At 42.6% G+C, this 144,179-nt stretch overlaps 3 protein-coding genes across 9 annotated transcripts; 1 reads left to right on the top strand and 2 right to left on the bottom strand.

The window, feature by feature from the left end:
* Positions 1–20,186: 20,186 nt before the first annotated feature.
* Positions 20,187–80,191, bottom strand: LOC122735443 (semaphorin-4E-like). Of its 2 annotated transcripts, XM_043976992.1 has the most exons (14): positions 79,946–80,191; positions 76,533–76,675; positions 62,183–62,242; positions 59,915–60,013; positions 56,374–56,473; positions 54,813–54,923; positions 45,035–45,186; positions 43,678–43,853; positions 41,054–41,210; positions 36,525–36,747; positions 35,827–35,942; positions 31,443–31,609; positions 23,317–23,369; positions 20,187–21,124 (listed from the first exon to the last, which is right to left on the bottom strand). In XM_043976992.1, the coding sequence occupies exons 1-14, from the start codon at positions 80,049–80,051 to the stop codon at positions 20,379–20,381; spliced, it is 2,409 nt and encodes an 802-aa protein (XP_043832927.1). In that variant the 5' UTR covers positions 80,052–80,191; the 3' UTR covers positions 20,187–20,378. The 2 variants fall into 2 exon arrangements, with proteins under 2 accessions (XP_043832927.1, XP_043832926.1); XM_043976991.1 differs by lacking the exon at positions 76,533–76,675.
* A 7,622-nt stretch (positions 80,192–87,813) lies between these two features.
* Positions 87,814–114,838, bottom strand: SUGP2 (SURP and G-patch domain containing 2). Of its 4 annotated transcripts, none has more exons than XM_043982615.1 (11): positions 114,706–114,838; positions 112,815–112,947; positions 108,827–110,479; positions 106,007–106,124; positions 102,958–103,457; positions 100,765–100,876; positions 97,813–98,306; positions 96,034–96,095; positions 92,732–92,868; positions 91,290–91,410; positions 87,814–91,101 (listed from the first exon to the last, which is right to left on the bottom strand). In XM_043982615.1, exons 2-10 carry the CDS (start codon positions 112,936–112,938, stop codon positions 91,290–91,292), a joined length of 3,321 nt encoding a protein of 1,106 aa, XP_043838550.1. In that variant the 5' UTR covers positions 112,939–112,947; positions 114,706–114,838; the 3' UTR covers positions 87,814–91,101. The 4 variants fall into 4 exon arrangements, with proteins under 4 accessions (XP_043838550.1, XP_043838566.1, XP_043838558.1 ...); XM_043982631.1 differs by lacking the exon at positions 114,706–114,838 and adding an exon at positions 114,361–114,561 and having other exon boundaries at positions 87,814–88,055; XM_043982623.1 differs by lacking the exon at positions 114,706–114,838 and adding an exon at positions 114,361–114,561 and having other exon boundaries at positions 87,814–90,684.
* ARMC6 (armadillo repeat containing 6) lies at positions 114,685–136,040 on the top strand. 3 transcript variants are annotated; one of them, XM_043982645.1, is made up of 8 exons: positions 114,685–114,985; positions 117,011–117,168; positions 123,680–123,762; positions 126,198–126,771; positions 127,776–127,921; positions 129,903–130,034; positions 130,531–130,668; positions 134,149–136,040. In XM_043982645.1, the coding sequence occupies exons 2-8, from the start codon at positions 117,051–117,053 to the stop codon at positions 134,359–134,361; spliced, it is 1,404 nt and encodes a 467-aa protein (XP_043838580.1). In that variant the 5' UTR covers positions 114,685–114,985; positions 117,011–117,050; the 3' UTR covers positions 134,362–136,040. The 3 variants fall into 3 exon arrangements, with proteins under 3 accessions (XP_043838580.1, XP_043838599.1, XP_043838589.1); XM_043982654.1 differs by lacking the exon at positions 114,685–114,985 and adding an exon at positions 125,153–125,462 and having other exon boundaries at positions 117,138–117,168; XM_043982664.1 differs by lacking the exons at positions 114,685–114,985; positions 123,680–123,762 and having other exon boundaries at positions 117,042–117,168.
* Positions 136,041–144,179: the final 8,139 nt, after the last annotated feature.

Raw genomic sequence — 144,179 nt, forward strand, 5'->3', positions numbered from 1 at the left:
CCTAACTGATTTCTCTGCTCACAGGCTCTTTCCTCTATAGGTCATCCCCCACTAGCTGCCACTTGGAGATTTTTTTTTTCTTGAGGGAATCCGGGTTAAGTGACTTGCCTAGGGTCACACAGCTAGTATGAGTCTGAGGCCAGATTTTAACTCAAGTCCTCCTGACTCCAGGGCCGGTGCTCTGTGCTGATTAACTGCACCCCCCACGTGGAGATTTCTAAAGCATAGGTAGGATTATGTCACTCTTCTCCTCAAGAAGTTGGGGAGGGGGGAGGGGGAAGGGACTCCTGTCTGTCTAGAGCATTAGATACAAACTTCTCCACATGATTCTTCAGATCGTTCACAATCTGGCTCCCACCTACCTCTCTAGCCTTATTGTCCCTGACATTCCATTTCTCATCCACATACCTTTGCATCATGTCCACCGTGCCTGAAATCTCTCCCTACTCACCCCTGCCTCTGCCAACCCTTAGCTTCCTTTAGATTTAGCAAAAGGGATGCCACTTCCGACGGGAAGCCCGATCTAATCTCCCCCAGCTGCTGTTGCTTTTTTGGGGGGGGCAGGGCAATGAGGGTTAAGTGACTTGCCCAGGGTCACACAGCTAGTAAGTGTCAAGGGTCTGAGATCGAATTTGAACTCAGGTCCTCCTGACTCCAGGGCCAGTGCTTTATCCACTGTGCCACCTAGCTGTCCCTTGCTGTTGCTTTTTACACTACCCCCCCCACTCCCCAGAAGTTACTTTGTATATATTTTGTATTTAATTTTCATTGTATCAATCAATCAAATAACATTTATTAATAGCCTACTATGTGTCTGGCATTGTGCCAAGGATACAAAGATCAAAGAGTGAAATGAAATAACATTTTATACTCTCAAGGAATTTATATTTTATGTACATGGTCTACCCTGACCCTCATCCCACCCCCCACCCACACCAGAACATAAACTCCTTAGTGGTAAAGACCTTATTTTTGTCTTTGAATTTTTAGAAGGAAGGGAGGGAGGAAGGAAGGAAGGAAGGAAGGAAGGAAGGAAGGAAGGAAGGAAGGAAGGAAGGAAGGAAGGAAGGAAGGAAGGAAGGAAGGAAGGAAGGAAGGAAGGAAGGAAGGAAGGAAGGAAGGAAGGAAGGAAGGAAAGAAGGAAGGAAGGAAGGAAGGAAGGGGGGAGGGAGGGAGGAAGGAAGAAAAGGGAGAGGAGAGGGAGGGAGGAATTTCTCCCTGCTCTGACATTCTATGATCCAAGGGCTGGCCCAGCTCTGACATTCTATATTCTGAGGTCTCTTCCAACTCCAAGGATCTGTGACTCTGTCCCATGATAACCACAAGCCTGATGGGTAAGGCAGAAGAGGGAGCCCAGTACCTGCCTCTTTTAACCCTAAAGAACCTTAGTCTCCCACTCATATCTCTCTCAAAGTCAATTTGAGCTGAATTGGCCTGGTAGCCTCTGGTGGCTGTGTGTGGGCCGGAGGATCAACAAGGAGGGTTCTATTTAATCACCCAAGCATGTAAACTTGTGTAAGAAGCAAGCACTTCTGCCCTGGGGCTCAGCGTTTTCATCTCTAAAAGGAAGGAGGCTGGGGTCCTTCTTTCTCCCATATCCCAAGATCATAGGGAGCTAGCTCATTTCTGCCTGCAAACAGAGCCAGAGTAGAACAAATGGTATTCTGCGCATACAGAGAACTTGGATGAACAACCCAGGCCTGGGTGCCACCAAAGCGAAACATCTGAACATTGTGGGTAATGAAAAATACCATCTGTGCATAGTGGCTTTTCCTTAACACCAAAAAAAAAGGTCCTGTGTTGGAAATGTCGTCTTACAAGAGGCTAAGGGATCAGCTTGCATCTCAACCTGGTGCTCAACTATCTCTTGGCAGAAGGGTCAAGGCAGGGAATGGGTCCCGGACGAATCAATTTCATCCACAAGTGGTGATGCCTGGAAGTTGGTTCAATCGTGCAGATTTCAGGGTCACCAGGACATAACCTCCTTGAGGGTGAAGTTTGATTTTTGTCCTTTTCCCCAGCACTTTGCCTGAGAGGTACAGTTAACAGAGCACAGGCTCCAGAGCCAGGAAGATCCAGGTTCAAATCCTGTCCCACCACTGGATCATAGACTTAGACCTGGAAGGGGCTTAAAAAATCAACAAGTCCAACTAACTCATTTTACTGATGAAGAAACTGAGACCCAAAGAGTTGAAGTTATTGCCCAAGGTCACACCAGTAGTAAGTAGTAGAACCAGAATCTGAACCTGGGTCTTCTGATTATGAATCATACACCCTTTCTACTCCCCTGAGTACTAACTGTGAGAACAGAGACAAATCACATTCATCTTTTTTTTAAAAGTCAATCAGGGTTAAGTGACTTGCCCATGGTCACACAGCTAGTAAGTGCCTGAGGCCCAATTTGAACTCAGGTCCTCCTGAATCCAAGGCCAGTGCTTTATCCACTGTGCCACCTAGCTGCCCCCTATAGCAAGTATTTCAATGCTAGGTTGGAGCAGTGGAAAGAACTCCAGGCCTGGAGTCAGGAAGACTCATCTTTCTGAGTTGAAATCTGGCCTCAGACACTATCTGTGTGACCCTGGACAAGTCACTTAACCCTGTTTGCCTCAGTTTCCTCATCTGTAAAATGAGCTGGAGAAGAAAATTTCAAACCTCTCCAGTATCTTTGCCAAGAAAACCCCAAATGGGGTCATGAAGAGTCAGACTCAAATGACTCAACAACATTTCAATGTTTGTTGAATTGAACAGAAGGATTTCCCAATATGGGTAGCTGTCCCACAGAGGAATAGCTTTCTTTTCTTTTCTTTTTTTTTATAGCTTGCTTTTCGAAGCAAGACCTCACTACTGGGAAAATAACTCTAGCCCTGAAAGGGACACCAGAGGCCACCTGGTCCAAACTGCCCATTTTATATATGAGGAAAGTAAAGCCCAGAGACCTTAGTGACTTGCCTGAAATCACAATCGAAAGCATCGGAGAGGATTTTGAGTCGAATCCTTTCATTCCCAAGCTAGTCGAACTCTTTCCACCACACCCCATTTCAGCTCAGGCTTCCAAGTAGGGACCAGATGACCACATGCTGGGGATACGGGAGGGGAGATTCTGTTTCCTCAAAGTGCTGGATGAAAGGGAATGGGAGGAGGCTTCTAGCCCTGAGGTTCTGGAAGGCTGTGTATGGTCATTCCTTTTGGGCGGAGAAGTGGGGAGTAAGAGAAGCAATATCTTTTCCCCCCTCCCCCTATGGAGGCATTGTATAAATGATTTGGTTGTAGCTCTTGGACCTTCCAACTTAGAACTCTGATCACAATTCCGAGCTCTCCTCTCCAGTTCAGACTCATAGGACCTTAGAGCTTGGAGAGAGCTCAGAACACAGGCACCAGAGCTGGGACGGACCGTGGAGGTCATCTATCCTGGACTCTCTACACTGCTGTACTCCGTCATCTCATCAGCTCCCATGGATTTAATTACCATCTCCCTGCTGCTGATTCTCAGATCTACCTGTCTTGCCCCAACCTATGCTGACCTCCAGTCTCCCATCCCTAACTGCCTTTCAGACATCTCCAACTGGATGTCCAAAAGACATCCCCAACTCAACTGGTCCAAAAATGAACTCGTTATCTTTCCCCCTAAACCCCTCCCCACCTTTCACTTTCCCTATTAATACAGAGGACAACCGCATCCTCCCATCCCCCAGACTCACAACCTAGTGTAAGAAACAGATACACTGAGATAGCCCCCCCCCCCCCCCCCAGCGTGCAAAGCAGGAAGGCCATTTATTCTTGACCTTGCAAGTACGGGCAAATACCCCTTCTGGGTACTGCAGATTTTTTTACAGTGAAGTTCTCCTTTTATCCTAAATCTAACGCAAGGTCCCTCCTCCATCTGGGTTCACATTCTTCACTGACTCTTCTAAACATATAGACCACCTCCCCTTTCCCCCCTGAGATGTGGTGCCACAATGACTGTCCCCACCCCTGGGACGACCAGACCCTGAAAATGTATGATTCTTTGTTATCTAACTTTAGAAAACCTCTGTTGACTCAGCAGGGAAAAGGAATGGAAATTTTGGGGAGTGGGAATAAGCTTTTAGGGCTTGGATTCCATAGTTTGTTCTTATCTGAGAGTAACATGCTCTACCAGTTAACGGTTAAAGGAAGGAATGGTGGAGATGGAGGACAGGCCCCAGGGCTTGAATAATGTATCTTGCCAACTGAGGCAGACACACCATTTCTATCTCTAGTAGTCATCTTGGACTCCTCACTCTCTCACCCTCCATATCCAAGCTATAGTCAAGGCCTGTTGATTTCACCTTTGCCACATCTCTCCAATATGCCCCCTTCTCTACTCTGACTCTGCTACCACTCTGCTGCAGACCCTGATCACCTCACTCTTGGATCATTGCAAGAGACACTTCCTAGGCTCTGCCTGCCTTGAGTCTCTTCCAACTCTAATCTATTTTCCGTTCAGCCACCAAAGAGATTGTCCTAAAGTTCAGGTCTGACCATATCACTCTGCTACTCAATAAACTCCACTGGCTCCGTTGTGCTCCCTTGTGCCTTCAGGATCAAATACAAGGTGTTCTGTTTTTCATTCAAAGTCTTTTACATCTTAGCCCCCTCCTATCTTTCCAGTTTTTGTTTTGTTTTGTTTTTGTCTTGTTTTGTTTGTTTGTTTTTGCAGGGCAATGAGGGTTAAGTGACTTGCCCAGGGTCACACAGCTAGTAAGTGTTAAGTATGTGAGACCAAATTTGAATTCAGGTCCTCCTGAATCCAGGGCCGATGTTCTAACCACTGCACTACCTGGCTGCCCCCTCCAGTGTTTTTTTGTTTGTTTGTTTTGTTTTGTTTTTTTACACCTGACTCTCTAACACATATTCTTTGATCCAGTGATCCCAGCCTCCTGGCTGTTCCACAAACAAGACCTCTTGGCTCTGGGCATTTTCTCTAGCTGTCCCCCATGCCTGGAAGGTTTCCGCTCCTCTGCTCCCACTACTGACCTCCCAGCCTTGCAAGCAATCAGTCCCAACTAAAATCCTATCTCCTATAGGGAACCTTTCCCAAGCCCTCTTAATTCCAGTTCCTTCCTTCTTTTAATTATTTCCTATTTATCCTGTATGTAGCTTGCTTCTGATATATCTATTGAATGTTGCTTCCCTCATTAGATTGTAAACTCCTTGAGGGCAGGGATTGTCTTTTGGTAACTCCAGTGATTATCATAGTGCCTGAAGCGTTTATTTACTCTAAACCAACCTCCTATACTAGGCTAGAATCCACTCTATGATTTCCTTAAAGGTAGCCACTTAGCCACTACTTGAAAGCTTTAATTTGTGGGAAGTTCACCATCCACTAATGTTCTATTGTTGGACACCACAAATTGTCCAAAAGTCTGTCCTCATGTGTCAAAATCTTTCCCTTTTCACATGAATTATTGTCTAGTCATACCTTCCCTGGTCTTTATTTATGCAGTTGAAATGTGAACCTTTATAAGCAACTTTACATTTATCCCTATCAGTTTTTATCTCAATACTGTCTATAGAGATGCTTGTTCCTGAGTCTGTCATCCGAAGTCTCTGTTAGCCCTCCCAGTTTCTTTTCTTTCTTTCTTTTTTTTTTTTTTTTGGCACTGCCAGTTTCTTGTTATCAGTAAACTTGATTGTGGCATTGAAAGTGAACTTGTCAAAGTCACCCACACAAAACTCTCTTCCCTGGGGCAACATCAATCTCTTTGATTTATAGTAGCAGGGATGTGTCTGCAGTCCTCTGTTCCAGTCTCTCATGAAGAAGTGGCCAAGGTCAGCCCCTCTCTACAAACAATGGATCTCCTCCCCTCTCATTTTCTCTAGAAAATTGCCTTCACAATAATCTGTTCTCCCACCTTCATCTTCAATCTCTCCCTGTCTAATGAACCACAGAATTTCAGAGTTGGAAGGGATCCCAGAGTCTAGTCCAACCCATCCCCAAAAGGAATCCACACTGGGAAATAGCTGACGAGGGGTCATCCAGCATCTTCTTGTAGATGCCATAATCAGCCTCCCTGCCTCATGATTCTCCCCATGCCAATCCATCATTCTCCGCATAGCCACCAGTACCTAAAGGGCAGGTCTGACCATGTCACTCCCCTACTGAGTAAACTCTACTGGTTCTCTAGGACTCCTAGGATCAGACATGAACTCTCCTGTTTGGCATTTAAAGCCCTCTGTGTGGTACAGTGGATAAAGCACCAGCCCTGGATTCAGGAGGACCTGAGTTCAAATCTGGCCTCAGACACTTGACACTTACCAGCTGTGTGACCCTGGGCAAGTCACTTAACCCTCATTGCCCCGCAAAAATAAACAAATGAACTAACCAATAGATAGATGGATGGATGGATGGATAGAGAGATAGAGAAAGAGAGAGAGATAGATAAAGACCTCTAGGGCCTCTTTAAGCCTTCTTACACATCATGCCCCTTCACACCTAGTATGGCAAAACCAGCCTTTGTTGTTCCTCACAAGTGGTACTCCATCTCCTGTCCCCATGCCTGGAGTGCACTCCCTTCTCACCTTTTTTCTTTGGTGAGGCAATTAGGGTTAAGTGACTTGCCCAGGGTCACACAGCTAGTGTTAAGTGTCTGAAGCTGGATTTGAACTCAGATCTTCCTGAATCCAGGGCCGGTGCTCTATCCACTGCACCACCTAGCTGCTCCATCTTTAACTCTCAGAATTCCTAGCTTCCTTCAAGGATTAGCTCAAGCACTATCTTTTACATTCAGCCTTTAATGCCTCCCCTAGACCTATATGTAAACATAGGCATCTAAGTGGCTCAGTGGTTAGAGCAGCTGGGCCTGAAGTCAGGAAGAACTGAGTTCAAATCCAGCCTCAGACACTAGTGGTGTGACCCTGGGCAAGTCACTTAACCTCCGTTTGCCTTAATCCATTGGAGAAGGAAAGGGCAAACCACTCCAGTATCTCAGCCAGCATTGGTGTGCTGTGCTCCACAGGGTAATGAAGAATTGGACATGATTGAACAACAACAAATATATAAAATCTTGCTTCCCCCGACTAGAATGTAAGTTCCTGGAGGGCAGGGATTGTTTATCTTTTGTTTTTGTATCCTCAGCACCCAGCACAGGGCCTGGCACATAGTAGGTACTTAATCAAGGCTTATTGACTCTCTTCTTCTCGGAATCTCTGCTCTGAAGAATCCTCACTCGTTCATTCAGGCCATGAACATTTATTAAGCATACATGGTATGCTGAGCCCTGTACCAGGCCCTGGAGAAGGTACAAGTTCTAGCTAAGATGGAATCCCTGCTTTTACGGCATCCATAGTCTTGTATTAACAGCTGGCATTTTTATAACACTTTAAAGTTTGCAAAACACTTTACATAAGTTATCTCATTTGGTCCTTATTATAGCCCTAGAAAGGGGGGGGTGCTAGGATCACCCCCATTTTGTGGATGTGTAAACTGAGGTTTTGAGAGAAGTTAAATGACTCCCCCTCCATCCCCGCCTCCTGCTTCTAAGTGTCTGAGTGGGGATTAGAACGCAGAGTTCCCTGATTATAAGTGTAGCCTGGTTCTTCTCACTACTCCATCTGAGAATCAAAATGAATATTCTCCAAGTTTCAAACAGCAGACACTCCCAGGAGGCTCACTGTCTGTTCCTCTCATTAGATAATTGATCATGCAGAACCCTGAGATATCTCTTCCATTGTTTTCTCGAACTGTAATTTAAATGGGCCACAGTATAAGTTAACTTCTGACAGATTTGTGTCTTGGCTGCTGGCATTCTCCTCCGGGGCTGTGGAAGTAGCCCTAGGTTCCCTGAGGCTATGCTAGTAGAGCCCAAGTAGGTTCTGACCAGTCCTTCCAAGGTGGATGAGTTTCTAATACAGGTCTGGAAAAGGGACAGTGTTTCTGTTGTTTGAGGTCCAGTCTAGCTAAAGGGGGAGAGGTTCATCATTAGGGCTGGCTGGAAGACAGACAGATAACTAGCATGGGCTGAAAGGGATTTGGATCCAAGGTGCTGCTGACCCATATGGGTGGGGCAGATTTAATGATACAGGGGTAAAGGCACTGGTTCAAATCCCACTTCTGACACCCATGAGACCTTCCACAAATGATTTCACCTCCCTGGGCCTCATTTTCCTCATCTCTAAAAATAGAGGGGGAGGTGGATGGTCCAGCCCTAGGTCTAGGATCTATCGATGGTCCAGTCCTCTTCCTCTTCTACTCTTGTTATATCTGTGGTTATTTTCCTGTTGTCTTCTCCATTGGAATAGGAGATCGGAGAGAGCAGGGACCATGTTTTTGCTTTTCTTTGTGTCCCCAGGTCTTAGCACCTGACCCAGAGTAAGCGCTTAAGCAATGTTGGTTGACTGACTGATTAACTGATCTTAGGATGCTTCCTCTTCTCAGGGACTATTGTTACTGTGTCCTTTTTCATGGTTCTCAGGCATAGCACAGCATGGCACGGCTGGGGCTGGGGCTGGGCCCGGGCCACTGCACCCTGGATGAATTGTTCTCTGCACAGCTGCTTTACCACACCCCGCTCCTCATCTTCTTCTGCCCTAGATGAAATAGTTCCCTAGTTTACCATTTACACTGCAAATAGGTAATGGATGTTTTCAGCACAACAATTCATGAAACTGTTTACTGAGGCACTAAGAGGGGTTGCAATCTGCCTTTGTGAGGGGGTCCTCCCAGAGGAAATCACAGACACTTTAAGTATTAACATGGAACACCACCATCACACTTGCCAGCATATTGTAGGGTAAGGGGCACCAGACTCAGGGCCAGAATCTACAGGACCAAATTCTTGGCTTCCATACCTCCTGGCTATGAGATTGGTCATCTATGCACTGTTTTTTTGTTTTTTTTTTGGGGGGGGGCAATGAGGGTTAAGTGACTTGCCTAAGGTCACACAGTTAGTTAGTAAGTGTCAAGTGTCTGAGGCTGGATTGAACTCAGGTTCTCCTGAATCCAGGGCTGGTGCTTTATCCACTGTGCCACCTAGCTGCCCCAGAGATGGTCATCTATAAACTTCAATTTAAAAGAGCCTCAGTTTCTTCAGTTATAGAACAGGGATAATCATGCATGTACTGCTGACCCCACAGGGATGTTTGGTTTAAAATTTTTTTTTTTTAAGTGAGGCAATTGGGGTTAAGTGACTTGCCCAGGGTCAAACAGCTAGTAAGTGTCAAGTGTCTGAGGCCGGATTTGAACTCAGGTCCTCCTGACTCCAGGGCCAGTGCTCTATCCACTGAGCCACCTAGCTGCCCCACAGGGATGTTTTAAGGAAAAAAATTTTTAAATCTCAAATCGTCAAAGAAATGAGAGTTGTTAATAATATTGCCACGGTTGTGAGGTGATGTATTGGCAAGTACTTCGCACACACTATGCATGTTGGGGATTTTAGAGTTGAGTGACTGGTTCTTAGTCCAAACCCCTTATCTTGTTGTTGTTGTTGTTGTTGTTGGGTTTTTTTGTAGGGCAATGAGGGTTAAGTGACTTGCCCAGGGTCACACAGCTAGTATCAAGTGTCTGAAGCCGTATTTGAGCTCAGGTCCTCCTGAATCCAGGGCCGGTGCTTTATTCACTGTGCCACCTAGCTGTCCCAAACCCCTTATCTTAAAGAGTGGCTCAGAGAGAGGAAGGGACTTGTCCAAGATCATACAGCCAAATAACAATAATGATTGAAGCTTCCATAACAACTTAAGGTTTTTGAAACGCTTTCTGAGTAACAGCCCTGTAAGTCAGGCAATGTGAATACCCTCCTCATCTGACAGATAAACTAAGGCCTAGAAAGGTTATGGAAATTGGTCAAGGTCCCACATCCAGATAGTGATAGAGCAGGCACTAGAACCCAGGTCTCATCAAGGAGCAGTGTTGTACAGTCAAAAGAACATTAGACTTGGCATCAGACGACCCAGGTCCAGGTCTCAGCTTGTCCATTTTAGCTATGTGACTGTGGGCAACTTAATTTCCCGTAGACTCCATTTCCTCATCTATAAAACCAAGATAATAATACTCGTAAAAATATAAACGTCAGCTACAACCTCCATCCAGCCTCCTATTCTCTTTCCATTACATCTAACGGCTTTCTAAGTAACTAGTTGTTAACCTGATTTTTAAAAGCTCTCCAGAGAAAAGACAACAGATTGGTGTTAGGGGACTGGAGTTTGAGTTTTGGCTTACTCTGGCTTCATCTGTAAAAGGGGACGGTCAGACTGGATCCAGAGCTCTACATTTTAGCTGCCGTTTTAAATCCTATGATATTTAGACAAGGCTTCTGTTTGCCTTGATTCCCAAAGCATCATATACACACAAATACACGCATACAACACACATACACATGCACACTCACACACATGCATACACACATATATAGACACACACACGACTGGACCTGCCATTTCAGAGTTTTGGGGAGATACCAGGGAGGAAGCTTCTCTATCAATATTTATTGTCATGATACATAAAACATTTTGTATAATGCTCTAAGGCAGCCAGTATTTGTCAGAGCCTGGACTTGAACCCTGTTTCTCCCTGGTTTTGAGGTCATTTCCCCACCTGCCACATTACACGTCCTCTTCTTTTTCTCTCTCCCCACATATACATATAACATTGTAAATTTTTTTTTTTTTTTTTAGTGAGGCAATTGGGGTTAAGTGACTTGCCCAGGGTCACACAGCCAGTAAGTGTTAAGTGTCTGAGGCCGGATCTGAACTCAGGTCCTCCTGAATCCAGGGCTGGTGCTTTATCCACTGCGCCACCTAGCCGCCCCTTAACATTGTAAATATTAAATTTATTTTCCCTATGGTTTTTTAAATTCATAAAAATAATAGGGGCAGCTAGGTGGCGCAGTGGATAGAGCACCGGCCCTGGATTCAGGAGGACCTGAGTTCAAATCCAATCTCAGACACTTGACACTTACTAGCTGTGTGACCCTGGGCAAGTCACTTAACTCCCATTGCCTCACCAATATTAATAATAATAATAATAATAATAAAAATAAAAATAAAAATAAAAAAATAATAGATTTCTGGCAGGAGGAGACCTTAGAGGCCCTCTTAGTTCACCCCCCCCCATTTTACAGATAAAGAAACTGAGGCCCAGAGTGGGGAACAAGTGTCGGACTTTCTAATCAAAACCCGGTATTCCTAACGTCCTCTGATAAGTTTTCAAAGTTTCTTCCTGATTCAACAACAGGACTTGGGAAAGTGTCTTACTTCCCTCTCCTGCCCCATTTTCTTTGCCCTTCACACACACAGCACCACCATCATCAATGACATGTAGCTGAAAATAAACCGCATGTAAAACGCCTTAGAAATAGGTCATGTATCTTCCAAGGCGACTTGCCGATAGAGGGCTATCTCTGGTGTACCTTGGAGGCTAATTATTTTACATGGCAAATTAGGGTAATTAGATCTGCAGGAACTGAACTAAAATTCAAGAATTTGGATTCTTATGATGGACCCCTTCAGTAGGTTCTATCCCTGAGACCTTGTCGCTTTCTGTACGTCCCCAGAGTGACCATAGGACAAGTGACAAAGGCGTTTTTGATCCCTCTGCCAAGATTGGCACTGCTCAGTGACATCAGTGGCAGAGGGTTGTGGTGGAGAAAGAGCTTTGAAGCACTGGGGCATACTGGATAGACTGCTTCAGGAGGATCTGGATTCAAATCTCTCCATACACACTTTTTAGCTCAATGTCCTTATCTGTAAAATGGAGATGGTATTTACATTAAAATATTTTTGGGAGGCCCAGATGGGATAATATATGTAAAGTGTTTTGTGATCCTTAAGGTACTGTATTAATGTGAGATATTATTAACTCTTACAGCTATTATTAAACCCTATTATTAAATACCCAGTGCACATTCTATGGACATGGGGACAATTAGTATTATTATAACTATAAAATATAAATGAAAATCAAGCATTTCAGAGAAGAACTGATCCTTCTGAGACAGAGTAGATATCTCTCTCTCTTTTTTTTTTTTAAGTGAGGCAATTGGGGTTAAGTGACTTGCCCAGGGTCACACAGCTAGTAAGTGTCAAGTGTCTGAGATTGGATTTGAACTCAGGTCCTCCTGACTCCAGGGCCCGTGCTCTATCCACTGCGCCACCTAGCTGCCCCTAGATATCTCTTTTTAAGACTCCACTGTTCTTCCTATAACATAAACAGCTAAGCCTGGGCAAAGTGAATCATAGAACATCAGAGCTGGGAGGGCCCTTAGAACCCAGGATGTCAGAGCTGAGGGGCCCTCAGAATCCAGGATGTCAGGGCTGGGAGAGCCCTTGGAACCCAGGATGTCAGAGCTTTATCCCCTGAGCCACCTAGCTGCCTCCATCAATGCTCTTAATGAGGGAGATTTTACTTGGCTCTCAAGGCAGTCTATTCCACTTTTAGGTAGCTCTACTTGTTAGAAAATTCTTCATTCTAAGGGAGGGCCCTTAGAAAGCATCTGGTCTGTGCCTTCTATTTTATGGAGATAAAAACTAAGACCCAGAGCAGGTCAATGACTTGCTGAGAACAAGTCAATGGCAGATGTGGAATTTTGGTCAGTATTTTTTCCTTCTTTACTAAACTGAGGCACATTAGGTAGGACAAGCACATGTGGCATCTGCCTTGCTCTACCTGACTTAGCCCTTGGTGTGGCCTCTTCTGACTCAACTCATCCAGCTTCAGGTCGGTCCCATGCCTAATCTTCCATACCACCTTCCTGTCTCCCCAGGGTTCAGCTGCAGACTCACTTCTTTGGCCTGGAGGCTCCAGAATTCACTCTCTGGCCCTTATCAGTTCCAGGCTTCCTGAACACCCTAGAACTCTTCACCTGACCTAAGGTCAACACTGTTTTCTTTTCCATCCTGCTGCCTGGGAGGATGTATTTCCGAAAGCAGAGGTAGGAAGGATTGGTGGTACTTTGCAGCAGGGCCCTTTAGATGAACACTTCAACTTAGAAATCCTAGAACCCTCAAAGTGGATGGTCCTGGACAGATCTTTACACTAGTCTTTTGCCTTTTAAGTGTTATAACATCCAATCAATAAATTAATTAACTAATTAATTACTTAACAAACCAGCCAACTAATTCATTAGTCGATTAATTGATTAAATTAAATGTTATAACATTTAAATAAAAAATTTCTAATGTTTAAACCACCTGAGAGGTTCATCCATTTCTTTCTTTCTTTCTTTTTTTTGGATGAGGCAGTTGGGGTTAAGTGACTTGCCCAAGGTCACACAGCTAGTAAATGTCAAGTGTCTGAGGGCGGATTTGAACTCAGGTCCTCCTGAATCCAGGGCCGGTGCTCTATCTACTTCACCACCTAGCTGCCCCCATTAATTTCTTAAAGAACTCTAGGGATAGAGGACTCCATTGCAATAAGCCTTAGTCTCTCATTGTTTTAGCTGAAATAGGGTGTCCTAAAAGTCTTGGTGTAGTTTTTAGCGTCAATACCTTCAGAAGTATAAATGTTACAGACTTAGAAAAACACTTGGCTGCACATTTTAAAATATTGATGTTTCTTATTAAAATTCAACAGTACCACCCTCTTGTGCTATATATTGCTATAGCTGATTTTTGAATTTTGTAAAAAGACTTCTTCAGCTGCTATTTAGCTACCAAAAAGATTGCATTTGTAATCCTCACTTTAAGATCATCTGAAGGGGGGCCTGAGTTCAAATCCGGCCTCAGACACTTGACACTTACTAGCTATGTGACCATGGGCAAGTCACTTAACCCTCATTGCCCTGCCAAAAAAAAAAAAAAAAAGAGAGAGAGAGAGAGAAAAGAAAAGAAAAAGAAAAAGGTTATTCGAAGAATGAGGTTTGGGTGCATCCGTGATGGTTCTGATGTGACATGACCCCAAAAGGGAGCCTAATGATGATAGATCAGGTGCCCAAGGTGGCAGAGCCAGAGGAGCTCCTCCTCGACTTATCTGCTGGTGTGAGAAAGGGTCACTCAGAAACCATTCGATGCCCTGTGCATAAATAGCAGGGTGCCCATCTTGTTAGAATGAAAAAGTTATTCAAAACTCACAAAATAAGCGTGAGAGAAATTTAAATCATTAACCTTCGAAATGATGTTTTTTGGTAAGTTTGTAGCATTTATCCTTCTGAAGTCATTAAAGCTTAAAACGGTACTAGGGCTCTTGGGATTGCCTGTGTTCTGTCATTCAGGCTCTTACCTCGTTGCTTAATATACTTGTCAGAATGAACCACTGAAGTCTATTTGTTTGCATGGTCACAGAATCTCAGAGTCAGAAGGGGCCTCAGAGGCTTTATCTCACTATGCAAATTGGAAAAGATTGTATAAAATGGGAATAGCTGATGTCGTTGTAATAGTCTCCTAATTGGGCTTCCTGTCTCGAGTCTTTGCCCTTTGCTTTCCCTGGCTTCTGCAGAGCTGCCAAAGTGATTTTCCGAAGGCATAGGTCTGACCATGCTACTCCCTCATTCAATGACTCCCTACTGTCTGTGTGATCAAAAATGAGGTCCTCTGTTTGGCATTTAAAGTCCTTCACCTGACCCCAACCTACATTTTCAGTCATATACATTTCTTCTTCCCTTCTCTTCTCTTCTCTTCTCTTCTCTTCTCTTCTCTTCTCTTCTCTTCTCTTCTCTTCTCTTCTCTTCTCTTCTCTTCTCTTCTCTTCTCTTCTCTTCTCTTCTCTTCTTCTCTTCTCTCTCCCCCTTCCTCCCTCTTTCTGTGTGTCTCTTTGTCTCTGTCACACACACACACACACACACACACACACACACACACACACACACACCCCTTCTTCTTAAAGGCCCTTCACATACTTGGAGAATCACAGACTCTCAGAGCTGGAGGGGGAATCATCTTGCCCTCATATTCCTTTGCAGTATTCTCTACAGTATCATCAACAAGTGATCAATGCTTTTTTTTTTTAACGGGGAAATGAGAGTTAAGTGTGCCCAAGGTCACACAGCTAATAAGTGTCAAATGTCTGAGGCTGGATTTGAACTTGGGTCCTCCAGAATCCAGGGCCAGTGCTTTATCCCCTGAGCCACCTAGCTGCCCCCATCAATGCTCTTAATGAGGGAGATTTTACTTGGCTCTCAAGGTAGTCTATTCCACTTTTAGGTAGCTCTACTTGTTAGAAAATTCTTCCTTCTATCAAGCTGAAATCTGCCTCTTAGCAATACAAGGGTTGACATTCATGTAGTACCAAGGCCTTTTACAAAAGCTCATTTAATCCCCACAAGAGCCATAAAGTGTTATAGGTATTATTTCCATTTTGCAGATGAGAAAACTGAGGTTTTTCTCCTTATGTAAACAAACAAATAAAAAATCCCTGCTTCCATTGCATCAAGTACTCAAAGATGGTTTTCATGTCAATGCAACAAGCATTAACGATGCTCTCCTGTCTCTTGAAAGTGACTTGCTCAGGGTCACAGAGCAATTAAGTGTCAACAGTGAGATTCCCATCCACATCTCAATTCTATGCCTGAGGTTCATTCCACTCCATCACTCATCTCTACATGTTTCCTCAGGTCCTAATTTTTTTTTATTGATTGATTTTTTGTGGGGCAATGAGGGTTAAGTGACTTGCCCAGGGTCACACAGCTAGTGTCAAGTATCTGAGGCCATATTTGAACTCAGGTCCTCCTGAATCCAGGGCCAGTGCTTTATCCACTGTGCCACCTAGCTGCCCTCCCTGGTCCTAGTTTTGAAGCTATCTCTTTCACATGACAGCTCTTCCCCTTTATATCTATATCTTTATTTCCTATGTATTGACCCAAGGTAAAAAAAAGGAACCCCCACCCAATGTAGCAAGTACTTGAAGAGGGCTAACCTGTCAATTAAAAAACAGGTATTGTGTTATCCTCAACTGAGTCTTGTCTTCCCCAGGTTTTACTCAGTTGTATCTGAAGTTTCATGACCCTGTTTGGGGTTTACTTGGCAAAGATGCTGGCATGGTTTGCCATTTCCTTCTCCAGATCATTTTACAGTTGAGGAAATTGAGGCAATCAGGGTGAAAATGACTTGTGAAGAATCACACAGCTAGTAAGTGTCTGAGGCCAGATTTCAACTCAGGAAGATGAGTCTAGTGGTCCAGGTTAAATGTTCCCAATTACTTTAATTGATAGTCTCCCCCTGCTGTCTACATCCTCCTGACTCTTCACATTATCAGTTAGTTGTCTTTGACAAATGTGGGACTCAGAAATGAATACTGTAGATATGGTGGGGCACTATGTAAAGTAAGACTATTACCTCTACTAGATTACCACCAGTCTTTTTTTGTTTGTTTTTGGGTTTTGTGGGACAATGAGGGTTAAGTGACTTGTCCAGGGTCACACAGCTAGTAAGTGTCAACTGTCTGAGACCAGATTTAAACTCAGGTATTCCTGAATCCAGGGCCTGTGCTTTATTCACTATGCTACCTAGCTGCCCCCACCAATCTTGTTAAAGACTAGTTTTCCCTCTTGCACCCAGTTTGGAAGCATAGTGGCTACTCACATGCCCAATGCCCAGAATGATAAGCATGGGGGCTTTGATTGGTTCTGTTTCTGATCTAGGAGGAATTGATTTGCCCCTTCTTTTTTTTTTTTTATAATTTTTTTTTTGTGGGGCAATGGGGGTTAAGTGACTTGCCCAGGGTCACACAGCTAGTAAGTGTCAAGTGTCTGAGGCCGGATTTGAACTCAGGTACTCCTGAATCCAGGGCTAGTGCTTTATCTACTGTGCCACCTAGCCACCCCCTGATTTGCCCCTTCTTAGGCAGCCTGATGGCCTCTGATCAAAAGGGACTCACCACACTGGTGCTGCACTTAGTGTGAACAGATCATCATTTTGGCCTCTTGCTGCCCAGAATTCCTGAACTCAGGCAATCCACCCCCCTCAGCCTCCCTGGTAGTAGAGACTGCAGACAGGTTCCATCACATCTGGCTACCATCAGTCTCTTAAATGCTAAATCCAATGGCCTTTCCTTTGTAGTGTTTGATGCTTGCCTCACTCCTCTCTCCTCCCTAGGTCTTTGTGACACATTGTTTCTGGTTTTCCTCCTCTAGCCTATTCCTCCATCTCCCCTGCAGAATCTTGATCCATGCCCCACCCTTCATTTATTGCCTGAGCTCTGGATCATTTGCTTCATCCGCTGCCTGGGGCTCCTTTTCCTCTGTGTGCCCCATAGGCTTTTCAAACTCAATATGCTTTGGAGCTTCTTCACTAGGCCACCTCCTCTCTTTCCCCATTTCCTGTGAATTCTAAATCAACACCACTGATGTGGAAATGACGAGTCAGCCAACTTCCCTGTTGCTCCACTCACCATCCCTCTGACTTCCCAGAGCAAAGCATGGTGCCTTAGCCATTATCCCCTCCCATCTCCCCCCATATTAGAATATGAGCTACTTGACAGCAGGGACTGCGGACTTTTGTCCCCAGCGCTCAGCACTGAGTAAATTTGAACAAATGCGTGTTCCTTCATGTCCAGAACAGAAATCGTGACCTTTCCCCTAAGCTCCCTATCTCTGTTGAGGGCAGCAGCATTCTTTCAGTCTCCCAGGTTTACAACCCATCACTCTTGCTCACCTCTCCCTACCCCAGCAGCCGCTAAGTCTTGCCAGTTCGATTTCTTAACATCTCTTGCATCCATCCCCTTCTCATAAGTGACAGCATTAACACCTTAGTTCAAGAACGCATTACCTTTCATTTGGACTGACAACAGGCTCCTAATTATTTCCTCCCTTCTCTATGTAGCTGTTAAATTGATTTCCCTAAAGCTCGGCTGACCATGTCACTCCCTGCTTGCTTCAGGATAAAACTGATATGTAAAGTCTTCATAATTTGGGTCCAAACCCTTTCTGGGCTGATTTATATAAATTATCTCCCCTCGTGAAGCTTATGTTCCAGCCAGACCAACCTAGTTACTGGTCCCTGTACATAGCATTCTGTCTCCCTTTTCCAGGCATTTGCAAGTTCTGTCTCGTCTCCCATGCCTGGAATGTTCTATTTACTTCTGCCAAGAGAATTCCTAGCATCCTTCCAGCCTCATCTCAAAGGCCAGTTTCTTCAAAGATGTTTCACCCCACTTGATACCTCCCAAATAACTTTGTATTCACTTATCTGTATATGTTATTCCTACCCCCACTAGAATATAGCCTCTTGAAGAACAAGGACTGTTTAATTTTTGTCTTTCTACCAGTAGGTGCTTCATAAATGCTGAATTTAATTTTAAATGCCCTTTCTATTGTGACCTAAACCCGAATTAGCCGCCACATCACACTAATGGCTCACAGGAGCCCCACCCAGCTCAGAAAATCTCCCAGGTCTTTTTTTGTCTAATCGTATCTCATGTACTTGTGAAGGTCCTTTTGTTATTTTGTTGGGGGGGGGGCGGGGCAATGAGGGTTAGGTGACTTGCCCAAGGTCACAAGGCGAGTGTCAAGTGGCTGAGGCTGGATTTGAACTCAGGTCCTCCTGAATCCAGGGCCAGCTCTTTATCCACTGCACCACCTAGCTGCCCCTTTTTGTTATTTTTAAGTCCAGGCATAGGAATCTGCATCCCTCCCTATTAAGTTATGTCTCATTAAATTGGGCTCATTTATCAGCCTGTAAAGATCTTTTTGGAGTCTGATCCCCGTCATCTAATGTTAGCACCTCTCTCAGGTGTGTTCCCCATAGCTCTGATTAGTGCACTCTGCCTCTCAGACTTCTTCTAGCCCTTCCTTCACAACTCCAATCTACTCATCATGCAATAGTAGCTGTGCTGTGTTTTCCTGCCTAGAAGCCCCCTGAGGACAGGCTGTGCTCCACCTTGTCTTTGTGCCTCTCCCCTTGCCAAGCACAGTGCTCTGCACGGTGACCAATGTGGACTCCCAATGAATTTATGCTTCCATCCACTAGATGGCCCAGGGCCCAGGGCCAAGGGCCCAACGGGCTTTCTCTTCTCCAGACCTACCTTTGCTCCCCCAGGTGCCTCTCCCCTTCCATGTGGGATGGGGTCATAATAAATGCAATGCTTTGGCCACATCACTGAAGGCCCAAAGATGAGCCACCACCCTCCTACCCACATGATAAGCCTAGTTTCATCACCTAGTACAATCCTGCCCTTTGGGTCTCAGCGTCTGCTCAGCTGGGACTTTGTGGACTGCCTCTCAGCCAGTGCCCCATAGGCAGAGACAGCTTGGTATCTTCTGGGCACAAAGTCCCTCTCTTCTGCCACTGAAGAAGGCCCTACAACCGTAGACTGTTGGAAGGTGTTCTTCAGGTGACTGGATTGGAGAGCTCCAATGTTCAGATGTCCTCGATTTGCACCAAATGGTTTTCATCTGTGTGGTGAGGCTGAGGAGGAACAGCCAGGGCTCCCTTCCCTTCCTGCCCTTTCCCTCTCCCACTCCTCTGTTGTGGATGTGTTAATGAACAGCTAGGGAACAGTGAACAGGAGGGAAAAGGGGAAGGAACTGAGAGAGGCAATGGCTGTTTTTACTAAGTTGTGTCAGTGGGCTCCCATCTGGGCAGCATTTGTTATGGCATACAAGAGGCCCTGGCTTGTGGCGCACAAGTGTTCTAAGAGTCTGACTGGGGTGACTCAGAAACAAAGAAGCATTGCTTCCCTCTGATGCAAGAAATCTCTGTCTAACAGAGTCCCCCCTTTTTCCTCTTCTGCTTTGTCTGTCTTTCTTTCAAGAAGTTGGGCACCTGGCAGCCAGCCCCGCCTTTTTTTCCCTTCCCAATCAAAATCCCAGGCCTTGAACAGACTAGGAAACATCTGCTTCCCAGGCAGCTCAAAAAGGGAGAATGTGAACTGTGTGTACAGGAAACAGAACCGAGCATTTTTAACCTTTTCAAGGCTGAGCTGAGGCAAGCCACAAGCCCCAGGCCTTTTCTGAGGGAGGTCAGTGAAAGTGGCTCTCTCCTCTCCAGCCATGGGACTCATGAAAGGCCCCTGATGGTTTGCAGGACAGGGCCACAGACCATCGTCATTTCTCTACCAACTGAAGATTTCCAGAATGCTTGCCTCCTAGCAATACTCTCAGTAAGGACTGACAGATACTATCCTTCATATTTTGACAAGTGGAGAAGCTGAGTCTCTGGGAGGCTAGTGTTACATTAAGTGTTGGAGGCAGGATTAGAACCCAGGTCCCTCCTGACTCCAAGGACCACACTAAGTGATTACAGAAAACAGGGATTGGGAACCAACTTTCCAAAACATTTTTATTCTCTTTCCTTGTCTTTCTCATCTGTCTCTCTCTCTCTTTCTTTCTTTCTTTTTTTTTTTTTTTTGCAAGTCTAAAGATGTTTTAAAGATCGGGGTATGTATGTGCCAGAAAGGAGAATCCGGGTTTGCCAGTGTGATGCAGAGGAGTGTCTGGTCTCCTTTACTCTGCTGTGCCTTGGGGAGGGGGGGGGTGCCTGACCTCCCTCAGTCTCTACACTTTGGAACATTCATTGACCAGAGTGGCTTTTAGAGCAGCTGGGCAGCATGGGGGGTGTTTCACAGCCCTGTTGTTGCTGGCGCTGGCATTCTTGGAGGTGCTGGCTGAGGAAGGGCTGACAAGTGGCATCAGAGAGGAGGAGCTATTGATTGTCAAGTTCACCCGCTTTCCAGGCCCTGGCTCCTCGGTTTCCAAGGGGGGATCTTCCAAGCTATCTAATTTTAATGCATTTGTGGCCTTTGCTCGGATCCCTGAGCGCAGACATGCAAGCCCTTTGACAAAATTCCAGGAGAGTAAGGAGAAAAAGAGAAAGGCAAACAATGAGATGAATATTTTGGAGAGGAGCTTCTCATTCTGGGTTCCCCAGTGGGCAGGGTCCCTGTATTTGCTGGAACCAGATTTAAAGTTTGGAGGGGCTGTTTCTGCTCGAGGCCACTCTGAGCTGCCTTTCACCAAGCTCACCAAACTTTCAGACCAAAGGCTAAGGGAATAGCTTTCCACAGTGATGGATAATTCTCTCCCACCAACTTTTTCCACAGACTGACAATCATAGCGTCCAGCATCAGCCTCCGTTATATTAAACACCAACAGTCCTTGATGGTAGAGAAGGTGTTTTGTTTCTTCTGCCCGAAGATGTTTTCCATTGAAGAGCCACAGTGTGGAGGCCAGATTGGATAGGGGCAAGCATCTCAGGTGGCTGCTGTGCCCAGGTGCCACAACGACATTTTGAATGGGCCTGTCTGAAAGCAAGTATGAAGGGAAGAGAAGCAGAAGAAGAGAAAGAATTTTCATCAGAGTTGCAAATAATGAGATATAATCTATTCATACGTGACAAGCCCCCTTGGGTTTGGGGGTATATTGAACCTTGGGAACTTAAAGCCATTAACTAGAAATTCTTTCACATCGGGCTAGGGGGAGGGTGGTGGCAGCAGGAGTGGGACAAGGATAGTTGTGGGGAGGGGAGGTGGGAGAACAGAGGCCAATCTAACTGATAATGCGATAGAGCCAGGAGTGAGGGCAGTCCATTCTTTGCCCCCTGTTGGAGGGGTGCCATGATAATAAGACTATGTAAGTGGAGCTAGTGTAGAAAGCAGGATTATAGTACAGGGCACATATTGCTGGAGTACCATGGGGCAAGGGGATAGTGGTTTGTAAATAGCGACGTGTATTCCTTTGGATGTCACTACCCTGAGACAAATCCTTGATGGCCCCACCCTAGTTACAGCTCTGGATACAGTGATCTCAAAGGCAGCTAGGTGGCACCTAGAGTGGACCTGGAGTCAGGAAGACCTCAATTAAATCCAGCCTCAAAAACTTACAGTCATTTCACCTCTATTGGCCTCAGTTTCTTTATCTGTAAAATGAGGAAAATAATAGCCCCTACCCAAAAAGGTTGTTGTGAGGGTCAAATAAAATAATATTTATAAATATTAGCTTAGCACAGTGTCTGGCACATAGTAGGTGTTATATAACTGTTTATCCCTTTCCCCCAAAGATCCCAGGGAACCCTGAGGCTTAGAATGCTAAGAAGTTCACTGAGTTTACAGTTAAAAAGAAACAAAACCAAACCCTAGGGCCTACAGAATTAAAAAAAAAAAAAGCCCCAATGACTTTCCAAATAGAATCACCTAGTTCAAGCTCCTGGCAGATGAGCCCCCTTGGCTAACCATGCATGACCACTCTACAAGGGAACACTTTACAGATGTACGCCTCTAGGAATGAAGAGGGTACTACTTTAACCTTATCAGGATTAGATTGCTCCAGACCGGGACTCTCCCCTTAAAACTGGAAATGTCGGGGCAGCTAGGTGGCGCAGTGGATGGAGCACTGGCCCTGGAGACAGGAGTACCTGAGTTCAGGTCTGGCCTTAGACACTTAACACTTACTAGCTGTGTGACACTGGGCAGGTCACTTAACCCCAATTGCCTCACTAAAAAAAAAAAAAGAAAAAAAAAAAAGAAAAAAAACTGGAAATGTCCCTTGCTCCCCGTAATGTTGTAAACATGACGGTTGGTTAAGTGTGAGAGGCCGCATTCACCATGGAAAGCATTTTTGCAGCAAGTGGAGTTTTGCTGGCTGTGAATCGAAGATCTGTTTGACGAGGGGAAAATAATGCCCTAATGTCTGTGCTTTAAAAAATGCACATGCCAACTGCATGAAATCAGTAGCTGAGGGGCAGGAATCCAGGTCTAGGCATAGGATTTCTTGAGGTTTAGAAGCCTACTTAGGCTAGAAGGCCAGTTCATCATGGGGGCATAAAATGGGTTGTTCTGCGAGTCATCTAACACACACTCAGGAAAACGGGCTCTCTGTGAGAAGGCCAAAGGAGGAACTGAACTTGGCAGAGGAGCCTAAGGGGAAAGGAAAGAGAACTTGTCCTGATTCTCAGTGATGCCCCCAGGCGGCTGTGGCCCAGATGCCAGCTTGTCTAGAGTGTCTGGGAACAGCGTCTTTCCCAGAACTCTGGCTAGATGCTCCTTCTCAATACATTGGGGAGGTTGAAATCTGGGCTCTTTTCTTTTAAAATGCCCCACAGTGGGCAGAGAACTATACATACTTTGTGGGCTCAGAAGCAGTGACCAGCACCATGGGGAAGGGGTGCCAGCAGGGACAACCTTTCCTCGTCTCTCCTTAGCTCAGGGGCTCACAGTTTGGCATCTGCTTCCAGACCAGCTCTTTGCAGTCCCTGAGTGAAAAGGCCCAGAGCCTGGAGGGGCAGCCATCTATCTCCCTCAGGGCTCTGGTTTAAAGCAGTCTGTGCCTAACCTGATCCTCTCCAAACCTTCTTTTAAAAGCCAGCTTACCCAGCAGGACAGCAACTGGAAAAGTCATGGATAAAGGAACTATACACAGCCACACAGTACACAGCACACAGCCAGAACTTGAAGGAAGAGAGCATTTTACATTGCGTACAAGGCAGTTTTTTACCTACCCACTCCAGGACACTCTGACACATCTCCACTTTTAATATTCTGAATCAAAACCCTAAAAACAAAGCAGAAAAAATGATCAATTTTCCCATCCATCCATCCATCCATCCATCCATCCATCCATCCATCCATCCATCCATCCATCCATCCATCCCAGGGCTCAGCACCATGCCCTTTCATTTTCTAAATAGGAAAGCCAGTGCCAGTGTAGTGTAATGAAAAAAGCCCTGGTCCTAGCAATGGGAGATGGTGCGGGTTTGAGTCTAGCCCCATCATCCTACCACAGGACTTTGGAGCCCATCACTTTCCCACTCTGTGTCAGTCTCCTCAAGTGTAAACATAGGAATAATGGCTTGTTATGAGGATTAAATAAAACAACTTGTTCAGAGCAGTCTGACTTCAGCTGTGATTCAACAAATGGACATTCACCACCTATGTTACTTGGTGCAGGGACACAAAGAGGAAAGGAGGAGCGTCTAGTCCCTGTCTGGCCCCCAGTACAGCTCCAGACGGACTGTCACTTGGGGGGGCATAAGAAAGACAAAGTGGGGGAATGAAAGTGCCTTCAGCTGGGGCCCAGAGCAGCACAGCAGGCCACTGGAGATGGAGAGACAAGGGAGGGAGCTATGCTAGTGGTCCCTGTGAGAGATGATGAGGGCAGGGTGAAAAAGAGCAGGTGACAGGTCCAAGAGATCTTGTGAAGAAGGAATGGATAAGACTCGGAAACTGATGTCAAAAACATCAGAGGCAGCCAGTGGCACAATGGAGACAGCAAGACCGGGGCCCAAATCCAGCTGTAGACATGTCCTAGCTGTGTGACCCTAGGCAAGTCACTTGACTACTATCTGTCTGTGTTTCCTTATGTGTAAAAGATGAGGCTTAGCATGGTACCGTCCTCCCAAGGCTGTTGTGAGGATCAGTCAGAGAGTATTTGTAAAATGCTTAGCACGGTGTCTGATGCATAGTACGCACTGTAGTACGCACTGTATAAATGCTGATCCCCTTCCTTTATGAAGCACCTATTAAGTGAAAGGCACTGGGCTAGGCACCAAGGATACAAAGATAATCTAAAGGAGAGAGTACTAACAACTATGGAGATTGAGAAAGACTTTCCAGATGGAAACAACAACATTTATATAGCTCTTACTATGCTCCAGGTATTGGGCTAAGCACTTTAATACCCCTCATTAATCCTCACAGCAACTCTGGGAGGGAGGTACTGTTATTAACCCCATTCTAGAGAGGGAAAAACTGTGGCAAAAAGAGGTAAAGTGACTTGCCCAGGATCACATGATTAATGAGTGTCTGAGGCTGGATTTGAACTCAGATCTTCCTGACTCCAGGCCTGGCACTCTATCCATTGTTCCACTAGCTATCTAGCTGGAAAATAGTCAACAGAGCCATTTGGCAAGAATGTCTGCAACAGAAACAGAGTCTAGAAGACAGGCAGATTTAGGAGGGAAATATAACGACTTCCATCTTGGATATTCTGAGTGTAAGATACTTGGGGACATCCAGGAGAAGGCTACCAGAAGGCAGTGACAATAGGGAGTTGGAACTTTGGGGAACCATTAGGACTGGGTATAAAGACCGTGATCATCAAAGCCTCAGGAATGGACGTGTTCATCAATGGACAGCATACAGAAAGAACACAAGGGGGCCAAGTGCAGAGCCTTGGGGGACTTTCATGCCTAGAGAATAGGGATGTCCTGGAAGAGTTAAAGAAAAAGATAAGAGTGGTAGAGAAAAAACTGGAAAAAGAAATGAGAATGATGCAAGAAAATTACAAAAAAATTAACAGCTTGGTTAAAGAGGCATAAGAAATACTGAAGAAAACAATGCCTTAAAAACAGAATTGGCTTAATGGTAAAAAAAAGGCACAAAAAGAAAAGAACTTTTTTAAAAGTATAACTGAGTAAATGGAAAAAGAGGTACAAAATCTGAAAGAAAAAAAATCCTTAAAAATTAAAACTGCAAGTGGAAGCTAATGACTCCATGAGATATCAAGAAACAATCAAAGTCAAAAGAATGAAAAAAAAAATAGAAGAAAATGTGAACCGTATCACTAGAAAAACTGACATGGAAAATAGATCAAGGGTAGATAATTTAAGAATTATTGGATTAGGGGCTGCTAGGTGGCGCAGTGGATAAAACACTGGCCTTGGATTCAGGAAGACCTGAGCTCAAATCCAGCCTCAGACACTTAACATTTTACTAGCTGTGTGACCTTGGGCAAGTCACTTAACCCCAATTGCCTCACTAAAAAAAAAATATTAAAAAAAATAAAAGAATTATTGGATTACTTAAAAACCATGATCAAAGAAACTGCCTAACAATTTCAAAAAATTATCAAGGAAAACTGCCCTGATGTTTTAAATCCACAGGGTAAAATGTAAATGGACAGAATCCACTGACCACCTCCTGAAAGAAATCTCCCAAACTCCCAGAAATATTACAGCCAAATTTCACGGCTCCCACACCAAGGAGAAAGTATTGTAAGCAGCCAGAAAGAAACATTTCAAATACTATGGAGCCACAGTCAGAATCACACAACATTTAGTGGCTCTTACATTAAAGGAGTGGAAGGCTTGGAATCTGATAATCTGGAAGGCAAAGGAGTTAGGATTGTAACCAAAAATAACCCACCAGCAAAATTGAGTATAATCCTTCAAGGGAAAAATAGATACTTAATGAAATAGAGGAAGTAGATAGCAGAATGAATTAGAAACCCAAATCTGAAAACATTTTATTTACAAGAGACATACTTGAAACAGAAAGGCACACACGGAGTTAAAATAAAAGGCTGGAGCAGAATCTAATATGCTTCACCTGAAGTAAAAAAAAAAAAAAGCCAGGGATAGCAATCATGATCTCAGACAAAACAAAAGCAAAAAATAGACCTAATTAAAAGAGATTATCAGTATGGTTCTTAGACTTAGCCATCTTTACACCACAGCCTGCACTAACAGGCACTCCACCGACTGGAAGAGGCTGAAAGCAAGAGAGAGAAAGCTGGATGTACTGCTTCTGTTTGTACAAAAACTTTTAAATTTAATGTAATCAAAATCATCCATTTTGTATTTCATAATATTCTCTTTCTCTTGTTTGGTAATAAACTGTTCTCTTTCCCATAAATCTGAGAGGTTAACCATTCCTTCCTCTCATAATTTACCTATGGCATCATCTTTCATATCTAAATTATGTACCTGTTTCGACATTATTTTAGTATAAGGTATAAGATGTTGGCCTATGCCTAGTTTCTGCCATACTATCCTCCAGTTTTCCCAGCAGTTTTTGTCAAATATTTAGTTCCTACCCTAAAGCTGGAGTCTTTGGGTTTATCAAACAGTAGATTACTAAAGTCATGTACTACTGTGTCTCCTGTGCCTAACCTATTCCATTGATCCACCACTCTATTTCTTAGCCAGTACCAAACAGTTTTGATGACTGTTGCTTTAGAGTAAAGCTTCAGATTTGGTACAGCTAGCCTACCTTCCTGTGTTTTTTTGTTTGTTTTTTTTTTTTTTGTGAGGCAATTGGGTTTAAGTGACTTGCCCAGGGTCACACAGCTAGTAAGTGTTAAGTGTCTGAGGCCTGATTTGAACTCAGGTCCTTCTGACTCCAGGGCCAGTACTCTATCCACTGTGCCACCTAGCTGCCCCTGTGTATTTTTTCTAATTAGTTCCCTTGATATTCTTGACTTTTTGTTTTTCCAGATGAATTTTGTTATTATTTTTTCTAACTCTACAAAATAATTTTTAAGTAGTCTGATTGGTATGGCACTGAATAAGTAAATTAATTTAGGTAGAATTATCATTTTTATTATTTTAGCTCAGCCTATCCATGAGCACTTGATAGTCTTCAAATTATTTAGATCTGATTTGATTTGTGTGTAAAGTGTTTTGTAATTATGTTCATAGAGTTCCTGGGTTTGTCTTGGCAAGCAGACTCCTAAGTATTTTATATTGTCTACCCTTACTTTAAATGGAACTTCTCTTTCTATCTATCCCTGATGGACTTTGTTGGTCATGTATAGAAATGCTGATGATTTATGTGGATTTATTTTATATCCTGCAACTTTGCTAAAGTTGTTAATTGTTTCAAGCAGTTTTTTAATTGATTCTTTAGGATTCTTTAAGTATACCATCATATCATCTGCCAAGAGTGATAGTTTTGTTTCCTCCTTGCCTATTCTAATTTCTTTAATTCTTTTTTCTCCTCTTATTGCTAAATCTAATATTTCTAGTACAATATTAAATAATAGAGGTGATAATGGGCATCCTTGTTTCACCCCTGATCTTATTGGGAATGCCTCTAACTTATCTCCATTACATATAATGTTTGCTGATGGTTTTAGGTAGATACTGCTTATTATTTTAAGGAAAGGGCCACCTATTCCTATGCTCTCTAGTGTTTTTTATTAGGAATGGGTTCTGTATTTTGTCAAAAGCTTTCTCTGCATCTATTGAGATAATCATATGATTTTGGTTGGTTTTCTTATGGATGTGGCTGATGATGTTAATAGTTTTCCTAATGTTGAACCAGCCCTGCATTCCTGGTATGAATCCCACCTGGTCACAGTGCATTATCCTGGTGATCACTTGCTGTAATCTCCTTGTTAATATCTTATATAAGATTTTTGCATCAATATTCATTAGGGAAATTGGTCTATAATGTTCTTTCTCTGTTTTGGCTCTGTCTGGTTTTGGTATCAACACCATATTTGTGTCATAAAAGGAATTTGGTAGAACTCCTTCTTAACCTATTTTCCCAAATCCTTCATTGTTCCTTACAGCACTATAGTAATCCATCATGTTTTTAGACCATAACTTTGGTTATTCCGCAATTTATGTGCAACCCCACAGATTCCCATTCTTTACCACCTTAAAAAGGGCTATATTTTTGTATATCCTTATTGGTTTGTTTTGCTTAAGATAAATCACTTTCTTGATCTGCCCCCTCTCTAATTTGCCCTTTTCCCTCCTTTCCTTTCCCTCCTGTTTCCCTATTGAGTGGAATATAGTTCTGTATTGAGCTATGCATGTGTGTGTAATCTTTCCTCTTCTGACCAGTTCAAATGAGAGTAAGGATCAAGTGTTAGTCACCCCCCACTTCCTCCTTGATTATATAGACTTCTATTTTTGCTTCTATTTGTACATTAGGTGAGACAATTTTCCTTAACCTTCCTTTCCCTCTTCCTTCTCCTGCCCCACCATATTCCTCTTTCCCTCTCAATTCTTTTTTTTTTTTTTTTTGCAGGGCAATGGGGGTTAAGTGACTTGCCCAGGGTCACACAGCTACTAAGTGTCAAGTGTCTGAGGCCAGATTTGAACTCAGGAATTCCTGAATCCAGGGCCGGTGCTTTATCCACTGTGCCACCTAGCTGCCCCTCAATTCTTTTCTTAAGGTCATCAAAGCATAACAGAACCACTCTCTTGTCTAATTAAATTTCCTCTATTATCCCTGATGATGATAAAGTTCAGAGGGGACACGTGTCATTCTCTCATACTTGAATAGGTAAGCAACTTATCCTTGCTTAGTCTGAGTATTCATCTGTTTACTGTTTTGTATTTCTCTTAACTCCTGTGTTTGAACTTCAACATTTCTCTGCAGCTTTGGTCTTTTTAATTAGGAATGATTAGAAGTCCTCTGTTTCATTAAGTTCTTCTACCTTTTTACTTATCTTATCTCCTTTTCTGAGGAAACCTTATTTATGCCATGGCCAACCCACTATATGTATCCTCAATCCCCCGTCTCCTTGAGAAGGCTGCACCATTCATTATCCTGCACCCTGCCCTTAATTCTTCTCAATCTTTCCCCATTATCTACTGATTTGCTCTCTACTGCATAAAAAGATGCCCTGGTCTCCCTCATCATTTAAAAAAAAAAACTCCTTTACTTGACCCTGTGATACTCTCAAGTTACTGTGCTATATCTCTTCTCCTTTTCATTGGCAAATTTCTAACAAGGAAACTTTACATTCACTGTCTCTACTTCTTTACCATCCATTCACTTCTTAACCCTTTGCGTCTGGCCCCAACCCCTTGACTGAAGCTGTTCTCTCCAAGATCATCAACATTCTCTCAATCGCTAAATCCAATGACTATTGATAGAATACTTTTATCAATATTCATCTTCCTTGATCTTTTTGGACCTTCTGAAAAAGCTGATTACCTCCCCTTCCTGGACACTCTCTATCTCCTGGCCTTCAGTGATAACAACAACAACAACAACAGGATAGTAACTTGAATCTGGTTTGATTCTATCTTAATCTCATTAAAAATAAGATGAGAAGAATGAGATAAAAATAATTAACAACCCAAACCAAAATGATAACAATTTATAATAAACTGACTAATGCATGTTCAAGGAAACAATAGAAACTGTGCAGTATATCATACTAGTTTACAAAAATTTAGCACCTACTGGATACCTAGTGAACACAATCAAGTAGTTAGATTTATACATCAGAAGCTTGATATTCTTCATTAAGCTAATAGATTACAAGTCCCAAGCACTAAAAATATAGGCCTTAAATTATCTTTGATAATCCAGCAAATAAGCCATACTTGAACCACAGAATTATCACAGATAAAACTGTTGCCTATAATTATCAAGACATAACATTGATCCTTAAAAAATTAAAAACAGAATTCACTTTTAACAGACAAACAGACACTGCCATACCAAATACTTGCAATCTCCAAACTAAATGGAATGAAAATTTTTCAAAAGGTAAAGATCTAGGTGAAGAAATAAAAAACACGTGAGTACAGGATGAGGGGCATGCTGTCCCAAAGAAGCTTTCAGGAAGTCTACAGAAGAGAAGCTTATAGCAATATACTTTTATTCAATTACAAAAAGCAGTGATTTTATTTCCTTGTGTTTCAGCCTGCAGAACATTAAACATAAAAAACACTAGCAGGACTAAGACTTGTCCCCAAAGGGCTGCTGCTATATGAACCCCCATGAAAACGACAAAAAGAATGAGATGATGATTAGAATAGCCGATACTGATGTAGGACTGCATTGATTACTGCCTCTAATGACCAGGTGAGTCAAGTGCCATGGTTTGTCTCATTTCACAAATGAGGTTCTGTGACTCACAGTGACACGGTGGTACAGGGATCAGAGGATAGAATTTGACAGGATTGGGAGGACTTGGGCATGAATCCTGATTCAGCAGCTGGCTTACTGCCTAACTGACCCTGGACAAGTGAGACCATCTCTTTGGGCTTCAGTCTCCTTCTCAGTCAGATGGGGGAGATAGATTAGACAACCTCAAAGGTTTCTTCTGTTCTAAATCTATCATCCTATAATCGATGATCCTAAGATTTCCTCAGTTACATAAATCGTGAAGTAATTCCAGCCCAGGTCTTGTTGACTCCAAATCCAAATCAGGGCTTTTTGCCTTACGCTAGTGCCCACCTTTAGGTTTATGGAGTGCAGTGCACTGATCATGTGACCCTTACAAGCACTGAATGAGGCAAGTCCTTCTGACACCATCGGTCAGCCTACACAAAAGGCAGTCCTGGATCTGCTTCTCACCAGCCAGGACCCAGCTGAGTCCCTTGGCCATTTGGCCTCCATTTGCACAACTGTAAAAATGGAGAGGATAAGATTCATACTCCTTCCTTGGCAGGATTGTTGTGCAGACTGTAAACTACACAGTGCTATGGGATATAAGCTGCTATTATTACTCAGTAAAACATTCTCCTTCATCTCTCTCTACAATTCTTTTTATCTTTTCTTCCCTCTCCCCTTCTCCTTGGAAAGGAGCAGTAAAAAACATCTATAGTCAAATGTAAACTTCTTGAAGGTAAGGTCTGTTTTGCTTTTACTTTGTTTTTGTTTTTTTGTAGGTTTTTTTTGGTGAGGCAATTGGGGTTAAGTGACTTGCACAGGGTCACACAGCTAGTAAGTGTCAAGGGTCCGAGGCTGGATATGAACTCAGGTCCTCCTGAATCCAGGGCCAGTGCTTTATCCACTGTACCACCTAGCTGTCCCTTTTGCTTTTACTCTGTATCCACAGCAGCTAGTACCAGGCCTGGTAAACAACAGGCATTTAATGAGTGTTAGCTGCTGTTGAACCTTGGCTATGGGCTTGGGCAAGTGTACCCTGACTTACTCAGAGTGGTTAGTGTAGTCCACTGCAGAGACACACTGGTTCTGGTTCTGGGACCAAGCACAGTAAGGGTCTCGAGCTAAGATGCAATCCACACAGTGCAGGTATCGGCCACACACAGCAACAGGCACCTGAACCACCCGACTAGAAGAGGCTAAATACAAAATGCCCTGAAAATACAAAATAAATAGATCAGGATTTGATGGGTGTTGGTCAGAGGCCTTTGAGGAAAATTTGCACACACAGGTTGTTGCTCACATTAAAAATATACCAATAATAGTATATGAAGATAATGGAAAATTATTTTGCCATAAGAAATGATGAGAACAATTTCAGAGGAACCTGGGAAGATTTATTGAGCTAATACAGAACCAATTAAGTCGAAGGAGGAGAATAAATTATACAATAACAACAGTATTGTAAAAAAACCTAAAAACTTGAGAACTTTGATTAATGCAATGTAATGATGAAGCCTGTTCCCATCTCCTGTTGGATAATGGACTCAAGGTGGGGAATGAGGCAGCATTTCTGCCCATGGCTAATGTGTTTGGTTTCATAGTGATCATTTGTTGCAAGGCTTCTGCTGTTCTTTTTGTTCTGTTTTGGTTTTTTGATTGCAGGAGGGGCTTAAAATAACTAATTAAAAATTTTAAATCTTTCTCCACAGATGTGTTGCATCAACAACTGCTTAGCTGGTTAGAGAATTGTGTTAATAAAAATCATGCAAATGAATTCAATGGGCCTTCCTGAAGCACCTCCCTGACATGTGCAAGGCTCTGGGGAGCAGGCAAAAAAAAAAAAAAAAAAGGTCAAATGAAGTCACATGGACTTATCTCTATGATCATCAAGTAACTCAGCCAAAGCTTCTGACCCTGGCCCCAGACTCTGGTCAGAGCCTGACCTTGCCCTGAGGACCAGCCATCCAGTCATTCTGCTGCTTACAAAGGAGTGAGGAGACAGCATAGGGATGAATCAGGATAAATCTGTCCCTGTGTCCTGAAAAACAACAACAGTTCAATGCTAATGTGATGGTGGGTCAGTAGCACTTACATATAAGGAGAGGACATGACTATTATAGTTTATGTTTCATAATGCAAATAGAAAAGGCTGTTTATGTTTCCAGAGCTGCAGACAGGGATACTTTTTCACCTGGGTCAGGGAAATGATTCCAGAACATTCTCCCTAAGACTCATCACTCTTTGGCTTCTCAAAATCATTTTCAGGGATTCTGCCTTTACTGTCTCCCCCTTCCTTTCTCCCAGACTCGATGGTGACTACTAGTCCTGACTTCTACCCACCATTCTTCACATGGAGTCTACAAGAGGCCTTTCACGCTCCAAGTTGTTAGTGCTCCCCCACCTTGACATTACCTTGTCTATGTTTTGTTTTCACTTAGCTATGAATCGTAGGTCAGCAAGTGATCATAGATTTAGAGACAGAAACAAACTCAGAGGTCGCTGATCCAAACTATCATTTTTCAGATGAGGGAACTAAGGTCCAGAGAGGCTAAGGAATTTGCCCAGGATCACTATGATTCCAAGTGTCTGAGACTTGGTCAAATTCAGGCCTTCCAACTAAAGTCCAGCATTATCTGCTGTACCATACAGTATCCCTCGAGTAGGCTCTAAGGACCATTTCATTCTTGTCTACCACAGTACCTCTCCCAAATGAGGCAGCTGATAAACGTTTGTCAAATTGAATCAGAGGGAACTGACTTCTTTTTTTCTCCACACATTGCCAGGTATGCCACAAAGATTTCTGGATGATTGGTCCCTCTGCTTTGATTTTCTCCCTTAATTTGTTATTCCTCTTTCCTCCTGCTTCCTTCTTATGAGCCAGTAGTCTATGGGAGTACTGAGCTCCGCAGGTCCGAGCTTTCAGGACCACTAAGGTTACCGATCTCTGCTTGTTGGCTTTCTTGTATTAACTTGGCCTAATGCTCCTAATGCTTAGGAGAATGAATTATGTAGTTGGAACCCAGAAATACTGGTCTCGGGATTGCTGGGATACAGAACCCTCTATGCATAAGGCGAATTTTAGAGCAAAAGAGAAGACATAAATCCATTTTTATATTAAATAATCTTGTACATGATCCATACTTTGGATGTGTACATCATCTCATAATCAGTATTTTAAAGGGAAAAATCATTAGCATTTTTCCCACAGAATTCCTATGCATACAGTATAGAACACCAGAGGTCTTCAGATCACAGTCTAGGAAATGCCTGAAGAACAATAAAGTCATTTCAATTCACTTCAGCAAACAGTAAGCACCTACCATGTACAAGGCATTATATGAAAATCTGTGAATCCAAGACCAAAAATGAAACAGTCCTTGCTCTCCTGAAGCTTATACTCTATTTGGGCATATCACCATACACACACCAATGAATAAACAGAAGATATTTTGTGGAAAGAGAAAGCATTAACAACAGGCTTCAGAGAGAAGGTGATATTTAAGACAAATCTGGAAAGATTAGCATAAGGGAGGGAAGAAAGGAGGAAGGCAGGGAGGAAAGGTGTGAGGAAGGGCAGGAGGGAAAGAGAAAGGAAGGAAAGAAGGAAAAGAAAATGTGCTTCATTCTGTATTCTGAGTACATTGGCTTTCTATCTTCTGATAGAAAGGTGGATAGCACCAGGAGTCCTTTGGAATGGTAATTGGTCATTGTGATGATCAATTACTAAGTCTTTCAAAATTGATTATCTTTGCAATATTGCTATTGCTCTTCTGCTTCTCCTCACTTCATTCTGCATCAGTTAGTGACATGGTTAGACCTAAGCCTTAGGAAGATGATTCTGACAATGAGATGGAGAATAGATTGGAAAGGGAGGAGCCTGGAATCAAAGTGATCAATGAGGAAGCCATTACATTCCTTCAGGCAAGAGGTGATGAGGGCATGAGTGTGACAGTTTTGTGAGTAGAAAGATGACAGATACTAGACATGTTATATTTAACAAGGCTCTGAACAAAGTGTGTTCCTATCAACTGGGGTCTGTTTGAATAGACTGTGGCATATGAGAATAATGGATTATCATTGTGCTGTAATAAATAATGAATGTGAGAAATTCAGAGAAACTGGGAGACTTGAGTTAACTGATATAGAGTAAAATAAAAAACAAGAACAACCAGAAGAATGATATACCCAATGACCATGACCATCAAATGAAGAGGTTACTAAAAGGAAGCCAAATCCTAAATAAGTGAAGAATCAATAATGATACAAAAATCACAGTCATTTAAAAAAAAATTTTTTTTTCAGGGCAATGGGGGTTAAGTGACTTGCCCAGGGTCACACAGCTAGTAAGTGTCAAGTGTCTGAGGCCAGATTTGAACCTGGGTACTCCTGAATCCAAGGCCGGTGCTTTATCCACTGCTCCACCTAGCTGCCCCCACAGTCATTTTTAAACATAGTCAATGTGCTGATTTGTTTTTCTTGACCGTATAAATTTGATACCAGAGGGCTTCTATTTGAGGAGGTGAGGGGAAGTTGGGTTAATGTATTCTGACAGACATGAGAGTGAAAGACTTCTAGGAGAGAAAAGAGCTCTACAGTTCTGGAGCTGTGAAATGACTTGACACATGTGCCTCACTTCTACTGTACTGTTTGTGCTCACTTTTTCTATGGATACTGTGTTTTGGGGGCAGAGTGTGCCCAAGTTTCTGTGGAGAAATAAACTATGTCACCTTTGTAAATGTCTTGGCTAAGAGTGAATGGAATCTTTTTTTTTTTTAGTGAGGCAATTGGGGTTAAGTGACTTGCCCAGGGTCACACAGCTAGTAAGTGTTAAGTGTCTGAGGCCAGATTTGAACTCAGGTATTCCTGACTCCAGGGCTGGTGCTCTATCCACTGCGCTACCTAGCTGCCCCGAATGGAATCTTTATATAAACAAATGTTGAAAACTATCTCTACATGTAACTGGAAAATAATAAAATACTTTTATAAAAAAAGAAAAGCAAAAGGCTTCAATAAAAAATTTTAAAGTATATAAAAAAGAGTGAATGGAATCTAATGGGAAGCATACCAGTCAGAGCTAATGTTCTAGGTCCATTAAGGGCTATGCCTTAGAACCCAGAGGAAGTACCTGCCCTCCAGAGTAGTCTACATGATGTACTATGTCATTAAAAAAACCTTATTATATGAATAAAAGGAGTTCCCAGAAATAACAGAGATTATCTTGTTACTTAAAAACCCAAGGAATATAACCCAGGAAAAACAAAGAGAATGATAGACATTCATCAGTCTGTCTTCACAGATGAAAAGAAATTCTAGAGCATCTACTTCAGGTTTTCAATGACTAGAATGAAAAGCATTAAATAACAGACAGGTGGTCAAGAGGCTGATGGTACACAGTACAGTCATGATTTTAAAGTAGGAACTAGACTTACTTTTTCTGCTGACAATTTGAGAGAATGCACAGATTCTGGTGTCTGGAACAGTTGCAACTCCTCCACAATGAACATATCCCCATCACAGTTGAGAGCTTTGTGCAAATAGCCATTGTCTACACGACACCAAATACATTTAAAATATATGAAATAGGCACTAAGCATATAATTAATAGCCTTTAATGTCACTGAAATTAACATTTAATGTTGAGGCAAAACTTTAGAAAAAAGGAAGAAATGGAAGCAAAAAGAACTTCATATATATGATTAAGTCATCGTGCTTTTTGGTTTTTATTTTACTCTATATCATTTAACACAAGATCTCATGTTTCTCTGAATTTCTCACATTCATCATTTATTATAACACAATGATAATCCATTACTCTCATATGCCACAGTTTATTCAACCATTTCCCAGTTGATGGGAACACACTTTGTTCAGAGCCTTGTTAAATATAACATGTCTAGGATCTATCTTCTCCTTTCTATTCACACAACCACACTGACCACAAATCTTGACCCCAGTAGGATAAAAAAATATTACCCTTAATGATTGGTATAACCAATAGAGCAGGAATTTAGTTGAAAATTCTTTTTGTATCAAGAAAAGTAGCATCAAAACCATTTTCTCATAGTTGTGAAAATTTCCTTAGATTAAGAATTCCTATCCCATAAGTCTTTTCTGAAGAATCACTTACCTGTGGCTAGGAATAAGACATCATAGGCTCTTTTATCCAGACCAATTATTCTGTCTACCACAATCTTAGTATATATTGAGCCTCTTTTCAGTAACACTGGCATATGCCCAATTGGATGAAGTGCACTGTCCAATAATGGGTGGTCTCTCACAAACTGGAGGGTTTTATCAGGCAAATTAAGAGAAGTATTATATCCGATGCTCCGAGCAAAATTGTTAATGCACTAAAAAAAAGTACAAGAGATGTAAAATTACTACCAATTTCTTATTTTGCACCTGTTCAAAACAAGATGTCTATAAGGTACTCAATTTAGAAAGGCATAACTTGTAGAAAAGAAGCAACATTTGTTATGTGGAATATTCAGTAAAAACCTACAAGCTATAAGCATTTATTACCTCATAAAAAGAAAATTGAAATAAAGGTAAATGGAATGCAGATAGGTGGGCCTGTAAACATAAAGCCTGTTGTAAGATTGTGTAGGTCTTTTTCTCTTTAAGAAAGAGGGGGGGTGCAGCTAGGTGGTGTAGTGGATAGAGTGCTAGTCCTAGAGTCAGGGGGACCTAAGTCTGACCTCAGACACAAGTTGTGTGGCTCTGGGCAAGTCACTTAACCCCGATTAGCTAGAAAGAAAGGAAGGAAGGGAGGAAGGAAGGAAGGAAGGGAGAGAGGGAGGGAGGGAGGAAGGAAGGAAGGGAGGGAGGAAGGAAGGAAGGGAGGGAGGAAGGAAGGAAGGGAGGGAGGGAGGAAGGAAGGAAGGAAGGAAGGAAGGAAGGAAGGAAGGAAGGAAGGAAGGAAGGAAGGAAGGAAGGAAGAGAGGGAGGGAGGGAGGAAGGAAGGAAGGAAGGAAGGAAGAGAGGGAGGGAGGGAGGAAAGAAGGAAGAGAGGGTGGGAGGGAGGGAGGAAGGAAGGAAGAAGGAAACAAAGACAGACAAAAACCCAAACACACATATGCTTGGTCGCCTGGGACACAGGAGACCTGGGTTATAGTCCAGATGTTTCACTAACTTGACACACAACCCTGAGCAGATGACCTAATCCCTCTAAATCTGTATTTACTCAACTCTAAAAGGAATGGTTGCACTATATAATTTCAACTGCACCTTACCATTCCAAAGGTCTCCGAGCCAGGAGCCAGGGATTTTTTTTAAAATTAATAAAGTATTTTATTTTTTTCCGTTACATGTAAAGATAATTCTCAACTTTTGTTTATACAAGCTTTACAATTTCAGATTTTTTTCCCTCCGTCCCCTCCCTCCCCCCTCCCCTAGACAGCAGGTAATCTGATATAGGTTATATATATATATATATATATATACACATAATAACATTAAACATATTTCTGCATTAGTCATGTTATAAGAGAAAAAATCAGAGCAATGATGAAAAACCTCAAAATAGAAAAAACAACAGCACCAAAACCAAAAGAAATAGTATGGTTCATTCAGCATCTATACTCCGCAGTTCTTTTTTTTTTCTTTTCTTGGATTTGGAGATCCTCTTCCATCACAAGTTCCCTGGAACGCTTCTGTGTCATTGCATTGGTGAGAAGAATATAGTCCATCACAGTAGGTCAACACTCAATGTTGATGATACTGTGTACAATGTTCTTCTGGTTCTGCTCATCTCACTCATCATCAGCTCACGCAAGACCCTCCAGGTTTCTCTGAACTCCTCCTGAGGAGCCAGGGATTTTAAAGAGAAGTTTAACATATATCTCCCCTTGCATACTAAAAGGGAAATCTTCTGTCACTCTCTTTGAATGAAATAATGTCAAAGAATCTCAAAACTTCAGTTAGAAAGGACCTTGGGATCATCTGGTTCAACTTACCTTTGAGGGTCTTTCTAATTCTGAGATTTTATGCACAAGATTAGCCAAGAAGGGTGTCTAGACACCCCATAGAAGGCTAACAATTTTATCAGACTGTACTGAGGGTCTGTCTGCTCATGGGGAAGGCTGAAATGATGCCTTAGTTGTAAAAGCCTTCTGGAGATATGCTAAAGGCTATAAATGCCTCCATCCCCTTGGCACTCTCCATGATTCCGAGGAGGTAGGCCCAACTGTCCTACTATGAGAGTCTGGAGAACCAGGCAGGGTTTTTCTGAAGCTCAAGAAATCTTGGAGGTAGTGGGCAGTGGAGTCAGTGGGAGGCAGAGCAATGGAGAAAGAGGTGTGAAGAGTAAGAGAAACTAAGATTATACATGCCTCTTCACTAAAGCATGACCACATCTGCACTGATGTAAGGCCTTAGGGGATATGGGAAGAAAGCCATCTCAGAATTACTAGTTTAAAACAGTTGTGCTATTTATTTCTCAGGGGCGTGCTTCCCAAGGTTAAGAGTAAACAAGGAAGAGGGGGCAGCTAGGTGGCGCAGTGGATAAAGCACTGGCCCTGGATTCAGGAGGACCTGAGTTCAAATCCAGCCTCAGACACTTGACACTTACTAGCTGTGTGACCCTGGGCAAGTCACTTAACCCCCTATTGCCCCACAAAAAAACAAAAACAAAAACAAAAAGAGTAAACAAAGGCTTCTTCATAGTTTTCCATGGCTAGTGACAAAAAAACCATCTGGGAATACTGATAATACTAATAAATGATATTTTTAAAATACAGGGAAAGTCAACTACAACAACATTGTTTTCTATTCTGTAAAAGCACTGAATTAAGATGCAAGACCATTTTACAGAGATCTTTTGAATACTTTAGCAAATACAAAGCCCCAAATGGAGTCCAGGATAGACTTTGTTCAAACTGGTTTCTGCTCTATAGTGAACACTTAATTCAAGAGGTCCCTTGTACTTTAAGCAAGTCAGTGAAAGAAAGGAGACCCAGGTCTATTTCCAAAACATTATGACTGTAAAAATTATGCCTTTAGGGGCAGCTAGGTGGCACAGTGGATAGAGCACCAGCCCTGGATTCAGGAGGACCTGAGTTCAAATCCAGCCTCAGACACTTTACACACTAGCTGTGTGACCCTGGGCAAGTCACTTAACCCCAATTGCCTCACCCCCCAAAAATAAATAAAAGTATGCCTTTAGGGGGCAGCTAGGTGGCACAGTGGATAAAGCACCAGCCCTGGATTCAGGAGGACCTGAGTTCAGATCCAGCCTCAGACACCAGACATTTACTAGTTGTGTGACCCTGGGCAAGTCACTTAACCCTTATTGCCCCACAAAAAAAAAAGAAAAGAAAAAAGTATGCCTTTAATATGTAAATGTGACTAAAATATATAAAACATATGTGGTCTTAATACCTAAACCAAGGAAAAAGAAAGAGAACTATAGACCAATATTATTAATGAATATAGGTTCAAAATATTTAAATTAAACCTGGCAAAAAGACTACAAAAATTTATTTTTTAAAATCATTCACTATGATCAAATTAGGATTATATCAGGGATGCAAGGATGGTTCAACATTAGGAAAACAATGAACACAAAAGCATGTTAAAAATAAAAAATATCTAAAACCACATGATGTTATCAATCGATGCAGAAAAGGTCACTGACAACACTAATTTATGTCATGCTCACTTCTAACCTGGTTCCATTAAGTAGGCTGACATTCTAAGTTCTATGCTTTAAGTTGCTCTTGACTTGACTCGGTGTTTTTAACCTCTGCCGCAGTGGCCTTCTCATGCAGTGGGTTCCTTCATTCCTATGGTCCCCTCCTCTGAAGCTAAAACTGCCATTTGAGAAAATGCCCAAGCCATCTATGCGCATTTTTAATCTTGTTCTACTCCTGATTCTTTGAACTTTGCCACCATGTCACACCCAGCACTTGGCACAGTGCCTGGAGGTCTATTAGATCATAGTTAAGTACTTATTAAATGCTTTTTCTAATGCCAAAATCCCTCAAAGCATAGGCATAACAGGACCTTTTAAAAATATAAGTAGTTATCTAAAACCAAAAGCTAGCATCATATGTTTTGGGGAAAGACTGGAAGCTTTTCCAATAAATACAAGGGTAAAGCAACGATGCCTTCTTTCTTTGCTCTTATTTGATATATTTCTAGAAATATTGGGAATAACAATGAGACAAAAGGGATAAATTAAAGGTATAAAGATGGGCAAAGAGGAGACACTATTCCTATTTGCTGATGACATGATAGTTTACTTAAAAAAATCGTTGAGTATCAGCCAAGAAACTAATTGAGACAATTAATAGCTTCAGTAAAGAAGTATACAAAATAGCCCCACAAAAAGTGATTAAAATGAAACAAGGTATATGTACTATTATTGTGGGTGCCAAAAGACCTAAATTCTAGTTCCATCTGTTACTAACTTGCTATGTGACCTTGAACAAGTAACCTTACCTTGTTCTATTAAAAAAGTCTCAGTTTGCTCATTAAGACACCAGACTAAATGACCTCTAAGGTTGCTTTCAATTCTGATATTTTATGTTCTAAGCACCCTTCCGAGGCTGACATTCTATGTTCTGTGCTGTGAGTCCTAAGTTCCCTTCCAGCTCTGTGAGTCTATGATTATTACTATACTGTTTTCTTCCCTAAAGGAAATAAAAGAATATTTACAGCACCAGGTCGAGGGACAGGAACTTCTCCTCTGTACATCACCCACTTAACATGGGAATTTTCCATGGTTATAAGTCCTTTGTATTTTCCCTTGGAGAAAACATCTTGAACTGTTTTCATACTGTAAGCACAAACTGCAGTGGTATCCAACTTCCCCCTAGGAAAATGCAGGGGGAAAAGGAAAATAGAGTGAATTACAATTTTTGCATCATTGCAGGAAGGAAGTGTGCTAAAGCTGAAATAACCTCCCAAGGAGCACATCGCTACCTGTTTTCTTTGGCCACGTTTTAGCATCTACTAAAAATAATCTTCCTATTTAAAGGAAAAGGCATGAAAGGTCTTTTAGATGCCTTGTGATGTTATTTTAAGTCCCCAAAGCCCCATACTGCCTGTGACTATGTCTGCAGAACTGTATCGGTCAGTTGCTTGTAAGGGTATCTCCTCCAACTGCCTACTATCTTCTGTTCTCCTGTGGTGAGATAAAGTGAATTACAGCTACCCTGCTATGCGCTTGGGAATCATGCTTTTCCATAGGAAGACAGGTGGGTCTTAAAGAGTGCAGTAATATAACACTGAAGATGGTACTGGGAGAAGAATGATGGGTGTGGATTCCCACAACTTGAATCCTGGCTACCAGTATGATCTTTGAACCAGTCATTTCCCTTTCTCTCATTCTGTTTCCTGATCTGTAAAACAAAAGAGTTGGACTAAGAGTATGATCCTTTATAATGTTGCTATTTTCTACTGTCCAGCTAGGGCACATTAGAGGAAGCAGGCCTTGGTCAGATGGGGAAGGGACTAAAGATCACGAATTTGAAGATTAATTCAGGGAAATGGGGGTGTTTAGTCTGGGGAAGAAAATGTCTTTTTTTGGGAAGTAATCAGGGTTAAGTGACTTGCCCAGGGTCACACAGCTATAAGGATTTGAGGCTGTATTTGAACTCAAGTCCTCCTGACTCTAGGGCCAATGCTCTATCCACTGTACCTCCCAGCTGCCCCAAGAAGTATTTTTTTTGTTATCATGTTGATTTTAATAGATTAGAGTGAAAACATAGATAAGTCACTTAACAAGTCTCAGTGCCCCAAGTACCCCTTCAAGACTATAAGTTAAAGACAAACTGCAGATCCAGTGCCTAATTAACCTATTTCTTTTTTTTACTCTTGAATAGAATTTTATTTTCCAAAATATATGTAAAAACAAATTTTAACATCAATTTTTTAAAAAATTGTGTTCCAAACTTCTCTTCCTCCTCCGTTCCCACCCCCACCCACTAGAACTCAAGCATTTCAAAATAAGTTATACATGAGTAGTCATGGAAAACATTCCCACATTAGCTAGGTTGTGAGAGAAAACAGTCAAAAACCCCCCAAAACTCCAAGAAGTATTTTCTTAAGGGAAAGAGGGAAAAGGGAAGGGAAGAACATAATTACTGTCCTCAAGTACTTTGCCCTATGGAATAGACATTAGATGCTGAGCACAGAACTAGAGGCAATGTGTGGAAACATTAGGTGTAACAGTTAAGGAAACACTTATTAAACAGTAAGAGCTACTCTCCAGAAGCAGAGTAGGCTGCCTCAGAAGGCAGTGGGCTCCTCCTTGTTGGAGACGAAGTAGAGACTACAAGACTCCTTGTTAGCAGTGTTGTGGAATGGATTTCCATTGAGTTATGGGTTGGATGCTCAAAGGACTATAAAACAGCATTCACTTTGACCCAGCAATACTGCTACAAGGGCTGTCCCCCAAGAAGATCAAAGAAAAAGGAAAAGTACCCATATGTACAAAAATATTTTTGTGGGGGCAAAGAACTAAAAACTGGGCATATGCCCATCAATTGGGGAATGGCTGAACAAGCTATGATACATATATGTGATGGAATACTATTGTCATGTAAGAAAAGATGAAGAAGATGGTTTCAGAGAAACCTCAGAAGACTTATATGAACTGATGTGAAGTGATATGAGCATAACCAGGAGAACAATCTACATAGTAACCGGAATATTATGAAGGAAAATCAACTAAAGATTTAGCTACTTTGATCAATACAATGATCCACCACAACTCCAAAAGACTCATGATGTAAAACGCTACCTCCAGATAGAGAACTGATGGATTCCGAATACAGAATGAAGAATACTTTTTCCTTTCTTAATGTGAAAATGTTTTGCACAACTATATATGTACAAAGGATATTTTATTTCTTGTCTTCTCAATGGGCAGAGGTGGAATGGAGGGAGAATGTGGAACTAAAATTTTTTTTAAAGTTATGGATAGGGTTAGGCCTGCTGCCCCTTAAAGTCAATTCCAACTCAGATTCTGTGATTCTGTTATGTGTGAAGGACCCTTCCAATCCTAATAGTCTATATTCTGAGGTTCCTTTCCAGCTCTGCTATACTTTAAGGCCCCTCCCAGCTCTTACCACTCTGTATTCCATGTTTCAAGGTTCCTTCATTTCTGGTTTTCTATATATTCTCTGGCAAAACAATAATTAATCTCTTAAAGTGCTTTTCTAACTATCGTTTAATTAAAAACAATTCTTGTGGAAATAATCTAATCTCATTGATAAACAACCCATCTTGAACTATACCAGCTTTTTGGGGACACAAGAAAAAGCTCTATGTCTTACCACTGCTGCAAAAAAATCCCATAAAATATAGTTTCTCTCCAGTTCCCTGTCTTAAGTAAAAAGACATCCTGAACAATGTTAAAGTGGAAATCTGACTCTGGAAGAGAACAGATGAGGCTGGCTTTTAAAAATGATGTCCATCTCTTTTGTAACAGTCGTTTTCCTCCAAGGTCACCCTATAGGAAAAAAAAATGGCCCAACTCAGAGATAACAAAGATTATTGTTGAATAACAATGGAAGATGATAAAATGTTTGGATGCAAACAAAACCACAAACACAAACACAAATTCAATGGTACTATTATCCTAGCCCATAGTACAATTTAAAATTTCTTAGGCAGAAGGAATATATTTGCCTGACCCAATAATAATCAAAATTCTGGAACCAAGATAAAGAATGACCCCAAAGACCAAAAAATGAGTTAGAATGGAAGATGACTGGGAAAGGCACAGTGCTAAGTCAGAACCAGAGGACTTTAGAACAAGATAGGACCTTAGAAATCATCTAATTCAACTTCTTTTGTAGGAGGGGAAAATGAGGCCCAGAAAAGTGATGTGACCTGTTCTAGGTCACGGAGATTTGGTGGTAAAACCAGAACTAGATTCCAGGTAACAAGGCCTGCCAGTGGCTACATATGCTGAAGAATGAGAACAAAAACTATAGGACTTTAATTAACACTGAGCTCTATGGGAAAAAATTAGTAACTAAGAATCTTTTATTTTCCTGGTATGCCACTGACATAGACGATGTGCTCAAAAACATCAAGAAACAGATGATGAATCCCCTCCCATTCCCCATTGCATAAGCCTGAATCTGTGAATGATTCAATTTCTGGAATAATGAAAAACGTTTAGGTTTTCTGTGCTTATACATACAATGATATGACAACAATGTTAACTGATAAAACAAAAAGAGGATGTTATATGAAATAATGATATGGAGTAGGGGGTGGAGTTATTTTCATAGGAATAATGTTAGCGATAAATGGAAAGGAGAAAAACAGAGTTTCTAGCTGAATCTCCTCTCTTTTCCTTTTACTTCTGTCTTATCTTTCCCTCCCTTCTCCTTCCATCCTCTCTCCTCTGTTTTACCCTCCAGAAGGACACAAGAGAAGGTTTTGAGGGCTCTGTGGAAGGGTTTGGCTATTATGTCTTAGCTATATTATCATGAAAGACTACTGACTGGGTGTATGCTTCTCTGTGTTCTTTGTTTACAGCATGAACTGGCCTAGGGATCAGTCAAATCATCATGAATCAACTGAATACAACTTCTGTGTTCAGGATGTTCTTTGCTTGCTCCATACACAAGTTTGTTCTCTGTACAAATAAGCAAAATGGCTTCATTACCAATTACTCACTTTACAGACACGAGCAATTCTTGAAACTAGAGGTTTCTCATAGAATTCAAATTCGATAGCTGTTTCAGTGAAGAATACATAAATTTTGTCATCATCTCCATCAGCATTTCCCTCGCTCTCTTGTATTAAATCCATATGAACAAATCTGGGCTCTGGAACAAAGAAGCCACATGTGTTACTGTACAAATTTTATTACAACCCAGGAAGTGAAGCCAAAACAGATGGACTATTTACCTTTCCTTGATACTGTCCCACACTCTCTTGTCTCTGGGTTTTTGCTCATGCTGTTTCCTATTCCTGGGGGCTGCCCCAACCATTTCTTGCTTTTGAAATCCTACCCATCATTCAATGCCTAACTCCAGTGCCAAATTCTCTATGGAGTATTCCCTGTTATCCCTCAGTATAAGTGATCTCTCCTCCAATTTTAAGGTCTTACAACTCTGGAAAAATATAAATTTGTATAGAATGCTAGAATTGCAAGTAACCTTCAAGAATAGAATATCAGAATTAAAAGGAAATGAAAAGATCAGAACATAAAATGTTTGAACTAGATTATACCTAATTGACTCACTCCCCTATTTACCAAAGAGGCTCTTCCAAACCTTTTCATTCCTCCTCAAAACTCCCAAGCCATCCCTTTATACCTTTCCAGCTTAGGACTTCTCTTCATACTTCACTGAAAAAACAGTCAGTTCGCTAAGAGTTCCTTCTTCCCTCTCCCTCAGCTCACATCACTCAGACAGATGTGCTATTTCTGCCACTACCTCCTCCTTCATCCCTGTTTCACACAAAGAGATGTCAATGCAAACCCTTCTATCTACGCAAGTGAACCTATTCCATTCTTCCCCTCCTAGCATCTAGCATCCCTATTCTTTTACTATTCTTTAGCCTCTCTCTATCTACTTGCTACTTCCTGGCTGCCTATAAACATTCCCATGTCTTCTCTATCCTTAAAAACCCCTCCCTTGATCCATCCATCCCTGTTATTGTCCTACAACTCTCTTCTCTTGCATGGCTAACTCCATAATAAGTATATAATCTATAATCAGTACCTCTACTTCCTTTCCTCTCACTTTCTTTTTAACTCTGAAGTCCATCTTCTGACCTCATTCAACCATAACTGCTCTCTCCAAAGTTACTGAAGATCTCTTTTTTTTGTTTTTTTGTTTGTTTGTTTGTTTTTGTTTTTTTTTTAGTGAGGCAATTGGGGTTAAGTGACTTGCCCAGGGTCACACAGCTAGTAAGTGTTAAGTGTCTGAGGCCGGATTTGAACTCAGGTCCTCCTGAATCCAGGGCCGGTGCTCTATCCACTGCACCACCTAGCTGCCCCTGAAGATCTCTTAATCGACAAATTTAGTGGACTCAATTCTCATCTTTCTTGACTTCTCTGTAGTTCGTCACATTTTCACTTTGTTCTTGATCTCTCCTCTCTAGGTTTTTACGACACACTGCTATTTCCTGGTTCTACTCCTAGATGACTGCTTTTCAGTTTCTCTTGGATCTTGATCCAGATATTGCCCAATAACTATAGATGTTCCACAAGGCTCTGTGTAGACTCTCTTCTCTTCTCATCCTATGCTATTTCACTTGGTGATCTCATAAGCTCTCATGGATTCAGTTATCATCTCTGTGCTAATGATTCTCAAATCCCTAACCTCTCTTAAAATCCAGTCTCACTTCTCCAATATCTATTGGATAGCTTAAACTGGATATCCTGTAAACTTCTTAAACTCAACATCTCCAAAAGTGAACTCCTTGTTTTTTTAAAAAAATCATTATTTATTGATTTTAACATTCTTAAAAATTGTTTTGCATTTTAATTTCTCTCTCTCCTTCCTATCCCTCCCCCATCCCTTGAAGGCAACTATACACGTAAAATTATGCAAAAAAAAAATTCCATGTTATCCATGTTATAAAAATCCCCTCCAGAATAAAATAAAATAAATAAAAACAATGAAAGCAACCAAATTATGCTTTAATCTGTATTCAGATTCCATCAGTTCTTTCTCTGGAAGTGGATAGCATTTTTCCTTTACTTTAGAATTGTCTTGAATCATTGTATTGCTGAGAATAGCGAAGTCATTCACAGTTGATCATCATATGAGATTGCTGTTGTTGGGTACAATGTTCTTCTAGTTCTGCTCACTTCATTTACATTAGTTTATGTAAGTCTTCCCAGGTTTTTCTGAAACCATGCTGCTTGTTGTTTCTCATAGCACAATAGTATTCTGACACAACTGTATACTAAAATTTGTTCAGCCATTTATGACAGAAAAGGAAAATTAAAAAATGCTGGAGAGAATATGGAAAAAGTGGAATGCTTAATGCCCTATTGGTGGAGTTGTGAACTAGTCCAGTCATTCTGGAGAACAATCTGGAACTATGCCAAAAGGGCTATCAAACCCTTTGACCCAGCAATACCACGACTAGGTCTGTATCTCAGATCAAAGAAAAAGGAAAAGGACCTATATGTACAATGACATTTATAGCAGCTCTTTTTGTGGTGTCAAAGAATTGGAAATCAAGGGGATGTCCATCATTGGGGAATGGATGAACACGTTTTAGTATATGATTGTGATGGAGTACTACTGTGCTATAAGAAGTGATAGAGGGGGTGGTTTTGGAAAAGCCTTGGGAGACTTATATGCACTGATGCAAAGTGAAGTGAGCAGAACTTGGAGAACATTGTATACAATAACAGCAGTATTATATAATGATCAACTGTGAAACTTAGCTACTCTTATGTAAAGAATTGTTATTTGAGGTTTTTATGACCCCATCTTTTGGCTAGAATTTTTTAAAAAAACCTTGGTGTGCACACTGGCCTCTGGGGCTCCGCAAACGGCACAGTGCTCCACCCACTGGTTGTAGCCATTGCCATGGTGCTGGCACCTCACTCATCACCACTCACTGACGCCTACATGGGCCTGGCAAAATTATAATGATTGGAAGCCTAGTGAGGGAAATCATGTGACTGTCAGAGCAGCCAGCCAATTGGCTGGGGGCTGTGTGTGGTCAGCCTGAGGTCTGCTGGGAAGAGAGGAGGTTTTCCACCATTCTAGCTTTAAGCTGGAAGGTGACAGGATGCTGTTGTGTGTTCTCAGCTGATTCCTGGGCAGTGGTGTTATTCAGATTGTATAATTTCCCTTTCCCCATTTTATTTCATTTCCCTTGATCCTATTGATCCTGTTTGTGTGGTTTTTTTAAGTTCATTCTTGTTAAATAAATCCTGCTCTGTTTTGAGAAAGGCTGTCTCCTTCCTTGCCCCAATATTGCAGTGAGCCACTTAGCTAACACTCCCCAATTAAAAATTGGTCCCCACAGTTTTGGCGAGCCAGCCAGGAGTTGATTAACCTAGTGAATTTCTTTACACATATCAAGACAATGATCTAAGGCAATTCCAAAGAACTCATGATGACAAATGCTATCCACCTCCAAAGAGAGAACTGATGAACTCTGAATGCATTTTGCAGCATACTTTTTAAAAACTTTATTTTCATTATTTTGTGTTTTGTTTTGCAATGTTGCTAATGTAGAATTATATTTTGCATGACTTCATATGTATAATTGAAATCAAAGTGCTTGCCTTTTCAAGGAAGGGTGGAAGGGAGAAAGAATTTGGAATTCAGAAGTTTAAAAATGATTGTTTAAAACTCTCTTACTTGAGGGGCAGCTAGGTGGCACAGTGGATAAAGCACCAGCCCTGGATTCAGGAGGAGCTGAGTTCAAATCTGGCTTCAGACACTTGACACTTACTAGCTGTGTGACCCTGGGCAAGTCACTTAACCTCAATTGCCTCACCAAAAAGAAAAAAAAATCCTCTTACTTGTAATTGGGAAATATTTAACAAAATAAAGAAAAATAATACTAAAACTTGAGGGAAATAATTTGGACACTATGATATTTGGTGCATATGTTTACTATTGATATCACTTCATTGTCAATGGTACCTTTTAGCAAAATGTAGCTTCCTGGATCATCTCTTTTAATTGGGTCTATTTTTGCTTTTGCTTTGTCTGAGATCATGACTACTATTCCTGCTTTTTAAAAAAAAATTGTGATTATTTATTTGTTTGCTTATTTATTTATGCATACGTGGGGCAATGAGGGTTAAGTAACTTGCTCAGGGTCACACAGCTAGTAAGTGTCAAGTGTCTGAGGCTGGATTTGAACTCAGGTCCTCCTGAATCCAATGGCAGTGCTTTATCCACTGTACCACGTAGCTGCCCTTATTCCTACTTTTTTTAAAACCTCAACTAAAGCACAATAGATTCTGCTTAAGGCCCTTATTTTTACTCTACTGTTTCAAGTGTGTTTTTATGAAATATGGTTGGATTCTAGTTTCTAATTCATTCTGTTATCCACTTCTGTTTTATAGGTGAGTTCCTCCTATTCACATTTACAGTTATGAGTACTAACTGTATTTCCTTTCATCCTATTTCCCTCCTCTTTATCTTTCTCTCTCATTTTACTCTGTCCTTCCTGAAAAGTCTGTTTTGTTTCTGACCACTGCCTCCCTTATTCCACCCTCCCTTCTATCTCTCTCTCTCCTTCCACTCCTACTTGTATGTCTTTCCCTTCCTACTTCTCTGTTGGGTGAAATAGATTTCTATACCCAACTGAATATGCATGTTATTCCCTCTTGGAGCCAATTCCAATGAGAGTAAGGTTTAAGTATTGCCTATCCCCCTTCATTTTCCCTTCCATTGTAAAAATTCTTCCCTGGAAACCTCTTTTATGTAAGTTAATTTTCCCCATTCTCCTTCTCCCTTCTTCCTTCTTTCAATACATCCCTCTTTCTCACCCCTTCATTAAAAAAAAACAACCCATAACATCATAGTCAACTCACATCATTGCCTTTGGTCTACTCATTCTAACTGTCCTAATAATGAAAAAGTTGTTAGGAGTTATAAACACCATCTTCCCATATAGGTATGTAAACAATTTAACCTTATTGAGTCCCTTATGATTTCTCTTTCCTGTTTACCTTTTTACATTTCTCTTGATTCTTGTATTTGGAAGGCAAATTTTCTATTCAACTCTGGTCTTTTCATCAGGAATGTTTGAAATTTCTCTTCATTAAATATTCATTTTCCCTCCAAAGGATTATATTCAATTTTGCTTGATAGGTTATTCTTGGTTGTAATTCTAGCTCCTTTGCCTTCCAGAACATCATGTTTCAAGCCTTCCACTCCTTTAATGTGGAAGCCCTTAAATCTTGTGTGATTCTGACTGTGGCTCAATAATACCTACATTGTTTCTTTCTGGCTGCTTGCATTATTTTTTCCTCGATGTGGGAGCTCAGGAATTTGTCTATAATATTCCTGGGAGTTTTCATTTTGGGATTTCTTTCAGAAGGTGATGGATGGACTCTTTCAATTTTTATTTTACCCTTGACCTAGGATATCAGGACATTTTCCTTGATTTTTTGAAATATGATGTCTAGGTTTTTTGTTTGATTGTGGTTTTCAGGAAGCCCAGTGTTTCTTAAATTATCTCTCCATGATCTATTTTCTAGGTCAGTTGTTTTTCTAGTGAGATAGTTCACATTTTCTTTTATTTTTTCATCCTTTTGATTTTGATTTCTTTTATATATCAAGGATTTATTATCATCATCTTGCTCAATTTTAATTTTTAAGTGATTATTTTCTTCAGTCAGCTTTTGTACCTATTTCCCCACTTGGCTAACTTGTCTTTTTAAAAATAATAAACATTTTAATTTATAGTTTTGGGTTCCAATTTTTATCCCTCTTTCTTTCCCCTCCTCCCTCCCTGAGGCAGCAAACTATCATATATGGGTTATACATGCATGATTATGTAAAACATTACCATATTTGTCATTTTGTACAAGAAAACTTGAATAAAAGAAAAAATGAAAGAAAGTGAAAAATAGCATGCTTCAGTTGGTGTTCCATCAATATCTGTTCTTTCTTTGGAGATGGATGGTATGTTTCATTGATAGTCCTTTGGGATTGTTTTGGATCGTTGCATTGCTGGGAATAGTTAAGTCTTTCAAAGTTCTTCAAACTATATTGCTGTCTCTGTGTACAATGTTTTCTTGGTTCTGCTCACTTCACTATATATCAGTTCAGAGAAGTCTTTCCAGGCCTTTCTGAAATCATCCTGCTTGTCATTTCTTATAGCACAATATTATTCCATCACTATCATATACCACAGTTTGTTTAGCCATTCCCCAATTGGTGGGTATTCCCTTGATTTCCAATTCTTAGCCACCACAAAAAGAGCTGCTATAAATATTTTTGTACAAACAGGACTTTTTCTCTTTTTGGGGATGTCTTTGGGATATAAACCTAGCAGTGGTATTGCTGGATCAAAGGGTATGCACAGTTCTATAGCCCTTTGGGCATATTTTCAAATTGCTCTCCAGAATGACTGGATCTTTTCACAACTCCACCAACAGGGGATGAGTGTCCCAACTATCCCACACCCACTCCAACATCCAATATTTTCCATTTTTGTTATATTTGCTGCTCTGATAGGTGTAAGGTGATACCTCAGAGTTGTTTTAATTTGCATTTATTTGATCAATAATGATCTAGAGCATTTTTTCATATGATTATGGATAGCTTTGATTTCTTTGTCTGAAAACTGTTTATATCTTTTGACCATTTATCAATTGGGGAATGACTTGTATTTTTATAAATTTGACGCAGTTCTCTATATATTTGAGAAATGAGGCTTTTATCAGAGATATTTGTTTCAAAAAATCTTTTTTTGGGGGGGTGGAGCAATGAGGGTTAAGTGACTTGCCCAGGGTTACACAGCTAGTAAGTGTCAAGTGTCTGAGGCCAGATTTGAACTCAGTTCCTCCTGAATCTAGGGCTGGGAATTTATCCACTGAGCCACCTAGCTGCCCCCGCACAATTCTTTCCCAGTTTTCTAATTCCCTTGTAATTTTGGTTACATTAGTTTTGTTTGTTCAAAAGCTTTTTAATTTTATATAATCAAAATGATCTGTTTTACATTTAATATTATTCTTTATATCGTCTTTGGTCATAAATTGTTCCACTGCCCATAAGTCTGACAGATAAATGATTCCATACTCCCTTAATTTGCTTATGGTATCATAATTTGTATTTTTGTGTGTGTGTGTGCGCGAGGCAGTGAGGGTTAAGTGGCTTGCCCAGGGTCACACAGCTAGTTAAGTGTCAAGTGTCTGAGACTGGATTTGAACTCAGGTCCTTCTGAAAGCAGGGCCAGCGCTTTATCCACTGTGCTACCTAGCTGCCCCCATAATTTGTCTTTTTAAGGAATTTTTTTCTTCAGTGGATTTTTGTGCCTTTTATTACTTGACCAGTGTTGTTTTTTAAGGCATTGTTTTCTTCAGTATTTTTTGTGCCTCTTTTTACCAAGCTATTGACTTTCTTTTTACAATTATCTTGCATTACTCACTTCTTTTTTCCTCTATTTATTTATTTATTTCCTCTTTGATTTTTAAATTCTCTTTTTGAGCTCTTCCAGGAATTCTTGTTGGGCTTATGTCCATTTTACAGTTTGTCTTTAAGGCTTTTCTTGTAGCTGTTTTGACATATTTTCCTTCTGAGCTTGTGTCTTGATCTCCCCTGTACCATAGGAGCTTTTTATGGTTAGATTTAAAAAATTTTTATTTTTTGCTGTTTGCTCATTTTCCCCAGTCTATTTCTTAACTTTTATTCTTATGTTAAAATTGTGCTCTGCTCTTGGGGTGGAAATGGCATCGTCCCAAGCTTCAGGTTTTTTGTGCTGCTGTTTTTAGAGATAGTTCTGGGGGTCTGTATACTTTCAGTTCTTCTAACCTATTATGATCCAATAAAAGGTGTGGTCATTACCCTCCTGGCCTCTTCTTTGGTCTTTACCCAGTAAGGGACCTTGCTCCTCTGTAGCCACAAGTGCTAATGATCCTCTTGGCCCTGAGACTATGAACATGTCCCCTGATCTCCTGTGGTTGTAAGTTCTAGTGATCTTTTTTGCCTTTCTCCTTGAGACTAAGGCCCCTTCTCCCTTGTGAGTAACCATGAACACTCTTCTCTGCCTTGGGACTGTGACCAGGGCTTCTGAACCCCTGTGGCTACAAGTGCTAGTGTTCCTCTTTACTCTAGAACTGAGAACCAGAGGGCAGATAGGTGGAGCAGTGGATAAAGCACTGACCCTAGATTCAGGAGGACCTGAGTTCAAATCCAGCCTCAGACATTTGACACTTAGTAGCTGTGTGACCCTGGGCAAGTCACTTAACCCTCACTGCCCCGTAAAAGAAATAGAACTAAGAACCAGAACAGCGTATGGGCAATACTATTGGTTCCTGCATGCAGTGACAGCAAAGGGTTCCCTGTTAATCTCTTTGTGGTGTTTTCCAATTCCTTTACTGCCTACGGGCTGAGAGCTCCTGAAGTTGCTGCTGCTGTCACAGCTACTTCCAAGGCCTACTATTGGTGCTGTAGGGGTAGTGTTGTCGTGCTACGCACTGTGCTCCATGTCAACTTCCACCCTGGTGTCACAAACCTTTTCTGCCAACCTCTCTAAGTTGTCTTGCGCTGGAAAAATGTCTTACCTTGGCCTTTTTTGTTGGCTCTGTCAACTCCAGAATTTGATTTGAGGTTTTGTTTTAAAATTGTTTGGAGGGGAATGTTGAAAGAGTTCAGCTAAGTTGCTGCCTATGCTCTGCCATCTTGGCTCCTCCCCTCCTCATTACCTTTCTCCCCATACCTTCTCTTCTTCCAAATTTCTCTATTACTATGATGACACCACTGTTCTCTCAGTCACCCTAGCTCACAACCTAGCTCTCTCTCACTAACCCATATCCACTGCATTGCCAACTACTCTTGATTTTACCATAGAAATTTCTCTTCTCTCTGCCCCTTCTTTCTGCCGACACAGCTGTCACTCTATGGCAGGCTCTCCTCACCTTATGCCTAGACTACTGTACCAGTGTTCTAGTTGGTTTCACTTAAGTATCTCTCCACTCCAGTCTGTGTCCTCTATTCAGCTGCCAATTATCTTTCTAATGCCCAGGTGTGATCATGTCATCCCAACCCCAAACTCTATAAACACCAATGCATACCTATTACCTTCAAGATCAAATGTAAAATCCTATTTTTAAAGCCCTTCCTACCCTGGCCCCCTTTCTTTTCTTCCATTCTTCTTCCATCTTACTCCCAGTTGCAACAGCCTTCTTGTTATTCCTCACACAAGATGATCCATCTCCTGCGTCTATGCCTCTTCTCTTGCAGTATGTCATGCCTGGAATGCTCTTCCTTCTTTTATCTACCTCCTGGCTTTTTTCAAGTTTCATCTCAAATCCCACCTTCTGCAAGAGATTTCTTCTTCTGGTTTCCCTCCATACTAGTGCCTTCCCTTTCAGTTTACATTCAATTTACACTGCACAAAACTTACCAGTACAGAGCGGCCTCCCCCATTAGAACGGCTCCTGGAGGACAGGGACGGTTTTTGCTTTCCTTTGTATCCCTAGCATTTAGCATAGTGTCTGGAACATAGTAAGAGCTTAATAAAGGCTTGTTGACTTAACTTATTGACTTGGAAAAAACCTTGGCATATAGAAGATTAAAACTAGAAGAACCTTTTGACATAGAACACAAAATTTCTGAGAGAACAGAACAAAGAATCTCACAGGATTATCTTGTACAATTAGATTCCAAAATTCATAGAAAGTGAAAATAATCAATGCAGTTCAGATTTAAACAAAGACATGTTGTCCTTAGTTCTACTTTCCTTGGATAGAACTACTTCAAGTGCTAGAATAAGTTGAGTAAATGTCTTTTACCATTCAACCAAGATGTTTTGAATTCTGTCCTTAAATGATTTTCTAGTCCTCGAAATATAATAGGTTCAGTTCCCAAAAAGTTGTTGTAAGTAGCTGAGTAAAGTGCACCATCTGTGAATAAATGGGGAAAACAAAGGTATAGAAAATATTTACTAAAACAATAAAAATAGTTAAAATTCATCAGAACAGTAAAAACTTGTGGGATAAATTCCAGGAAAAAGAGGTCATAATGTATTAGATTAGAAAAGATCTTAAAACATAAAATATGAAATGTAAGAGCTAAAAGGAACCTTAGAATTAACTATTGACAAACTATTGGCAAAGAATGTCAGAGATGGGCGGGACAAAAGAACAGAGTACCAGAGGTAGAAGGGCTTTCTATGAAATCCAGGAATATGAGGAATTTGGACTTAGAATACAAGAGAGTTGGCACTAGAAGGGACCACTGAGGCCATCTAGCTTAATCTCTACCTAAACAGGAATTTCTTCAACATATCTCAAAACTGTGGTCATCCAGTTTCTTTCTGGAGTGCTTCAAAAATAGGTAACTTACTTTCTTCCAAGGCAGACTGCAATTTTTGGACACTTCTGACTGTTTGAAGTTTTTCATTATATAGTACCAAAATTTGTCTTCCTAGAATTCCCCTTCCAATTTACCCCCACACATAACTGCTTGTTCACCCACTTATTTCTAGTTCTTCCCTCTGAGTCTAAACAGAGTAAATCTAATCTCTGTCTTCCATGTGATTATTCTTCAATATTTGGAGATAGCTATGATGTCCTCCCTAAAATTATTCTATAAATAACAGGGAAGCATCGAATTGTAATTTAAATGATTAAATTTAACAATTAAAAGTGAGGTTCTTTTCTACCAACAATCCTCCCTTCCTTTCCCTTACCATTTTAACATATACGCACACACACACACACACACACTTTCCTGTGTCTTCATCCCTTATGAAACTTTTTTCACTCTCAGAAGCCATATTGTTGACTTTGCCTCATAGTAACAAAGTTGGATTCCTTTAAGGAATATTATGGGATGGCTTTATCATTTTAAAATAAGATATTTCTTAACTATGTCAATAGTATGACCTTTGACTGGGGGTGGAGGGAGGGCAGGGATAATTTCTGAAACTTTTGGAGGAGCTTCATGGACTTGGGATCTGACTGAAGTTTAACTATTTAGAACTCAGAAAGTTTTGCAGAAGTGAGCAGGCTGCAACATATCCTAAATGCTTCATATAATTTAGTTTAAAATCTGATTATTTTATTCCTATTAGTATCCTATTTGTATATTTCAAGCCAAAACTATGATATAAACCACATTTCAGAGAAGAAATCCAATTTGGCCATTAATTATCAACCCCTTCTGGACTAGTATACCTTAGAGCTGTGATTAACTGGATGAGCAGTGGTGTTACTTGTCTAAGCCTGCTCTCTGCCAAAGTCAACCTGTGAGGTTTAAAATCTACCGTGCCACCTAGCTGCCCCCTCCCTTTTTTTTAAACTTAAGTCTGGATGGTCTGGTTCTTGGGACAGTAACAATAAGAAAACATACCGACAAATATGGAGCTATACTCGAGGGTGGGATCAAACGGACATTTCCCTCTGCTCTCCTTCTCGTTGCCCTCTAAATGCATCTCTGTATTGTTGATAACCTGGGTCAAACATCAGAAATAGACTGTGGCACTGTCTGAAATACAACTGATCCATCCACAGAGATTTAAAGGTACATAGCCCCCTCACATATATGTTCCTTTGGTCCTGACAGTAATACAAGGATAGTCATCCCCTTTCTTTCTTTCTTTCTTTCTTTCTTTCTTTCTTTCTTTCGGGGGGCAGGGCAATGAGGGTTAAGTGACTTGCCCAGGGTCACACAGCTAGTAAGTGTCAAGTGTCTGAGGCTGGATTTGAATTCAGGTCCTCCTGAATCCAGGGCCAGTGCTTTATCCACTGTGCCACCTAGTTGCCCCCAGTCATCTCCTTTCTATAGATAAGGTAACTAAAGCCAAAGAAGGTAAGATTTAGGGCAGGAAGGGCCTTTAGAGCAAATTTAGTTCTATCTCCTCATTATACATATGAGAAAATTGAGTTCCCCAAAAGTCTGAGACTTGCCCAAAGTTACAAAGATAATAAAAGAAGGATGTAAAACCAGGTTCTAATGCAGATCCAGTGCTCTTTCTATTAGCCCACATGGCTGTAAGCATAATAGGTTTGTAGGTTTAGGGCAAAGGGACCATTGAGTTCAACCCTATGTGTTGAATACTCAGCAAGTCTCATGGAGGAGTAGGTACAATGGAAATATAAGAACCCTACCTTAAAAGAGCTTATAATTTAGCTAGAGAAATAAGGTATACACATTATAACCAACCAATCAACAAATATTTATTATATACTTGTTAAGTGCCAGACACTGTGTTAAATGCTGTGGGATTGGATACAAGTACAAAGATGAAACAATCCTTGTTCTCAAGAAGCTTACACTCTAACGGGGACAGAACTACATTGATAAATACACAGAGAATAAACATAAAGAGAGTAGATTACAAATCAATACACAATAGTTAAGTACAAGGTAGTTTGATAGGGAGGGCACTAGTAGTTGAAGGGAAGGTTTTCTGGAGAAGGGAATGCCTGAACCACATCTTGAGGAAGAGAGAGATTCTGTGAGGCAGAAATGATGAGGGAGAGCCTTCCAGGTGTGCAGATGGGCAGTGGTGTATCCTGTGTGAGGAATAGATACAACACAGGTTTGGCTGGACTGTGGAGTGTGGGAGGAGGAGTAATGTATAGTGAGGCTAAAGGTTGGGGCAGTCTGGAGTTGATGGGGAGCCACTCAAGTAGACTGGAGGAATGACATGATCAGATCTGTGTTTAAGGAAAATCACTCTGGCAGCAGGGTGGGGAGGGTGGACCACAGTGGGCAGAGACTTGAGCCAGGGAGACCAGGTATTAGATATGCAATAATGGATACAAGAGGTGATGGGGGCCTGAACCAAGGTAGCAGTTGTGTGAGGGGAGAGAAGGCATCAAAATCGAGAGGTGTTGTGAAGGCAAGACCTGACAACTCACTGGATATGTGGGGGGTAGTTCTGAGGTTATGAATATAGAAATCTGGAGGAATGGTGGTGCCTTCTACCCACGGGAGAGCCAACATCCCTTGGTGGATGCAATAAGTACTAGAGAAATTCAGAGAGGGAAAGAACACTGGCAGGCAGCATAGCTAGGGAAGACTCTCAGAGAGATGGGATATCAACTGGGTTCGGTCAGGGCACATTTTGCATGGAGGGAAGACTTTTTGGGGGGCAGAAGAGCTTGAGCAAAGGCATGAATGAATCTGTGTGACTGTGCATAGCCCTTCTTGGCTGAATAGAAATAGTGGGATTCAGTCTTAAAAGCTGCGCAAGTCACCTCCATACCCAATCAACTCCAGTGGTTCCCTATTGCCTTGAGGATAAAATATAAACTCTGTTGTTTAGCTTTTAAAGACCTTACAACCTGGTTCCAACCTATCCTTCTGACCTCATTGACACTACTCAGTCTCCTGCGCTCTGCAAACCAGCCACACTAGACTTCTCTGTGTTCCTTGCCCATGATACTCCCCCATCTCCCATTTCTGGGCTTTTGCATTAGCTGTCTCCTCTGACTGGAATGCCCTTCCTCCTTAACTTCCATCTCATATATCACCTCTCTTCAAGATGCAGATCAAGCACCGTCTTCTTCATGAAGCCTTTCCTGATCTCCTCAACTGCCAGTGCCCTCTCTCCCTACCTTGTATTTTTTATTGAATGGTATTTACTCAATTTAAATTAATATATGTACTTCTTGTCTCCCCCACTTGAATATAAGCTCCTTGTGTGGAGGGACTGTTTCATTTTCTGTACATGTATTCCTATGGCCTAGCAGTGCTTGGAATATAACAGGAATAGAGATCAAAACTCGTTGATTAAGGGATTGAGTAACTTCCTACTGGCCACCAAATCAAGTTCAAACTCCTTAACTTGACATTCAAAACACTCCACAGTGGGCTGCTCCCTATGTTTGGGGCCTTAGGTAATGTCTCCCTTGTACATATTCTATGCTACGGCCAAAGAGGACAACACTACAACAAACATTTACTAATCACCAAACATGACTCACACTTTCTGGCCTCAATATCTTTGTTTTTACTGTTCCCTACACCTAGAATGCCCTCAATGTCTCAGGTGGCACCTGAACTTTCTAGGAAGTTAGGGCGTCTTTGAGGTGGAGGTGAAGAGGGAGTACATTCTAACCATGAGAGTACAAAAGAATGGAGGCAGGAAATGGGATGTTGTATACAGGAAACAACAATTCAGTTTTATTGAAACAGGGTGTGTAAAGGGACATAATATGAAATGAGAACGGAAAGGTGGGTGGGAGCCAGATTTTAAAGGATGAAAAACCAGGCTGAGGACTCTGCATTTTATTTGAGAGAAATAGTCATTGAACAGGAAGAGGAAATCATTGAAGATTGTGTATGTGTTCCTCTATAGTACCTACCTAGCCCTTATGGGGCCATGTAACTGAATGCGGGGGTGAGGGGCGGGGCGGGGGGGGGGGAGATTGCTAAAACTTCGGTTCTGAACACACATGCTCACTTTGCACTGAGCATACTATCACAGGGTCATGTAAAAATTTCTCAGGTGAAAATGGGGTTGCAAGTGGAAAAAGTTTAATAAGCCCTGCCCTAGTAGACTATAATTGACATAAAGGCCTTTGTATCTATCTCCTTTAGCACTCAGCACAGTGCTCTGTGCATAGTCAACTCCTACTTGTTTGCTAACTTTGTAGAATTGTCTGGGCTAGAAGGGAGACTGGAGGAATGGAAACTACTTGGAAGGATTATACTGCAGTTACATAGGTTTGACCTAATGAGGAATAAAAGGGACTGAACTGAGAGACAATGCTAAGAACCAATGAACCGGATTTGTGGAATAGGATGACAAGCTGGAAGACACCTAAGTCTGAAGACTGAAATAAGGACAATTGCACTGATTTTGTGATGGCAAAAAATCATGAGCTGCACAGACACTTTCCAAAACTTAATAAACCAACAGTTTGCCCATCCAAATGCTTACCATGGTGTTACAAGCTGGATGAAATGCATTGGTCCCACAAACATACAAAGTTGTATCATTTATCTTGTGGAGGAGGAGGATATAATTTCGACATTGTATCTAAAACAGTGAGGGAAAAACAAACACTCACAATAAATACTTCCAAATCTTATAAAGTCATAGAATCACAGTTCTGGAAAGGTACTCTGAGGGTTCCCTGTATACAAATCCTTTCTGAACAGGAATCTCTCCAACAACCTCCCAAACAAGGGAAAGAACATTGGCTTTGCAGTTAGGGGGCCTGAATTCAAATCAAAGTTGCATCACTGTGTGGTCTTGGGTAAATCACTTCCAATCTCTGGGCCTATTTCTTCATCTTCAGAATGAGGGAGCTGGACTCCATGACCCCTAAAATCCTTTTCAGATTGACAGATATGGAGAACTTACTAAGCAGACCATTCTACTTTTGAACAGCTCTCCATGTGAAGGCATTTTTTAAAATTACATTAAGTCAAAATCTGCTTCTACGCAACTTCCTCACAATCATTTTAGTTCTGTCCTCTGGTGCCAAACTGGGTAAACTCAGTCTTTCTTCATAGAAGAGACTTTCAAATGCCTGAAGATGATTATGAAGTTCCTTTAAATGTCTTACTTTTCTCTAAGAAGATCATTTCTAGTTTAGTCAATCAATTCTCATGGTGTGGTTTACAGCCATCTCACCACTATGGACTAATCTTCTGATGGACTCACTCATTTCAGCTGCTAAACTATACAGTTAATTAAGGTGTTTTATGTGTTCTGAGTTGTATAACCATGTTCACTAAGAACAAATGAAATCAGTAAGTACTGAATGCACCCTGTACACAGGTAGGTACTCTGGAGAACACATTGAAGCAGCTGAGGGTTTTTGTCCTTAAGTTTGCATTGTAGAGGAGAAGATGAGGCCTAAATGCTAGAAATATTAAAGAACAGTCTTTGGGGGGGGGGCGGGGCAATGAGGGTTAAGTGACTTGCCCAGGGTCACTCAGCTAGTAAGCGTCCAGTGTCTGAGGCTGGATTGGAACTCAGGTCCTCCTGAATCCAGGGCTGGTGCTTTATTAAAGAACATTCTAAGAATCACACCACTTCCTTCTGCCCCCTAATCCATGCCCTCAAAACCTGCATGCCAAGATATGGCATTGAAGTTTGGAGCTTCTGAGAGTTGTGCCAGTAGAAGTAAAATTCTAGCAGGTGCCACAACAAGCTGGGAAGGCAGAGGTGGGCTCAAAGTTGTCTGCAAGCCTGGGCTGAGCTAAGTCTAGAAAGGCTTGTTCTAAGTTGACTATCATGTGATGTATTTTTCAGTCACAGCAACTCTTGAAGCTGTTTACTGTAGAAATACTGTGATCTATGACAGTGGAAAGAGTACCCATGCTAACAAATCTCCCCCAAACTGAAGAGAAGCATGAGATAACCATAAGTATCCCATGGAGAGTGATCTGAATTTTGCAAAATACTTTACACACATGCACTCATTTGAGTCTGATAACAACCCTATGGGGGGTTAGCTCTATAGGGCAGTACTTAGAAAGGAGGCTCAGAGGTTTGGAATGATTGGCCCATGGCCACACAGTCAGTGGTAGGGGCAGGATTTGAACCTAGGCCTTCCTGACTCCAAGTCTAGCACTGTCTTGAGTAGGCCTCAAAATTATGAGCTAACTGGGATAATACCCAAGGTAATATAGAATCACAGGGTGTCCGAGCTGGAAGGGATCTCAGCCATGATCAGTTCAGCCCTATCATTTTAAAGAAGATAAAAGTGAAGCCCAGAGGAACTAAGTCAATTGCTCACGGTCCCACAGCCACCAAGAAGCATGGCCAGGATTAGACTCCTGGCTCCTGGCTCCAGAGCTCTTTCCAAAATACCACATCCCACAGTTTTATAGGAAGGAGGCATTAGTGTGGGCTGGAGATGGCTGGGAAGGCTTGGACAAGAAATTCAAGGGGAGCCTTGAAGGATGGGCATTTCCCAGGCCTGGGAACCTGTGAGCAAAAGCAGAAAAGAAAACATTTAAAAACAAATACTTAGTACACCACCTAGCAACAGCATTTGGTACCATATAAAAGTGTGGATGAAGTGAATAAGGCCATGTTTCTGAAAATTTAGAGGAAAATGATTAGTGTGAAAGAGTTAGGGAATAGTATTAGACACTTGCATTGATATAAAATATTTTAAGAAACTGAAGTAGATTTTAAAAGTAGTTTAAAAGCCTGCTCGTTTTTTTTTTTTTAGTAACATTAGTAACTTACTGTGTCTTTCCCTCTACGGATGCACTCCAGCCGCCGATCTTCAGTGGCAAACCAATACACCTGAAATCCCAAAATATACTCAGTTACAGTTTCATATACTTTCCCCATCTGTTAACACAAGACAAAAAGTAACTCACTAGCTCGCACTTCTATTTTAGTACTTCAAGGATTTACGATCTCATTATGGGTGTTCCTCCCTCCATGAAGGCACACTCCTCCCCCCCCCCCCAACCATAGCAGACAGCTTTATGAGTGGCTATTGATAAATAATAGCTAGCATTTATGTGATGCTTACAAAGTGCTTAACAAATATTACCTTGTTTGAGTCCATAATTTAAAGATGAGGAAACTGAGGTTAGGTGAGGCTAACTGACTTTCCCAGGATCACACAGCTAATGTCTAGGATTTGAACTCAGGCCCTCCTGAGTTCTAGTCTCTACCCAGAGTTAGTCAACAAACATTTATTAAGCTTCTGTTATGTACCAGGCACTGTGTTAAGCACTGAGGATACAAAGAAAGGCAAAAGACAGACCTTGCCTTGCCCTCAAGGAGCTCACAATCTAAGGGAGGAGACAACAGACAACTATAAACAGGCCAATAGGGGACAAATAGGAAATAATTAAGAGAGGGAAGGCACTGGAATTAAGAGGAAAGACTTCCTATAGAGGGTGGGAATTTATTTAGGACTTGAAGGAAGCCAGAGAAGCCAGAAGATGGAGATGAACAAAAACATCCCAAGCTTGGGGGAAACCAGAGAAAATGCCCTGGAGCTGAGATGGAGTGTCTTGTTAGAGGGGGTTTAAGCTAAAAGAAGACCTGAAAGGTAGGGGTGTGTGTGTGTGTGTGTGTGTGTGTGTGTGTGTTATAAAGAGCTTTAAATGCCAAACAAAGGATTTTCTGTTTAATCCTGGAGCACGTGATAGGTAGCCACTGGAATTTAGTAGGGGGTAACGTGGTCAGACTTGCACTTTAGGAAAATCACTTTGACAGTTGAGTGGGTGATGGACTGAAATGGGGTGAGAAGAAACAGACTACCTCCCAGCAGGCTATTTTAATAGTCCAGGAATGAAGTGATGAGCACCTGCACCAGAGTGGTGGCAGTGTAGCAGAGAGGAAGGAGTGTATTCAAGAGAGGTTGGGAAAGTAAAATCAATAGGACTTCACAACACTTTGGATATCAGGGATTGAGAGTGAGGAGTAAGGATGTCAAGAATTTATTAAGTGCCTACTATGTGAAAACGACTGTGCTAAATGCTTTACAAAGTCAAGAGGACTGAGAAAAGACCATTAGATCTGATAACTAAGATCATTAGTAACTTTCAAGAGAACAGTTTTAGTTGAATAATGAGGTTAGAAGCCAGATTGTAGAGTGAAAGAGAATGAGAAGAGAGGAGAGGAGAGGAAGTGGAGGTACCTCCTATAGAAGACCTTAAGGATTATAGACACAAAAAGCAGGAAGAACATAGGAAGATAATTAGTGGGGAGGGATGGATCCATAAGGGTTTTTTGAGGATAGGGAAAATATAAGCATCTCTGCATGAACTAGGGAAGCAGCCAGTAGGCAGGGACAGAGTAAAGATGAGTGAGAGTGGGATTACAGAGCAAATACTCTGGGATAGAATGGGATCACTTGAGCAGACAGAGGGGTTTCCCTTGGCAAGGTGAAGGGACACTGCATAATGTGAGATGGGGGTGAAGGAACAGATTGTGACAAAAGGCTGATGTGTTATGAGGTGGGGAGAAGAGGGGGTTCTCGGCAAATGGCCTTTTTTCTTCTTCAATAAAATATGAGGCAAAGTACTCAGCTAAGAGGGGGAGCTATAAGAGGACTGAGGAGGAATTTAAAAAGGTTTATAAGAGCTGCTGTGGGGCAGCTGGGTGGCGCAGGGCAGCTGGGTGGCGCAGTGGATAGAGCACCGGCCCTGGGATTCAGGAGTACCTGAGTTCAAATCCGGCCTCAGACACTTAACACTTACTAGCTGTGTGACCCTGGGCAGGTCACTTGACCCCAATTGCCTTACCAAAAAAAAAAAAAAAAAAAGAGCTGCTGTGTTAAGAGGGCTAGTGAGTTGATAAGGAAGGTATGGTAGGATTGTCTTACAGCAGTGAGGGCTCCAATGAGGTAGTACTAACAGAGTCATCAAGGTTTTGTGATTTTCTTCACTGTGCCACCTAGATGTCTAAACAAAAAGGTCAGGTGTAGCTGGACAATCTTGTGGTGACAAGCCTCCCAGAGTTTGGTGAGGTTGTTCTTGGAAACCTTATGTTTGGCAGGAACTTCCTAGAAATTGTATTTTGCTTTTGAGAATAAGGGGTTACCTCCATGTTGTGACAAGTTACCAGGAAGATGTTAACACATTTTTGTAGCCACTTTGCAGGTTACAAAATATCTTCCTTGCCATGGCCCTGTGGGGTTAGTAGCGTGAGCAATGTTAGTTTTATTTTTATAGATGGAGAAACGAAGGCTTAGAGAGGGTCAGTGACTCACTGACTAGGTGCTACAGCCATTATAATGGGACAGTTTTTTGGTTTTTTTTGGTGAGGCAATTGGGGTTAAGTGACTTGCCCAGGGTCACACAGCTAGTAAGTGTCAAAGGTCTGAGGCTGGATTTGAACTCAGGTCCTCCTGAATCCAGGGCTGGTGCTCTATCCACTGCACCACCTGGTTGCCCTGACAGTTTTTTTTTTTTAAATAAGTGGTTTGGTTCCCATGATGTCTAAAATCCCAAAGAAGCTATGTGGTACAGTGGAAATAATTCTGGATCGGCAATCTGATAACCCAGGCTCAGTGACTGACTACCAACAGGACCCTGGGAAAGCTCTTGGACATCTTGGGGTCCCAGTTTCCCTCTCTGTCAAGTGAGAGAATCAGACTAGATGACCACCAAAATCCCTTCCGGCTCTAAAGCTATGATACTTTCAATGTGTTTTTCAATGTATGGAGGTGACAATTTCATACAAAGCTATTCTGTAAATCTTTTAAATGCCAAATGGAACTTGGGTCTTCTGATCCCAATTCTAGGTTCTTTCCACTACATAACGCTGACTTCATTTTTCATTCTATTTTCAATGAGAGGAAATTAAGACTAAGAGAAATTAAAAAACTTTCCCATTATCTCCCAAATGGAATCAATAAATCAATCACTGAGTATTTAGAAATAAACTATGTAGTAGGCACTGTGCATACAAGTACAAAGAATAAAACAATCCATTCTCAAGGAGCATAGATTCTAATGGGTAGGACAAGTGCATAGGTAAATATATACAGCAGATGCCTATATATGTATAAATAAATAAATACAAATACCAAGTAGTTAAATGCAAGGTAATAGGGAAGGATGTCATTAGAAGTTGGAAAGGAATTAGAAAAGGCTTTGTGCCTTCCCGCTGTGATTAACTCAAATTTATATTGTATATGTCCTTTTTTTGTACATGATTGTCACTTTTTCTCCCCCACTTCTTTAAAGGCAGGGGCTGTTTTTATCTTTCTTTGAAGCCCCAGCACTTAGCATAGACCTTGGCACATAGTAGGCATTTAATGTTTGTTGATTTGAGTTTAAACTCCAAATTTGGGGGGGGCAGGGCAATGGGGGTTAAGTGACTTGCCCAGGGTCACTAGTAAGTGTCAAGTGTGTGAGGCTGGATTTGAACTCAGGTACTCCTGAATCCTGGGCTGATGCTTTCTCCACTGCGCCACCTAGCTGCCCCCTTAAACTCCAAAATTAAAGAAACTGGCATTGTTGATACTGATACTAGAAAAGTTAACCTCTGGGTGGGTGGGGAGACTTTCCTTCATGGTGGTATTGTTTCTAAGTAATAAAGGTCTGTTGACAAAAAATAATTTCCCTGCACAGCTCATTTTGGTTATCAGTATGAACTATGCCCCTGTCAGTGATATAACCCTATCTAGGGCTAGTTCCATTACTGTTAGTTATCTTTGTCCTAGGAACTTAAATTCTTTAATTTTAATACAAAGAGGCCCAAGGTAGTAAACAGCAGCTTTTAGAAAATCCACAATAGCGATAGAACCACTAAGGAACCTGGTTTTTTAGGGCCAAATAATACCTATGCTTGGCACAGATATCAGCTCCCCTACAAAGCTTTCCTTAACTCTTGAACTATAAGTGATCTCTTCCCACCCTTTGTCCTCAAGCACCAGAACATTTTGTTCTCTCGTGTACTTAAGTCAGTTTACTTTTTCTAATAATGAAGTATCCATTCCCACTCCCTCCCTACTTGGTTATGAGCTTCTTTTTTTTTTTTTTTTGGTTTGTTTTTGCAGGCAATGGGGGTTAAGTGACTTGCCCAGAGTCACACAGCTAGTAAGTGTCAAGTGTCTGAGGCTGGATTTGGACTCAGGTACTCCTGAATCCAGGGCCGGTGCTTTAACCACTGCACCATCTAGCTGCCCCTGGTTATGAGCTTCTTGAGGGCAGGGATCAGGACTCTGCACAGAGTAAATACTAAATGTTTGATGAACAGATCATAGAAGTTAAGAAAGAACTAATGCATCTCTAGTTTTATGGATAAAATGAAGGATCAGATGTTCAGTGAAGGTTATAATTTGTATGTGTGTTTAACATCAGCAGCCTAAAATTTTAACCAACTAAAAAGTACCATAACATTTCTTTTCTTTTCTTTCTTTTCTTTTTTTTTTGCTGGGCAATGAGGGTTAAGTGACTTGCCCAGGGTCACACAGCTAGTCAATGTCAGGTGTCTGAGGCCGGATTTGAACTCAGGTCCTCCTGAATCCAGGGCTGGTGCTTATCCACTGTGCCACCTAGCTGCCCCCAGTACCATAACATTTCAACAAATTTGTGATTTCATTGATGTGCATATGGGTACCATAGTATCTAAGTCAGAGAACCTGGGCTTGAATCTTTTGTTTTTTAATTTTTAAATTTTTTTGGATTTAAAATTTTTTTCCCTGGGCTTGAATGATAAACTCTGTCACTTACTCACTGTGTCACTTAGGAGAAGTAATTTCTCCTTTCTGGGCCTCAATTTCCTTATCTGTAAAATAAGTGGTTTGGTTCCCATGATGTCTAAAATACCAAAGAAGCTGTGTGGTACAGTGGAAATAATTCTGGATCAGCAATTTGATAACCCAGGCTCAGTGACTGACTACCAACAGGACCCTGGGAAAGCTCTTGGACATCTCGGGGTCCCAGTTTCCCTCTCTGTCAAGTGAGAGAGTCAGACTAGATGACCACCAATATCCCTTCCGGCTCTAAAGTTATGATACTTTCAATGTGTATTTCAATGTATGGAGGTGACAGTTCCATACAAGCCTATTCTGTAAATCTTTAAAAATTTCACAAGTTATCACTGCAGTACTCTTTCAGTCTGTTATCAATGATTCTTACTACATGACCAGTCCCAATTTCTTTTTTTGAATATTCATTTTTTTTAGAATATAGTCTCCTTGTTTCACATCTTGACTGATATTGCTAAGATGATTTTAAATGTTACTTCTGTGGCTGAATCTATGAATCTTAAGTGATCTTAACATAAATTGGAGATGATTTTATATGGTCAGTCAATAAACATTTGTTAAGCACCTACTGTGTACCAGGCACTGTGCTAGACAATTTACAAATATTATCTCATTCCATCCTCACAACAACTCTAGAAGGTAGTGCTAATATTATCTTCATTTTATAGCTGTGGGAATTGAGGAAGACTGAGGTCAAATGACATGGTAAGGATCACACTAGTGTTTGAAGTCAGATTTGAACTCATCTCTGTGACTCTAGTCCCAGCACTGTGCAATCTAGCTGGGGGAGAGGGGTAGAAGATGTAAGGAGTATAGATATGTGTGAGGGTAGAAGGTTATAAAGGGTTTTGAACGGCAATCATTAAGAATCTGAGCTAAGATTCAAATCTAGATGTTCCCGACTCCAAGTCTAGCACTTTACTTATGAGGCAGCTGGGTTTTCAGTGGATAGAGTGGTGGGTCTATAGTCACAAACAACTGATTTCAAATCTAGCCTCAAATACATTCTAGCTATCTGATCCTGGGGGAGTCACTTCAACTCTGTCTCAGTTTCCTCAACTGTAAAATAGGTTTAATAATAGCCTCTCCCTCCCAGGGTTGTTGTGAGGATCACGAGATAATAGTTGTAAAGTACTCAGGGTGATGCCTGGCACATAGTAGGCATTTAATGAAGGCTTATTTCCTTCCCCCCTTCAATCCACTAAACTGTGCTGCCTCAGTTCCGTTTCTGGTTTGTGTAGCAGCATCCTCCTAGTCTCACTTACAAATCCTTTTGTGATGATTTGGTCTAACTAGGTCTCCTACTAAGCTTTCTGAAGCTTTGTTTTCTTCTCCACTCATAATCTCTCACCACTCTTATTCATAAGATTTCACAAATTTGTTTGTATTCCAAACCAGTGTTGTTCCTGAATATACCTGGCAAGGAGATCATGTGTTTTCTGGATAAGGCAATTATTAGGCTCTGCTGGCAGCCCCTCACGGCAGTTTCCTTATATGAAATGTTGATAGACTGTGTCATTGTCTCTTCCTCTATCCATGTCTAAGTACCCACAGCTTGTTTGAATAGGATAGGTTGGAACCGTTGCAACTGTACTCCATGTCTTCTTATTTCCATCCTTTCTTCTACCTTGTTGTTGGTTTTGACCTTTGTTCTAATAAGTTAATTTTGTTCTGTGGCCTAAGTTGAGAAGCTATTTCAGAGACTGACCATTTCTCAACATTTGTCAGCAAACAGTCTCTAAATAGGCCATTAGGTGATAAGCATTACCACTGAGCTACTCTTTAAAAAGGGAAAGAACCCAATGCATTGTTGATTTATGGGATTTACTGTAGATGGGGTTTACTGAAGAATGCCACATAGCTGGCTGGGCCCTAAGATGATTGAGAAAGGTATTGGAATACAATCTCCCTCCAGAAAGAGTCTCTTGTCTCAGAAGCTTTATACCCGTGGAGGGTAGGAAGTCACAAATCTTCAACAGAAATGATCTTATTAGGCAGCAGTTCTTTTTTTTTTCCAATCTTAATAGTATTTTATTTTTCCAGTTACATGTAAAGATAGTTTTCAACATTCATTTTTATAAGACTGAATTTCAAATTTTTCTTCTTTCCTTCCTTCCCCACAAGACAACAACCAATCTGACATAGGTTATATAAGTACAAAAATGTTAAACATATTTCCACATTAGTCATGTTGTGACAGAAGAATCAGAACAAAAGGGGAAAACCTCAAGAAAGAAAAAAAAACAATAAAAAAGTAAAAATAGTATGGTACCATCTGCATTCAGATTCCATGGTTCTTTTTCTGGATGTGGAGAGCATTTCCCATCATGAGTCCTTTGGAATTGTCTTGCATCATTGTATTGCTGAGAAGAGTCAAGTCTATCACAGCTGATCATCACACAATGTTGCTGTTACTGTGTACAATGTTCTCCTGGTTCTGCTCACTTTACTCAGCATGAGTCCACTTAAGTCTTACCAGGTTTTTCTGAAGTCTGCCTGCTCATCATTTCTTGTAGCACAATATTATTCCATTACATTCCTATACTATCACAGGTTCAGCCATTCCCCAAGTGATGGGCATCCCCTCAATTTGCCACCACAAAAAGAGCTGCTATAAATATTTTTGTACATGTGGGTCCTTTTCCCTTTTTTATGATCTATTTGGGATACAGGCAGCAGGTTTTTATGATCAGTACAGTTTGAGGCTGAATTGCTCATTAGATAAATAAAGCACTTATTAAGTACTTAAGAAGTATTTTATCTTCTGGGTGCTGTGCAATGTGCTATGAATATAAATATAAATAAATAATACAGCTCCTACCTTCATGGAGCTTACATTCTACCTGGGAAAGATACTATCTAAAAAGGAACTGGAAGGGTAGAGGGGGAAGGGCAAACCTGCTAGTAAGCAGGTGAAGAAGTCCAGATAGTAAGTCAAGTCCAGAATGAGAAAAAGGTTCTATTCTAACATAGTTGATCTGTGGAGTCTCACCTTACAGTTGTCTTTGAAAGGTTTAGGCAATTTGGACTCCGCAAGGTACATGTGGTACCTTAACACAGGTGTAAATAGCACATTTCTTTAGTGTTCACCAGTGGAATTTAATTTATTTTTTAAAGGCAAACATTTATTGAACACAGTCATAAAGAGCACTATTTTTATTCATAAAATGAAAAACTAAAACTCAAGTAAGATTAATTTATTGAATTCACCATGAACATTACTTAAAATACAAACTTTTAAAATTAGGCAAAAAATACCAACTTTGGGGAGACATCAGGATGTGCTTTGGCACCCTCTGTATGCAGGCCTATAATCTCTGGGCTCACAGACAGTCTTTCTCAAGCTCATGATTGTTCTTTTGGACAGCTCGGTTCTGGCAAACATTTAAATTCTCAGCAGCTTTAAACACAGGACGCTGTTATCTGGGTTACATGGGATTATACTTGGTAGTTTCTACCAATTAGTTTATGGATAAAACACATTATCTCATTTATCCTCTTTTTTCACAGTCAGTGGCCTGCGCAGTACAAGTGCTAATACTTATACTGAGAATGACCTTGAAGATGCTACTGTTACATTAATGTGGGAAAAGAAGAGAGCAAAAGCCCATATAGTAGGTCAAAAGTTACAAAAAGTGCTGTTAAACTTTTCTTTTTTTTCTTTTTGGTGAGGCAATTGGGGTTAAGTGACTTGCCCAGGGTCACACAGTTGGTAAGTGTTACGTTTCTGAGGTCAAATTTGAACTCAGGTCCTCTTGACTCCAGGACCAGTGCTCTATCCACTGCACCACCTAGCTGCCCCCTTAAACTTTTACAGGAAAGTTAAGAGGCTATAAGCAGTTATGATCATTTTCAAAGAAAACTATTAACTCAAAGTACAAATGAAAAGATTTGGTGTTTTTGAATATCTTCAAATCTTTTATTTAAAAAATTTAAAAAACATTTTTATTTAAAGCTTTGAATTCCAAATTCTCTCCCTCCTTCACCTCCCCCTCCCTGAGATGGCAAGCAATCAGATATACATGTGTAATTATGTATAACATATCCGTATTAGTAATTTTGTACTAGAAAGTTGGAATAACAGAAAAAAATGAAAAAAGAAATAGCATATTTCAGTCTGTAGTCAATCAATATCAGTTCTTTCTCTGGAGGCTGATAATATGTTTCATCATTAGTCCTTTGGGATTGTCTTGGATCGTTGTATTGTTGAGAATTGCTAAGTTACTTGCAGTTCTTCCTAGTACAATATTGTTGTTACTGTGTACAATGTTCTTCTGGTTCTGTTCACTTCACTATGCATCAGTTGATGTAAGTCTTTCCAGGTTTATCTGAAACCATTTTGATTGTCATTCCTTATAAGCACAAAAATATTCCATTATAATCATATACCACACTTGTTTAGCCATTCCCCAGCTGATGGGCATCCTCTGATGTCCAATTCTTTTTAAAAAATAAAAGTATTTTATTATTTTCCAGTTACATGTAAAGATAGTTTTCAATTTGTCTCCATGAGACTTTTAGTTCCAAATTTTCCTCCCTCTCTCTCTTCCCTCCCCCCTACAGAAAGCAATTTGATATAGGTTATATATGTACAATCATGATGTCCAATTCTTAGCCAAAAGGGTTACTTTTATACACTAGGGTTTATACACAAGGATTATATATAATACTTAATTCCTGTTCATCTCCCAAAATGGAGGCTGTGGTGGCAAATTCAGCATACATATAAAAAGTAATCAACATAAATAACATATAAATAACCAAGTAATCTACAACTGAGCACTGTATCCTTTGTCACTTAATCTTACACATAAAAGTAGAAATTCAGACATCAGCAACACCTCAGCCATAAGGAGGGTCCCTGTAGTCACATGAGGCACTGGCCAGTAAAAGGCCAGCCAGAACAAATGTAAACAAATGTATATTATCTAATTTCAATAGGGCCCTCACTACTCTAAGGGCCCTACCCAATTCTCTATCCTATTCCCCAGTTTCTGTATCTTGTTCAGAGTGGAAATTCATTCAACACCCATTGGCTGGATCCCATTCCTGAGCAGCAGGAAAATTTTAACTCTCCTTCTAGGGAGGACTAGTTTACCCTCATTAGGCAGCTGGGTTGCATTCAACTACTGGGGGGCACATTACATTATTGCCAGACTTAATGTAGACACCTAATTGGCTTTAGCCCTCATTTAACTCACACCTTCAAACTCAAGGTACCCATCGGAATCTCCAGTAGTAGAGACTAGAAGCTGTTATTGTTGGTCCTTCCTTTTCCCAGTGTTGGGGGTTGGGGTACAGTGTGTTCGGCTGTGGCTGGTCAGTCCAATACTAGTTCAGAAGGTTCCACCACAGGGTGGCCACAAGTAGTCTGTTAGAACATTTGGGACGGAGATGTCTCTAGATTTGTGAAACTCACATTTCTTTTGTGCTATTGGGATTCTGTTTTGTTCATGGAGTTCAGCACCTTCTTTGATGTAGGCATGCCAGTGTCTCTCATGTCTCACAACTGATACTAAAGTTCTTCAGAGAAACCCTGAAGGTGTCCTCATACCACTTCTGACCACTGTGTGAGCACTTCCTTGCCTGGGGGCAAGTTCTCTGTAAATCATTTAGATAAGAGTGCATTCAGCATTTGGATTACATGGCCAGCCCATGGGAGTTGCACTCTCTGCCATAGAGTTTGCATGTTCGGCAGTTTAGCTTAAGAGAGGACCTCAGTGTTCAGGACTTTATCTTGCTAGGTGATCTTCAGTATCTTTTAAAAAAAAATTTTTTTTTTATGGGGCAATGAGGATTAAGTGACTTGCCCAGGGTTACACAGCTAGTAAGTATCAAGTGTCTGAGGTCGGATTTGAACTCAGGTCCTCCTGAGTCCAGGGCCGATGCTTTATCCACTGCACCACCTAACTGCCCTCTTCAGTATCTTAAGACAATTCAAGTGGAAGTGATTTAGTCTCCTGGCATGGTGCTGGTAGTCTGTCCAGGTTTCACAGGCATACAACAATGAGGTAAGTTTAATGACCTTGTAGACCTTCAGTTTGGTAGGCAGCCTAATACCTCTTCTCGCCTACAGTTTCTTTTGGAGCCTTCCAAATGCTGAGGGTCCTCTTTGAGAAGGAAGGACAAACAGTAGCAGCAGCAGATCGCTCTGACAATGCATGCATCAACCTCATCATCTCTGTGGACATACCTGGAAAGTACACTGCCAAAGTAAGTGAACTTATCCACAGCATTCAAAATTTCTCCATTTGCTATAACCAATGGTTCCACATATGGATGGTGTAGTGTTAACTGGTGGAGAACCTGTTTTCTTGGTGTTGGTTGTCAGGCCAAAATTGGCACAAACAGCAGAGAACTGATCCATACTCTGTTGCATCTCAGCTTTAGAGGCTGCACTGAGTGCACAATCATCTGCCAACAAAAAGTCATGCATCAATCCATCCTCCACTTTGGTCTTGGCTTGTAGCCTTTTCAAGTTAAAGCTGTAGTGTATACAGCAGTCATACCCTAGTAAAACCATCTTGGCAGACAAGATAAACCAGGTTGAGGGTAACTGACAGGCCTCAAAACCTGTCAGTGAGTAAGGGGTGTGTCTATCTCATTAATGAGAAGATGACTCCCACCCCCACACATACTTGGAACGGGCAGATGAGAACAATTTGCTCCAATGGCCACGAAAGCAGCTGAGGCAGAGGAGAACTGAGAGCTCTGTTAGATATACTGGGGCACTGCCAGTTGTCTTGACATTTTTCTTGCCACTAGACTTTGATAACTCTGGAAGACAGAGTGAGGCTGAGGCCTACAGGCTACCACTCCCAGAAATGGTGGGTCACTCTAGTGGTCAGTCAACAGAGGCTGAGTCTCTCCTGATTGCTGGATAGCAAATGCCATCTGTCTCCAGCACCCATCCTGAAGCCTTTTCAACTTGTGTCTCCTTGGCATGGCCTTGGAGGACCCAGAGTCTTTCTCACAGTTCAATGTACTATTGAGGTTCGACATCCACAAAAATTTACAGCAGAGGCCCTGTCCAAAACCCAACTTAATTCCTGACCCTCCTAAATAATTAAGAAGGTAAGTGTAGTGGGGGGGAAACCCAATATATCAAATAGAACTGATTTATACCATGTCACTACTTGCCTGCTTTGGCATGGATAACTCAGAAAGGCCCATGATTCTGGTCATTGGTGTTATGGAACTGCAATGGTGAAAGTGGTCCTTAGAGACAGTGTAGTAGAAAGAACATTGGATCTGTAGTCAGAAATTTGACTGTCCAAACAATCCCAGGCCTCTATTTGAATCCCAGTTAGTTGATACAATGGAAGACCAAAGGGCTTAGAGTCAGGAAAATCTGAATTCAGATCTAGCCTCAAAATACTTATCTAGCTGTGTGGACCCGGGCAAGTCGAATCTATCTCTATTTGCTCCAGTTTCCTCAGTTGTAAAATGGAGGTTAATTACAGCACCTACCTCGAAAGGTTGTTGTGAAGATCAAATGAGATAATATTTGTAAAGTGTTTAGCACAGTGCCTGGCACATGGTAGGCCCTATATAAATGCTCTTCCTTTCCCTCTTCCTAATTATAACTATTTAATAGTTATGATGCCTTCACAAAACATTTTACCTCTCTATTCCTTGGTTTCCTCGTCTGTAAAAAAAAGAAAAATTATCTGCATAACTACATCCCAGGGTCATTGTGAGGATCAAATATGCAATATAAATGGCAACTATTACTATTACTCAGTGGTGTGATCAGAATTTGATCAGGATTCCCTTCACAAACGTACACTGTTGCCCCATTCTATGCCTTAGTCCTAGTGAGTTTCTGTAACTGAAAAAATTAATCACCTGGTGGCCAACTTTATGGTGATGAGCCTCGCTGTACTTGGCTCTGCTTGTATTCATATGACAGAATCCAGCTTACCAGTAGAAGAGTATTTCAAGTCTCACCAACCGGCTAAGAATTTATGCTCCATTTGCAAAGCCCTTGCAATCCCAAGGTGTTTTCCAGGGCACGCCCCAGGGGTGCATCAGAGGAGGTCTTTGGTGGAGGATTATTGTCTCTAGTGTCATTACCGAGCTCAATCAATAAGGAGTCACTAGTTGCTTACTCTGTGCCAGGCTCTGTGCTAAGTACTGGGGATACCAGGAAAGGCAAAACCCAGTTCCTGCCATGCAGGAGAATACATTGTAATGGGAGAGTGAGCATGTAAACGATGACATACATAGCTTCATATAAGGAGGAGGAAGCTGAGACTGACGAGGTGAAGCGGTCTGCCCAGGGTCATACAAAGAGGAGGTGACAAGAGTAGGGATCAGAGACCAGAGGACAGGACTGCTGCATCAGAAACCTGCTTCAGCACTGCCCCATACTAGACTTTGAGGGGTTAAAGCCAGTCAGAGGTCAGTAGCGTCAGAGGGTGTGAAGGGCATCTAGCTGGTGACTTGCGGAATGGTCAGGACTTTAGACAGCTTTAGGGAAGCAAGGGGAATGATGTGACTAGAACTCTGGGAAAACCAACAAGGGGCCATGGACATTTACCAAGACTCATTTATGAAGTCACTCCATCCTTAAGGCAATGTCCTGCGTCCATCCCTGACTATCTGAAAATAAAGTGAGAATAAGCTACCAATGTGTCTCAAATGTTAGAGCTGGAGAGGACCCTAAATGACCACCTACTCTAATCCCTTCATTTGAGACGAGGAAACTAAGTGCAGGAGATTGTCCCCAAATCATACAGTGAATAAGTAAACAGTACTATGGAAATAAGATATTACTATATAGTGGGGGAGTGGGGTGGGTACTAACTCTAGTTTACAGATAGAGTCCTCTGATGAAAAACAGTGACATTTCTCAAGGTATATAATTTCTGTTCTCCACTAAAGACCTCCTTAGGTGCCTCCTTGTGCTAAGGAGGTGCCCTACATTCTTGAAAATTATGCCAGTTCAATATAAACTCTAAAATGTCCTACTAAACTAGAAAGGTATCAAGTTTAGACCCAGAAACAGATTGTTTGGCTTATCTTCTGATAAATTTGGAGTATATCATCACTAGAGACTTAGATGCTAAGGGTGACTTTTTTTTTTTGGCTAAAGCAATTCAAGAATACTACCTACTAATATGTACAGAGAGGATATTTGCATTGTTGGAGGGAATACTCATATTGACAAAATCTTAGCTCCTTGTAGCACTAAAGCATGATTTATAATCTAAATATCTATTAATAGATAATATTTTAAAAGGGTTGTATTGTACTTGATACCCCCAACAAGTTTAACTTAATTTAGACAGAGGGAGTCTAAGTGAAGACGCCTAGGAAAACAATAAGGTTAGAAACACTTAACTAACTTACACTGTCCACTTCTCTAGTGATGTCATTCATGTCAACAGCAAAGACAGCTTCCCTGGCGCCGATAAATAAGGTGTCAGTTTCTTTATTCACTAAGAGTGTTGAAAAATTGGAGAATCCTGAGTTTCCAAATTCTTTGCTATCATCTAAAACAATAAAATTCAAAGGGTGTTTCCATTTAGAATTCCCCAATGAGATGAAAATACAAAAGAATGAGTTACTGATTTTTTTCTCCTAAATCAGTATCCATTTAAAAAGTCCATTTCTGACAGAAGGCAGAGTTGACTCCGTCTTCTATTGCCAGTTCTGCAGACAGCAACTGAAAATCATTACTGATAGTGGAGAGCTTCACTTTGAAAAGAAATTCCTGCCAAAACATGATAAATGACTATAGTGCAAAGCAGAAAAGAGCTGTGAAAAATGGACAAGAAGACTTCAAATGTACGTTCCCTTTATTAGCATTTTGAAAGGCTGTATGCCAAGTCTAGTCCAAAAAAGAAATATAATCTCAAAATAAAAATATTTTCCTCTCAGCTATTATTGCATTTTCCATTTAAAAAAGAAGACTGTCCTCATTTTTCAATTTCTAGCCATGCCTTTACCATTTCCCATCTTTTGTTCCAGGATCTGCTATGAACACAGAGAACACATCAGCCTCATTTAAAAATGTACTTTTTGTTCTCTCAAGAATTTCCTTTCTTGATGAATACAGGAACGCATTATTTTAAAGAAAGTTGATATGAAAATAAAATATAAAACAAATTATAGTATTATAATCTTAAAATTATTTTCCTTAACAGGTTTCTTAAATGGTTATTCTGCTGAAATTAAACTTTTTTTTTTTTTTTTGCAGGGCAATGAGGGTTAAGTGACTTGCCCAGGGTCACACAGCTAGTAAGTGTCAAGTGTCTGAGGCTGGATTTGAACTCAGGTACTCCTGAATCCAGGGCCGGTGCTTTACCACTGCGCTATCTAGCTGCCCCCTAAACATTTATTTTTAAATTGTGAATTACCTGACCCAGAGTGAGAGAAAGTTAAAACAACTTAGTATCAAAATCTTAATCATTAGTAAGAGAAGGCAGCTCAGTCTGATGGAGAGAGTGATGCCCTTGGAGTTATACAGGCCTGAATCCCCACTCCTGACCCCTTAGCTTTTCAGTGTCAGTTTCTTCATCTAAAAAATGGAGATAATAACAACTGCTATATACCTCACAGTATTATTTCATTATCTAGACACAACTGTTTTTATTACCAAATGAAAATCAATTTGAATTGAGATAATCCCTAAATTTATTATGTAAATCCAAGTAGATCCCAAGGATGTCAGAGTAGTAAAGACCTTAGAACAAGGATGATCAGGGCTGGACAGGTCCTAATAAAAGAGCACACAGCATATTAGTGATAGAATGGCCCTTAGAACACAGAACTTCATAGCTGGAAGGCTCCTTAGGAAAAAGGGATCAAGCATTTATTAAGCACCTATTACATGCCTCGAACCATTAAGCGCTTTGCAAATAGGACCTCATTTGATCCTTAAAACAACCGTGAGTGGTGATTGCTGTCTTTATCCCCATTTTATAATTAAGAAAACTAAGGCAGAAAGGTATGTGAGGCCATATTTGACGCCAATCCCAGTACTTTCTCCACTGAGTCACCTAGCTACCCCTGGGCTCCAGATCATCTAATTCAAATTTTTCACTTTACAGATGGAGAAATTAAGACTAAGAGAGGTCAAATAGATGTCGGTGGAAAAGCTGGATTCTGTTTATAAAAATTGGATTTACATTTTATGTACAGATCTGAAGTATAAAGTGAGGCATGCTGGTAACTTCCAAGGTCAGCTCCCATGAGCAACAGGTATGAGCATTAGAAATGGGAGGTGATACAGACTTGCCCCTTTGAAAAAAAAATGCCATGTATGAAAACTGAAACTTGTGAAACAAAAATATTAGAAGACACAATGCCAAGGACTCTCCTAGTTTTCTCAAAAATGTGCCCTGAAGTGGGAAGTTGCAAGACAGAGGTTTAAGCCTAGGTTGGCTGCTTACTACCAGTACAGCACTGAGCAAATCCTCTGTCTTCCCCCGGACAATCCGTGCACTACCCACTTCCCAGGGCTGTTTGGAGGCCAGCACTTTGTAAGGGGTAAAGTGCTGCAAAAATGAAGTTACTGCTCTTTGCCAGACTTCACTAGATAAAGAATTAGAATGGGTCCATGGGAAAAGGGCCTGAGGGAGAAAAAAACCCAGCCTAACTCTGAAAGTAATTAGTATATAAAAATATTAAAACAGCATTAGCTTTGGTAGGTTATAATTTGAGCTAACTAGGTGGAGGGGAAAATTTTTAAGCTCAGAATGGGATTTTGAAGAGTTTTCTTTATGTAAGAAAAGTAACTCAACAGTATTTCTGCATAAGACATTCTGTCAAGCTTACTTTAATGAGGAAAGATTGATCTGTAATTGGTATCATTACTTGCATATAGTTATAATCCTTCAAATCTGTTCAGTAGGTAACATATACTTCTCTGTTTAACACCACGTAAATAGAGAAATTTTGAACATCAAGTCCAACTCTCTCATTTTAAAGATGGAGCAAACTAAGACCCAAAGAATCAAAATGACTACTATACCTACTAAGATCACAGGCATGGAAGAGATTTTAAGATATCATCAATCTAGTTAAAGGTCCTTAATTTTACAGACAAAGAAGCTGAGGCCCAGAGAGGTTAAATGATTTGCCCAAACTCACAGGATCTTAGGATTTCAGAACTGACCTTAGAGAGCATTTCATTCAATACCTTCAAAATTTTTTTTAAAGTTTTATTGATGCCTTTTGTTTATCAGTGTCCAGGTACTCCACCCTCCATGCCTCACTCTCTTGCCCATAAAATGATCCCTTTTTTGTAACAAAGAAAAACTGCTAAAAACAAAGCCCCCTGGCACAGTGATTACACCTCACAGTGCCTGCAGTACTCCTCACTGGTAGCTGCCCACCTTTCTACCTGAACCAATGAAGTGTGTTCTGTCATCTTCATCCCTGGCTTTTAAAGATGAGAAAACTGAGGCCCCGAGAGATGAAGTCCCATGCTCAAGGTCAGGGAACACATGAGTGATGGGACCCACTGATGCAGGGTGTGCGACTCCAAGTTCAGGCTCTTCCTATTATCCCACCACTAAGTAACTCAGTGGTGGAGAGGAGGACAACGTTCGAATGTCAAGCTGTTACACAGCTCCACATTCTTTACCTCCAGCAGGAGCAGTCACTGACTGGCAATGACTGGAGATGTCCTCTCCCCACACTGGACAGCAATAGGATCTACTGGAAATACCTCACCTGCTAACCTGCCTTGACCCATCACTGCTCTCTTTACTAGTTCAGCAATAAAGGAAGTCCAGAGTTCCAAGTAGGTCACTTACTTTGATATTTTATGGTTTTCCTGGGAATGCAGTTGAGAAGAGATGCTTCCATTTGTTGGAGTAATTCACAAAAAGCAAAGGAAAGGAGAGCAGCCCAAGTGTTCATTTTCAGATGTCCAGCTCCAACAAAACTTCCCCAACTTTTTTCTTGGACTGTGATTATCCTGTAAAAATTTCAAAAGCAGACATGTGGTAATTTCAACTATTTCTATAAAGTTGGGAGCAATAGAAAATAGTCCTCTTGCTCCTCCACTTCCTCTGAAAATAATTGCTTTTAGCAACATTCATCAGATGTGCCCTAAAAACTGAAAGTCTTTTTAAACAATGGCCTTGTTATACAAATCCTCTGACAAAGGCGTCATCTGGGCAATTAAGAACCTCTTTACATTTCTCTCCCACAGAGGCACAGTGTTTAGACCTCTTCATCAAACAGCTATCCAGCTGTGGTGAATTTGTTTTTGTCTAGAAACAGAGAGCAGCCCCTTGTCAGAATCCTTCTTATATTCAGTGGGGCCTGTTCATGAATTTGACACAACTATCTACCTTGGAGAGTTGTTATGAAGATCATATCAAATTCACTTCCAAAAGTATTGATTAATCCCCTACTACGTGCTAGGTACTGGGGATACAAAGACAAAATGAAATGATCCCTGCCTTCATGGAGTTTATGGAGGTCAAGGGCAGAGAGAAGCTATGACAAAATGTACACCAAAAAGCAATTCTACTGTATATAGGCAAAGTAAATGCCAATGGGAGAGTGTACTAACAATTGGACGGGAGGGAGGGCTCAGGAGAAGCATGGCTGGTAAGAGGTAGCTGGATCTCTGCTTTGAAGACAGGCAATGGCAAGAGGTAACAGGGGAATGCATTTTGATGTTGGGGAGGCAGGAGCCAGAATGTTGTTTGCAGGTAACAGCTAGCAGAGCAGTTTGACAGGAGTAACTTGTGATCCCACTGAGGTGGGGGCAGTTTTTTATCTGACACGATGAGGATGGAGCAATGGCTATGAAGAAAACTCCCAACCCCTTCCCCTGGGCATTTGGGGCCATCTCCCATCAGGCCCCACAAATTACCATCTACCTTTTTAGCCTCATCTTCACTCCTCTACTTTACAGACCTCCTGTCTTGCTAAAACAAAACTGCTGAATAACCCCGGAGGTTCCCTGGGCCTGGGGGAGGTGTGCTCGGCTCATGGAAGGGTCTCCCCTTGTACCGCCTTGTTTGCTGGCCATCACAGTGGCCTTCCAGGTCTAGCTAAAATGCCACCTCCTAAGTTGTGCCTTTTCTGATACCACCACCTGGAGATAACCATTTCCCTTACTGAACAGACACAGCACCTTTACACTCATACTCCAGTGGGTGTGTTATAATTCAATGCAATCCAAAAGACCATTAAATACCCCTGAGTCTAAGACACAGGGCAGGTGGGGGGCACAGTGAATGGAGTGCTGGGCCTTCAGTCAGGAAGACCTGAATTCAAATCCAACCTCAGACACTCACAAGCTGTATGATCCTGGGCAAATCACTCAAATTCTCAGCCTCAGTTTCTTCATCTGTAAAATGGAAATATTAATAGCACCTATTTCCCAGGGTGGTTGTAAGGATCAAGTGAGATAACTATAAAAGTGATTAGTTGGTACCGTGCCTGGCAAATAGTAGGCACCATATAAATGTCAGTTATTATTATTAGTGCCAGGGACACTAAGACAACACTGAAAAGTCCCTGGCTTCAAAGAGCAATATGTCCCTGGGAGTAAGATTGTTTAGGAATTAAGGGTCTTACTGGGGAAGATAATTGTGGAATATGACTAAAGAATGGGTTGGTATGGGAAGATACTAAAGGTGATGTCTTATCATGACTTCCTCCCCTCCATTACACCCCAAGCTGCAGGATAGGTGCTCTACCTAAATCTTCTTGGGATTCCCCACAGTCCCTAGTGCTGAATGAATTAATACACGAAAGCAAAGAGCTAATAAGACAGCCAAGACAGTACAATGTGAGAGGAGAAAGGGCCCTGTCCTGAGAGTCAGGAGCCCTGGGTTTCAGTCCTGCACCTGCCCTCAAATGATGTGACCTCAAGCAAATCAATTCCCTTCTCTGTGCCTTAGTTTCCTCATCTGTCAATGGTGGTGATTTTGCCAGATCATCTAAAGGTCCTTTCCAGCTCTAAGTTTTAATTTTTAAACAATTCTGTGTCCAATAAGGTAAGAAGAATAATTTTCTTGTGGGTCTTCTAGCATTCCTCTTCATTACTATATAGCTACGCTGCATGTGCATGTGCTAGGAATGATCTTTTTTATTTGGGAGTATGATCTATGATTTAGAGCTCCCCTGTAATGACCAAAAGAACCAGCCTTGCACCTTCAGTAAAATGCTGAACTAAGCACTGCTATATCAGGCCATATGTACCTGAAAGGCAAGGCACGTGTATGTATGAACATGCACACATGTATTCATGTATGTCCCATTTAATTAGACTCAAGTTTAACATCCTGCTTGAAAATCTGTCAGTAAATATTTGACTAATAAACTTGCCCTCTGGTTACTCTTGAAATTTAAGCCAAAGTAAAAACTAGGTTGGTATCAAGGACAAGGACTGCCTTGCCAAGCCAGAGTTTTCCCTGAAGGGGCATTTTCTCCTTTTCACGTGTCCAGTTCATTACAAAAGGGCTAATCTCACAAAAGAGCACAGCAAAATTCGTCAGGCAGTTTTTCTGTGAGAAACAGAATAAAGAACACAACAGTGAGGATACCTGCCCCTGCAACTGTAAGATATGGGAGGGGCAGACAGTCATTTCTTTGGGGATAAAAAGGAGCAAAAACCCTAGCCTGGATTTTAATCTGAAACAGTACATAGTGCTTCATAGAATGCCTGCAGCAGCTCGCTGAGGAAGGCAGAGCAGGGTTTGGTAGCAAAGAACTAGAACTAGCAGAGACCTCAGAGATCTTGTAGTCCGGGAGTCCTTAACCTTTTAGACCCTGCTAGGAGTTGGCTGACACATAGGGAATAGAATATGTAGAATTACAAAGGAAATAAAATGGAAACATTTGAAATTACTGAAATACAATGATCAGAATTTTAAAATAAATTATGATACAGGGGCGGCTAGGTGGCCCAGTGGATAAAGCACCGGTCCTGGATTCAGGAGGACCTGAGTTCAAATCCAGCCTCAGACACTTGACACTTACTAGCTGTGTGACCCTGGGCAAGTCACTCAACCCTCACTGCCCTGCAAAAAATAAAATAAAATAAAAAAATTATGATTATATATCCAGCACTGGGTCTTTTAGCAGTAGTAATTTCTGAAATAGTGATGAGCATAAACAATATTCAAGATATCTCCAATAACTCTAATGTGATATGAAAATATCTGACTTCTATTGGTAACCAAGTCACAGGTACTGCTAATACTATTATGATTAGTTGCCTAGATTAAATTTGTTTCGAAATTTTTTCTTTTTTATTACTTTGTTTTTCAATAAACAAAAATGGATTTTTCTCTTCCCCCCCAAAAAAACCCCTTTAAACAAATATTCATAACCAAGTGATACACCCCCCCCCCCATGAGGGTTAAGTGACTTGCCAAGGGTCACACAGCTAGTGTCAAGTGTTTGAGGCTAGATTTGAACTTGGGTCCTCCTGAATCCAGGGCCAGTGGTTTTATCCACTGCACCACCTAGCTGCCCTGAGTGATACAAATTCTGCTTGTGGCCATGTTTTTAAATATATATATATCTGTGTGTGTGTGTATACATACACACATATATGTTTCATTATGCACCCCAAATCCATCTACCTACATTTATAATTGAAGGAAATGCTCAATTTCTTGTAGAGGTCAGACAAAAAAAATGTAACTTTGTTTTCCTCTACCCAATCTATGCATGGACCCCAATCCACCTCTTCATTTTACATGTAAGCAGGGCCCAAAGCCCATTGGTGTAGGGTCCTCTCCCACAGTGGAGGAGACTAACTCCTATTGATCACCACATGGGCATTCTAGGGCTCTTTTGGCTTGCAGTATCAAGAAGATGACCCTGCTAAAGTCTCTTCTGCTGATGAATAGAAAGAAAGATTCTGGGAAGAAGCCTACATGAGCATAGGCGTCAGGCACTCAAATCCCTATCCTTAGTTTACTACACCAGAGACTTTGGGGAATTTCCCTTTGGGAGAGAACTGAGACTTTCGAGCTATTGTGCTCCCAATGGGAGAGCTTTTTCAATCTGCGCTGTCTGGTCCACATTAACATGTGTGCTTGTTCTGATTTTGCTATCAACTTGGATACCTGGATTTATTTGCCATTTCATATATATGTCTATGTGCACGCACATGTATAATGTGTCTATAGCTATGTGCATGTAACACACATGCATGTGTACACACACACACACACACACACACATGTCCCCATCTATATGTGAGAGGCTACAAGCGTCTCTCCCTGCCTCCCTATGAGTCCCATTTAGACAGTTCTTTGCGGGTGCAGACAACAGCGACCCTCTCCACGCAGCAGAAGGGGCTGGGCCCCAGGGCTTGGCCCGGAGTCTAGGCTCCCGGTGGGCGGAGCCTATTTCTCGGCCTAATCCTGAGCCCGGTGCCCAGGAAGCCCCTGTGGACCAGACTGCAGAGCGCCCCCAGTGCTTTCTTCACGATGCCCCGGAAGTGGGCGGGGCAAGAATCATTGTTCCCATTGCACAGACTGAATACTGAGGCTAGGAGACTCAGGCTTGAGGAGCGGCGTACCCCAGTATCCAGCTCGCTCTCTCCCGCAGGCTGTGGGGGCTGCTCCCCCAACTCCAAGAACAATTCCCACAACCGGGCAGGTGGCACAGGCCCTCTTCGGACACATGCGAGAATGGAAGCCCGCGGAGGGGAGGTCACTGGCCCAAAGCCACCCTCCCTCCGTAGGGACACAGTCTCCTCCAAGAATGGCTGCGGGACCTGGGGAAAACCAAGGAAGGCTTCCAGGAAGCGGTGGCGCCAGGGCAGCTTCCTGGAGCAGCTGATGTATGGGGAGTTGGGACCTTCCTGAAGGTGGGGGAAGGGGCTGAGCTCCCAAGGCTGGTGCGGACACTTGGGCTGAGGGGATAAAAGGCCGTGAATCCGGCGCGGGGGCTTGTCGTCTTTGACTTCACCCTTGGGGGGGGGGGGGGCTTTGGTGTCCAGACTCACTCCTCTCCAGTTGGGGAAATTCTCTGCAAGCCCAGACGCTCTTACCTCCTCAGCGACCCTCAGCAGCCCGGCTTCGACCGCAGCCAGCGGGGCAGGGGGCCGTTGGTCCGAGCCCACCCACGTGACCGCCACGTGCCGGCCGCTTCCCTTCCAGCTGAGCATGCGCCAAAGTCCCTCTGGCCCGTCCCCACCCCCTACCCCACCTCCACTTTGAGGAAGTGTTCCCTGGACGCCCAGAAGCCCAGGTGTACTGCAGGAAGGGTCCTGGCAGACCACAGAGGCCCAGCCTCTCTCATTTTACAGAAGGGGAAACCGAGGCCCAGGGAAAGGGTCTTGCCCAAAGTCACACAAAGATGAGTGATAGACCCCAAGATCTCCGATTCCCAAGGTTAGTGCTCTGTTCCTTGTTCTAAGGGCCCTTCCAGCTCTGACATTCAATGTTCTAGGGGCCCTCCCAGCTTTGACATCCTGGGTTCTGGGGGCCCTCCCAGCTCGGACATTGTGTCCTAAGGGCCCTCGTAGCTCTGACATTCTAGAATGTTCTAAGGGCCCTCCCAGTTCTGACATCCTGGGTTGTAAGAAGCCTCCCCCCCCCCCGCCCCCACCCCCTGACATCCTACATCCTGAGGGCTGTCCCAGTGCTGACATTCTAAAACTCCTACATTTATTGGTTAGAGGGGAAGGGCTGACAGCAGCCCATAAGCATTTCTCTTGAAAGAACTGGCCTTCCCAAGGGGAATCAGAATGCAGTCAGGTGAAAAGGGAAGGGGTGGGGCTGGATTAGCCAAACTGTGAAACCAGCTCAGATTCCCAGAAATAAACAATCTTCAGTGGACAGGATTGTACTAATTTTACAGATGCAGCATGATGACTGCTGTGCTTCCTGATTAGACCTTCTATGAGCCTTGAAGGAGAAAGAGAATATTAAGTGGGAAATTAGAATGGCCATTTATGCATATACATCGCTTTACAGTTACATCTACTACCTTTGAGTCTTGTTTGGTGCCCATGACAACCTCATGTTATTGAGGAAACAAGTTCAGAGGTTTAGTAACTTGCCTAAGGCCAGCCAGAAAAATGAATGGCAGAGTTTGAAACCCAGAGCCTTGGGTTCAATGAAAGCATGATGATGTTAGTAAAATATGTTAATTCCTGTTAGGAGATCAGTTAGGAGACTGCCACTGATTCATTTGACCTTAACTCACTTAGCCTCAATTCCTTCATCTGTAAAATAGGGGAACTGGAGGCCTCTGAGAACTCTTCCAGGTCTAACATCCCACAGATCTCCAAGTCCAGTGTACATTTGGCATGCCAGCATACTTATGGAAACACTACAATTTTCTAACTGCAATATAGTTTTTGCAAGTTTGCTAATGAATTATAAAATCAATTGGGGGGGGGTAGGGTGGAGGTGCTTCTAAGAGATTCCTCCAAGAGCCAAAATAGTTTATGAGCCTTAATAACAGATGACATTTTTGTGGCACCATCCAGTTACAAATTATTGTCTTTGTGTGGATTATCTCATTTGTTCCTCCCGGTACTCTGTGCTGTGGGTGTCATTAATTGTCAGCCTATCATAAAAGTGGAAACTAAGGTTCAGCAATATTTAGCCTCCAAAGTCCTCCAGCTAAGTGGTAGAGATTTCCATCTCAGGTCTTGGGGCTTCTCTTTGAGTGGGTCAGTTTGTTAAGCTAGGAGCTCTCTCTTTGAAACATAATCCTTACAAATGAAGAGAGGTGGGTGTTGGTGAGTGTGGTAGTAAAGGATTGATAATACTTTAACCAAAACACTTTAGAGTTGGAAATGAATTCAGAACATGTCATCAATGGAAGGGGTCTTAAATGATCGTTTAACCCAACTTCCCCATTAGACAGATAAGGAAACTGAGGTGCACATAGGGGAAGTGACTTGTTCAAGGCCACACAGTGATGAAAACCAGAGAAACTGCTTTGGTGGCCTGCCTCCAGTTACCAAGAGGCACAAACATTGTCACAGAATGATAGCATGTTATGATGATGAGCTGTGGAAGAAACCCCAGAAGTCATCCACAGAAAGGATACATCTTACCCAAGACATGCTTTACTTGTGCTTATAGCAACTTGATCACAGGGAAACTTGACTGTGAATGTTAAGGGGAAAATAAGAGCAAAGACTCTGAGGGTTCTTTCTTGTAGCCATGTGTTGTGGTTTTGAATGATGGAAGACTTCATAGGCCTTTCAGTCTACAGCATCCTGATCAGGGCTACTTTTTGAAGCCCTTGCCCCAAGGCCAGTCCCTTTCCTTGTTGGGAAGCTCTGATTTTTTTTTTTTAGGTGGGGCAATGAGGGTTAAGTGACTTGCCCAGGGTCACACAGTAAGTGTCAAGTGTCTGAGGCCCGATTTAAACTTAGGTCCTCCTGAATCCAGGGCTGGTGCTTTATCCATTGTACCACCTAGCTGCCCTCCAAAGCTCTGATTGTTATTGAAGTTGTTCCCTCAACTACTGAGCTTAAATGTGCCTTCTTGATCATTTTCCCACTTGGTCCTAGTTCTGTCCTTGGTCCTAAGTAGTTTGTTTTTCTTCCACACATAACCAGCTCTCCAAATATTGTTTAAAGAAGCCAAATTCCACTTGTCTATATCCCAAAATGTGCTTTCCCCCAAATCGGTCCATTTTACAAATTCAGAATTGAAACAGTTGGGAATGTTTTCTTTCTACATTTATTATAGCTGCTAAAAGGTTAACAATGTTCACAACTTAAAAAAAAAAAGAAAAACAAACTTCCATCATCACAAGCATCTTCTAAGCTTTAGCATTGTCAATTTACATGGAACATGTAAAAATTCACTACAAGATTACCCAGGATAAAAACAAACCAAGATACAGTAAACACAACATGGAAGTAAGTTAAAATTTTCATTGATGCTTGTAGTCTTCACGAAGACACCCTGGAAACTAAAATAACAGAAAAGAAACTAGTAACTTTAACAAAGTAGTGTATTTGTGCAACATCATATGTACTGCATTTTCAATTGAGCCTGCAAAAGCAGGGCAGAGCAGGCCGGGGAATATGGGGGAACCCACCGGGGAGCCACACTAGAATCTTAGCACCAGTGCTGCTCGCTGGGCATCTCGACCCAAACAGAAGTTTGGTACAAGAAAGGCCGACTCCAGTTAACAGATAACTACCGTTATCCATGTCAGCAGTTTAAGACTCCCTCAAGAACCATTTCACATTTCTTTCCAAGAGTAGGTTATACTCCAACAAATTGCTTTCCAATGAACTGCAATCAGGACAGAATATAACCTGAGTCTTTTTCACATACGCCAAAATGATATTGGACCAGCAGTCTCAGTTCCAACCAAAACATTCCCAGAATAATGACTAGGGACCAGGTGGCTGAGAAAGTGGGACTGCCCCAATGTGGGAGGTCACACTCTGCATTACACTCTCCTAACTGTAAACAGAACTTTAACTAGTTGAAAGAATGAACGGGCTTCCAGAAAGTCAATATGGAAGAAGAGGTGAAGTGGCAACAATAGCATCAAAGGCTCTTGTGGATGAGCTGCAAAGAAAGAGCTACACTCATATTGAGGGAATACGAAAAATGTCTTCAGAGACCAATCACATTGCTTCCATAAAGTCACATTTGAAAACTGACCACAATGGATGAACATCCAATTCTAAAAGACCATTATTAATTCAATTAGTCAACACAATGGCCAATTAAGAAAAAGGTGCAGGGAATGCACCTCTGTAGTAAGGGTCTAGAAAAAGCCACATAAATTCTTGCTGTCCCCAGATTTCCTAAGGAAGCCTATGTTGAATATAACGTAGCTATGCAGCTACATGTTTTATTAAATTTTACTGAACGATGCACATTTATTCATTCATTCCTTAGGCCAAACTCTTCAGCATCTCCAAACCAAATCACAAAGGAAAAGTAAGAATTGTCTTTAGGTCTTGAATCAATACACACCAGTCTTGACACTTGAAACTTCTCTGTGTCAAAAGGCAAAGATATCTGCCGGTTGGCCGAACAAGTGGTACAGAACACGTTGCTTTGGCATTTGGATCGATTTCAAGAGAACATCTGGAAAAGAGGGTCCAGCTTGGTAAAATATTGTGGTATTACATTTCTGGGGGGCTGGGTTAGTGGTGTTACTGGTGGTCAAGGCAATAAAAGAAATCTGGTCATAACAGCTAGAAGGTGTTTTTGTCTTTTGCTTTGGAGAAGCAATGATTCCTTAACGACCCCAAAATGAAGACAGTTATCTCTTTTCTGTAACTCTCCAAGGAGAAGCAATTGCTCTCTGTCCTCTAGCTTTCCAGCTGAATAAGCGGGACAGCTGTAATAATTTACTGAAGAGGATCCCAAGTTGTCTTGCATTTTAACACTTGTTTAAAACTTCAGCGCTGACACTTTATCATCAAAGACTTAATTTCTGGTAGCTTAGGAATTCCGCATGTAGGTACAAGAAGTATGGTGATAGATGGATTAAGACTGTAGTTGTAGTCTTTTAAATAAGAAACAGATGTACTGGAAAGCCTAAAATAGGATTGGGATTTTTTTCCCCTTTCCCTCACAAGGACTGTAATAAAATAATCCTTTACCCATTGCTACACATGCAAAAAAGGGAAGAGTCTTTACTAGTTTTCAAAATACATCACAGAAAAGGCAATGGGCAGAACATAAAAGTGTATGGTTTTTATTTCTTTTTAACAACCGTGGCACAATCTGACTGAATTCTTAGGACCCTTGCCAACTGGGGAGAAGGAAGTTAAACAGTCTAATGGACTGTTCCCCACTGAACACAGGTATCTAAGACTAATGAAGAACCTTACTAGATCTAAGATACACTGAAAGGTTACAAGACTTGCCCACAGGTAAACACATTTGTCAAGTCCAAAGACTTCCATGTCTTCTGAAGAACCTCCAGACATTCTCCAGTGGACTCACTTGGGCATTCTAGTTTGCCTTCTACTGAAATTCAGAAAGGCAATTAGAAAGTGTAATTTGTAATCATTCCTGGCTTACATTTGTCTCATAAGCAAAGGAGAGGTTTACTGACAGAGCTTCTGGAGGCCAATCGATGTTCAATCATATCAGAAACAACTATATATATTTAGCCCACAGGATAGGAAATCTGAGAATTGGGCTCTTCGATATTTTAAATTTTATTTTAGTGCTACCTTCTGTTAGGACAACATGAAACTGGCTTGGTTCATTTCTGTTTCCACGAGGAGCAAAAAAGGAAACTATAAAAAGACTTGTGGTTACAAGTGCTTAAAACAAAGGTTAAAAAGCAAGTGCAAAAGATTCTGGAAATTTAGGGGTTTTCCCCCAAAAAAGAAAAAAACAATCTTTGCACCAAAGACAGAAATTTCTTTCATGTATATTCATTCACTATGCTCATCCAATATAGATGTACTGGCTTTGCTGATAATGCAGGTCAGCAAAAAAAGATTTCAAGATTAACCACTTTAGGGCTATATCTTTAATCAATGTTGTTCGGTTGTTCCTTGAAGACAACTGTTTTGTTCAAAGTCTGGCTGGGGAAAAAGTAGAGAAAAAGGAGGCATCTGAAAAAGAATAGGAAAATGAAATGGGGGAAAATGTCAGCACTAATTAAACTTGGACAAGGAAAATGTTTGGAATGTTCTTCTTCTGACTACTGAATTTCCTATATGGGCTTTGACGCAGGCTTTCTTCATCGGTGAGACCAAACCTTGGCAAAGCGACGGAATGAATTCTGCAAATCAAAAGGAGTCTCTTCCAGGTAAGCTGCCACCCAGACTGTCAGCCTATGCAGCAAGTGCAAGGCTAATCCTGAAGCTTGGCAAACTAGTAGGTGGGTAACATTAACTTCTGAGTTCACTGTGCCAAAGAAAATCCCTTTGCACATTGCCGAAGTGAATTAAAAATCACCAGAAAGCCTGTGGGCAGCAGCTTTGTAAAATATCAGCGTTTTCAGCCTGTAACACATTTCTTCTGCAAACCTAGAGGGTAAGAAGTTGGATAGATCTGCATTCTGACGACTTGGTTTTTTTATAAGACCGAATTCTTAGGGTTTTGCTGTTATTGTTGTTGTTTTTAAAAATGTTTTAACATTTCAGAATTTTTTTTTCCAAAACTAGAATTTCAGTGTAGGCAGGAATTCATGAAATGAACATTCCCAGGCACATACCTATTTACTTGCTCGTTTCTGCCTGTACATTTGTATCATTCTTTGACGGAAAACATCAAATGTATCTTCATTATTTTCTTCCCCTTCAACACCCAAGCCCTCCCCTTCAGAGGTAGTTCCCCTATGGGAGTAAAATGGACAATTAGTATAGGACTCTGCTTTTTTTTCAACTACATGACTAAGCACAGAAAATAATTTAAAAATTATCAAACATGTATAGATAATCAAGCGTATGGTAAACTGTCTTTGAGGAGGATATGTGGTGTGACATTAAAAAAGTTACAGAGAAAAACAAAATGTACTTACCTTATTCACAACTGTACTTACCTATTTGTAGGAGATCCTTGGAAATCCCTTGTTTATACTGTAGGAATTTAGTGTAGACCTAATGTGGCAGGTCTCAAACTCATTTTTTAATTAAATGCTTGCTAGATACAATGGGCCCTTGAAAGTTACTTGAGATATCTCTGATAACCCCCCTACAAATGAAAAGGGGTTCTAGGTTTTAATCCTGGGCTCAGTTTTGCATGTCCTGGCATTTAAAATCAGCAAATGTTACCGAAATTACAAGGATTAAGAAAATAGTTAAATTAACTGTTAAATGGCTTGGATGGTCCAAATCATTGGCTGAACTTCTAAACTATACATTTATGGAGACCATGTGACTTTAATTTGGCTTTTACTTAAAAAAAATAAGACAAGGTCCTGAAACCTAAAATTCTTAATTCAGGTATGAGATAGAAATACCCTCATCTAAAGATGAGGAAACTGAGGCCCGGTGACTTGTCCAAGGTCATATAGTAGTAAGTAGCCTGGGTTGCCGGGGATAACAAAACAACCCCATTATCTTTTTCTTTATTTGGGGTCAGCTTTATAAATATCTCTGACTATGAGAGATGAGGAGTATATGAGCCCACTTTAAAAAGAGCAAGAACCAGGACATTAAAAATGTCATAAAATGCTATCATTATGAGGTGGAAGCTGGAACTCTCCTGACATTAAACAATGAATATGCTGCTCCTTGGAAGCAGGCTTCCCATTTCTTTTCTCCTAAGACTTTCAAACTTCGATGAGGACAATCACAAAAAGGAACTCATTTTCATGGTCTTACTTTTTGACAGCTGCTAAGCACTTCAGATAACTTTATGTCATTTCAGCCTCACCACTGCTCTCAAGGATCAGTGGAACAAGTATTTTCCTCAATTTACAGATGACGAGACAGAAGCTTTGGATGGTAAAGTGACTTGCCCAAGGTAATACAGAGTGCGGACTGCTACACAGCCCCAGCCCTGGGCTCTTCCTTACCAAGCCACACTCTCCAAGCTCAGCCCGCCTTCTGGGGCTGACTCTTAAACCTCCTTCTCCTGCTCTCTCCAGTGGCAGCATGCCTGCCCCTATTATTTTACAGTTCTTGGATTTCTGAACTCGTTACCATTACATACACTTTTACAGGCTCCTTAACTCCTTTCCCACGTGAGCCCAGGCCACATCCCTCCTTCCAGCCCATCTTCTGAAGCATTTGAAAACCCACATTCCTGTCAGTCAGTTTCTGCTGAGCAAATTCCAAGTCTTTGTGTTTCTGAAGAGAGAAAGAAAAAAGTTAAATCTTTCTGAATTACAACGTGTTTCACTTCTTCAACAAGCCTTTCCTAAGTGCTTCCTATGAGCTGAGCAGAGAGCATGATGCTAGGCACTGAGGGAGACGACGATACAGGAATATCAGGACAACGTGTATAGGCAGAATAAGTGCAGGCTTAATGGGTCGGGAGGCCTCAGATCAAACCCAGACTCGACTACTCACTAATTGTATGACCTTGGGTAAGTCTTCTCTCTAAACTAGCTTCTTCATCTGTAAAAGTGAAAATAATACCAAGCACTACCTGTCTCACAGGGATTTTGTGAGCAAGGTGCTTTATAAACCTGCAAGTGGGACAGAATTGTGAGTTATTCCATTCCCTATGAGAGTCACAGTTGAAGGAAATGAACAAAGAATTTTCAAAAAAAAGAAAGAACTACAAAATACAGTTTTGAAATTTTAAAACAACATATAGAGAACCTGGAAGAGCTAAAAAGCCAAAGAGCTAAAAAGATGCAACACCAAAAATGCTTGGCCCTGGATGCTAAGAATTTTGTCAGAAGTGCCCAAAGTCAGCAACTGAGTGACATAGGAAATTGAGCAGTAAACAAACCTAAAGTCGAGAAGACCTGAGTACTACCTCAGTACCAGACACTTAATTGCTGGGTGACCTGGACAAGTCAATGAACTTCTCTGTGCCTCAGTTACCTCATCTGTAAAATGAGGGAGGGGGTTGGACTCGATTCTATGAGAATGACCCAGGGCTGGCAAGGAAAACTAAGGACAACAAAGGGATTTTTAAAAAGTTGTACTGGGGAGGGAAGAAGGAGGATAAACAGAAGGATAGGACAGTTGCTCCACATCAATGGGACGATCACTAATGAGGAATAATACCAGAACAGGTCACTTCTTATTTTGCTTGTTTTCTCTCATTGGACTGGAAAGGAGAGAACAAAAGTGGCTAACAGGGAGCTGACTGATAACCAAGGAAGCAGGAAGAGGAAGATCAGCTGCCCCTCATCAAGTTTAAGTCCCCTGGTCCAGAGGAACTGGTCCTCAGGTACTGAAGGAAGTGGAAAATAGGATTGCTGAACCAGTTCAAAAACTGTGAAGAAAAGGAGGGGCCTCAGGGCTAGAGGAAGACAAATGTTTGTATACTTTTGAAAATCAGGGCGGAGCAGCATCCCTGCTATCCTGCCTGCTACTAGAATCCTTGGGACAAGCCTAGAGAAGATGGGCTTATATGCCAAGGTTGTTATTCTATCCACCTGTACAGTTCTCTGTGGAACACTAAGTATCAAAGAATAGGAGAAGAGCAATGGAGCCCAGGACCACATCTCTCCGAACCTCATTGAAAAAGATGAGGTGGCAATGATAATAACATTTAACATTGATATAGTGCTCATTTGATCCTTCCATTAACCCTGTGAGGTAAGTGCTCGGAGAGGTTATGTGATTTGCCCGTGATCTCACAGCTACTAAATGTCTGAGGTGGGATTTGAACTCAGGTCCCCATGACTCCAAATTCAGCACTCTTTTCACTACACCACATACTTAGGTCCTGTAATTAGAAACCAAAAAGACTGTGAGAGTTTGGAAGGATGGCCTGAAATTCGCTAGAGAAAAATAGGAAGTCTTGTTATTTGGGTTCAGAAAACTAACGGCACAACTATAGGATATTAGAGAGATGTGGGCAGACAGAAGTTCGTTGGAAAAAGAAACTTGGAGCCTTATGAGTTTCTCGACCAGAACCATGAGGCCCTGAAGCCTTCTGGGAGCACCAGTGACTGCAGGGCTGAGCCAGTTAGCAGGCTGCTTCCTGGCTACACACCAGCTGCAGCATTGTAGGCATGCAGGGAGGCACCTTTCCCATCTCATTTAAAATCTCTGTGCTCACCATGGAATAGTACAGCACGGTGAAGCTGCAGTGTGCTTGGCTAACTCCAACAAAGTCTACCATGACATGGAGATGGCCCTGCTTCTCAAATGTTACAGAAGCAGCTCCTGCTAAACTGAGAGGGCTTAGGTTATGGCCCAGTGGCTATTTATATATCGTCTGAGGCCCAGCCAAGCTAAGGGTGGAGAGGCTCATCAACAGTTTGGGCACAGGTGGTTGAAAATTCTTTTGGTCATGACAGCTCTCTGAAGACATTTACTAAATGATAGAGGGACAGTGATCTACAGTGGTGGGGTAAGGGGAGAGGACACATACTGATGAAGTCACAGATCCTTTAATTGTTGAACTAGTGAACATATGCTTTAGAAACTCAGTGTGCTTGGTAGCTCCTAAGCTTTAGGCACAGCAGTTGGTTTTTTCCCCCCATGATGATTCTAAATGATTTGAATGTCTTCTTATGGAGAATCACCAGACATGTAACACTCCAATTTCTTTATGTCTGTATCATGTGATTTTTTTTTTGGTGGGGGGTGGCTAGACCTGAATTCTAAAGATAAAGGTAATTCCACTGAGCAAACTCTTTCTACCTTGTAATTACTCTTAAATTTATAATCTTAGAGACTTGCCCAGGGAATTGAGAGATTAAGGGACTTGACCATAGACATGCAGCCATAAATGTAAAATTTGAATCCAGGTCTTCCCGATCCCAAGGCCAATTCTCTATCTAGTACTCCAGAGACATATCATCTCTCTCTCTCTCTCTCTCTCTCTCTCTCTCTCACACACACACACACACACCTCAGTATGCAACATCACAGTACTTCAAAAAAGATCTATGATTTTATCAGTTTTGAGTATTTCCAGCAACAAAGCAAACTGTAACTCTTAGACTGACTCATGAGTTTTTGGAGTCAAAAAGTTCCTGGCAAGCCAACATTTTGTGTTGAGGTTCTACAGACTTAACTAGACTGGCCCCATAATCCAAACTGGCTTTCCTTCTGGCTTGATAGGAACGGAAGAGCTTGTGTTCTGCTGGGGCAGACTCCAAGAACCCTGAGTCATCACCAAACCACAACGAGGCATCTGTGGAGCACTTCAGTGATGTTGTCATCTTTTTTTTTTTTTTAAATACATTGTTCTTATAAAACAGCTCTTTCTTAAACAGGAAGGAAAACAGAAACCTGTTCAATTAACAGCTGATTGAAATGTGAATTTTCCAAACTGTGAATGGATGCATCATTGTTGAGGGTTTCATGCTGGCAGAACCTCACCTTCTTCTTGGACACAGGGCGTCCCCGGGGCCTGTCATAAGCAATTCGCACAGGTTCATGAACTATAAGACCAAAAAATAGAATAAATAAATCAGAGGATAATCATCTTTTCTCCACGTTACTTACAGAGAAAATGGTTTAAGATATGTGCAAATTCTATACAGTACACAAAAGTACAAGTTTCCTGAGGGATGGGGTCAGGTCCTAATGACTTAGCACCTACCACATGGTTTTGTACAAGGCAGTAGGTGCTTAATAAATGAGATTTCTGATCCCTGGGGCTATGTGAACTACACCATAGCTCTGGAAGGCTGTGACATCAAAATACCAAAGATGCTGTTAATTAAACTTGCTTGGTTCTATCTAGTTACTACTTTTCACATTAAAGATTGAACTCTCAGACAGCTTCTCCAAAACAAGACAAGCTAGAATCCTTCTCTAGCATGGTCAAATAAAGCCAATCTTCAAAGCTGCTATCTAGAATCTCCAAGGCCCAAGGGACCCCAGAAGTCAAGTATCACAGCCAACCCCTGCCTAGGGCCCAGATCCTTCTACAACATCCCTAATAGGTGATCATGCAGAATCTGCTTTATGGCCTACAGTGATGGGAAACTCGCCCTCCAGAGACAGCCCAATTAATTTTTAGAAAGCTCCAATTGTTCAGATGCTCTTCCTTGTACTGAGTTGAAATTTGCCTTCCTTTAATTTCCACCCACCTTGGGACCCAAGAACAAACTGAAGCCCCCTTTAAGTGACAGACCCTTTGAATATTTGAAAATGAATTCAATCTTGATCCCTTGCCCCCAACCATACCACTCCTTTCTTTCCTAGGCTAAATATCCCTGATTCCTTTCAGTAAGCTTGTCAATGTCCTCCCTCAAATGTGGTGCCCACATACGTGCTAGATGTGCACCACTAAGTTTTAAGCTATCAGAACACACGGAATAATAAACACACTTAGCACCAAATGTGCCCCACATATATCTTCCTGATAATACGGCTCTTTAGGGCCTTGTGGTGCTTCAGTCATGCTGATCCTTCATCTTGTAGGCCTGCATCTGCACCTCTCAAGTAATTTATCTTGTACCATTTGTTGTATGCTACAGTTATCTGCGTTGGTGTCTTCTCCTGCTACCAGAGAGTGAGTTCCATGAGAGCAGGGATCATGTTTCATTTCAACTTTGAATTTCTCTTAGAACCTAGCTCTATAAATAGAAGGCACTTAAATCTTTGTTCAACTAATGATCACTACTATATATGTGTCACGATGTCAAATTAAGAGAATGCCAAATCACAGAGTTTAAAGTTTGACATTTTCATGATCAATGGTCTGGCCACAGTGCCATTAAGACATCTTAGAATCCACCCACAGATTAGTAACTAAGGAGAATTTCAGTTGGGTTCAACATAACATACCATAAACCAGAGAACAGCTGTAGGTAATCCCTACAAACTCAACGTGCAAAAACCTGAGTTTATTAAAGAGAAAATAGAAAGTGATTATTCCTGTAATGCAAAGGTTTTTGCTTTATATAATTAATCTACAAAGTGCCTTTAAATTGGGTGTTTTCCTAGTGCATTTAAAATATGGTTCAATTTACAAGAATTTAATTTCACAAACAACTTTAATTTCACAAACAACTTTTCAGTAATAAAGCAAGGTACAAGTGTACTGTGTCACTTTATCATTAGGTAGAGTCCTGGAGTTAACAACATCATTCTCATGGACTAAATGGGAACACCTTGCTGGAGAGACAAATGCAAAGACACATCAGGTACCTTTAGGTTCCTCTATAAGACACACCCTCTTGGGAGCCGGGATCATGCCAACTTTTAATGATTTGCTGCTGATTCTCTTTCGAGGGAAACAGGCACTCGAAGCAGAGGACTGTGACAGAGCTGCTAAACTGGCACCATTGCCCTCCGCTCCTGTGTTCTGTGCCTCCTCGGAGGGGATCCCCTCTGAATGAGATGCTCTACCAGTTTCTTCTCCAATTCTAGAGGACATTTCTTGAGCTGAGGTGCCATCTTCTGTACCTTCTTCCTCAGGCCCCAATTCTAACTCTAGTTCAGTCTCCTGTTGAGAATGATCTCCCTCAAGCTCCTCTTCCTCTGGCTCCTCTTCTTCCCCATGATCTGAAGCCTTCCCTGATTTCAGACCCTCTCCTGCTTTGAGGTTTAGTGGGGTTTTTGTGAAATTAATGGAAGGGCATAATTCATACACTTTCATTCTATAAAACTTGAAGGCAGGACTATTTTGGTCATGTAGAAACCTGGGTTGAGAATGAAATTGAAATTCCATCAGTTAAGTTAAAGAATGTCTTTGGAAATAACTTATTGAAGAACAAAGGAATGGCATTCCTTTGGTGGCATGTATGCTGAAATATGTCTGGGAAAGATTAGAGGCTGCAGGGGTAGACTAAATGAAGAAATAGGTCTGATCAATGAAGGAAAGGGTGGTGTAATAAATAGAATAATGCACTTGGTAAGACTCAGCTCTTGTCATACACTGCTTGGGAGACCTTGGGCAAGTCACTTAACCTCTAGTTTTTCCATTTGTTAAATGAGGGGAGTGAATTAGGATGACCCCTAAGGTCCTTTTCAGCTTTATCATTCTGCAATTTTGAGAAGAGTCAATGACTGTGATAAATAAACCAATCCCCCAAAGTCTAATTTTATCCCACTGTGAATAGAGTGCCAATATTCTGAAAAAGAAAAAAAGAGAGAAAAGAAAAATCCTTCATTTTCCACTTATCTTCACAATTGTTCATCCATCCTTCTGTGTAAGACACAGAACTAAAGAAGTACAATGAGATGTTTGAAACATGCTTTCCCAAATATCTGCATATCTCTATTTCTATCTTGGCCCTTTATGTTTTAGAAACTGTGCTCCTAGAGAATAGGAAGTATATTATTTTAGACAGAATCACAGAATGACAGAGCTACAAGGGACCTCATGGATCATTTAGACCAACACCTTCATTTTATAGGAGAAAACTGAGGCCCAGAGAGGGAAGTCACAGGTTGGGAAATGAGGTAACCAAGCTTGTTACCTCTATTGTCTAAAAGGTCACAGAGTTATCAGGCCCTGAATCAAGGCTCAAGAAGCCATCATATGAATGAATTTTATTCCACTGACCTTAAGACATTCTGGCTTCCCAGAAGCCTTTTGTTGTTGTTGTTTCTTCTTATATTCTGGATAGTTAAGCCTCTGGAATAAGAGACTTCTAGGTAGTGAGCTATTACTATACAGTTTTAGGGTGCTATTTTATGCTTTTGCTTCCAAAGCCACTTTATATGATCCTCATAAACATACTGCAAGGCAAGGAAGGCTGCTACCGCTATCCCCCTTTCATAGATAAGAAAACTGTAGGACCAAAAAGTGAAATGACTTAGAACTCAAGTCTCTTGATCCCTCAATTCCATGACCTGTGCTTCTTGTACAAGCTGAGGAAGGCCCTGGACTTGGAATCAGAATCCTTGGGTTCAAGGCTTGCCGCCAATACTAATTAGCTGGGGAGCTATGGAAAAGTCCCCAATGCTATGAGCTTGTCTCCTCATCAGCAACATAAAACACTAGCCACTTAACAGAGTTCTTGTGAAGAAAGTACTTTGTAAGCTATAGAGCATTACAGAAATGTCAACTGTCATTACTTCTAATTCCTCTCAGGTTTTTTGCATAATAAAGGCAATGAAATCATTTATCAATTAGACAGGAAACATGGTGAATAGAAACATCTGCCTGAAAGTGCGTTGTAAACCTTAACACCCTATACAAATGTAAGTTACCATCACTGTTGTCCCCCTCCTCGTTCTCCCCACCACACTGTCACTGATGAGCAATTGGCATGTCTGGTACATTATGTTCAGCGACTAAGGCAAACCCAGTATAAAGGGAAAAGTGCTGGACTGGGAATGAAATGAAAAGACTGAGCAGATGTGGAATCAGTTCCCGACTCTGCCACTTGGTTGTGTGACCTTTGGCAAGTCATTTCACCTCTGAGCCTCAGTTTCTGCACCTGCAAGATGAAGGGAGGTGGACTAGATGGCCTCTGAGGTTAACTTTCTTAGCATTAACATTCTGGGGTCCTAGAAAGGCCGACTGACATCATGACAGTAGTGTCACGTGCATGGCCTTCAATGCACAAAATTATATGGAAGAGATGCCAGTGACTGTCGTTCCATCCCAACCATGCACAATCGACAATCAGCTGCTGCACAGTGACAATGCTACACGGAGTCAGTGCTTACGTACCCTTTATAGTCTAGTCGTCAAAGAGTCACCACAGTGGCTCAGAACCTGGAATGATAATAACAGTAGCAGACCACATTCCCTCAAAGGAGGAAGGCATTAAAAGTCAGCTCCTAAGTTTACAGATGAGCAAGGTGAGGCAGGACTTGACCTCTGTCCTGGAGTTATATTGAAAATAGAGCTTATAAGGTAAGCCCAGATTTGATGAATTCCAAGCCGAATGCTATTCCCACAACATCATGTTGCCTCTGAAAGATTACTTTAAACTCCATTCAGTATAGAGGGAAAATGAAGCAAGCCCATTCCACAGATCATTCATACAAAGGGACCTGAACTATGGGAGACCCAAAAGGGCCTTTGGGAAAGGCCGTCTTACTTAGAAGATGACCCCACAATGTGGACCTCAAGGATGCAATTTTAGGAAGGTTTCTCAATGTATCTCATTAGGCTAGAATCAAGAAGATAGAGCAGTTACTTACCACAGATCTGGATTGTCTGCGCTGTTTTCTATACTAAATTGTTCAATTTCTGGTCCCACCTGAGCAACAAATTTAGCTAGTTTCTCAGCAGTGTCCATTGTCTTAGCATCAACTGCAAAATGCAAAACCATTATCACATATTAGTTCTGAATTCAGAGAATGCTAAGAATGTCAGGGATAGAAAAGTCCTTAAATATATATAATACTAGAGCTGGGAGAGACCTTAGAGGTAATCCAGTTAAGGGATTCAAAGGCCAACAGCTCTTTTGCTACATATTGCACATTTTTAGCCAAAATAAATAATCAGCACCTACTAAGTGTACTTTGCTTTAGTCTCTGTGCAAGACCCTCTGTTAGAGGCTGGAGATAAAAAGGGCAAAACCCAAACAGTTTGAGAGCTCCAAGAGTTTAAATTCTAATAGGGACAAGGGAGCTTCCTATTTTTGCAGAAATGAAGGGAAGAGAACATGAATGAGGACAAGGGGCACAATGGAAACATCATTGGCTTTAGAGTCAGAGAACCTGGCTCTGAATATCAGCACTGGTATGACCCTGGGCAAATTACTTTGGCTATCTGGACCTGTCTCCACAGAGGGTCAGGCTCGATGACCTAGGTCTTTCTAGCTCTATGAGTCTATATCTATGGCTTCATTTCCTGGGCAAACCACAGGGAATTGTTGGTCTCCTTTCTAGCATCAAAGCATAGGAGCTCAGGACCAGAACTCCCTTTCTTCCAACCGTCCCATTGGGTGGTCCCCAACTGAAAGTGCCCCCATTGGAGCATCCTCTCCTAAGAATCATGATTTCACAACCTCAACTCAGGGCCTGACAGCTCTGCTTTTTTCTTTTACTCTTCCCACTGATCCCATACCTCATTCCCTACAGACTTCCCGCTATTCAAGGTGACAATTAGCCTGCAAATTCATTGTAGTAAGGTACTAAGAGAAGGCTATAGTACCCGCTCAGGGATCTTGCCTTGGTGCTCAGGGCATCTATGCATCCTAACAAGGATCTTCTAGAGAAAATGAATAAATTTTATAAATACATTTAAAAAAAAATAAACAGGGCAGCTAGGTAGTGCAGTGGATAAAGCACTGGCCCTGGATTCAGGAGGACCTGAGTTCAAATCCGGCCTCAGACACTTGACACTTACTAGCTGTGTGACCCTGGGCAAGTCACTTAACCCTCACTGCCCAGCAAAAAAAAAAAAAAAAGTTAAATAAACCAGTATTCTAAAAATATTTTGAGAAGACCTCTTCTTCCTTTAGAAATGGTTGAGCCCTGATCTAGTCTAACCTCTCAATGAGTCTTCTTTATGGCACCCATGACTGGATGACCTCTAGAGTCCTTGCCATTTTTATTTTTGGTTTTTTTTGTTTTTTGTTTTTTGCAGGGCAATGAGGGTTAAGTGCCTTGCCCAGGGTCACACAGCTAGTAAGTGTTAAGTGTCTGAGGCTGGATTTGAACTCAGGTACTCCTGAATCCAGGGCCAGCTCTTTAACCACTGCGCCATCTAACTGCCCCCCTTGCCATTTTTAAATCATACGATCCATTAAGTGATGATCTAACGTCTACTCAAAATATCCAGTGACAGGGAACTCAGTGAGTTCCTTGAGAACAGGGACCGTCTTTTGCCTTTCCTTGTATATTGCCAGTGGTTAGCACCATGCCTGGCATATAGTAGGTGCTTAATAAATGCTTGCTGACTTGACTTGGCAGGGTGGAAAGAGCACTGAACTTGGAGCCAAGAGGCCTCATCCTGCCTCCAACACTTACTAGCTGTTTGTCTTTGGAGAGCTTACTTTCCTTCTCTCTCAATTTCCTCATTGGTAAAGTGGGGATAACAATACTTGTACTACCTACCCCTCAGGGTTGTTATGAGGAAAGGGCTACAGAAAATGGAGTTACTAGCCATAGTAGTACTTCTGTCATATACAGCTGCCCCATTCTATTGTTGCACAGCTCAGGCTCTCAGGAAATTCCTCATTAAACTGAGCTGCAGTCTGCCTCCTTGGAAAACTCCCCCGGACTGGGCCTAGCTCCGCCTCCTGGGACCAAGCCAAATAAAGCTAATTAATCCCTCTCCAATACAGTTGCTTAACTATCCCTCGGAATTATTTTATTAGTAGTCTTGCTATTGCCTTTCTTTAGGTCCCACTGGCTTTGGAGAGTCAATAGGAAATTTTCACCTACCATTGGCAAACTGGGAAGGTGGGGGAGTCTGGGGTGGCTCAGGCAAGGCAGGAGAGGCCTCAGTTGCAGTTGCTCCTGGAGGGCAGGTCAAAAGTCCTGGGTTGGGGTCATAGGGAAGAGGTCCAGGTTCCTCTGACAGCAAGCTCTTCTCAGGGCAGTTTATGTCAGGCACAGAAGGTTTTGCTTGGAACCTGCCATGGGCATGTTTGACCTGGTGCTTCAGCATGGTCCCTGCTGAAAGAAGGGTCTGTGTCCCCACGGTCGATTTTCTCATCTTCCAGCCACTGAGCCCCAAAGAGGAGAGGAGCCCGAGCCTCTTCCGGGGAATCAATCTCTTCTTTAGGCTCTGGACCTTCCTTGCATACAGCATTGCTCTCACGGCACATTCCTCTGAAGTTGGCCGGTGTTCTTCATCTTTTTTAATCTTCTTTATCCTCTGCATCTCTGCCAACTTCAGCTTATAATATTTATACTCTAGACTATCCTCATCAGATAAGAACCTGGAGAGGAAAGAAATACATTAAAATACTTATCTAGGTCAACACCATATTGTTCACAAACAACTATTTAGACCTTCTCCGATCCATTTTTGTAAAATATGAGTTTTAAATTCATCATTCCCTTTGATTTTGAAAAACATTTTGCATATTTGTTACAAGGGCTTAGTTTTTCTTTTTTTTCAATGGGGAGGTGGAAGGGAAATGTTAGTTACAAAGAACTATAAACTTGAGTTCAGATCTGCATGTCAAGTTTGCTTTAGAGACACATTTCAGGACAATATATCCAGTCTGCCAGCAGCACAGAAGAGATAACTAGTATTCTGTCATGTTATTTTAATTTCACGTGTCTGTGCCTTGCTGTGCCTCTTCCAAGTCTTTCAACAAACTTGTTCACACTTCCTAAGGGTAGGGATTGGGCCTTGTTTTTGTAACTCTCAGCATGTGACAATATTTTGCACGTGGGTGGGTAGGCACTTATGAGTACTGAATGACAGCTCATTAAGACTGTTCTCAACCTGAAATGATAACAAATCAGCCTGTCAAGGACAAGATGGAAAAGCATCTTCAGGATTGGGAAGGGACCCTAGAGGTCATTTAGTCTAACTCGTGAAAAACAAACCTCCCCCACCACATCTCCCAGTAGTGGTGGCCTTGACCTAAGACCTCCAGTGATGCAGAATTTAGGGGAAATCTAGGTCAGCTGTGAACAGCTCTAATGGTTAAGAAATTTCTCTTGATGTGTACCTGAAACATTCCCCACAACTTCCACCCCACTGGTCCCAGTTGTGCCTTCTGTGGACAACCACAATAAGCCTAACCCTCTTCAATGAAATAAGCCTTCAGTTATTTGGGGGCAGTCATCAAATTGCCTTTAAGTCTCTTACCAAGGGCAGGCTCTTTCAATTTAATAACATTCAGTCATGGATCCAAAGAGCCTCTTATAAACGTCACACCAGAATTTTGTTACTGACTTTTGTTTAGTTTCCTCTGTCTTAGGAAGTGTGTTTTTATTAGGCATTACTCTTCCAATTGACTTCAATTCAAGAGACACAGACAGGCTTACACACCAGAGTGTGGAGTAGCAAGTTGTGCACCAGGCAGAGCACAAGATCCCATGAATGAGAAGAGGTGTCACATACTTTTGTGGTCACCTTTATGGAATCTTTGTATTATTTCATCATCTGACTAAAAGACACTCTGCACAGCAAAACCAGGCTCAGAAAATGATTTTTTAAAATTCTCACTATGTCCTCCTTTCATGAACCAACCCAGTGAAAACCAGCTGACATTAAGATGGAATCTGGTTTATTAACACTGCATTTCTGAAGCATCAACAGTAATGCCTACTGCTGAATGCAAGCAGCAAAAGCAACCCGAGGGAAAAGCACTAGATTGGGCACCAAGAACTCTTATTTTATTTTGGACTTTTTCTATGTAGTACTTTTTTTTTTTTTAATTGAGGCAATTGGGGTTAAATGACTTGCCCAGGGTCACACAGCTAGTAAGCGTTAAGTGTCTGAGGCCACATTTGAACTCAGATACTCCTGACTCCAGGGCCGCTGCTCTATCCACTGCGCCACCTAGCTGTCTCTGTATAGTACTTTAAAGAGAGATTTCCTTACAATAAACCCATGAGGTTGATTGACACCAAGAACTCTGATAAAAGCACACTGCTCTGCCACTGACTGCCCTCAACAAATTCCTGCTCCAACCATCAGTACAATGAAAGGGCTGCAGCCCCACAGGGTGGGAGAGTGCTGCTGTGGAGCCATGGGCTTGGGTTTGAAGCCCAGATTACTTGATACCTGGCTTTGACTATGTGACTTTGCCCCACCCTGGCCCTCACTTCTGCAAAATCAGAGTTGGACCCGAGGGTCTCTAAGACGGCCTTGTCTCATGCTATTCTCCTTTGTGAACCCTTCAATTTTGCCAAACCGCACCACTCGTGGTTCCCACCTTTTCCCACCTCTGTGTATTTGCTCCCAAGCCATTCTAACGTCTGGAATGCCTGACAGCCCCTTCCACCCCCCTCCCCCACTCTTCAGCTTCCAAAACCCAGACCCTGAGCCATTTCCATATGATGCTTTCTTGATTCCCTCGACTGGAAATGATTTCTCCCTCCTATGAATTTTCCTCCTTTACACACTTATTGAATTTGGTTTTGTACCATATTTATATGCACTTTCTCTCAGCTCCTAGACTGTCAATCTCTTGAAGGCAGGATTCCATCTGATTCATCTGTGTATCTTCTCTAGCACCTACCCCAGGATGTTATGCTATGTGGGCTCTGAATGAATTGACTCCATGGAAAGGGCAAATTCCTAGAGGATATTTTGGAAGAATTCCTCCACCTATCCACTCATTACAATATCCAAAGAGCAGAATAAATTAATGTATATCCATTACTGAAGGCCTTGCTCCCCATGAGGAGTATCTTTCCGATATAAAAGTCCTAAGCAAACCTCAGAAAGTTCTATTTGAAATTCTCATGTCCTAATGTTTGGGTGATATAAAGTCCTCATGTACTTGAGCATTTCTTAAATACCTACCAATAAGTAGGGTTCTTCTTTAGTGTTGCTCTTTCTTTTGGGGACAAGTTGCCTTCAATTATGCTCTTCACAAATTTTTCAATTGTCTCAACAACCTTTCTGTCTGCTCGCTGAGGAACTGTAATAAACAAACAGAATGGGCTTGACAGAGGCACTGGAATGCTTAGGTCTCATAAAATCAATGCTATCTGCCAAGGATTTCGAGGCAACTCCTCTCAGCTAGTCTGAACCACTAATATTCTCATTCTTCTTAGGAGACTAACATTTGAAACAGGATTGGGACCAGAGATTGGTATTTTAATGCTAGGATGCCATTCAAAAATTTGGAATGGCCAGGGCAAATTAAATAGCACAGTTATTAAAGGACAAGCCACAAAACTAAAGTATAAGGAGACTCTTTTAAAAAGAAGTTTTACTGCCACTTAAAATAAAATCAGTCATTTCTGGAAATGTCCCCTCTTCCCCTCTAAATTGAATGCTTCGTTATAACAAAGAAAACCTGTTATACACATGCGTATGCATGTGCGCACACACACACACACACACACACCTGTTGCAGTTCTGACAAGGTATGCAACATTCTGCTCAACTAACCCCCTTCCTCTCTCTCAAGAGGAAGATAAGTTTCATCATCTGTTCTCCAGGAAAAATAGATTCATTTTTTGATTATTCAGATTTTCAGCGGGGCAATTTTTAACGTGTGTACTCTCTTTTAAAAAAGTTTTAATCCTGTAGCCAAGAAAATGCCACTTCTTCCAGGAACCCTTCCCTGATCCTGTCCAGCTGAAGGTGATCTTTTTTTCACCTGACCTCTCAGTCCGTTGTGTGTTTCTTATGCACTGACCATAGTTTAAACCACATTACGTTTATTTGTGTCTGCCTCCTCTAAGGTTCTCTTTTGACACTCCCAACAGCATCAAGGTGAACCCAGATACTCTTGAAAGCTATGACACCAAGAGTAAAGCACCAGCTCTAGTAGCATCTACACCCAGGTGTTTTCAAAAGGCATCCAGTATGGACCAGGACATCTGCTGTCCAATGGCCAAACAAGCTGAGGTATGTAAAAGTCTCGTTGACATTAAGTTTGTCAGAAGAGATTGGATTTTTTTTTTTTGATCACACAGCTTCTGAGATGGTCTGCTAAGGCATGGAGGGGCTAGGATTCTCATCAATAAAGGGAGTACCCACAGCAGCAACATCACCCCTCACCCATCTCCTTAAGAAGTCAGGTGTACACATACCCATAGATTAATATCACCACTTCCATTTTTATTTCTTAATAGTTATTTGCTTATGTGCTCAATCTCCACATTTGATGATAAACTCCTTGAGGGCAGATCTCTATCTTTGTGTTAACTGTAGCTCTGAACACAACAAGAACTGAACTGTTTCCTCAATTAACTTTAACAATCATTTATTAAAAGAGGCTCTAGATGAAAAGCAGTTCCTGCCCTCAAGAAGCTTATAGTTTGCTAGGGGATACAACATGTAAATAGACATGTAAACACACAATTATTTGAGAAGGGCAAGATTACTGATAACCAGGTCATCAGGAAAGGTTTCTCATAGGAAGTAGGACCTATACCGAGCCTTCAAGGAGGCAAAAAATTATAAGAGGCAGAGATGAGGAGGGAGTATGAATGAGGGATAGAGAAGGCAGAATGCAGCAGGAAGATCAAGTTGTCCAGAACACTGAGTGAAGGGGAGCAAGAAGCATGGAAAGGTGAAGTGAAAATAAAGTATGAAGGATTTTAAATCATAAAGAAGTTTGGACTTTATCTTAGAACAACAGGGAGCCAATGAAGAAGTCCATAGCTCAATTTAAGTTCTGACTCACAAATGCTTTGGAAACCAGAGGAGAACATGGCTGTTGCTGGTGAAAGGTTCACCTAACCCCATGTTTGGAAAGGGAAGTCCAAGAGAACTGACAAGGCTGGAGCACTCCCCTCACTACCTGTGTGACTGTAGGCAAAGTAACTTCAACCAAGCCTCAGGGACATGGCTTCCCTACTTCTAAAATGCAGGAAGTTGTGCTAAATTACCACTTGGATCCCTTCCAGCTCTCAGTCTTGTGAACTTGTGAGTTACATCAGTGGAATCACTGTATAGACATACAAATGGCCTTTTGAAACAGGAAAGCATTGCATCATTGGGATCTGACAATTTTGCCAGAATCTTGATAAAGTTACAGACGTTAAAGACAGGTACTATGTTAGCAGCAGCCCTGGTATCACTGTAGCATCCCTGACAGGCCAGTGGGTTTTCAATAAGGAGGCAGCATGGTATAATAAAAAGAACCCTGAATTTGCAATCAGAAGACCCAGGCTGCCACCTGATAGTTGTTTAACCTTTTTTTGGATGGGGCGGAATGAGGGTTAAGTGACTTGCCCAGGGTCACACTGCTAGTAAGCGTCAAGTGTTTCAGGCCAGATTTGAACTCAGGTCCTCCTGATTCCAGGGCTGGTGCTTTATCCATTGCACCACCTAGCTGCTCCCATGTTTAACCTTTAAGCAAGTTACAAACCACCCCCGCCACAACAGCCTAACCTCAGTTTTTTCATTCCCTAAAATGGAGATGGATGATATGTACACAACAGGTTACCCCACAGGGTTGCTGTGAAGAGTCTTTTGTACGTCCTTAAACTGCTACAGAAATGGGAATTATTAGCACTAATCTCTGTACGATCCATCTTGATTTGTTTTACACAAGGTTAAAAAGACCCTAAGAAATGTTTACATCTAGCAAACAGGAGACAATAAACATTTTTTTTAAATGAAAAGATTAAACAGAAAAACCAATGTGTCTGCCTTTTCACTTACCTCCACCTAGGGCCTCAGCTATCCTATCTGAATTTGGAGAGAAAACACTTGCCACCTCTTCTGTGGACACGGTATCTGCCTTCTTCATTTGGATGGGATGGCCACTTTTCTCTAGCCAGACTTTTAGATGCTCTATATATTCTCTCCCAAACAAAGTTGAGTCATCAAAATTAGGGAAGGCTGCTGGAATTGGAGCAACTTCTTGGAGGCCAACAGCTTCCAATATTTTTTCTTGTCGGAATGTGGAAGCTAAGGAAAATGTTTGGCCCAAAAGTGCCAACGATTTACGACATAGGGAATTAGTTGTCTCCAAGGCCCCTGCCACTTCTGCAGGGTTACTAAAACCCTTCATCTTAATACTTAGCTCATAGGCATTGCAAGCCATGAGCAGCGGAGTGACACTTTTTAGAAGCCGGTCTTGGAGTCTCATCATGTACTTGTCAAATGGCTTTATGATCTCAAAGAAACAATTCTTGGTTTTCACAGCACCTTTGTCTAAGAGCATGTTCAAGAACTCATTGTCAACTTTGGGGGTTTTCAAAGCAGAGTGCTTCAAACACTTTATGGTAAAGAAGCAGAAGTCTCTGTGTTCTGGTTTCAGAGAACATTTGAAGGAGGCCAGCATCTTTGCACAGGTTTCAGTTTCTAGCTCAAAGAGAGCTGCAAACAGCTGTGAAAACTCCATATCATTTTTTATCTTGTGAAATCCAGCCCATTTGATTATCTCTATCCCAAATGTTGAAAAAATGTCTGATTTGTCAACTAGGTCAAAACTGACTTCTCCTCTAGGCAGCCGACTAGTCTTCTGATTGGGCCGCAAAGGAGTCTTTCGCACAGGACGCTGGACATTTTCGGTCCTTTGGGTAACCCCGGGACTCAGATCGGGCCTCAGAATAGTTTTCCTAATTCGATTAGTACCTCGAGTTTTTGGAATAATTCGATAGGGAACCATAGGGGGCAGTTTTTTAGTATTCACTTTTCTTGCTGCGGGAATTTTCCTGATATCTGCTTTAATGACTTTGGTTTTAAGTGCACCTCTTGTCACCCGCTTACTCTGAAGAATGGCACCTCGGTCAGTAGCGCCAACAGCACCCCGGCTGCCTCGGGCTCTGCTGCGCACCCTGCCCCTGCCCCTGGGCACTGGCTGTTGGAATTCATAATCTGCCTCATCCAAGTCATACTCCTGACTGTCCACGTCCACATACTCTTCCTCCATAAGACCAGGTGAGCGAAAGTCACCCAAAATCTCAGGACCAAAGTCACTCTCATGAGACCAAGAAGGTTCATGGGAACTTGGGTGGACAAAGTCATGCTCCCAAGACTCAGAGTGGCTAAACTCCGGATCTTGAGAACCAAAATGACTGAAGTCCCGAGGGCCAAAGTCCCGGTCTCTGGAGCTAACCCGGCTGAAGTCCCTGTCCCGAGAGTCTGCACAAGAAAAGTCCCGATCCCGGCCAAAATCTGCCTGATAGTAGTTTTCTTCACTTATGTGAGGACTATTGGATCTAAAGGAAGGTCCAGGAAATACATCATCCCTTAAGTCTTCTCTCCAAGTGTCACGAGGATGGACTGGATCATGAATGTATCTTCCATCATCGTGGAAACTGTCTTCATATCTGTCTGCTCTTGATCTTGGAACTGACCTTGAGTGACCTGAAACAAACCATTTAAAAGGAAACAGAAAAGATACTTTAGGTTCAAGGAATAGTTTTTGTTCCCTAACTGCTCTGGATTTTATTGCCCATACTGCAACAGAATGTCTCTATTTGTTTAACAATGTATAATCATCGGGGCAGCTAGGTGGTGCAGTGGATAGAGCACCAGCCCTGGAGTCAGGAGTACCTGAGTTCAAATCCAGCCTCAGACACTTAACACTTAATAGCTGTGTGACCCTGGGCAAGTCACTTAACCCCAATTGCCTCACTAAAAAACAGAAAACAAAAAACCCCCCAATGTATAATCACTGAATAGGACTCTAGGTATAGAATTAAACTATTATTATAAACCAGGAGCAGAAACATGCAAATGTTGCTAAGTCTTTTCTTAAAAAAGTTTTTTTTAACACTTGTTATCTTTTGTTTTTACACCTTCATTTCCAAATATACCCCACCCCCATTCCCTTACCAGGGATTCATTCCCTAGGAGAGAGAAAGAGAGCAGGGAGAGGGGGGAGGCTTCAATAAAACCAACCAACATACCAACTAAATGTGATATATTTTCAGTGTTCCACACTAATAGTTCCCATCTCTTCAAAGAAAGGAGGGAAGTGCATATTTTCATCTCTTCTTTAGGGCCAGACTTGGTCATTATACTTAAAGAACTTTCAGTTTTGGTTATTTTTTGGTCTGTCCATTTATATTGTTTTGATTATTGTAAATATGGTTTCCTGATTCTGCTTACTTCACTCTGCATCAATATATATATAAGCCTTCCCATGCTTCTTTAAATTCTACATGTACAGCAATTTCTTTAGCCATTCCCAATATTCTGCTGTTTCCAGTTCTTTGCTATGACAAAAAGTGCTGCTATCGTATTTTAGTATATGTGGCTTTCTGTCTTTGTCATTGATGTATATGCCTAGCAATCTGACTCCTGGGGTATGGTCGTTTTAATCACTTTTTAAGTATAATTCCAAGTTGCTTTCTAGTTTGTGTTTTTATATCACCTTTACTTCGAAATATCTCTTTCCCTTTCTTTACTCAGATATCTCCCGTAACTAAGAATAAAAAAGAAAAGGGGGGTGATAGAAAAGAGAGACAATTCTGACAAACTAACAGATATATCAATCAAGTCTGACAGGAGACAAAATATTTTACAAGAACTTTACTCCTCCCTACCCCCACCTCTACAAAGGGAGGAAGGTGATTTTTTCTTCTATCTTCTGTTAGGTCAAGTTTGTCAGGTTTTGTTTTTGTTTTATTGTTTTTTCCACTATACTGTTGTAGTCACTATGTATCCAGCAGATTCTGTTTATTTAGCCTTTCACTAATTTGTAGGCTTTCTCATGCTTCTCTGCAATCTTATTCATCACAATGCAGTAATTTTCCATTACATGCATATACCAAAATGTCTTTAGCCATTCCCCAATCAATGGGGACTCTATGGTCCAGCCAAGTTGGCCTTCTTCTTGCTAGTTCTCAAATGCACCCTTCCAACTCCTGTCTTCATTGCTTCATTCTGACTATTCCTCATGTCTGAAATGGAACCTGACCCCATTTCCCTATTAGAATTCCATGTTTCCTTCAAAACTGCTCAGTGACCACTTCTATATGAAAGTTTTCACGATCTCCCCAGCTGTTGACAGCATGCTCCCCAAAGGTTTTCTTTGTAAATATTTATGTACTTTCCGCCCCAGAAGAATACAAACTCCTTGAGGATAGGGTCAGTTTCATTTTTTACCTTTATCTCCCCAGGAGTTAGCAAAATGTCACATAAGAGGCACTTAATAAATGTTTGCTGAGTGATGGGTGTCAAGCTCTATTAACAATGTATTAGTGTGCTTATCTTTCCATAACTCCTCTAACAATGACAATTCTTTTGCCATCTTTTCCAGTTTTCTAGGTATGGGGTAAAATCTTAGTCGTTTTGATTTCTCTTATTGTTAGTGATTTAGAACAGTCTTTCATATTGTTATTAATGATTTGTGACTAAGCATTTCAATGTGAATGTCTCTTGTGTGTGTGAACGTCTTATAACCATAAGCTAACAAATTTGCTTTCCTTCAGGTGAAAGGTAGCAAGCTGTGGTAGAAAAGACTGATGAACTTGGAATGAGAAGGCTTTGAACTGAAGCCTAGGTCTTATGAAAAGGTCACTTAATCACTAAGCCTTGGTTTCCTCCATCTGCAAACCAGGATGGCAATACATTCACTAATCACAAGATCACAGTGAAGCAAGTACTTTGTAACCTTCCGACAAGCACTACCAAAAGGTGTGCTTTTATTTGAGAAATTATGGTTCTTCCCATCCCCTAAAGCCTCTTAGTTTACCTTGAGACTTAAACTGATGGAGAGTGTCTTCTATAGCATCACTATGGTCCATGCTGTATCTCTTAACCTTTTCTTGTATTACAGCATCAAAAGTTTCCCTTGTGACTCGCCTAGATGCCATCATTCAGCCCAGCTAGAAGAGAGAGACACGTTAACACAAGAGATCCTGCGTTCTATCATGCTTTTAACTGAATGCTTCAGGAGCGTCACACTTATTTATTCCACTTGTATCTTATATCAGATACTGGCCTGATACACATTTAAACACAAGAGAAAACCAAGACTTAAAGCCTTTCAGCCTTACTTCATGGACATGACAAAATGGAAAACTTGTTGAGTCTTCCCCGCTCTCCTGCCTCTGTGCAAACTTTCCCACCTCTGGAACCTGCTCCTTTACCTTAAGCCTATTAGAATCCTTTTATTTCTTCAAAGTACAATTCATCTACCACCTTTTCATGAGCGTTTACTTACTCTTCTAGTTAAAAATGATCGCTTCTCCTATAAATGTTCTTAGAATACTAATCTAGATTTCAACTTTGACTTTTTCACATCTTTGTATTATATTATTTGGTTTTATTTTTAATGTGTCATATCCTTACTAATAATATGTTAGAAGCTTCCTGAGGTCAGTTACCATACCTTTTTCATCTCTGCATATCATTTGAGCTACACAGAAGGTATTTAATAAATGTTTCTTGAAGTCCTTGCAAAGCACAGCCAAAATTATTTGGTGTCTCCTTTGAAAAGACTTTTTTTTCCCTTCAGATGAGGGCACATGGGTCTTGAAGAGTAAGGTAGGTGGCATCCACCTGTAGCCCAATGTCTCCTCACAGTTTCTGCATCATCCTGAATTTTCAAATGCTGTGCCCATGTCCTGCTGAGCTGAAATGGCGTCCACTACAAATCAGCCATGGCTTGTCATCTAAAGACTAGCTTGGCAAGGAGGTCTGCAGGAGGCTCATGACTATGCTGGCCACAGGGTAATGCATTTTCTGTTCCACAGGATTATCAAATGCTGCCTAATAAATTGTGGGAGGATTGTCTAAATGGAAGAAGCATCTACACGGATGACAAATGGATCCTTGAAGGCTAAATATATTAAGGGTCTCTCCCATTCAAGGCCCTGTGCAGGCTGCTGGGCTAGGGAGGGTATAAGAGCAGAAGGAAGGGACAAAAGCAAATGATACCAGATTACCGGGGCCTGAAACCAAGATCGATGGATGAAAGATAAACCCTGGAGGCCTAGGTTCCCAGGCCTGGGGATCCTGGAGGGGAGGTAGCTCCAGGGCTCGAGCTGCCACTTCTGGTGGAGGGGGAGGGGAGCGAGGGGTCCGCATCTCCCCAGGATGCTGGGAGGGAGGGGAAGGACCTAGGCCTTCCTGGACTCCTCTCTGGCCCCGGCCTGGCTCCTTTCTCCTATGGGCCCCCGGGCTCTTCCCATAGAGCCCCCATCCCTCCGCACCGCCCCCCCCCCCAAAAAAAAAACCCCAGCCTCCCATCCCCAGCCCTGCTCCTCCTCCCACCAAGGCCCTTTACCGGCCCTCACTAGGATGCAAAGAGCGGCCGGCTCGCTGGGCTGGGCCGGGCCGGACCTGTATGGAACCACCACCGCGCGGCACCGTCACAGGCCCTGGGGGTCCAGCGGATTTCGGTGGCTCTAGACACGGGGTTACCCCCCAGGCCCCCCCCCCCCAAGTCCTTTAGACGCTGAACTGCGCGTGCGTCGGAAACCGCTCCCCTAGATACCCACGTGACCCAGGCGAGGCGGGAGCATGCAAATTAACTAACGGTCTTCCCAACCCCTGACTCAAGCACCGCCTCATCCTGACGCGCATGCGCTAAGGATCCCCCGGGCCGTTCGTCTGTGAAAGTATTCCCTACAAAAGCTCACCAAGACGAATCTCTCCTCTATTGCGCTGAAAACACGGGGTAAGAGGTCGTGCGGTGTGGCAATTATGTAGCTGAAGGCTCGTCCTTATTTTGCACCGCCGCCTCTTCCCCCCCCTCCCCCCAAAAAGCTCCGCTGGCTTGGGGAAAAGGAGTGGCCAGTGCGCCTGCGCGGTCCAGCCCAGCTGCTACGGTGGCCACTAAGAGTCAGAGGCGACTGCCGGCCGGCCCACTGCGTCCACCGTGCTCCGCGCGTGGGTAGCCTCGTCTCTGGAAAAGAGCTGGTGAGGCGGGACCTGTCACCCTGGAGGTGGGGGTGGGGTAGGGTAGAGAGAAGCTGGCTTGGAGGCAGGACTGTAACTGAGACACGTACGAACCAACCCCGGGAGGGAAAACCCTGCTTAGGTCGTCTTCTTGCTCTGTCATTCCCCGGACTCAGTTTACCCGTCGAGGAAATGAGGGCCGGTGGAGTGGCCCGAGTGCAAGAGAACGGTCTAGAGAAAGAGCTCCAGACCTGAGAGGTCACCGAGCTACACGTGGCATCACAGATTTGAGCTGGATGGGATTTTTAGCAATCTAGTTAATTTACACCACCCCCCCCGACATTTTTGCAGATGAAAGTACCGAGACCCAGAGAGACTGTGTCTTGTCCAAAGGCACGCTGCTAGCAAGTCAGGGTCACGATTTGAACCCCTGTCTCCTCATCTTATAGAAAGTGTTTTAGCAGCCTGGAACACAGCAGGCCCCTTGTTTCCTCTCTGCCTGTAGTTTGTGTGTTCTTACTTGTCTTTGATGTGGTCTGTAAAAGTGCAAGCAGGGGCCATCTCTCTATTCAGTAGATTCACACCTGTTTTTCATTTCATAGGACTCTGTATATTTCTAAAAGAACTTAAGCCTCAGTCAGGGGTCTTAGATCTAGAGACTGGAAAGAATCTTGGGGATACTGTGATGCAAAGGTACACAGAGCACCTGCTCTGTGGAAGAAGATTCAAAGGTGATTAAGACTTATTCCTGGCCTTCAGAAGAGACCTGTACAAAGAACTAGAATACCAATTAGAGGATGATCTCCAGGGTTCTTACTAACTGAATATAAAAGTCACACAGAGTGCTATGAGAACAGGGGAGGGAGAGAACTCTTCTTGCTGGGAGATTTATGGGAAGGTGGTAGCATTTATAAACTTGAGCTCTTCTTGTGACATGTGTGCCTGGGCCTCTGCTAGATAAACACTGTGGGAAATGCAAAGATAATAATACCTGACATCTGTGTCACGCATAGTTATTACTTCATTTGACCATTACAGTAACTTCTTGAAATAGTCAAGGTGACTCTTGCTAGCCCCATTTTATCAAATGGACTGAAGCTGAGAAAAAAAAATTGTGAGTTATTCATAGTTATAGAACAGAACACTGTGCAGACTTGGAGTCAGGAAGACCTGGGTACAAATCACACTTCAAATGTCTTACTATCTGTGTGACCGTGGGCAAGTCATGTAATTTCTCTACACCTTAGTTTTCTCATCTGTTAGAGGGGTAATGTTTTCCCTTTGGCCCTCTGTTGCTACAAGCTCTAGAGCATGTATAGATCTGCATGGGAGAAGGGATTTGTTTCTTCATTGGGAGTTCTCTCCCAGTGAAAACAAAGTCCCTCCCCAGCAAAGTATAATAATAGTATGCAGGGGGCAGCTAGGTGGCGCAGTGGATAGAGAACTGGCCCTGGAGTCAGGAGTACCTGAGTTCAAATCCGGCCTCAGACATTTGACACTTACTAGCTGTGTGACCCTGGGCAAGTCACTTAACCCCAATTACCTCACCAAAAAAACAAAAACAAAACAAAACAAACAAAAAACAACAAATAATAGTATGCAGATCTCCATCCCTCATAGGGCTGATGATCTTTAGATCAGAGTAGAAAATGGATATAAAACCTGAAAGTATCTAAGATCATAGGATTCTGTCTTTAGAACAGGAAGGGACCTTAGAGCTCATCTTGTCATTTAAGTGACTTTGTGTTAGGTCACACAAGTCAAGTCCATAAGCATTTATATGCCAAGCACACAGGTAGTAAGTGACAATTATTTTTTGTTATGTACAGAATGGATTCAAGCACCAGAGGTCGATCCCAGCCTCACTGGGTTTGCAGAGTTCTAACTGTGAATGGGGGCTGTTGAGTTGTGTTCCAGGCCATGTTTATATAAGCTATTGAGACCTGGTAGGTCTCTGATAAGGTCCAAAGAGGCCTACCCTTTCCATTCTTACCTGTTGTCTTAAAGCTTTAATCAGTCACCCATTGGTTTGTATTGAATTTTTAGCTTTGGGGACTGAAATTGCAGAAGTCTGCCAGAAATCAACATGGCCAAACGCATCAGCCAGGAGACCTTTGATGATGTGGTACAAGAAAACATCATGGAGTTTGACATGGACCCTGAGGAGGCTGTGAAAGAAGCCATCCAGCAGTTTGAATCTCAAGGTACTGTCCTGTCCTTCTTGCCAGTGGCTCTGAGTTCAGGCTAGCTCACCGTGGATGCCCATCCCAGGCGTCAGCTGACCTCCCTGATAGAGTGAGCATAGCTGGTCTTGTGAGGAGCCATCCACCCCAGCAGTGCCTGGTCCTAGGGGTTGCCTTTCATTATCAGGTTGTCTTCAGTCACAAAGAACCTGAGCCTCTGGAACTCATCCTTTGCTTAGGTTCAGATCCAAGATCTAACCTGTCAGTCATTAGCAGGCATCTGTTAAATACATGCTATGTACCAGGCAGGCACTGGCTACACAAAGACAAAATGAAGCAGCCTCTTCCCTCCCTGGAGGAGTTTCCTTTCTATCAGGAAAGGCAATACATAAAATGAAATTGATACATACAATAAATAGGAGGTAAATTCTTTTTTTTATCATAAAAGTATTTTATTATTTTCCAATTACATGTAAAGATAGTTTGCAACATTTGTTTTCATAAGATTTTGCGTTCCAAATTTTTCTCCCTCCCTGCCTTCCCTTCCCCCTCCCCAAGACAGAAAGCAATCTGATATAGGTTATATATGTACAATCACATTAAACATACTTCTGCGTTAGTCATGTTGTGAAGGAAGAATCAGAACAAAAGGGAAAAACCTCAAAAAAGAAAAAAAAAAACAGCCAAAAAGTAGAAACAGTATGGTTCAATCTGTACCCAGAATCCACAGTTATTTTCTCTGGGTGTGGAAAGCATTTTCCGTCATGAGTCCTTTGGAATTGTCCTGTATCATTGTATGGCTGAGAAGAGCTAAGTCCATCACAGTTGATCATTACACAATGTTGCTGTTACTATGTACAATGTTCTCCTGATTCTGCTCACTTCATTCAGCATCAGTAATAGGAGGTAATTTCAAAGAAAGGGCACTGGTGGCCGTTAGGAAAAGTCCCATACTGAAGGGGGTGCTTGAGCTTTGAAGGAAATGAGGGACTGACTTTGAGAGGCAGAGGGGAGGAAGGAGTGAAGTCCAGATGTGAGAAAGGGTGGGTACCAAAGCCTGCAGACAGGAGGTGGAGGGTGAGGAAGAACAAGAGCAGTTATATCATGACAAGGGGCAGGTCGTGAAGCATTTTAAACAAGCCCATTTCTAGAGAGTCTTGAAGTTAATGTGGAAATAAGGGAGTTTATGGAGTAGGGGGGTGACATGGTCAGGTCTGCACTTTCAGAAAATCCTTCTGGCCACTGTCAGGAGGATAGATTAAAGAGCAGAGGCAGGAAGGGCAATCGGGAGGCTAGAGTATGGGGAGAATCGATGAGAGCTTAATCTAGGCATTGGCTGTGTGAACACAGAGGAGGGAAGAGATGTTGTGGAAGTCAAAAAGATGCAGCAGCTGATCAGGTCTAAAAAGTGAGTGGATCGAAGGGTTGAAGATGATTTCAAAAACCTGAGTGACCAGAAGGACTGGGGTCCTCTCAACCGAAATAGGGAAGCCAGGGTAGAAGAGTTGTCCTGGGTGCCAGGTTCTGTTTAGAAATGTCTAATGAGCCATTGGATGTGCATATCTGGAGCTCATGAGAGAGACTTGGAATGAAAAGAGAGAACTGGGAGATGAATGCATAGAGATGATAATTTAAGTCACCAAGTAAGATATGGGGGCGTGGGGGGAAGGTAACAAAGCCTTGGAGAGCCCCACAGACAGGAGTGTGTACTATGAAGGATGAGCCAGCACATAAAAGGGAGAAGGTAGGAGGAAAAGCAAGAACGAATGATAGTACCATGAAAACTCCAAGAGCAACAAGTTCTCAGGATGAAATGCAGGTCAGCAGCCTTACCTGTTGTAGAGGGACTGGGAAGAACGAGAATCAAAAGAGAGGCCTTAAAGGGACTCCTGGCAGTTGTGCAGAGCAGTTTCCATTGAGTGATAAGTTCGGAAATCAGATTCAAAGAGAGAGGACAGGAAGGGGAGTCAGTGAATCTATGCAATTTTGGCAATGGCTTGAGGGGACAGTAGGGTCTAGTGAAGGTTTTTTCCAGGATAGGAGAGACTTGGACATATTTGTAGGAAATGAAGAGATTAAAGATGGAGAAGGAGATGATTATGGGAGCAATCTACTGGAGGCAAGATACGTGGCTGACCTTGATGAGGAAAAGGGTCACTTCTTCATCAGAGACTGGAGCAAAGGATGGAAGAATGTGGGGGGGATGGGGTATTGTCAAGGGGCTCTGAGATGACGAGAAGGGGAAAAGAGGAAGCTCACAGTGAAGTATGACACTAGGTCTTGAGTGATGTTGAGAAAAAAGGGGTATTCCGACAACTCTCTAGGACCAGCGTCACAGAATCCCAGGCTGTGAGAACCAAGGAGCCTTGGAAGTCAGACTGTTCAACCTTATTCTTTCACAGACAAGAAAACAGGCACTAGCAGGGGGAGCAAGTGGCCACAGAACCTGGTCTAGGCCCTCACCCCTGCCTATGCTCCTCACTTTCCCATCATTCAGCCTAGGGCGATTCTTACCAGGTCATTATTGCCTGACTTCATTTGGGGTTTTCCTTTCATTTCTGGACTCAAAACTTTGCTTTGGGGTACCTTCTGGAGCCTTGGCTATATAATCAGAATAATCATAGCTTATATTCTCCAGACGATTTACATATATCATCTCATCAATTCTATGTGCCCAAAGAGGACCACTTTGGAGGATAAGGAAAACTCTCTATCTGCCCATCCCGAGTCTGAAAACATGACTTAGGCAAGCCAGCTACACCAAGACACTCAGACACTGTTAAGTCATTCACAATTCTTCATCAAGCAATATTCCATCTCTGTGCACAAGGTTCTCCTGGTTCTGCTCACTTCACTATACATCAGTTCATATGTGTTTTTCCAGGTCTTTCCACAAGTATTTCCAGTCTTTGAAATCCTCCTGCTTGTCATTTCTTTTAGCACAATAATATTCCATTACATTCATATACCACAGCTTGTTTAGCCATTCCCCAATTGATGGGCATCCCTTTGATTTCCAATTCTTAGGCACCACAAAAAGGAGCCACTATAAATATTTTTGTACACATAGGTCAAGTGTGAGATCTTAATCTCTAATCCCAATGGGGCTCTCACTGCAGTAGTTAAACATCTTGTCCCTTCCTAATTGACTCCCTTGCCTTGCATGGCAACAGTTCAAACCCTTTTCCCTTAAGTTTCCCACAATTCTCCCTTTCCCCCCATCCTATCAGCTGGGGACCTTGTTTTGTATATCAGTGAAAACACTGAGACTATTCACCAAGAGCTCCTATTCCTCCCCTCCTTGTCATATAAGAGGTGACCCTTCTTACTAAGGTCAGCCCCTGAATATGTGCCCTTCACCTCATTCCACCTTGTCTTCTAGCTTTCTCCTTCCCATCACTGCTAAACTCTTTGAGAAAGTCCCTACACTTAGTGTCTCTGCTTCTTTCTCTCACTCTTTTCTTTTTTTTTAAAGTGAGGCAATTGGGGGCAGCTAGATGGCGCAGTGGTTAAAGCATCGGCCTTGGGTTCAGGAGTACCTGAGTTCAAATCCAGCCTCAGACACTTGACACTTACTAGCTGTGTGACCCTGGCAAATCACTTAACCCCCACTGCCTGAAAAAAAATAATAAAGTGAGGCAATTGGGGTTAAGTGACTTGCCCAGGGTGTCAAGTGTCTGAGGCTGGATTTGAACTCAGGTCTTCCTGACTCCAGGGCCAGTGCTCTATCCACTGTGCCACCTAGCTGCCCCATCTCTCACTCTTTTAAACCCTCTGCAGTCTGGCTTCTGACCTCATCATTTAACAAAACCCGCTCACTCCAATGTTACCATTGACCTCACTGCAGCATTGGACATTTTTTTTTTTTAAGTGAGGCAATTGGGGTTAAGTGACTTGCCCAGGGTCACACAGCTAGTAAGTGTCAAGTGTCTGAGGCCAGATTTGAACTCAGGTACTCCTGAATCCAGGGCCGGTGCTTTATCCACTGCGCCACCTAGCTGCCCCCTAGCATTGGACATTTTTTTTTTTTAAGTGAGACAATTGGGGTTAAGTGACTTGCCCAGGGTGTCAAGTGTCTGAGGCTGGATTTGAACTCAGGTCCTCCTGACTCCAGGGCCAGTGCTCTATCCACTGCGCCACCTAGCTGCCCCATCTCTCACTCTTTTAAACCCTCTGCAGTCTGGCTTCTGACCTCATCATTTAACAAAGCCCGCTCACTCCAATGTTACCACTGACCTCACTGCAGCATTGGACATTTTTGATCATCTCCTGGACACGTCTCCAGGATTTCATGACACTGCCCTTTCCTGGCTTTCCTCTTGTGTTTGACTACTACCTCCCAGCCTTCTTTACTGGTTCATCATCCATGTCCTACCTACTACCCTTGGGAGTCGCCCAAGACTTTTTTCCTGAGCTGTCTTCTCTTTTCGATCTTTATTGTCTTGCTTGATTGTCTCATGAGCTCCCAAGGGTTCAATGATCGCCTCTATGCTGATGATTTCTAGATCCATATATCCAACACCAGTCTCTCCTGAGGGATAGTCACAAGTTTCCAGTTGCCTCTTGGACATCTTAGTGTTTACAGATGTCCTGTGTTTTTCCCATGTTTCACAAGCTCAGCATGTCCAAAACAGAACTCATTATCTTTCTCCCTAAACCCTCCTCTCTTCTGATCTTCCCTATAATCTTTTTTTTGGGGGGGGGGCAAGGCAGTGGGGGTTAAGTGACTTGCCCAGGGTCACACAGCTAGTACGTATCAAGTGTCTGAGGGCAGATTTGAACTCAGGTCCTCCTGAATCCAGGTCCTGTGTTCTATCCACTGTGCCACCTAGCTGCCCCCTTCTTCCCTATAATCTTTTTTTTTTTTTTTTTGGTGAGGCAATTGGGGTTAAGTGACTTGCCCAGAGTCACACAACTAGTAATTGTTAAGTGTCTGAGGCCGGATTTGAACTCAGGTCCTCCTGAATCCAGGGCTGGTGCTCTATCCACTTCGCCACCTAGCTGCCCCTCTTCCCTATAATCTTAAGGCGCCACCATCCTCCAAGTCACTCAGACTCTCAAGCTGGGTATCCTTCTTGGGTTTTTTTGTTTGGTTGGTTTTTGTTGTTGTTTTGTTTTGTTTTTGCAAGGCAATGAGGGTTAAGTGACTTGCCCAGGGTCATTCAGCTAGTAAGTGTCAAGTGTATGAGGCTGGATTTGAACTCAGGTCCTCCTGAATCCAAGGCCAGTGCTTTATCCACTGTGCCACCTAGCTGCCCTAGGCTGGGTGTCCTTCTTGACTAGAGTATGCTCGCTCTCACTCTCTCTCTTTCTCTCTCCTATACATGCCCTTCTCTCCACACACCCTACTGCCTCCTTGGTGCATGTGCTCATCATCTCTCACTAGACTGTTGCTTTAATCTATTCAAGTCTCTCTTGTCTTCAGTCTGTCTTCTCGGCTGTCAATGTAAGGCTTTTTCTAAAGGGTTGGTCTGACTGTCCCTGCTGCTCAGGGAGCTCCCATGGTTCCCTATTGCCTCCGGAATCATATAGAAAGTGCTCTGTTTAGTATTTAAAACTCGCATATCCGGCCCCTTCTCGCCTTTCTCTGGTCATCTCAAACTTTACTTTCCTCTGGGCACTTGTTGTTCCAGAGTATGACCCTCTGTCTCCAGTCTTGGGGCCCTACTGAATGTCTCCATACCTGAAATGCTCTGTCCCCTCTTAACTTACTTTGCTTCCTTCTGCAAAAACCTTGTATGGTCTTCCCCAACTACTAGTGCCTTCCCTATCCTTCTTAGCTGGTATCTTCTTTGCATGTGTCTTGTATGTGCCTGCTTATTTTCAGGTTGTCTCCCCCATTGGATTTTTGGGAGGGGGGGGCGGGACATTGAGGGTTAAGTGACTTGTCCAGGGTCACACAGCTAGTAAGTGTCAAGTGTTTGAGGTTGGATTTGAACTCAGGTCCTCCTGAATCCAGGACTGGTGCTTTATTTACTGCGCTACCTAGCTGCCCCTCCTCCAATGGATCTTGAGCTTCTTGGGGTTAGGGATTGTTTTTGCCTTTTTTTGTATCCCTAGAACTTAGCTTAGTGCCTGGTACATAGTAAGTACTTAATAAATACTTGTTGTCTGGCTTGCTCCTGACCTGTTCCTGGAGTGCCCTCACTCCTTCTCCTGGTGAATTTCTACTCAGCTGTTGAAGGACAGCTCAAATGCCTGCCTGGTCCTCCAGAAAGCCTTCCCTGATAATCCATACTTCCCTCAGTAAGTGATGACCTCCACCCCCTTGAAACTCTTCATCCTTATTCAAAAAAATTTTTTTTTCCTACACCCTTTTGATGTACTTATTACTTAGTATGGTACGTTGTGATTATCTTTGTTTGTGGTCTGTCTCCCAGACTAGCCTCTGAACCGCATGTGGAGAGACTTTGTTTAAGGTATCTCCCCCCATGCCTGGATAAGGAGGCATTTAAGGAATGTTGGAATGGAATTGAAAACACATACAGCTCATTTCTCTCTCCTTGTGTGTTTCTCCCTCTCTCTTCTGTAGGGGTTGATCTGACCAACATTGTAAAAACAAGACCCAAAGCATCTGCTTGTGGTGACCAGGGGCCAAAGCATGAAATTTTGCAGGTAGGAGCCAACAGATGGTTGTAGGAAACAAGAAGATCACTGCCAGCTTTTAGCAGCCCATGACTGTATCAATAACCTTCCCTCAGTGTCCAGCCCAGGATGATGCTGAGTAGTTTGGGCATTAGATTCTTGGGTTGTGATGTGCACAATGCTTTCCAAGAGGATCGGGACTGAGATTTCACAGGAGCTGGCCTCATCTGGGCCCACGGAGCCAGAAGACAAGCCGCCAGAACCTTCTGTGTTTGGTTTTCTGAATGCCTCTAGATTTGCATTAGTTTCTGGCTATATCCCCCATTCCTCTGTCCAGCAAACCTTCCCTGAGAAGAAAGAGTTGAGCAAAACCCTGATATTGACCATAGGTGACAGCACACGCAGTAGAGCCAGATCGGTCCATTCTCTCAGCTCTTCTCTGGAAACCATTGGTCATTTTCACTTCATGATACTTGGTTACATTTTATTGTTCCTTCTGCTGACATTGTAGCCATCATGTACTGTTGTTTTCCTTCCCTCTATCAATTCACGTAAATTTTCTGTGTTTCTCTGAATTCCTCTTATCTGGCATTTCTTAGCGTAGTGATATTTCACTGCAATCATGTAGCAGTTTACTTCACTATTCCCCTGATCCTGTACCTTTTAAAGGCATAAAAATGACCTCAGGGGGACAGATCAAGGCATGAGTATTTGCAAATACAGGAATTTAGAAGTTTAACTATGCATATTTGTTAGAAGGGTTTTGTTTTTTCTTTCTTTCCTTTATGGGAAGTGGGAGAGAGAAAAAATAGGTTTTTATTAACTGAATTCCCCCCCCTTGCTTTTTTTTTTTTTAAGTTAAAAAAAAAATGACCCTAGGGAGAAAGGGAGTTAATATTGGTGACCTTGAAACTCTGAACAGCTAGAGCCCGTGGCCTGGCATCCAAAGACTTCCACAATCTGGAACCAGCTTCTCTTCCCAGCCTTGGCTCACACTTGTTCACATATCTTGTGCTCCAGCCAAGCTGGGTTCCTTGCCATCCTTCAAATAGCTTTCCTCCCTCCGGGCTTTTGCTCACACAGTTCCCTATGCATTTCCTCCCATCTCTTTAAAACGCAGTCTAAACATCACCTTTTCTGTACACCTTCCCTGATACTGCAATTCTGAGTGATCTGACAACTGAGCAAACATTTTAGAAGCACATGGAGCACTGAGTCATGGCCATTGTACAAAGTGAAGCTAAGACAGTTCCTCTTCTGGTCTACTAGAAGGATGAGAAGACACCATCACAGATAACCATGAGGTTATACAAGGGTATTAGCGAAGTCTCCCCCTCGCTCACTCCCCTGCCCCTCACAGAAAAGGGGGTAAGGAGGCACTAAGGTCACTGAGGGGTCTTTTTTCTTGGCTCTTCCACAGTATCTAAGACAGAAGTGGACACACCTAGTAGGTGTCCCACAAAGCCTTGAACTGACTTGCATTTTCTCTGGAAGAGGAAGACGTCTGTGTACCCATACTGTCGGATACAGAGCTGCCCTGCCTGGCTTCCATCCTTGTCCCTTGTTCTGCCACACCCTGATGATCCGAGTCCTTTCACCAGGCCATAGGAGATGGGGCTTGGCCAGTACCTTCTTCCTCTGGGGTTGTAGGAAATAAATCCACTTTTTCTTCATTCATCTGTCTCCAGCATTCCTGAGTACGTTTCTAGCCAGAAAAGTTGTAGATTTTGGTGAGTTCTTTATTCCTGTTTGAATCAGCAGTTAGAAGTAAACATTAATATCTGCTGGAATGTCTTTGGGGGAAAAAAGTTGGCAATGGACTCAGATTTTCTGGGCATCTGGTGCCTCTCTGAGCTTGGGAAGTTCTCTCACATTTCTGGCCTCAGGGAAGACTAGGAAGTGCCAAACCAGTTTGAGCAGAGAGGCTTCTTGAGCCCCAGAGGCCTGAAGTTGCTAAGTGAGAAGCTACGATCACTTCTGGACTAATAGTACATCCTATACTTCTCAATGTATGTTGGATTTATCAAGAGAGGTGACTGATCCTAGGACATATTTGTGGGATTTCTGTATCTCGGCCCTGAGCACACTGCCTTGTACAGGCACCTGTTCTTAGATGAATGAATTTGGGCAAATTTTCCTTTGTAAAGTAACAAATGAAATATGGAAGAATGAAAATTACTTTGGTTTAAGAAAACCTTTATCAAGTGCCTACTGTCTGCCAGCCATTTGGGTAGGTGCTGGGGACACAAAGACAAAACAGTTCTAACCCTCCAGGGGTTTATATTCTGATGGGGGTGGGGTGGGATGGGAAATAAGCCTGTGCAAGTAAGTAAAAACAGTGACTATGAAAAATACTACAGAGTATTGCCAAAGGGACAGAGATGCCAGTGACTGGGGGGCTCTGGGGGCCTGAGTGGAGGAGGACAGTAACATTGTGTCCACTTGTTTCCCCTTGTGTTTCATAGGCACTGGATGCTCTCCAGAAGTCTGTTGACTCTGCCACTTCTCAAGAGGTGGTGGAACACCTCATGAGCTTCAGTGAGCAGTGCCGGGGGCAGGTCTCCAGCCGTTACCTGGCTGCAGAGAAGGGCGCATATCCTGTCGTACTCTCAGCCTGTCAGCGAGCTGTGACAGAAGACCAGGGCTTCTTGGTGAAGGCCCTGAATGCCCTAGCTGCCCTGACCGAGGGTCAGCCAGACCTGCTGGATCCCAAGGGGCTACAGCTGCTAGTGGACACACTGAAGCAGCACTTGGGGGTGGCTGAAGTGACCTGCTCTGGCCTCCGCTGCATTCGCCACGTCTGTCTGAAACATGAGCAGAACCGGCAGAACCTGGTGAGAGCGGGCATCCTGCCTCTGCTGACGGGGACCATCGAGAGGCACAGCTGCAGAGCTAATGTGGTCAAGGAGGCCTGCTCTGCTCTGAGAGTCATGACCTTTGATGATGACATCCGAGTGCCCTTTGGCCACGCACACGACCACGCCAAGATGATAGTGCAAGAGAATAAGGGCTTAAAGGTTCTCATAGAAGCAGCCAAAGGTAGGAAGACAGTTTGCTTCTTGGTATCAGTAAACAGGGCAGGTAGGTGGCATGCTGGATAGACCTCCAGGCCTGGAAGTCAGGAAGACCCAAGTTAAAATCTGGCCTCAGATTTTTAGTGGCTGTGTCACCCTGGGCAAGTCACTTCACCCTGTTTGCCTCAGTTTCCTCCTCTGTAAAATGAGCTGGAGAAGGGAATGGCAAACCATTCCAGTATCTTTGCCAGGAAAACCCTAAATGGGGTCACAGAGGGTCAAAAAGGACTGAACAGCAAGTCAGTAAGCGGCAGCTTCCAACCTCTATCTTATTGTAGAAATCAACCATGGAATCCCCTGGGTTTGGGGAAGTGCCGAAGCCCACAGGCTTGTCCTTATTGGCCCATTGCTTTTGGAGGGCCAGAGTAGTGAGTGTGCGTGCTATAGGAAATGTCTTGTAGGCAACCAAGGGAGCAGGGGCCACGCCCCTGTGAGAAGAGTTCCTTGACACAAGTTTTGTGGCTCTCAGGGGCTCCCTCCAATGGGAGTCAAACAGAAATATCTCAGTTCTCTGGATGGGACCGTGGAACTGGGGAGGAAGCTGTAGGCTCACACAGTGTCAGTTACTTCACTGTGGGGATAAAGGACTTCGGAGTTTACCCCTAGGCTTGTCTTTCCTTAGCCAGAATAATGAGAAATGTGCATAGGAGCAGACTCTTGTTTAGGCTGAGTGGGAGAATTCATCCTTTTTCATACTTGAATTCAAGGCACTGATTAAAAATCCATTCGTGGGGCTGAGCAGGGGGTCAGTGGTAGTTCTGAATGGATCCCACAGCCCCCGTGCTATTTTTCATTAGAAGGGACTGGGAAAGAAACGTTAGCTTTTCCTGAAGGGCACCTGCCCTTGAGCCAAGGCCATGTCTTCTCAGTTTGGGTAGTGACTACTTTGAATGGGCTTCGTTCTCTGAGCACAGAAGTTTTCATCCCTGGTTTCCCCCTCCCCTCCATTGGGGCTTGTCCCTGTGGCAGCATTCCCAGACAACCCTACTCTTCTCGGCGAGCTGTGTGCTACTTTGTCCCGCCTGGCTGTTCGGAATGAATTCTGTCAGGAGATCGTTGACCTCGGGGGCCTCAAAATTATGTTGACCCTCCTGGCTGACTGCTTTGACCACCCGGTGAGTAGCCCCTTCTAGGCGTGGGGAGTGGTCTCTTGGGGGCCTTTCAGATTTTGTCTGCCTGGCCTTGGAAGTTTGAACAAGGAGAGGCAGCATGGCAAAGTGCAGGAGAGTGGGCTTCGTTTTAGAAAGAACTGTCTCGGACACACGTGTATCTGAGTAACCCTGGGTGAGTAGGTCACTTAGTGCCCCAGGTGACTCTGAGAATGACCTTGCAGAGAAGGGGGAGACCAGCCTGGGCACTGGGAGTTTGCTCACTTTGGGTTCCCTGTACTGATGATGTTAAGGTGCAGCTCCTGTTCCTTATTACAGGTGGGGCAATAGGTATGACCTCATTGAGGTCCAAGGGATGATGGGAAAGGTTTGAAGTAAAATGAGAACCATGCACAAGGAACATGTTAAGTTCAAATTCTGAGACACGTGAAGCAAAGCTAGGATCGAGGGTTTGAAGTATTTGGGCAATGACATCTGTTCTTCCTTCCTTTTCCAAGTCAATCATAATGATAAAAGAGGAAAAAACAAACAAATTAAAAATAATAATTCACTCAAGGACCACTTGCTGGTATCAAGATATTGGGCAGCAGCATCAGGGCATGTGGCAGAGCAGCCCTTCTTTACTGAGAGCCTGTGGTGCTGTTGAGACTTTTACTGTGCCCTGAGAGAAAGGCAGGTGCTTCAGGTGCCCCTCAGATTGTGGCCAGAGCCCTGGGTTTCTGGTCGGCAGACCTCAGTTAGAGTCTAGCTATGGGACTTCGGACAAGGCATCTCCCCTTCTGGATACCCGAGTTCCTCTGTAAAAGAGAGCTCTGTGGCACTGCCAACAATGAGCCCTAAGCCAAAAAGGAGTCCTCAAGTCTCTGTATTTTCAGGGTTTAGCCTGGCAGAGTCAGTAGGGAATTATTCTTGGAGTGAGGGAAATGGAGGTGCCAAACCCCACTCTGGCAAATGCTGCCTTGTAGCCCTGGACAAGTGCCTGAAGCCTTCATTGCCCCAGGAACCTCTCTTGTTCCTCATCTGCATTGGTGGAGGAAATGCCCACACAAGGAGGGTACCTACACCAGTGAAATGACAGGTCTACCCCCCATGCCCCATTAACCTGTTTTCTAAAAGGCATTGAAGGGAACTAGAATCCTCTTGTAGTGTGATGTGGCTTGTCTGCTGGGCATGGGAGGGAAGAGGAATCTACACAGCAATAAAAACAAGAGAGTGGGAGGGGGGCAGCTAGGTGGCGCAGTAGATAAAGCACCGGCCCTGGATTCAGGAGGACCAGGGTTCAAATCTGGCCTCAGACACTTGACACTAGCTGTGTGACCCTGGGTAAGTCACTTAACCCCCATTGCCCCGCCAAAAAAAAAAAAAAACCCAACAAGAGAGCAACCCAAATCTGATTTTCTTGAAAGACACATCTCTGAGTTCTCAAAGGCCATGCATGGCAGCAGAAGCAGCTCTGGGAAGTCCTAACAAGTGGGAAAGGCTTCTGGTGTGGGCTCAGGTCAAAGGGCTTATGCCCAGACCCTTAGCTACCAGAGGTGGTGGGAAGGCCCTGACCCTGGCTGGAGTCACAGGACCCGTCACTTACCTCCTCCGACAAATGTGATTATTCTAGATCACCACTGAGATCCCTTGGGAGGGAGAGTTTCAGCTACTCTAGAAGACTTCTTTACTAAGGCAGGATGACAGAGGGAGTGCCTGCAGCCTTGCAGTAATGAAACATTCTGAAAAGTCCTTGAATTCTAGTCCTGACTCTGCCCCTTACTAACGATAGGATCTTGGACAAGTTATTTTGCTGTTTGGGGCCTCAGTTTTCTCATCTGCAAAATGGCCAGGGTGGGATTTGGAGATTAACTATTTAGGATTCTGAGGTCAAGAATGTCAGAAGGCTTTCTGGAACTGAACTGAACTGAACTACTGTGCTTTGGTGGCCGCCCTGTGCACTGGTCTCTCTGCCCTTTGATGGGCTCATTTTGACGGTCACACGCAGGAGCTGGTACGGCAGGTGCTGAGCGTCCTCCGAGCCATCGCCGGCAATGATGATGTAAAGGATGCCATCGTCGGTGCAGGTGGAACAGACTTCATTGTGATGGCGATGACGCGGCATCTCTCTAGTCCCCAGGTACTAATGGTGACAGCTGAGCTCTCTGTCTATCTTCTTGGGCCTTCTTCACTTCTTAGCCTGAATTTGACCTGGGTGGTCTCAGAGAAGGGACATTACGTGTCAATGGCCCATTGGTTGGCTTAAATCTTCGTCTCTGACCTGGGCCTATGTCCCTAGGCCTCGCTTGTACCTTCTCTTCCAAGCTCGAGGTGTCTGGGAGCACTGAGGCTGAACCCCTTGGGGTCAGGATGTAAGAGCTAGGAGTTGGAAGGGAAGCATGGAGCAACATCTACCAGAAAAGGCCTGGGTGCCATTGTGGGAGAGTGGGACCTAGGGCAGGATCCCACCTTTCTCACTGGGATGTTGTGAGAGCCAACAGCCAAAGTCTGCATCTGCCAGGGCCGGGGTGGTGTGTGTGTGTGTGTGTGTGTGTGTGTGTGTGTGTGTGTGTGTGTGTGTGTGTGTGGAACACAATGAAACACTGACTCCATTGTCCTGTGCCTGATCCCTGTAGATCTGTGAACAGAGTTGTGCAGCCCTGTGCATGCTGGCCCTGCGCAAGCCTGACAACAGCCGGATGATCGTCGAGGGTGGGGGGGCCTTGGCAGCCCTGCAGGCCATGAAGACCCACCCGAAGGAAGTCAGTGTGCAGGTAGGCAGCTAGTTCCTGCTCCCACAGCCTCCATGGGGTTACTCACGTGGTTTGGCAGGAAGAGGGACACCAACTATTGTAGGAGTGGGGATGGCTCCTTCCTGCTTAGGATAATGGGATTCCTGACCTGAAAAAACTGTCACCACGGGGCAGCTAGGTGGTGCAGTGGATTGAGCACCAGCCCTGATTTTAGGAGGACCTGAGTTCAAATCCAGTCTCAGACACATGACACTTACTAGCTGTGTGACCCTGGGCAAGTCACTTAACCCTCATTGCCCTGCCAAAAATAAAAAAAGATATTATTTAAAAAAAACAAACACCTGCCACCACATGTGGGCAAGGGAGTCTTCCCTGCTGCGGCCTCACCTCTCCCACTTCTACAACCACGCTGCTGCCAACAGACAGAGCCAAGTGCTGGGGGATGTGGTGGCAAACAGTCAGGGAGTCCGATGCTCTCTGGCGGGGACCAAGTTTCTCAGCTGGCTCAGGAATGGAGCTTTGCCCTGCCAGCCCCACCCTGGGCTTCACGACATCCACACCGACAGTCCAAAGTCTTGTGCCTACTTCATTGTGGCCTAGACTGTGTCTCGGTCTTCACATCCCTCTGGGTGTTCTGTTACCCAGCCTTACACTTGCTTGTTACTTCTGCCCAATGGAATCACATGCTCTGCTGTGGGTTAGCTGCCTAAGGCTCTTTTCCTTCACCCCCTTTCCACCACAGAGATAGCACCTGCTTAGGCCCAACTCAAGCCCATCAACATTTGTTTGGGACCTGGAATTTCATTGGGTGTTGGAACTTCTGGTAGGAAAGTCTCGCCACCAGTGCAGATGAGCAGCATGTCTACATAAGGGGTCTGGTGATCTGCCTGAGGTCACAGAGCCAGGATGTACAAAGGGCAGAACTTGAGCTTTGTTCTCATAAGTCTAGGCCAGCCAAGCCCTCTGACCTCCTCACAGCTTCTCTAAGGGTTTCATATGTCAGAGGTCCTGTTTTTGGCACCAGGACTACTCAGAGGAAAGAAATCATAAGGTGCCCTGAAGGAGCTTGTGATCAGGGAGGTACACAAGTCCACACCTGGGGTGATGAAAGATAAAATGTATATTTGTGTAAAGGAGGACCTAGGACAAATTGTGATGGGAGATTAGAGGGAAGAGAGGTGTGGGGTGGGAGAAATCACTTCCAGCTGAGGAGGAGATAGGAGGCCTCTGAGCCAGGCCTTGGTGAAAGGGCTCTGAGCTGGCAGAGCTGGAGGGTGGGGATGGACATGAGTAAACGTGCAGAGATGGGAAAGGGCTAGAGGAAAACAGAAAACAATGAGTCGTAGTTTGGCTGGAATGGAAGAGTATGTGAAGGGGAGGCATGTGAGATCAGGTTAGGGTTACAGATTAGAGGAAGATTCTGGAGGGCCTTGGATGCTAGGCCCAGGAAGGCCTTGCTTTGTCCAGCAGCCTCCAGTGAAGAGCTCCTGAGGAGGGCTTTGTGGTTTGTTTTGTTTTGAAACTAGGGAGTGATGTGATTAGAGGAGTACATCAGGAAGATTACCCAGGAAGCAATACAGAGATGAACTGGAGAAGGGAGAGACTTGGAGAAAGGAAGTCCTTAGCATCAACAAAGCCACACTCTCATGGCACTGGTGTACGGGGACAGAACAGCAGAGAACCTTATCCAAGGGGCCAAGGATGGGTAGGCCCCGGCCTGTTTTCAGCAATTGGCATTAGTACCCAGGATATGAGTCCTTTGGATCTTTGCAGGCCAGAATGATAGACCCAGGCTAATAAGAGGAAATATAATCAGGGATCAAGGTCAAATCACTGATCAAAAAAATGAAATGAACCGAGTGCAGGCTGGTGAAGGCATGGCGAGCTGAGTTCCTCTGAGTGCCCCCACGGTTTTAGGCTAATGCCCAGGGGCAAAGAGGTGAAAGCCTGGTGGTCCTCTAAGACTCCTCTGCAGTCTTGGGGGCCACCATGGTGGAAGGCCATGGACTGGCTGGGGGCTGGGCCAGAGGGGACAGAGCTGAGCAGAGCATGGACTACTGCTTGTTAGGCTTATTGTAGGGGGCTCATGTTCAGGCCCAGGCTGGGTAGACTCGGAGCTCTCTTCAACCTTTGAGACTTCAGAGATCCCTCTTTCTTTTAGAGATCCTCAAGGTTTTGTTCTTCTGTATCTCACGTTGTAACCCCTCAGCATTCCTCCAGAATGGGGGTTTCTACTTCCTTAGCACAGAGTTACTCCAGCTCTCGGAGCCCTCCACCCTGATGCTAGAAGCAGCCACCCAGGATGCATGACTGACCTAGTGCTGTCTGGGCAGGGATTGGGATGTCAGCTTTGAGCTAGCTCCTCTCCAGCTCTGAAATGGAATGATTCTAACTTCTAGGTTAGCATTGATATGAAGCCTCCCAGTGTTTTACTTAGAGAAGAAAAACTGCTACACTTCACATTCACTATTAAGTCAGATTGGGCAGAAGAGACAGCAAAAGGCTTTCTCAGAAGCCTGAAGACATGTCTCCTAGAAGCATAGAACACAAGAGCTGGGAGGAACCTTCCCTTCCCTCTCATTGGACCCCATCCTCCTTTACTTATGGGGAAGCTGAGGCCCAGAAAGGTGAATGCTTGTCAGAGAGCACAGAGCTAATAAGTGGTAGGGCTGGGGTTTGAATCCATGTCTCAGGAAATCTTCTCACATGCGGCACTCTGAACTCAGAGGGCATTCAGGCGGAGACTTCCACGGTCTGGGTAGAAGAGTGAAAGCAATGAAAGCCATGTCTTTCTCTGAACTTGGAGAAAAGGGGTCTAGCACAGGAACGACATAGGGACTTAGGCCAATAGAACAAACAATGAAATTCACTTACACCTTCTTGGAAGAGAGGTACAGAAACACAAGTACATAGTGCTTCATTCAGTGTCAGCCTTGTTACTGTGCATATGGTCTCTTTGTTATAAGGAAGGGTTCCTAAGGGAGGGATGGGGTATATTTTGGGAAAAGACAGTAATATAATAAATAGACTTTTACAAACTATATGGTAACTGGGACAGAACAGGAAACAGCATTGAAGCGAGAAGAAACAGGGAGAGAGCCCCCTGACTTTCCTGGTGGTGGCCTGCCCATCTTTGCTTACATTATTCCTTTGGCCTCAGCATGCCCTCCACACCCCCTTCTCTATCTGTTGGAAATTCCACCCATCCTTTTGGATCCAAGTGGAACAAATCCACCTCTTCCAAGAAACCTTTCAAGATCCCTCACCCATCCCTGCCAGTAGTCATTGATCTTTGCGTCCTTTGAACTGCCCTGATACCTTATAACTCTCATAGTGCTTAACATCTGTCTTGCCTTGGATAGCTGGGGGAATGAGTCCGATGCTTTGAGAAGCAGATGAGACCAAAAAGGCCAGGCTTTTCCTTCCCACCTTCCTCCTCCCCTTTTGGTTTCTGAAATGTGTCTTCTTGCTCTCTGGTAATAACTTCTGTTCTTTCCTCAGAAACAGGCTTGCCTGCTGATCCGTAACCTTGTAGCCCGCACACAAGCCTTCTCCCAACCCATCCTGGACATGGGGGCAGAGAAGCTTATCACAGAAGCCAGAGCCACACACCAGGAATGCGACGATGTGGCCAAGGCTGCCCTTCGGGACCTGGGCTGCAAGGTGGAGCTTCGGGAGCTGTGGACAGGAGAAAAGGGGGACCTGGCTCTCTGAGGCCCCTTCCTCCACCAACAGGCTTCAGGAACATTCTACACCCCAAACTGGGCCCATGGACAGCAGCGACTCAGCTGGGGACAATGGTCACCCTGAGATGTCGTGGTACAATGCTACTCAGAGGCCTCACGGAGGAGTCTATGGCTTCTACTGGCTCAGAAGCCAAGTCCTGTACCTCAAGCCCCCTCCATGCAGCCTTAGTACCACCTCTAGCCTGTGTGCTTTTCCTGAAGGCCCCAGGGAGCAGACTGGTTTGGGCGCAGTGGGCCCCTTCCTCCTGGGGTGATTGTGGCCGGGCTGTCTTGTCTGCTTTAATATGACAGTTTCTCCATGTCCTGTGTATCTTCTATTTTATCATCTTTAGGTGAGATAGCCAGAGTCATCAGTGGAAGGCCATGAAGCCCTTCTTATCTCCTTTACTTAACCTTCCATAGCTTAAAACAGAGTGAAGAATGTTGTCTGAGAAGTACTTCTCAGACCCTGAGGGCTGAGCAGTATAAACCTGCCTCCCCATTCATTCACCCCATGGCTGTCCTCCCTCTAGGGGCTTGCCACCAGTCTCGCCCTGCCAGCCCTCGGCCTTGGGTCCCTCCCTCATCTTCTGCCTCACTGCCAAATGAAGGTGGAGAGAATCATAAAAGTGCTGACTGGAAATGGATGTTACATAATCTTGCTTAAGCCTGCCTTTGTTGGTCCTCAGATAAGACACTCAGGGCATTTTCTATGGCTGTGCCCTCACCCATGGAATGCTCTCCTTTAAGTCCAACTAAAAGCCCTACCCAACCCATCTTCATGCTGGTACTTTCTTGCTATGCATTAGTTCTTGTTTATCCTGTACACAGCTTGTTTGTACCTCCTTTTTGTTTGCTGTCATCCTTACTAGCTTGTGAGCGCCTTGGGGGCAGGAACTATCTTTTGCCCTTCTTTGTATTCCCAGAACTTAGCATAGTAGCACAGTGCCTGGGGCACACAACAGGTGCTTTTTTTTTTGTTGTTGTTGGGGTGCATTGAGAGTTAAGGGACTTGCCCAGGGTCACACAGCTAGTAAGTGTCAAATGTCTGAGGCAAGATTTGAACTCAGGTCCTCCTGAATCTAGGGCCACTGCTTTATCCACTAGGTGCTTTTAATAAATGACTGACTGTCAAGGCAGGGTACTTGGGAGTGCCCGGTAGCTCATGATAGCAGCCCCAGCCCCAGGTGATAGGCTTATTATTCTCTGACAGCACTGTCCTAAGTTCTAGAGCTGGCCAAGTCTGCTTCTCTGCTCCACCTCTTCCTTCCCCTCAAGTACCTTGGCCACCCAGCCCGCTTCTCTTACTGGTGACCTGGTCTCTAGCTTTCCCACCTACACTTATGCTCCACTCTATCTGCCTGCCAGTTAATAATGGCATCAGAAGCAAATGCCAACTCACTTGTAGCTGTTTGAACATTTTTTATCACTGAGGAATCAGTTCTTTAAATCTGGTTGTCAGACTTGTCTGCTGGAGTTTGATTCACAAGAGGAACAAAAGTAGATGCTGATAAGTTATGGAGGAATGTGTCAAGGTAGCTAGGTGCCATTGTGGATTGAGCACTGGGCCTGGAGTCAGGAAGACCTGGGTTCAAATCCTGTCTTAAGATGTGAGCTCTATGACCTTGGGCAAGTCACTTAACCTCTGCCTCAGTTTCCTCAACTATAAAATGGGGATCATGATAGCACCTATTTTGCAGGGTTGTTATAGGGTACTTAGCATGGTGCCTGACACACAGTAGGTACTTAAATGCTTGTTTCCCCCTCCAAAAAAATACTTAATCTCCTCAACAAAAACAATACTTTCTGGGGGCAGCTAGGTGGCACAGTGGATAAAGCACCGGCCCTGGATTCAGGAGGTCCTGAGTTCAAATCTAGCCTCAGACACTTGATACTTACTAGCTGTGTGACCTTGGGCAAGTCACTTAACCCTCATTGCCCCACAAAAACAAACAAACAAAAACCCAGTATTTTCTGTTCATTTGTTTTAATTTGTAATCGTGTAAAGGGGGCTAGATAATATCTGTCATCACAGCATCTCAGTCACGTGGTCCAACCTTTTCCTGAAGCAGAAATCCTTTCTACAATATCCCTGACAGACAGGTGGTCCACCAGCTTGAATACTTCTGGTGATGGAGAACTTACTACTACCACAGACAGCTCCTTGATGTTACATAATCACACTGGCCAGCTCTAGCTGCCTAAAAGGGCTAAAGACCCACTAGACCCAAAAGCAGTGGGGTGCTTTTCCTCCTTACCCCAGAGAAGTGTCTCCAAAGTAAGGCACACAAGATATTTCATAGGGATGCGGGGCGACATGTACTCTAGGCTAGCCAAAGGGCAGGCACTTCTCCAACACAACCTCATCAGCCTTATATCATTCAGTACTCCCTGACTCAGCTTCCTCCAGTTCCAAACAGTTGTTCTAGTTCCCAAACTCCTTCCTTCTTCACCAGGGGTTGGCTGCTCAGGGTGGTTACAACTTTGACCCGGACACCCATAGCCTATGTCGGGGATATTTCCCTCCCCCCACGCCCAGCATACATACAACCTACCCTTCAGCTCTGCACTCTGGGCCAGTAACTAGCAAAGGCCTCCCCTGCCTGGCTGGGACCAACCTAACTCACCCCTCCCTGCAAGGGAGCAGGAACATAGCAGGAACATTTGTTCCTGCTGGGAACACCCCAAAGGCCCCGGGTGAACCCAGAGGAAAGGTTAGTCACTGACTAGCACCCTCCCTACACCGCACCCTGTACTCTTTGATCCAGTGGCCCTGGCCTCGCCGATGTTCTTTGAATAAGACACTCCCATCTCCCAACCCTGGGCATTTGTATGGGCTGTCCCCCATGCCTAGAATTGTCTCTTCTCATCTTGTTAACTGGCATCCTTCACATCCCAACTCTCACCTTCTACTGGAAAACCTTTCTGGATCCTCCTTCATTCTGGTGCCTTCTTTCTGTTGATTATTTCTTATTTTAAAATGTGTATAGCTTGGGGGCAGCTAGGTGGCACAGTGGATAAAGCACTGGCCCTGGATTCAGGAGGACCTGAGTTCAAATCTGACCTCAGTCACTTAACACCAGCTGTGTGACCCTGGGCAAGTCACTTAACCCCCATTGCCCCACCAAAACCAAACAAAAACAGAAAGACTGATTTCTTGGGGCAGCTAGGTGGCATAGTGGATAAAGCACTGGCCCTGGACTCAGGAGGACCCAAGTTCAAATCCGGCCTCAGACATTTGACATGTACTAGCTGTGTGACCCTGGGCAAGTCACTTAACCCCAATTACCTCACCCAAAAAATAAAATGTATTATAGCTTGTATGTACAGACTTCTTTGCATGTTATCTCACCCATTAGGCTGGGAGCTCTTCACAAAAGGCAGGGACTGTCTTTTACTTTTCTTTGTATTCCCTATGTTTAGCATAATGCCTTGCACATATCAGGCACTTAATAAATGTTTATTGATTGATTAACCCTCTGCCAGCCAGGGAACCTGCTACCTACCACCCCCTTACCTGCCCCCATGATCTAGTCAAATGTAATAGCTATTGAAGAGGAGAGCAGGAACATCTATACCCAAATAGTACCCTCTGAGAAAGGAGAGGAACCCCCTCAATACCCACCCCCAACCCCTCACCCCCACCTTCCATCAGCCACCCAAGTGAAAGCTACCCAACGTAGTGTAATGCCCTTTGCATCATCCCTGGAGACTAATGAACTTCCTAGCCATTTGCAACCAACTACTACCCTTGAGTTCTGTTTCCTTCCCTAGCCTTGTAATAATTAACATCTGTTTAGGAGAATATGATTGCAGAACCTCTCCTTACATTCTTCCGTTCCCATTCCCCTGAACCTCACCCATGTCCCAGTCCAATACCATTCACCCCTTCCACTGGGCTCTTGGTATTTTCATACCATAGTGAACAAACTTGCCTTTATCCTGGACCTCTTTACCTCACACTCTACATGGATCAGCTCTTCCTGAGACCTGACTCCTCCCTGAAGTCAGCAAGTCCCCAGTAAACACCTCCAGGACTGGATGTACCACTGTGTAGGACTGGTTCCCCCAACTCGACCCTCTCTTGCACACACATACAAGCAGGTCCTTGTTTACACTGTCACTTCTAGATTCCCTTATCTCCCTCAGTAACCTTTCCTCCTGAGTCCACTTAAGCCAAATTCCCCACTCAACCCAAAGTTCTAACATACCAAAGCCCCGGGTCATTCTCCCCTCTCAAAGAGTTAACAACTGATTCACTATCCCGCCCCCCCCCCCAGGTGATTGTTATCTTCCATGAAGATGCTCGAAAACTTCTCATTTCCTCAACCTCTTAGGTCATTCCTGACCTACTCCCTCACTGGACCTTAGCCACACATAGGGATGATCAACAGAGACAGAGACATACAAAGACAAAAGAAAGACGGGGAGAGAGGGAGGAGGGAAGGGGATCCGTTAAATGGGATAGAAGGGTTTGGCTTTGACAAGGAGGGCCACTCATTTGTCAGAGCCTGGGAGATATTATCAAGGTATTCTGAGATGAAAAGAAAGGAGCTCACATCAAATGCCCTCAGATTTTTTTCAGTAAAAAGACAAGGGGGCGGCTAGGTAGCGCAGTGGATAAAGCACCCGCCCTGGATTCAGGAGTAGCTGAGTTCAAATCTGGCCTCAGACACTTGACACTTACTAGCTGTGTGACCCTGGCCAAGTCACAACCACCATTGCCCCCAAAAAACAACAAAAAAAAGACAAGGTCCTCAGCTGAGGGCAAGGAGGAAAAGAAGCTGTAGATAGCTTCTGAGGAGGGAGATAGGAACCTATTAAAACAAAAGTGACAGCAGTTAGGCTTAAGTGTTTTACTTCTGGCTGGACTGGGCTTGGCAGTCACTGGGTGGTGCCTGGTAGTTGCTAAGCTGGACCAGAGTGTTACCATTCACTTTTCAGCTAGAGCGCCAAAGAGGTCTTTCAGTTTTGCTTTTGTTTTTTGTTTTGTGTGAGGCAATTGGGGTTAAGTGACTTACCCAGGGTCACACAGCTAATAATTGTTAAGTGTCTGAGTCTGGATTTGAACTCAGGTCCTCCTGAATCCAGGGCCGGTGCCTGGGCACCTAGCTGCCCCAAAGAGGTCTTTCAGTGAGGGCAAGGACCCCTAGCCTACGAATGGAAGAAGGTTGTGGTCTCACTGGGGTACTACCTCTTTCACAAAGAACAGAAAAGGGGATCATAATGTGAAACCGAACTTCTGTTAATAAAGGGTGTTTTTTTTTAAGTAAATTAATCTTTGGGGGTTATAACAGTTTCCCTTCTAATTTTAACTGCATTCATTTTGTGCAAAAACTTTTCTTCTGTGATATTTTCTATCCTTTGGTCATGAACTCTTCCCTATCCATAGTCATGAGAGATATTTTCTTCTTTGTTTTACTTTGTTTCCAAAGTGACCTTTTATATCTAGGTCACATATCCATCTAAAGTTTATGGTGGCATATGGCCCTGAAGTTGGGAGGACCTGACTTTTCAAATCTTACCTCAAACACTTACTTGCTGTGTGACCCTGGGCAAGTCACTTAATCCCAATTGCCTTAAACATCCAGGGATATCTTCAGTCATCCTGATGTATATCTTGCCACTGGACCCAGATGGCTTTTGGAGGAGAGAGTGAGGCTGGTGAGTTGCACAGCCCTCTCTCACTTAGATCAAATTCAGTGCAAATCATGACATCACCCTGATGTCATAGTCCTCTTCGAGAATGAAAGACAACAATAGTTGGCATATAGTATGAGATCCTGGTTTAACCCTAATTTCTTCCAGATTGCTTTTTAGTTTTTCCAACAGTTTTTGTCCAAAAAAACAAAGGGAATCTTCAGGATTCCATTATCACCATTATTGTTCAACAATGTCCTTGAAATGCTAACTTTAGCAATAAGTCAAGAAAAAGAAATCAAGAAATAAGCATAGGAAACAGAACTATTTTTTTTTGCAGGGCAATGAGGGTTAAGAGACTTGCCCAGGGTCATACAGCTAGTAAGTGTCAAGGGTCTGAGGTCAGATTTGAACTCGGGTCCTCCTGAATCCAGGGCCAGTGCTTTATCCATTGTGCCACCTAGCTGCCCCAGAACTATTACTTTTTGCAGATGATATATATTCTTAGAGAATACTAGAAAATAAACTAAAAAACTAGTTAAAACAATTAACTACTTTAGCAAAGTTGCAGTATAGAAAATAAACCCACACAAATTACCAGCATTTCTATATATTACCAACAAAGCCCAGCAGGAAGAGATAGAGAAATTCCACTTAAAATAACTACAGATAATATAAAATGTTAGGGAGCCTACCTTCCAAGACACACACAGGAATTATATGAACACAACTGAAAAACACTCATCACAAAAATATAGCTATAAATAACTGGAGAAATGTCAATTGCTTTTAGGTAAGCCAAGCCAATATAATAAAAATAACAATACTACTTAAATGAATTTACTTATTCAGTGCCATGCCAATCACCCTATCAAAGATAAACTTATAGAGCTAGAAAAAAATTTTAAAATTCATCTGGAGGAACAAAAGAATTAAGGAAAAAAATTGAAGAAAGGGGCCCTGGGCATACCATATCACAAAGTATATTACAAAGAATTTAATTAAAACAATTTCATACCAGATAAAAATGGAGTGGTTGCTCAATGGAATAGATTAGGTAAAAACATATAAAAGCAAATGAGCACAGTTAGTGTTTGATAACCCCCCAAATCCCAGCTACTGGGGCAAGAAGTCACTAATTGACAAGAACTACTGGGAAAAACTGGAAAGTAGTCTGGCAGAACATCTCACACTTTATACCAGGACAAGCTCAAAATGGGTCCATGATTTAGGCATAAAGAGTGATATAACAAACAAATTAGTGATACATGGAAGAAGTTACCTATTAGACCTAGGGATAGGGGAAGAGTTAATGACCAAGCAAGAGATAGGTTTGTGGGAGGCAAAATAATAATTTTTTTAAAATAGTGTTTTATTTTTTCCCAATTATATCTAAAGACAATTTTTAGCACTGCTTTTTACAAGATTTTGAGTTCCAAATTTTTCTTCCCCTCCCTTCTCCCCTCCCCTCTTCTTAAAATGGTAAGCAATTTGATATAGGTTACATACATGCGATCATGTAAAACATTTCCATATTAGTCACAGTTGTGAAAGAAGACCAAAGGGAAAAAAGAGACCAAGAGGAAAAAAAATGAAAAAAATAAAGTGAAAAAGTATCATTTGATCTGTATTCGGAGTCCATTGGTTCTTTATTTTTATGTGGATAGCATAAAATGGATAATTTTGAATACATTACATTTTTAAAATTTCACAAACAAAACAAATGCAGTCAAAATTATAAAAAGCAGGAAACTGGGAAGCAAATTTTTTACAGCAAATTTTTCTGATAAAGGTCTCATTTCTCTTTTTTTTTTTCCCCAGGGCAATGGGGATTAAGTGACTTGTCCAGGGTCACACAGCTAGTAAGTGTCAAGTGTCTGAGGCTGGATTTGAACTCAGGTACTCCTGAATCCAGGGCCGGTGCTTTATCCACTGTGCCATCTAGCTGCCCCTAAAAGGTCTCATTTCTCAAATGTATAGAGAACTGAGCCAAATTTATAAAAATAGGACCCATTCCACAATTGATAAATGGTCAAAGGATATGAACTGGACATTTTCAGAGGAAGAAATCAAAACTGTAAATAATCATATGGGAAAAAAATCTCAAAAATCATCAATAATTGGAGAAATGCAAATTAAAATACCTCAGAGGTACCACCAAATACTCATCAGATTGTTGAAGATATCAGAAAAGGAAAATGACAAATGCTAGGGGAGTTATGAGAAAATAGGTATGCTAATGCACTGTTGGTGGAATAGTTAACTAGTCCAATCATTTCTCTTTTTTCTTGGTTTTTTTTGGTGAAGCAAGTGGGGTTAAATGACTTGCCTAGGGTCACACAGCTAGTAAGTATAAAGTGTCTGAGGCTGAATTTGAACTCAGGTCCTCCTGAATCCTGGCTGCCCCAGTCCAATCATTTCAAAGAACAATTTTGAATTATGCCTAAAGGGTTATAATACTGTATACCCTTTGACCCAGTGATACTGCTTCTATGTCTATGATCCAAGGTGAGCAAAGAAAAAAGAAAAGAATCTATATATACACAAATATTTCTAGAAGCTCTTTTTGTGGTGGCAAAGAATTGAAAAGTGAGGGGATGTCTATCAACTGGGGAACAACTGAACAAGTTATGAATTATGAATGTGATGTAATACACTATAAGAAATAAACAATGAAGGGGATGAATTCAGAAAAACCTGAAAGGAATTATATGAATTGATGCATAGTGAAGTAAAGAAAACCTTGTACACAATGACAGCAATATTGTAACAATAATCAACTGTAAAAGACTTAAGAAGTCTGATCAACACAATGATCCACCACATCACCAAAGGACTCATGATATAAAATGCTATCTACTTCTGGATAGAGAACTGATGGACTCAAAGTGTAGACTGAACCAGATTTCTTTACCTTTCTCTCCAGGGGAACATGGCTAATGCATAAATATGTTTTGCATGACTTCATATGTATAATGGGTATATTATTTCTTGCCTTCTCAGTGTATGGGGGAGGGGTTGGAGGGAGAGAGAGAATTTGGTACTGAAAAGAAAAATAATTTTTTTTTAAAGTGGGGGGAGTCTTTACTATTTCTCAGAAACTGCTGGGAAAACTGGGTAGCAGTCTGGCAGACATTAGCTTTCAGCCAACATTTCATGTCATACACCAAGGATAAGTTCCAAATAGATTCATAACTTAGAATAAAAGGTCACATAATAAACAAATTAGACTAGCAAGGAACAAATAAACTTTTGGAACTATGGAGAGTTCATGACTAAGCAAGTGATAAAAAGGATTACACAAGATAAAACGAACAATTATGATTATATGAAATTTTGAAGTTTTGGCACAAATATATAAAGTAAAAATTAAAAGGGAAACAGGTGAATAAGAAAAATATTTGCAGCAAGTTTATCTAATACAGGTCTTGAAGCTAAGACACAAAAGGAATTGATTCTCCAGTAGAGGGTGTTCAACAGTGGTAAAGGCTTCAGAAAAGTCAAGAAGTATGAGAACTGAGAAAAGGCTGTGACTTTTGGCAGTTAAGAGATCACTTTGGAGAGGGCAGTTTCAGTTGGGTGAAGAGCTTTGGAAGTCAGTGGGAGGTGTTGGTTAAACAAGCTGAAGGAAAGAAAACAAACATGACACTACACAAAATGTGAATTGGAGAAGGTCTGATGGGGAGGGTTTCTTTACTGATTGGGGAGAAAAGGGAAGGTTTCCAGGAGGAGAAGGAAATGGCATTTGAGTTGTTTTTTAAGACAGGAAAGAATACAACAGGCAAAGAGGAGAAGGAAGCGGATTCCAGGCAGACAGGGGCATGAGGATGCAATGCATGTATCATCAGGGGGGTAAAAGGGAATCATGCTGTCTTGCTAGGGTGCAGGGAGACATGAGGTTGAGAAGTAAGAGGTTGGGGAGGGCTTTGCACACAAGGCAGGAGTACAAAGTTTAAGCACTGGTAGAGACCTAAGTTTTCTAGGGGGCAGCTAGGCAGCATAATGTTTTGATAAAGCATTGGCTCTAGAGGCAGGAGGACCTAAGTTCAAATCTCACATCAGACACTTACTAGCTGTGTGACACTGGGCAAATCACTTAACCCTGATTGCCTCAAATATCCCGGGGCCATCTCCAGTCGTCCAGATGTGTATCTTGCCACTGGACCC

Source organism: Dromiciops gliroides, chromosome 1 (genome assembly GCF_019393635.1).
Source record: "Dromiciops gliroides isolate mDroGli1 chromosome 1, mDroGli1.pri, whole genome shotgun sequence".
NCBI lineage: Eukaryota > Metazoa > Chordata > Mammalia > Microbiotheria > Microbiotheriidae > Dromiciops > Dromiciops gliroides.

Bases quoted from the DNA above. Each gene is read 5' to 3' on its own strand.
- SUGP2 (XM_043982615.1), bottom strand. From the start codon at position 112,938: ATGATGGCATCTAGGCGAGTCACAAGGGAAACTTTTGATGCTGTAATA. The intron at 110,480-112,814 runs GTAAACTAAGAG...GGTTTGTTTCAG, and splicing joins CCATCAGTTTAAGTCTCAAG to GTCACTCAAGGTCAGTTCCA. The intron at 100,877-102,957 runs GTAGGTGAAAAT...TGCATTTTGCAG, and splicing joins ACCTTCCCAGTTTGCCAATG to TTGATGCTAAGACAATGGAC.
- ARMC6 (XM_043982645.1), top strand. From the start codon at position 117,051: ATGGCCAAACGCATCAGCCAGGAGACCTTTGATGATGTGGTACAAGAA. The intron at 123,763-126,197 runs GTAGGAGCCAAC...TGTGTTTCATAG, and splicing joins CAAAGCATGAAATTTTGCAG to GCACTGGATGCTCTCCAGAA. The intron at 127,922-129,902 runs GTGAGTAGCCCC...GGTCACACGCAG, and splicing joins CTGACTGCTTTGACCACCCG to GAGCTGGTACGGCAGGTGCT.
- LOC122735443 (XM_043976992.1), bottom strand. From the start codon at position 80,051: ATGAACACTTGGGCTGCTCTCCTTTCCTTTGCTTTTTGTGAATTACTC. The intron at 76,676-79,945 runs GTAAGTGACCTA...TTATTGTTTTAG, and splicing joins GAAAACCATAAAATATCAAA to ATGATAGCAAAGAATTTGGA. The intron at 45,187-54,812 runs GTAAAAGACATT...TCTTTGTTCCAG, and splicing joins CAAAACATCTTGGTTGAATG to AGCCCAGATTTGTTCATATG.